At 38.9% G+C, this 129,251-nt stretch overlaps 3 protein-coding genes and 1 non-coding gene across 7 annotated transcripts; 1 reads left to right on the forward strand and 3 right to left on the reverse strand.

Moving 5' to 3' along the window:
* Positions 1-295: 295 nt before the first annotated feature.
* On the reverse strand, positions 296-69,728 carry KPNA1 (karyopherin subunit alpha 1). Of its 2 annotated transcripts, none has more exons than XM_060418564.1 (14): positions 69,662-69,728; positions 43,440-43,573; positions 38,372-38,479; positions 33,317-33,416; positions 30,980-31,074; positions 22,830-22,961; positions 21,746-21,834; positions 21,302-21,401; positions 19,313-19,476; positions 17,773-17,851; positions 12,311-12,436; positions 10,553-10,680; positions 5,141-5,319; positions 296-3,752 (listed from the first exon to the last, which is right to left on the reverse strand). In XM_060418564.1, exons 2-14 carry the CDS (start codon positions 43,566-43,568, stop codon positions 3,565-3,567), a joined length of 1,617 nt encoding a protein of 538 aa, XP_060274547.1. In that variant the 5' UTR covers positions 43,569-43,573; positions 69,662-69,728; the 3' UTR covers positions 296-3,564. The 2 variants fall into 2 exon arrangements, with proteins under 2 accessions (XP_060274547.1, XP_004003025.1); XM_004002976.6 differs by lacking the exon at positions 69,662-69,728 and adding an exon at positions 69,209-69,336.
* Positions 37,769-37,875, reverse strand: LOC114111111 (U6 spliceosomal RNA). The gene has a single exon (XR_003587241.1). It is a non-coding gene; the product is annotated as a U6 spliceosomal RNA (small nuclear RNA).
* A 13,625-nt stretch (positions 69,729-83,353) lies between the features above and the next one.
* Positions 83,354-113,339, reverse strand: PARP9 (poly(ADP-ribose) polymerase family member 9). Of its 3 annotated transcripts, none has more exons than XM_042232196.1 (11): positions 113,266-113,339; positions 108,125-108,203; positions 107,001-107,034; positions 104,222-105,075; positions 101,969-102,196; positions 100,504-100,719; positions 95,458-95,521; positions 91,399-91,764; positions 87,901-88,037; positions 87,059-87,233; positions 83,354-84,168 (listed from the first exon to the last, which is right to left on the reverse strand). In XM_042232196.1, exons 2-11 carry the CDS (start codon positions 108,137-108,139, stop codon positions 83,798-83,800), a joined length of 2,460 nt encoding a protein of 819 aa, XP_042088130.1. In that variant the 5' UTR covers positions 108,140-108,203; positions 113,266-113,339; the 3' UTR covers positions 83,354-83,797. The 3 variants fall into 3 exon arrangements, with proteins under 3 accessions (XP_042088130.1, XP_011951065.2, XP_042088131.1); XM_012095675.4 differs by having other exon boundaries at positions 108,125-108,206; XM_042232197.1 differs by lacking the exon at positions 101,969-102,196 and having other exon boundaries at positions 108,125-108,206.
* An 84-nt stretch (positions 113,340-113,423) lies between these two features.
* Positions 113,424-122,654, forward strand: DTX3L (deltex E3 ubiquitin ligase 3L). The gene is made up of 5 exons (XM_027956374.3): positions 113,424-113,643; positions 114,677-114,882; positions 117,438-118,973; positions 119,396-119,613; positions 120,474-122,654. Exons 1-5 carry the CDS (start codon positions 113,454-113,456, stop codon positions 120,541-120,543), a joined length of 2,220 nt encoding a protein of 739 aa, XP_027812175.1. The 5' UTR covers positions 113,424-113,453; the 3' UTR covers positions 120,544-122,654.
* Positions 122,655-129,251: the final 6,597 nt, after the last annotated feature.

Below are 129,251 nucleotides of genomic sequence, written 5' to 3' on the forward strand. Positions count from 1 at the left end.
CTAACAGCTTCAGATGGCAAAAAATTCAGATGAGACTTCCACAATAGGTACACCTGTCTGAGCAAATTTTGGAATGTAAGAGGTAGAACGTAGTAAGTATGAAAGGCAAATAATACTTCTTCCTAAAAGTGGATCCCCTCTTTACTGAAAATCACTCTTAGACATCACAATTTCCAATATAGGCAGAAAGTCCCAAGCCCTTCAACAGCTATAATGACTTGCCTCTTGATATTAAAATGTTCACAAAATGAAAAATTCTTTAAGCTGAGGAAAACTTTCATAATGCAACCTCAAATTGGGGGGGTTAAATAACTGAAATATTTATTTAGCACTGGAAAATTAAATTCATAGTTGCCCGTGGGTGGCCATGTACAACAGAGGATAGCTGACAAAGTCTGCTTAATAAAATATACAACATATTTTTTCTTATGCAAAATCAGCAACAATCTGGGATAATTCAGATTTATTATGGGGTAACTGTCAAAAGTTTATATCTCTGACAATAATGATGAAAAACAACCCAGAGTTCATTCAGCTTTTTCTGGCAGATGGAAGGTACAATCCTAGGGCAACAGAATTTTCAACAGTACAGCTGACAAAGTGTAAAAAGGTTCTAATTACTTAGTGACAACATAAAGTGTTCCATGGAGAACTGTGTCTCCTAAATCTCACATTCTTCATACCTATCACCTTTACCTTTCTAGGTGTCTTTCAGTCTAACACATATCTACCTGCTGATCCTTCAGATACAAAGTGTCTTTACATCCCAAATGTTATCAATGCTTCCCACCCCACCCCCCCAACTAAAGTTCTCATTTCAAAGAATACACTTTGAAAGTTTAGGGGAAATAATAAAGGAGAAAGGAAAATCAAGCCACTTTCCCCCAGAGCGGTATATAAAACTACAGAAGAGTTTTCCTGTGTTGAAATTAGCATGCTTTTGTAATGACTAACATCTCAGTGAAAGTAAATTAACAGTCTGCCAGGTAGAGAACTAAAAACAGGACTTTTAACAGCTACCTTCTAAAATGTCCTTCTGTTACTAAAAAGGCTGCTTTATCAGTTCCAACAGTTATGATGGGATTTAACTTTTAATCAATTCCAACCTTTATATTTTAAAAACTTACTGCAAGAAAAAATTAGCTATCTCATGGTTCATGAACTTCTAGGACAGGAGCAAGATAAATTCCTCTTTTTTCAGACAGACAATAGACTATATTAGTTAAATGGATTTTGTTTTACTTCATTCATTGAGACACCTGCAGTTGCTAACAAAAACTCCCAGTGTATGCTTTGCTTGCTAATTAGGGGAAACTTCATTTTATATTTTTTCCATTCAAATTGATTTATCAAAACAAGCTGAAATTTTTAAAATTAGCCAATAGAAGGGACATGATTTAAAACATCCTAGAGAAATGATGTTACCAGTAATTTACAAGTAAAAAAAAACTCAGCCACAAAAAATGTCAAAGCTAAAAACAAGAGTTTTACTATCATTCAGTGCTTCTATTACCCTTCTGAAAGAAGTTATATTTTAATGTGATGTAAAGGCAACATTGAAAGTTTTTCTTTAAATTAACCACCTAATTTGTCCCTAAAATTACAAAGAAAGTCTTTTACAGGTCAAGTGCAGTAAACTAAAATGTTCTTTCAGCACAAAGCAGCACTAGAAAAAGTAACAGTTATAGAAGGAGTTGACTAGTTTTGCAGTGGCTGCTCCATCAGTAACAGACATCAGCAGACGGTATCCATTCCAGAGCACAGACACAGCTACAGACTAGATGCGAAGAATGCGTCACACACTTGGCTGATAAATGTTCTTTGTCTTTGTATCTTTCTATTTTGAATGAAGTGGATTTCTTATTAAAGTTTAAATCAGATCACATAAGTTGGTGGTTTAAACAACATGATGAGGTATGAAAGCTCTGAATATCCCTAATGTTCAGCAGGATTTACCAGAGATATAACGGCTTGTCAGGGGAACTTTCAAATAGTTACACTTCGGGGTTATAATGAATTCTAGGTTTAAAAGGATATTCTCTTAAAAAGAACTGAGCAACTTTCCTTCAGAATTCATTTTGAACAGCACATCAACAAAAAATCTTCTCTGATAATGTCCCAACATTGAGTCAAGATGGCCAACTAGCACCAAGAAATAGTATTGAACTCAGTTGCAGTTCTCTTGGCAATTAAGCTTATTTTTCTCATTCCAGTCCGAGCACAAATGTGGATCACTGAAGACAGTACTGGAAGCGCCATTTGTAGGTAGAGGTCGTAGTCATTAAATGAGCCAGAAGGTAGAAACTTTATTTTATGGAAGGGACTTGACTGGGCAGCACTAGTAGGAGATGAAATGATTAGGGAACAATGAGGTCATAAGAAAAAGATCACTGCCCTTATTTGGGTTAAACAGGTCTGTCCAAAAGATGGTCATTGAAAATAAGGATGCTACTTATGCGCAGCAGGAATACACTAGAATCCAGCTGCACCCTAACTAAGAAAAAAAAAAAATCCCTAAGTAGCCTTTAGAAGCATATGTTATTTGCCAGTCACAGAAGGGAACAGCACCTAGGGTGAACTCCAATTTAATGAGGACCTTGATCAGGACCACAAAGCCTGAAACATTTGTTTTAATGCAGAAACAGCCCTAGTCACACTGGTTAGGTTTGGGGAAATCAGAGGGGTTTTTTTTTTCCTGTTTTTAACTTTTTTATTGAATTACAGGATATGGTTTTGATCACTAAGGATTCTAAATCTTCATACCAGTATTAGAACTGTACCACTTCCAAACCCTAAGACATGTAAGACCAAAGAGAAGCAATAGCCATACAAATTAATATGTGCCCCTCTCCTTTCTGCTCTAAGGGAATCTTCAAACCAGTATCACATTTAAGAGTCAAAGTGTTAATTCTTCAGCATTCCTGACAACTAGAAGCACATTCACTGAAGGCTGAAGGTGAGGGAGCGGATGGTTTACTATCTGTGGAGAATGGCGTCAATAGGAAAGAAAACCATCCAATCTCACTAAGGATTAATGCAAATTTGGCTAGAAAAAGCCACCAGTTAATCCAAGGGTTCACTGTGGAAGAACTCATGAAAAGTACTCTGAAGCACACAACAGGTCTAAACATCTCCCTTGTTGCAAGTAGTTGTGTGAAATTCAAGGTAAAGATTTAGTCTCATCTTTTAATGTCAGTATTTTTCCCACATTAAAGGGAATGAGGAGTCCTCTTTTTCCCCCCACAAAAAAAAAGGGAGCCACATTAACATGTGCATATTCCCATGACTCTATAATATGTAAGTGCGGATCTCGAAAGCCTAGGGTTTTCCATAACAGAGTGGGCCGTTCTGGTTATTACCCTTTTATTAGAAGGGTATTTCACCACAGAGAGCCAAAGGTTTTCCAGATGTGTGTAAGAGAGCAGGTGCGCAAGGCAAGCAAATGAGCGCAAACAGTATTATGGAAAACATTTGAGAAGTTAGCTCCATGAGGACTGTGGGCTCCACAAGAGGACTTGACTGGGTAGCCTGGTCTGACACAGGGACATGAAAGCAGAGATTGCTTCAAAGCTGGAAACCTTCCATAGGTGCCTCACACTGCTGGAAGATGTACTGCTGCTGGTTGAGGTCAACCTGGGGTGCGATGCTGCTGTCCTCATCCTCCGTCCCAAAGTAATGCTCAATAAGATCAAAGGCCTTCTGGTAGATCTCTTGGTTTTCATGACTCTGTAAGAATTCAATTTTATCCAGGCCTAAAATGAAGAATTTTTTAAAAATCTGTTAGAAATTTTAATAAAACTGTATTTTGCCATGTTTGTTTCTCTGATGTAAAGGAAGATTCTCTACTTACTTCTCATAAGCATTTTGCAACACAGAAAATATTCCTCCAGTTACAACTGAATAGAAGTATTGCAAACTAACATCTTAAATGTGTGTGCAAGCAACAGCCAGTCCCCAGAAGCAGCAATTTCTGTAACAGTCACATCATCCTGTGCCTAAGGCCAGTAGCAGAAGTTTTCCTACTGGACTGTGTCTGTGGCCTAAGTTTATTCTTAGCTCTGGTTCTATCTATCCAGGCTCTGAGCTAACCAGTATCATTTCAACAAAGGTGTAACATCCATAAATCAATCAGCCAGAATCAATTTACATTGCTTTAAGGAAGAAATCCAACCAGGACAACTAGCCAACACATACTCCCTTTACTAAGTTCAAGTACATCTGAGCTAGGCTTTCTTTTACCTACAGCTTATAAGCAATCTAATGGCTACAGCAATACTGGAAATAAATGTTAACAGTGCTCAGAAAAAAAAAACATATACATATTAAAAACCATATATATATATACACACACACACAAACATGCAAAAATTAACAAGATTTCTACAGTAAAATATCTGGATAAAGGAACATTTGTCTTTTTATACATTTCAAAACTTCTTACACTATGTAGGAATATAGTTTTTATAATCAAGCCTTTTACAAAGTGGTAAACTGCTAAAGTCATTTTAGAAAACAATTCTGCATTACCTGATAAATCTGAAGATGCCTGTCCCCTATGACCCCTAATTCCAATCTTAGGAATAAACACACCTTAGAGTAGTGGTTTTCAATAGTGGCTATACATGAAAATCACTTAGGGAATGTAAAAGTTATCAAGTACAATGGTAAACCAATGATTAAAGGTACAGTTAGAACTGAGATTGGAAGAATGAGGAAACCAAAAGGCAGATAGTGACTTGACTGTTTCTAATGAAACTAGAAATCTTTACAGTTAGGAGCACAGAACTGGGAAATGCAATGCAAAATCAAAAGTCTAAAATCTTAGAAAAGAAGTGGAATGGGGCGTTGTCTACAGTAGATATGGGTGCTCTTGAGGTTGAGATGTACTAGTAAGAATACAAAAGTATCATAATGGGGGGCAGCATCAGGGAACAGAAGATCCTAACAGTCCAATGTAAAAAGGGCTAAACTTAGGATACTTGCTTCTCTTCACATCTACAATGCATCTGTTTTCCCATCCTGCATACTAAATATTTATAGGAGAAATTTTTTGTATGAGTTTGCTAATGACAGGTGTGAACAGGCCAGAAAAGCACGGAGGAAAAAAAATAATTTCAGGACATCTATTAATCTCGCTTACCATAAGCTTCTTCAATCAAAGCACAGTAAGGATTAATGCCAGTGCCATTCCTTTTGGCTTCTTGTTCTCCAAGCCTCAGGATATTTTCCAAGCCATTTAGGGCAACCTGTACGATCTTAGAGTCCATGACTGTGAGGAGATCACAGAGTGGCTTGATACAGCCCAGTTCTACGAGGTACCTAAATTGATAGAACAATTTAGTCAAACAAAGCTTTTAATTTCATAAAACTTTTGGTGGGAGGGAAATCCTAAAATTCACTGAAGAAATAAAAGTAGGCACTCATTCAACCATACAACCTACACCTTGTCCAAAAGAGTCCAAGAGACACTGATAGCAAATAAACATGAAAAGACACTCAACATGTGTCATTGGGAGGCTGCAAATCAAAACTGATGACCCCACACATCTGTTAAAATGGATAAAATCCAAAACACTGATAATATCAAAGGCTGACAAAAATGTGGAGAAACAACATCCTTTTTCTTTCTTTTTTTTTGCTTGAGACAACATCTCATTTTTTGCTGGTGGGAATAGAAAATAAGATAACCACAGTGAAAAACAGCTTGGCAGTTTGTTTTTTTTTAAAGAAAGCTTTCCATATGACCCAGCAATCACACTCCCCAGATAGTTACCCAATTACAATGAAAATTTATGTCCACACAAAAATCTGTACAAGAATATCTATAGGAGTTTTATTCCTAACTCAGGTAAATGAATAAACTATAATTATCTAGACAATGGAATACTGTTCTTATATAATCACAAAGTTGTGTTCAACTCTTTTGCAACTCCAAGGACTATAGGCCACCAGGCTCCTCTGTCCATGGGATTTCCCAGGCAAGAATACTGGAGTCAGTTGCCATTTCCTTCTCCAGGGGATCTTCCCCACCTAGGGATCAAACCCATGTCTCCTGCATTGGCAGGTGGATTTTTTACCACTGAGCTACCAGGGATTCAGTGATAAAAATTAAATGAGCTATCAAGCTATGAAAAGATGTGAAGGAACCTTAAATGCATATTGCTAAATGAAAGAAATTAGTCTGAAAAGACTCCATACTGCATGATTCTAAATACATGACATTCTGGAAAATATAAAACTTTTATAAAGGCAACAAAAAGAATATTGGTTGCCAGGGATTTGAGGGGTGGGGTAAGGGTGTAGTGATGAACAAGTGAGGAAGAGGGGACTTCTGGAGCAGTGAGTGATGCAGCAATGGTGGAAACATTCATCAAAATCTGTAATTGTACAACACAATCCTCAATATAAAATACGAATTTAAGCTAATAATGTATCAGTACTGGTTCTACTGTAACAAATGTAACCATACTAAAGCAAGCTTTTACTAGAAGAAATTTACAAAGTATACAGGAACTTTTACTATCATCTCAATTTTTCTCTTCTTTTAAAAGCCTTAATTTTTTAAAGTTTATATCATATTTAGCTTTATTATTTACTATGCAATGACTTTAATAGTATCATGCATAATTTTATTTAAATATTTACTGATAATTTAGATGATATGTCCTTTGACAGGCTAGGTCACTCAAATACAGACTACATAGGCCAAAAGCCATTTCTGACCATCTCCCCTTCCTTTACAGCACAGTTTTTAGTCACTAAAACCTGTTAACCATTCCTTCAACATATCTATATAATTCTCATTGTTTCTCTTTAAAAAAAAAAAAAAAAAAAAGCCTCCTTAGATTAGTTGCTGCAAATTTGAAAATCATAGAAAAGCATAAAGAAAAATAAGAAGTATCCAGAAATGTGCTACATATAAGCAGGATGACTCTGGACAAGTTATATAATCTGTGTCTTAGTTTCCTCAAGTAGAAAAATCTGGGAACCACACTAAGTCTGTCAATAAACGCCAGCAAAATTTTAAAAGTAGTTACTTAAACAGATGACTTACATATCTGCACTTAAACTCCACTGGCCTATACAGGCAACAGCAATTGGCTATCTCAGAGACTTGTTCAGAATCTCCAAATTGTCCTCAAGCTTGATCCTGGTCTACGTTTTATGTGATCTCCTCTCCCCACTAGAAATCTTGGTTCGGTGACCTCTAATCCTTATATTTTCTTTTAAAACCTCATTAGTTTTATAATACTATCTGGTTGTAAAATGTTTTATTATGAAAACCGGAGGAGGCAATGGCACCCCACTCCAGTACTCTTGCCTGGAAAACCCCATGGACAGAGGAGCCTGGTCTGCTACAGTCCATGGGGTTGCTAAGAGTTGGACAGGACTGAGCGATTTCACTTTCACTTTTCACTTTCATGCACTGGAGAAGGAAACAGCAACCCACTCCAGTGTTCTTGCCTGGAGAATCCCAGGGACGGGGGAGCCTGGTGGGCTGCCATCTATGGGGTCGCACAGAGTCGGACACGACTGAAGCAACTTAGCAGCAGCAGCAGCAGCAGCAGCAGCAGTGTACTGAAAACTTGATTCAGGATTAAAAAAAATTTTAAGTTATAAAAAGCTTCTAGAACTTGTATATAATTAAATGAATAAATACTGACTAAAACTATTTTAAAACTACCAAAAAATGTGCTAATAAGTAAATTCAGAGTTTTGAAGATGTGAGCAGATTTTATCTGCAAAAACATGGTACTAGTACTTCTTGTATTCTGGCACAGTTCATTCAATGAGTTCTGGGTTCCCAATTCTAGCCATTTAAATTATACCTCCTTACAAGATCAGAGGAATTTAAGGTGCTATTTTCTGCTGCAATCACTCATCTTTGGAGACCATAGTGGTGTTTCACTATTGATACAAGTTTCTCTGAAATAACCTTCATCAAAACAGAGGACCAGGGGAACTGGGCTGTTAGGAGATGGAAAGTCATACCACTTTGAGAAAAGCATGGTTCAAGTCTGGAACTCGCTCCAACGAATGGTGTATTTCAAACACTCGGATAAAGCAATCACTGATGCTAGGTGGCTTTGTGTCAGGAAAGGCTTTCGTTAAGAAAATTTCTAATGAGCAACAAACTCACTGTGTCTTAAACCATCTCTCTTAAGACAGGATTTTGCTTCTGTGTCCTCATTTTTATCAAAAGCGGCACTTTTTTCTTCAGTCTTTGGCTCTTTCATTTCCTTTTTGATCTGTTACCAAATCCTATAGCTTTCTTTCCCATATTTAGACCCGTACCTCACTGCTACAGCTATTATATATATATTTTGCTCACACAGCATGCAGGATCTTTAGTTTCCACTAGGGATCAAACCTATATGCCCTGCAGTGGAAGCAGTGGAGTCTTAACCACTGACTGCGAGGAAAGTCCAAGTCCTTACAGCTATTACCGTAATTTTGGCCATCACTATGTACTAAACTATTAATACTACAATGGCACCTTAACTGTTTTCTTTCCTCTCCTCAAAACACTGTCTTCTTCGTATCACTTTTAATATTAAAGACACTCCAAAGTCTTCCCAATAGCCAAGATTAATGCCTTCATCCAGTTTTCAAAGTCTATCTATCATTAAATTCCTCATGCCCTATAGAGAGATTGATTTGCCTCTTCCAATAACATTTACTGTGCACATTCCTCCATGATATTCTCTCCTCCAAAACTACCAAATCTCTACTCAAATGGCAAGTTTCATCTCTTTTATGAAACTTTAACTCCAGGCAACATTATTTATCCTACAGTTTTAAGAACTGTAGTATGTATTAGCATTTGATTATATTTAACCTAAAATTATGAAAACTTCCCAAGTTATTCATAACTGGTCCTTGCATCTAAATCTTGTCTTCTCAACAAGAATAAGCAAAAGCCACATAGATGTCTTTTATCAGTAATAAAGTCAGTTTATTTTCTATAATTTAGACTAATATTTTCATAATAATCTTTCAATATAACTCTTTAAGAAAAAATGGCTAGGAGATTGATAATTAACTTCATTATTACAAACAGCTATGCTGAATTTTAAAAAGGGATAGGAGCCATTCCATTCCTAACAGAGCAAAACACCCTGAATACTTCCTGATGGATACCATAGTATTTTTCAAATGTCTTTAAAATATATACATGTCAATTAAGAAAACATACTGGTATAATATATAGTGACAATAATTATAAATCTGAATCTGAACATAAAACTTGACTGTCAACTGTTCTGCATGTGTGTATGTTAAGTTGCTTCAGTCATGTCCAATTCTGTGCGACCCCATGACTGTAGCCCACCAGGCTCCTCCGTCCCTGGGATTCTCCAGGCAAGAATACTGGAGTGGGTTGCTGTGTCCTCCTTCAGGGGATCTTCCCGACCCAGCGTTGAACCCGTGTCTCTTACGTCTCCTGCACTGGCAGCCAGGTTCTTTATCATGAGCGCCACCCGGGAAACCCCATCAACTGTTCTAATAAACTTCTATATTACTTCATTTTACCGCCATCTGGTGGTGACATTTAAAAATCATAGTATTCCAAACCAGAATTTTGAAGATTAAAAAAGACCCAATCTCATACAAACACGTTCTGAAGACCAGTTGAAGTATCTCCTATACATGATGAACTTTACTGAAATGGCTACTGCATGTGTTAATCTATTTAAACTGTATTATTTCAGGTATATACTTCTGATTTTCTGTAGCTGATCAATTTCTGAAATCTTAGGACTACTTTACCTTCTCATGTTGAAATTCCAAACTCAGCACTAAAAGTCAGCACTGGCTGAGCACCTATGTTTAATTCACAAAGAAACAATATCAGAAGTAGCTATGTTTCCCCCATGTTACATATACAGAAAAGGTGAATGGTTTAACACTCATTGGTAACCATCTTCTCCTCATTTGAATTCCCCAAAGTATGTTACAGCAAGATATATCCATAATTAAGCATTTGATTATATGTTATTCTTTTGAGGAATTGATTCCTATCCATATTTATGCACTGTGTAGCCATTAAGGTTGTAAGTTGCTGCTCTAGGGGCCATTTAAGTCTCAATCTAATATAGATCTCTCCCTTTACTGAATAATAGTACTTTAGGAGACTTGCCTCTACTAAATTTGGCACTTTCATACTTCTCTTTCAAGTCTGTGCATTTCTATTATTAAGACATCTAAATAAGAAAATAGCAAGTTAGCTATTAAAGTTGGACTCTTAAGAATTCTACAAGTAACCTATCGGACTACCCACAATGTTTTTGATTATGCAGCTTTCAGAGTAGGCTCAAGCCACCCCCTTTAAGTATTTCGATGGCCTCAAACCTCAACTATGGAACTATGCCTTTCTTCTCACATCCCAGAATTATCTTTAGCAAAAAAGAATGGGCAAAATATTAAGAAATCAAATATACACTTCAGTCTAATTATGAAACTAATAACAATCTTCCAAGAGGTCAGAGTTGGGCATTCTTAACTGGGAGACAGAATGATTTTCTTTATAAGACACGACTTGGCTAGTACTTACTTGATCTGTTCAGCTGATCCTCCAGAAGTTGCATTTGTGATGGCCCAGGCAGCTTCTTTCCTTGTCCGAAACTCAGCAGTCTGTAGTATACTAATGAGGGCTGGGAAAATGTTGGCATCTATCACAGTCTGAAATTAAAGAAAAAAAATTGAAGACAAGGAAATTACAAGAGTTACAAAAATGTTCATGATGCTACTTATAACTTTTCAGCTAGCTTTACTAATGTCGACCTTCCCCTGTTAAAGATTACCAGAAGGAGTTAACTCCTCATTATCCCAAACTTTTTGGCTACACTTAGTTACACTAACATATTCCCTGGAGTTTGTGACCCTGTAATCTCCTACTTTTCTATTCTACATGGGTTCTTTTCTCTTTTATTGTTCTCTCTTATTCCATTCACAATAACAAATTTTAAAGGTTCAATTCTCTGTTCCTTTGCCATTCTCCTTTCTTTCATAGCATCCACTCTCACATGTGTGTTCTGCAGCTCCAGTCCCCATTTCTCACTGGAATCGCAGTCCAAGGTGGCTGAGAGCTTAGTTTACATCTGCTATCCACCTTAAACATATCATCTGCTCTATCAGGTCTTTTTTCAAACCTCTCTAGTTCACAAAGGCTGTTCTGTATTTATTTATTCATTCTAAATTCAATCAGTCACCAAGTCTCCCTTACATTCTCAATTCAGAACATCCTCAATTCATCTTTTCCTTTAGCACTGCCACTATTTTACTCCAAGCCACAACCTCCCACCCAGATTACCAGAATAGCCCTTAGTTAGACAGAGTACTTTTATTTAGTCCCTCTCATATACTAAAGTAGTCTTCCTCAAATTGCTTTCTTCATGTTTCTCCTCAGTTCAAGAACCTAAAATGGGTTATCATTTCCTGTATCAAAAATCTGAGGAATTCTACACGAGAGCTTGATGGTAGCAGACAACAAACTACAGCTGAAAACATGCTATAAATTGCTATAGCTATAAATCTCAGCCCCTGACAGCTTTCTGGGGAATGACTAACAATGTTTTCCTGGTCAAGAACTCTATTACACCACTGAAGGAAATCAATTAAGTTTAGTGGAAAGACGCTTCATCTTGGTTCTGTCATTTACTGAAGGTATCTGTGAGCAAACCATTTTATTTCTCTGAACCTCAGTTTCATCTTTAATCAAGAATGTTGGATTAGATGACCTCTACAATTCTACTCAGCTCAAAGTCTATGGTATATCTGTTCTACCTTGTTGTTTCAGCCTTTTTCGTGGTCTATCCTGAAACATCTGGCCCACTGTCTCTCAGCTGGGTCACTCTCCCACTAATACAAGAACAAAAATCAAGGGCAGATAACCATTTAGAGAAAACTAGGTCCCCAAAGAGTCGTGAAAAACTGAAGCAATCTAACACAAGTCCATTAAAAAATAAATAAATGTTTTACTTGGCAAGAGTAAAAAGCCAGTCTACTTAGCATAAAGTCCATCAAAACATTTTGAAAATACAAGATACTACGTCTCAGATCTTGGCAAATTTTCAAATATTTAAGGCAAAGAGAAAAAGCCAAAGCCTGAGTGTAAGTTTCAAAAGACTTAACCTCTATAATGCAATAAAAAACCAAGGTGTAGACTACGTAAGACAGCACTGGAAATTAGTGGTGTCCAAGGCAATAAGGAAAAAAATATATACACACACACACACATACACTTTAAATGCTGACTGAAAAACCCTCAAATAATAAAAATATAGAATAAAGATGGGTGATAAGAGATTACCTGGATCTGTGCCCTATTTCCAGCTGTGATATTAGATATTGTCCAACATGCCTCCTTTTTGATAGACTCCTTTGGGCTACTCAGCAAATGCAACAAACTCTGCAGAGCTGAGCAATTCAAAATTACCTAAAGGTAAAGTTTGAAAAGGTTACTTATTGTATTGATCCAAACAGAAGTAAATCTCTAACTCACATACTTTATTTTAGGAAAATACAGGCAAAAAAAAAAAATCTCTCCTTGAAATTTTAGACTTAACTTTATATATGTAAAAAAGTATTCACTGCTAGTAAGAATTCATTTCTAAGATTATCAAAGCAATTTCATTATATATACTCACAACCACTAAACAATGTGCCTTATTCACTTTACTATGCCTATAGCATATTAAAATATCTTTCCAGTAAGTGACCAGAAATTAGTAAGTGGTCTCAGAAATCAATATATACTTAGTTAAGAATACCAGGTGCTTTACAGGATACAAAGATTGAAAATACATGCCCCCAGCTATTAAACAGCTTACAAAGGTGAAGAAAGTAAAACAAATAAAAGTGAACAAGGAAATCTACTCTACTGGAAACTAAAACCATAAAGTTATAATGATTAAAATAATATGTGACAGGCTCAAGAATCAATCATTAAAGAAGAGAAAAGTGAAAGTGAAAGTTGTTCAGTCCTGTCCAACTCTTTGCGACCCCACGGACTATACAGTCCATGGAATTCTCTAGGCCAGAATACTGAAGTAGGTAGCCTTTCCCTTCTCTAGGGGATCTTCCCAACCCAGGGATCGAACCCACATCTCCCACACTGTAGGTGGATTCTTTACCAGTTGAGCCACAAGGGAAGGCTCTAAAGAATAGAACAGCATATCTAGTCTAGAAACAAATGCAAGTATTTATCAAGAATTAAGTATATATACCTTTTTCTTCAAGAAAGGATTAACTGACTAGTAGTCTTATTTAATAGATGGTTCTAGTGAAGAAGAACTAAAGAACCTCTTGATGAACATCAAAGAAGAGAGTGAAAAAACTGGCTTAAAACCCAATATTCAAAAACCTAAGATTATGACATCTGGTCCTATCACTTCACGGTAAATAGATGGGGAAAATGTGAAATTGTCAGATTTCATTTACTTGGGTTCCAAAATCAATGCGGACGGTGACTGCTGCCACAAAATTAAAAGACATGTGCTCCCTGGATGAATAGCTATGACAAACCTAGACAGCGTATTTAAAACCAGAGATATCACTTTGCTGACAAAGGTCCATATAGTCAAAGCCACAGTTTTTCCAGTCGTCATGTATGGATGTGAGAGGTGGACCATAAAGAAGGCTAAGCACCAAAGAACTGACACTTTGAAACTGATGTTGGAGAAGACTTGAGAGTCCCTTGGACTGCAAGAAGATGAAACCAGTCAATCCTAAAGGAAATCAGTCCTGAATATCCACTGGAAAGTCTGATGCTAAAGGTGAAGCTCTAATACTTTGGCCACCTGATGTGAAGAGCTGACTCACTGGAAAAGACACTGATGCTGGGAAAGACTGAGGGCAAGAGGAGAAGAGGATGAAAGAGGATGAGATGGTTGGATGGCATCACTGACTCAATGGACGTGAGTCTGAGCAAAGTCAGGGAGATAGTAAAGGACAGAGAAGCCTGGTGTGCTGTATGTAATTCATGGGGTCGCAAAGAGTTGCACATGACTCAAGTGACAGACTGAACAACAAGGACAACTGAAATAAGGGGTAACTAGTTGAAAAAAATTTTTAAATCAATTCTTAACCCTAAACAGTTACTAAAATAAATTTGCAACCTATTTAAAGAGTAAATATAAAAAACCATAAAGCAGAAGAAAATATTAATATAAATTAGCCAGTTAACAGCTGGTTTGGAGGCCAGTGAAGGACTTTATAAGCATTAAAAACAGTAGAAGAAATTACAGGGGAAAAATCAAAATTTTACCAAACAAAAACTTTTTTATGTCAAGAAATTCATGAAAATTAAAATGGACAGCAATGTGAAAAAGCATTTGCAACAGAAAAGGTTGCTGTCTTTAGCATGTAAACTGATAAGAGAAACTACAATTTTAATAGCAAATTACCTCACAAAGAAATGAAAATTAAAATGAAGCCAATTTTTGCCTATTAACTCAAAAAGTAACAAAACTTGTAGTTTAACAAGTACAGTCATTCCAAATAACAGTATAAAAAAGTCACAAAGCAATCTGTTAAATGCTGAATATGTCGTGTGGAAAATAAGCATGTCAGAAGTTAAAGAATTCCTTGAGAAGGAGTAGTAAGAAAAAAAAAAGACTTCATGGGAGGGGGTGGGAGGAAACACTCTGAAACACAGATAGGATTTTATAAAGAAGAGGCAGGACACAGCATATGGAAGGATTAGAAATGAAAAAAATGCTGACAGGCTACCACAAAGTACTGAATTAAGAAAACATGAGTGAAACTTAAGGAAAGGTTCTGTACCCAAAAAAATTAACAGGAGGCTAGAAAGAAGAATGCAACTAAAACACTGCAGTGCAAATTCCTAAGTCTTTCAAGGTTCTTTATCTCACAGGCATTAAAGCTCAATGTTTCTAGGAGGAAAAAAATGTGAACAGTTATTTTAGAAAAGTTTAAGCAGTTATTAGGAAGAATACTGGAGAAGGCAATGGCACCCCACTCCAGCGTTCTTGCCTGGAGAATCCCAGGGACGGGGGAGCCTGGTGGACTACCGTCTATGGGGTCGCACAGAGTCGGACACGACTGAAGTGAATTAGCAGCAGCAGAAGCAGAAAGAATACACCGAGAGGGGTAAATGCCGGGGAGAGCAGGAGGATAAATACGGTAGGTACAGCAACAACCACTGTATGTGAGAAAACAGGGCCCAAACTAAGGTAATCAGGTGTGGACCTAGAAACAATGAAGGGACTTGCCTGGTGGCGCAGTGGGTAAGATTCTGCCTGCCAATAATGCAGGGGATATGAGTTTGATTCCTGGTTAGGAAGATTCCATATGCCACAAAGGCTGTGCACAACTATTGAGCCCAGGCTCTAGAGCCTGCATGCTGCAATCACTGAAGCCTGCATGTTCTAGGCTCCATGAGCCGCAACCTACTGAGCCTGTATGTCACAACTACTGAAGCCTGCACACCTAGAGCCCGTGCGCCACAACAAGAGAAACCACTCCAATGAGAAGCCCTCACACCAAAATGAAGAGCAGCCCCTGCGTGCTGCAACTAGGGAAAGACCACACCAAGCAACAAAGACCCAGCACAGCCAAAATTCAATAAAAATGCTAAGAACCCATAAGACCTGCTGACTTGCTATCAAAAAAAGTATGAGAGATGAAGACACCAAACATGACTGCAAAGTTTCAAGAGTGGGGGAATAAATCATACCATTAACTGAAGTGGGAAAAATCAAAACTTGGAACTCACTTTGTGGGTGAGAAGATAAAGTGAGACAGGTACTGGAAACATGTTACTGGAACTTGAAAGAGATCAGAACTATATACAGATTCAGAACTTCATTTATTAGGTAAATATTTTTTGAGTCTCTACACATTGTGCCTGGGACAATTATAGAAGAACAAAAGTGAACAAGATTGACACAGTTCCACCTCTATAAGCTTATAATCTAGCAGACAGTTATCATACAGTGGTAAGTGCTTTGACGGATGAAACAAAGGAGGGAGCACCTAATTTAAGAGTTAGCTTCTCAGAGAAAATTAAAAGCAAGACTTGAAGAATGACAAGACATTAGTGGCAGAGTGCGAGTTTGTGTAAGGAACTGGTCAGAGCAGGGATGGGGGATGGAGACATATATTCCATGTCAAGGGAAGCAAGCTCTGTGTTAAATCTCAGAACCCAGGTGTGTCCCAGCTATTACACATAGGAATAAACAGGGCAAAAGCATAGAGCATGACATGCGAAGGGGTAGACAAACTTTTTTTCAATAGCAAATACACTAATATGGTTTTAAAATTCAGAAAATAAAAAGGACTATATAGTTTTAAGCTTCCTTTCCATTCCTATACCCCAGCTACCCACAGAGACAACCAATGTTATTAGTTTCCTGTGTGTGCTTCCTGAGAAATTTCATGCAATTACAAACACACACATCTATTGTTTTTTTCTCCTCTCCTCTCCACCACTCTTACACAAATAGTAATGTTTGCTACACACTATTCTGTGCCTTGTTTTCCTTTTTGAACAACAGAACATGAAAAACATTCTATGTATTAAAACACGCTTAATAGGTTCTTCATTCTGTTGCATAGCATTTCATTATACAGGTGCCAGACTTTAAAGGATCTTAGAACACTATCCAAGAACAATCAGGGGCTATAAAAAGACTTTAAGAGAATGACACAATCAAATTTGCATGTTACAAGCATCCTTCTGGTGACATGGGAATAGTACAGTAAGAAATGTGTGAACTAAGCACTGCAAGGAATGAGCAGAGACGACCATCATTAGTGACTGATAAGAAAGGTAGAAGAAAGGCAGTAACCAAGCTAATGTCAGGTTTTTGGCTTGGGTGACCGCTGGGGTCATTCACCAAAACAGGAACGTAAATAAGCAGAGGGCCAGATAAACCAGGAAAAACAACAGTTCCTCTGTGGACAGAATCATTTTAAAGTAAATATTAAGAGCTGGAAGACAATTGACAACAAAGTCTCTTTAATTTTATAGGATAGAAAAGTAAACACATTAAATGTCTTGCTGAAAGTCAGAGCTGGTTAAGAAACAGCTAAAGCAGAAACCTAATCCCCTACAGAGGATAATCCCATAAAGAGAAAAAGAAGAGGTAAAGGAGCTTGCTCAAGAAAAACAAATGGTCAGTGAAGCAGGAGACCCGAAATACTTCAACATCACAGAAGCCTAGGAAGATAATTTTAAAGATGATGCCAATGCATCTGAGGGATCAAGAATAAAAAATAGCTAGAAGTGAGTGACGTATCTTCATATAAAAGTTGAGTGGACTAGAGGATCACATTAAGAACGGGGAGGGAAGATCCTCCTCACTTGGGAAACTTACCATTTACAGAATGGAGGAAGCTACTAGGGAAGAGGAGATGAAGCTGACAGAAAGGATGCTACTGGAAACTTCTGATGCTTATAGGAATCCCTTCAAGTAGAAGTAGTGAGAAATAAATCTAACCAAAAGGATAAGCTGCACTATTGCGTGTGTGGCCAGTTGCTCAGTTGTATCTGATTCTTTGTGACTCCAAGGAGTCCACCAGGCTCCTCAGGAACCCAAGATTGCTACAAGCAGTAGGTCAAGACAGAGATACAAGTAGTGAAGGTATTGAAAGTGGCAGCCAAGCTAACATTTAACAAACATTAATGAAACAAAGTATCAATTCTCCCCAATAATAGGGAGTTAAATACTGTAATAGAAATATATTCATGGGGGGGGGGGGTTTCAATGTGCTATTTTGGAAGGAAGAAAAGTTACCATTAATTCATACCTGTGTCTGAATATCATCTCCTGTGACAATGTTTCCAACAGCCCGCAAAGCAGGAGAAACCACTTTATAATCATTATGCCTGCAACCATAAAAAGAAAAGATGTATTATATCCAACAGTAACATCTGTAATCTCCTTTCCTTAGAGCTAAAACCCAAGAGATAAGTGATAGGATCTTGGACCAGAAAGGTACAAGGACCCCTATCAGGATGAGGAAATGTTTCTGGTGTACCCAAGAAGGACTGTCTTTCCCTTATTTAATATTTTTAGATAAAAGCTACCAATCTGTCCTAAAAACCTTTCTCAAGTATTTTATCACCTAGAGTCCAAGTATTCCCTCTCATTCTTTAAAACAGGTTTCATTTCCTCTTTACTTGGTTTCCATGGTTGCTGATAATAGAGAGCAACAGTAACATTTATACAGCACTTTTTAACATTTTACAAATTATTTCATTTTCACAGAAATAAAAACACGTCAACAGTTGAACTACCTTGAAAATGAGTCAGGCTCCATACTTCAAATACTAAACTCTTTCTACTAAACTTCAGCTCACTTAGTGGGCTGAAAACCCCCTCCAAAATCTTTTACATATCTGAGGACAGATATTAAGTTTTGACTTCAGGCTAAATAAGTTAATATCCTTTAACTTTCCTTAGATATCTTTTCTCTCCCATTTAATGAGATTGATCACTCTTCTCAAAACTATGCCAGTTTCTTCACATTTAAGATCTGATGACCAAAAAGAAATGGTTAAAATATATAGCAAAAGTGATTAAAGAGTACGAAAGATTACTTCCCAGATTCTGAATGCTGTACTTTTGACTCCTCCAGCATCACACTGCTTTTAATTCACAAAAGCACTATGCTACGGGATCTGTACCCAGTCTGTGGGCCAGCTATCATCCCAGCGTTTTATACTCTAAATATTATACCATCTAATCCATTTGATGTGTCATCTTTAGGACAATGTTTCCTTCCATCTACTTTGTACTTACTCCAATAAATTTCACATGGCTTGTAATTATACTACTTCCCCATTACGTTATCACTCTAATTTTTTCTTCAACAGTATTTTCTAAAAATTTGATTAATACAGTCTCAAATTAGTTATGCCATCAGCATATCTTCCACTTCATAAATGAAAGGGATCCAAAGAGATATAGCAAAATGAAATTCAAAGTCTGACACTAGTCTAGGTTAAGCTTTAAAGAACTTAGACTAAGTGAGCCTAGACCACATGAGACAAAAGATAAGTTTGCCATCCAGTGGTTTGTCTCAGAATACTAAATATGAGCTAGAATTAAATAAATCAGAGTTTTCCAAATGTTTTTGCTGAAGGGCTGCTTACAGAGAAAGAGTGAGAGGCTCTTTATAATCCTCAAAACAAAAAAACAAACAGATTTAATGTGAATATAACAAAGTAACAAAGGACAGTAGCCTAAAGCACAACAAATCAGTATAATACATTAATATTTGAGTATCAGCAACTAGAACACTAGTATGAGAAACAAGAGAACACACTTCCTTAAAGATATCTTACATCAACAGCTCCACAAGTCTCCTACATACTCCTGCATCAATGACTGCTTGAATTTTATCGTTGGGTCCATCTGATAGATATGAGAGGGCCCAGCAGGCATCAGCCAGTACATCAGTGTCACTGACAAACAGCAGCCAGGACAGCACATTCAGACAAGGGGAAACCTGTAAAGGAAAGGTGGCATGCTTATGAAAGTCAAGAAAATGGAAGCAAGTGAGGAGCGGGGCAGAAAGCAACCGGGCACACACCTGGTGACTTCTGGGGTGATTCATACTCCTAGAGATGGAGTAATAAGTGGCCAAATGACATTTCCACCTTGTAGTTTACTTTGATGAAGTAGTCAGAGCCCAAGGAAAACAATTTCAAAGAGCAAAGTTTAATATATACCAATTCTCAGGGTGGGATTCCTTATCAAAACACTCTCTGTGGTTCACAGACAAAGCAATTTTCCTAAGTGCTAAAGCCAGGAAATTCTACATTTTAGATACTTTGTTATGAACAAAAAATGCCACATTTAAGGTTAGTTCAGAGCTTTCTACTGGCAGTGAAGACTTATTCCAAATTCAAACAAAAACAAAGACCTCAGTTCAGTTCAGTTCAGTCGCTCAGTCATGTCTGACTCTTTGCAACCCCATGAATTGCAGCACGCCAGGCCTCCCTGTCCATCACCATCTCCCGGAGTTCACTCAGACTCGCATCCATCGAGTCAGTGATGCCATCCAGCCATCTCATCCTCGGTCGTCCCCTTCTCCTCCAGCCCCCAATCCCTTCCAGCATCAGGGTCTTTTCCACTGAGTCAACTCTTCGCATGAGGTGGCCAAAGTACAGGAGTTTCAGCTTTAGCATCATTCCTTCCAAAAGAAATCCCAGGGTTGATCTTCTTCAGAATGGACTGGTTGGATCTCCTTGCAGTCCAAGGGACTCTCAAGAGTCTTCTCCAACACCACAGTTCAAAAGCATCAATTCTTCGCACTCAGCCTTCTTCACAGTCCAACTCTCACATCCATACATGACTACTGGAAAATAGCCTTGACTACACGGACCTTAGTTGGCAAAGCAATGTCTCTGCTTTTCAATATGCTATCTAGGTTGCTCATAACTTTTCTTCCAAGGAGTAAGCATCTTTTAATTTCATGGCTACAGTCACCATCTGCAGTGATTTTGGAGCCCCCCAAAATAAAGTCTGACACTGTTTCCACTGTTTCTCCATCTATTTCCCATAGAGTAACAGAACCGGATGCCACGATCTTCGTTTTCTGAATGTTGAGCTTTAAGCCAACTTTTTCACTCTCCTCTTTTACTTTCATCAAGAGGCTTTTTAATTCCTCTTCATTTTCTGCCATAAGGGTGGTGTCATCTGCATATCTGAGGTTATTGATATTTCTCCCAGCAGTCTTGATTCCAGCTTGTGCTTCTTCCAGTCCAGCGTTTCTCATGATGTACTCTGCATATGAGTTAAATACGCAGGGTGACAATATCCAGCCTTTACATACTCCTTTTCCTATTTGGAACCAGTCTGTTGTTCCATGTCCAGTTCTAACTGCTGCTTCCTGGCCTGCATACAGATTTCTTAAGAGGCAGGTTAGGTGGTCTGGTATTCCCATCTCTTTCAGAATTTTCCACAGTTTATTGTGATCCACACAGTCAAAGGCTTTGGCATAGTCAATAAAGCAGAAATAGATGTTTTTCTGGAACTCTCTTGCCTTTTCCATGATCCAGCGGATGTTGGCAATTTGATCTCTGGTTCCTCTGCCTTTTCTAAAACCAGGCTGAACATCAGAAAGTTCACGGTTCATCTCTTACTAGCGTGTGAGATGAGTGCAACTGTGCGGTAGTTTGAGCATTCCTTGGTATACCTAGTTTTCTAGAAACAAAATTCTAACATTTTCGTTTATCAAAAATCATTCTCTTTCTATTCACATTAACATTGGTTGCTACACTCTTTTAACTGTACTTTTTCTGCCAATTTCCCACAAGCATAATCCTTACCTTTGCAAATTCTGGAGGTGGACTTTTCCCTCTACAGAGATTAGACAAAGCCCATACTGCATTCCGGGTCATAGTCAGGCGGTTCTGCTTTGAAAATAACCTATAAGTATAATGATGCAATTGGTAAATGATATAATGGGCATCAATTCTCTGATGGCATAAGATAAATATTTAACCACTTAATGCTACTGATAGACAGATGTCTTCAAATAGCTCTTCTCCAGAACAATAAAGTTTAATTCTAACACAAAGAATTCAGAATTTTGGCACTTCTTTTTACACACCTGAATAAGACAGTGCCCAAGGAAATGAGCTGAACAAGTTAATAAGAAAATATTTGTAATGAAAAGCAACACTAGGAAATCCAAAATGATTTCCAAAGATGCATTTGTTTCTGAGGAACGTCCCATATTTTTATTACTCACAAAACAGAAAGAAACTTACTGCAGAAGAGGGGGAAGAATATTGCAGTCTAAGACATAGTCCCTGCACATGGTACTATCTCCAGCAATGTTGCCAAGAGCCCAGACTGCCTGTGAAAGAATTATTCATTAATGACAGGCTGTAGAGTTTAATTTTCTCATAGTTCTTTCAAAAAAGATGCCAATAACACAGTAGCTAATCAACATATTGTACATGGACATTAACTACTAATACCTTTAAGCTCACTCATCAGGGAGTCAAATGAAACTGTTATGTGACTGGTAGAAGATCAGTAATATTAACAGTATGCATGTGAATATACTTATGGTAGTGAAGTCATTAAAAAGAGGTACCAGTTCTTATATATTCTTTACCTTAGGGGGTCTTATCCTTAAGTAACATTCTGTGCAGCCCTTGGAACATATCAGAGATCCAAATGGTTTACTCAGCTGATTTAAAATGTATTTTAAGCTTGCTTACAAAAGAAAACAGTGAGCCAAGAAATTAAGAGCAATAAAAACGCAGAAAACTTGACTCAATTTTGGGAAGTGGATATACTAGCAATCTTGACTGTAATCTTTCATGGGTACACACATATGTTAGAACTTACAAATTATACACTTTAACCATATGCAGTTAACTGTAGCTTGATTATACCTTAATAAAATTGTAGAATAAAATCGTACTCATTTAGTAACAATTTGTATTTATGAGTTTGACAAAGTTTGCAATAATGAAAAATGCATTTTTTTCTAAGTGATTTTCTGCACAAAAGTAACAAAGACTTGCTACTTCAATCAACACTAAACAGTATTACACACATACAAAAAAAACTCAGTAAGTGCTTACATGGTCTAAGATGTATATGTATGAGACTTCAAGAATTTCAGGGTTGGAATGGAAAAACGGTTTTATGTTTCTAGGAGAAATTCTGCCTATATTCAATATGAAACTTCCTATTTAGATTACATTTAGATTTCTGGAACACTCCATGTGAGAACCATGGACTGTCATATCCAAGTGGTAACACTAAGACTCCTGAATATAAGACTCAGGAAAAACTGTATTCTTTAACCTGCTTCTCTTTACTTGTTTCATCTTTTACCTGTTCCTGGACATCTTCAAACTCTGAGCTGAGCAACTCTATGAAGATAGGCACAGCTCCTGCCTGAATCACAATCCGGGTCTGAAGAGAATTTCCTGAAGCAATATTTGTCAGTACCCAAGCTGATTCAAACTATAAAGATAAAAATAATTTCATTATCTTAGTAGAATTTAATAGGTTGTTTACTTACAACAATAAGGTTTTCTTAAAAAAAACAACAACACTTTTCTATGCATGAAGAAAGAATGTGAGATCATTATTTGAATATAATCTATCAGGTAAATACTATACTAATTTAATAGAATTCCCAAAGAAATAACCTTCATCAAGAATACTGATTGGGTGTCTAAAATTTCAGATCCAAGTAGAGCTGACTGACATGAGACCACAAGAAGAATGAGGGAGTGTTTGGTACCATACTGTATTTTTCAAAAGGGTTAAGAAAGAGTATATGCATTAATTTACTTATTGCATAGGATATCTCTTGAAGGAATCATAATAAACTGTAAATATTTTCTACTTACATAGAGAGATCTAGGTGAATCAGAAATAAGTACAGGAAGGATAAACACTTATTAGAGTAAAACCTTTATATACCTTTTGGCGTTAAACCATGTTTATTATCTAATAAAAAAATTAAATAATTTCTATAAAATAGGAAAAGTGAAGTGGAGAAAGAATATTAGTGTAAAATGTATAAAACAGAGGCAGAGTGAAAAAGGTGGAAGACAATTTAAATGATTAAGTAGACCAAAAGGAGTTAACAGGCATACAACTAACAGAAATGGCAGCTTTAGAGTATAACAGATTCCAATAAATGAGCAGCCTTCAAACCAAGGCACAGAGGTAAGACTTTTTTAAAAAGAGCATTCCTAAAGGTTAATAAACTGGTAAAGAGAAGGAAATTATGAAGGATTATGGCCAACAAAAAATACAGCACATTATTAATCGTACACATCTCTATGGTACCTTGACTCTTTAGCCCAAAAAGATGAAATCCAAAAATAAACTCTTAAAATCCTATTTAGAGTTCTTAATTAAAATTCAGCTTTATTTCCTTCTCCTGTTCTGTCTCCTATTTAATATTCTTTAATGAAGTATATATGTGGTGGCAAAAAAATTTAGAGATATGCCACTTCAATGAGAATCTCAATTTAAAAATCATCAAAAAATGGAGCTGTGATTCTTAAGCTTTTGGGTCTACTGAAAGGTAGCTGTCATACAGAAAAATAAATCAATCACTTGGGGTATGGGAAAATGAAAGAAACGGGAAGGCAATCTGATTAGCACAGTCCAAAGATAAATGAATGAATGACAGTAAATTCACTTAAAGAAGGGGATATTCAAAAAAACCTATAAATGTGAAATACAGAAGTGAAATAAAGTGGTCTGAAAACCAGTTGGGACACTGATATTAAAGAAGCAGGGAGGCCAGACTAGGAGCACCACAGTTAAAGGGACTTTTTGCATGATAACTCCTTACTATAATCTTACATGCTAGTAAAGTAATGCTCAAAATTCTGCAAGCCAGGCTTCAGCAATTCTTGAACCATGAACTTCCAGATGTTCAAGCTGGTTTTAGAAAAGGCAGAAAAACAAGAGATCAGATTGCCAACATCCACTGGATCATCAAAAACGCAAGACAGTTCCAGAAAAACATCTATTTCTGCTTTATTGACTATGCCAAAGCCTTTGACTGTGTGGATCACAATACACTGGAAAATTCTGAAAGAGATGGGAATACAGACCACCTGACCTGCCTCTTGAGAAACCTATATGCAGGTCAGGAAGCAACAGTTAGAACTGGACATGGCACAACAGACTGGTTCCAAATAGGAAAAGCAGTACGTCAAGGCTGTATATTGTCACCATGCTTATTTAACTTCTATGCAGAGTACATCATGAGAAATGCTGGGCTGGAGGGAGCCCAAGCTGGAATCAAGACTGCCGGGAAAATACCAATAACCTCAGATATGCAGATGACACTATCCTTATGGCACAAAGTGAAGAAGAACTAAAAAGCCTCTTGATGAAAGTGAAACAGGAGAGTCAAACAGTTGGCTTAAAGCTCAAAATTCAGAAAATGAAGATCATGGCATCCAGGCCCATCACTTCATGGCAGATAGATGGGGAAACAGTGGAAACAGTGTCAGACTTTATTTTTGGGGGCTCCAAAATCACTGCAGATGGTGACTGTAGCCATGAAATTAAAAGATGCTTACTCCTTGGAAGGAAACTTATGACCAACCTAGATAGCATATTCAAAAGCAGAGACATTACTTTGCCAACAAAGGTCTGTCTAGTCAAGGCTGTGGTTTTTCCAGTGGTCATGTATGGATGTGAGAGTTGGACTATAAAGAAAGCTGAGCACGAAGAATTGATGCTTTTGAACTGTGGTGTTGGAGAAGACTCTTGCGAGTCCCTTGGACTGCAAGGAGATCCAACCAGTCCATCCTAAAGGAGATCAGTCCTGGGTATTCATTGGTAGGACTGATGTTGAAGCTGAAACTCCAATACTCTGGCCACCTGAAGCAAAGAGCTGACTCATTGGTAAAGACCCTGATGCTGGTAAAGATTGAGGGCAGGAGGAAAAGGGGACAACAGAGGATGAGATGGTTGGATGGCATTACTGACTCAATGGACATGGGTCTGGGTGGACTCCGGGAATTGGTGGTAGACAGGGAGGCCTGGCGTGCTGCGGTTCATGGGGTTGCAAAGGGTCAGACATGACTGAGCGACTGAACTGAACTGAGAAGTTCAGGAGACTTTGAAACACTGAATATAACAAAATAAAAACTCATCTTAAATCACCTCTGTAATTAAATTACTACCCAAACCAATGTTCAAGCCCTTTTCAATCTGTCTGAATTAAAACTTGACATTTATACAGGCCTTTATATTTTAAAAGCATTATTCCCATACTCTTAGCTGTTCCTTACAACAACCCAGACAGAGATGCCTTGCTTTTCTAGTTTATGAATGAGGAAACTATCAGCAAAATATCCAATGATCATTAATGATTTGAGTAATGTAAGTCAAAACTATTAAAATAGATTACAGTCTCCTAATCTAGTAGGCTTATGGACCAAATCAGTTTCCTCTCTGAAACACACCTGTAATAATGACAAGAGCCTTTCAATTGCTTGTGGTTTTGGTATCCAGGGCAAGTAATTTTGATTAATGACATGCCAGACTATTTAGGAAAAGCTAAAAGGAACACAGTTCACCTACAAGGTAGTTTCTTTTGCTTACTAGGAAAATTAACTAGTTTAAGAGAGACATTTGAAGTGAATACAAAAGCAAACCCTCCTACAAGAAGGAAGGCTCCGAGTTCAACAGAGTCATCAGCATCTGAGAACAAGCCAAAAAGAAGAAAACTTGGAGGAAATGCAACCTGTAAAAAATGAATAAAATCAGCATATACAGCAATCTACATCAAAGAGAGAAAAGGTTTGCAATGAGATTTTGATGCAAAAGAAATGGTAACAACAACCTGAGTAGATAAAGAATATATTAAAGAGTATCAGGGCTTCCCTGGTGGCTCAGTGGTAAAGAATCTGCCTGCAATGCAGGAAATGAGGGTTCAATCCCTGGCTTGAGAAAATCCCCTGAAGAAGGGTATGGCAACCCACTTCAATATTCTTGCTGGAAAATTTCATGGACAGAGGAGCCTGGTGGGCTACAGTCCATAGGGTCACAAAGAGACGTGACTGAAGCGACTGAACACAACACACACACAGAGTTATCAATGAGAAGAAATCAGAATATACTACTCCTCCCAGAATTCAAACTGCTGTTTGATGAGGTTTAGCACCAAAGGTCTCCCAGTGAAAGAATTCTAGATGCCAATAAAATGGAGAAACAAAACAAAATAGAGTGATAATGATTAGTAAAATGGAGAATAAGTAAATAATAGCCAGAATACGAACGGAAGAAAATTGGAAATTAGGACTTTTCAACAAAAGAGTGTACCAGAGTTATGTTTATTACTAAGAATTGCATAACGATTATAACCTGAATCCAAAGAAGAGTTAAAGACTCTCTTGGTGAGACTGGAAATCAGACAGTAATTTTGCCATTACTGGAGACAGAAGGAGATTAATAACTATAACCAGAGAGCCACTGAAAACCAAATCATATTCATGGATTAATGAGGCATTAAAATACACACATACACACACACACACACACACACACACACACAAATGGTGAAGATGACTATGATGTTTACCTTGTAAAAACTTATCAAGCTCTGCTTGTGCAATTTTCTATCCCAAGTGTATGTGTGGCATCTATGTATGTATGTGAGAGACAGAAACAGAGACAGAGAAAGGGAGGGATAGGCTGAGACTTCCCCATGTGTTAAACTCCTATTAAAGCGTTGCAAGAAGCAACTTTCTTCTTGTGTTTACATGTATTTAATATGTAAGTATGTTTTTAAAAAACTGGGTGAACTTTGAACTATGTTTCTCTTTCACTGGGTATTACAGTCATTATTTTTTGAGTGGGATGAATGTTTCAGCCTCAGGTCCCAGACTAGATTCTAACACGAGAGTTGATACCAAAAACAACTGCATAAAATTATATAGAAATGGCCAGAAAGGGTAATCTAAGTAAGTAACCATGCAACTCAAGAAAAGCTCGGCAACATGATGAAACGAAAAAATCCGAGAAATGGTACCATCAGAAGTAATACCCCAGATAACTATAATCTTTACTCCTCTTTGTTGTTCTAAACTAGTATATTCTTAGTGTTCTAAGAATGGCATTATGCGAGGAAACAACCTGTCATGCAGCTGTGACTGGTTACAAATTGTAATTCCACTTATTTTTCACTGTCCAGAAATTTCTAAATAAGCCTACAACTGAAATCTGAAGGGCACACTGAAGATTTGGTATGTTCTCTCTTTCCCTTCTCAATCTCTACCTTTTGGTGCCCCGTTCCTTAAATAAGGAAAATAAGAATCCAAAACTGAAGTACTTCTGACCTCCTATCAAGTTTCCCACTCCAGGTTGAAGTACGCCTGGTTCCCTTTCTCCATTTGGATCAGGACTCTGTTGCTGGCCACTTTGCCGGTTCCACTCTGGTTCCTAGCAAATGCCAGGCTCACCTGGAGAGCAAGTGAAAAGAGAGGCTCACATCAGAAAAATAAACCCAGATATCAAACTCTGGAGAGAACAGTGCCTGAGTCATCTGAGCAACCTTTCAAGATAGGTAGAGGGCTCAATGAAGATGCGAAAAACATAGGAGGATGAAGGCTTACTGCAGTTTATCACATTAAGCTTTTAGTGTCAACAAGAAAGGTAGAAATGGGAAAACTAAACAAATTTAACTCAAATTTACAACTTTAAGAGGAATATCTGTTTAAAGACTGGAACTAGGAGGCAATTTACTTATATTCTAGCTATTTTTGTAAGTTTCTTTAAGAAGGTTTGGGAATACATCTCAGCACTGCACAGGACAGTACAAAAATGTTGGACCTGGACTCAAATATGCAAACAAAGTAGGTCCAGGGAATACACCATAAGGCAGACCAATCTCATGTCAAGGGCTCAAGTATTCTGAGGCCTACATGTTAACAAGCTTGAGAATACTGTTAGTTAAATGGCATAGTCTCCTTCCAAAGTCCTAGGTTCCATCCACGATCATCTCATTTGAGGGCGAGTGAGTATTTAGGTAGCACTGCCCAAAGCAGGCATTTTTATCACCTTGGTTTGCAACACCCCATCGATTTGGGGATGAGGAAAGCCAGAAAGACAGTGAAGAGACCTTTCACTAGGATTCACAGTTCTTTGTATATGGAATGAGGGGATTACATTTGTCCAAGGATTTATTAGTGAGTTAAGCTATCACAACAATGTATTATTACTCTCTTTCTGGAAGAGAAATGGCAAACATCTCATTCCAAAAGACACACTATTCAAATTTCTAATATGCAGGTAGGAGTATCAGTGACAACTCACATCCTAGTGCTCTCCAAGGAGACAGAGGAAGGAGTAGCCTCCAAGCTTCCCAGAGTATGCCTAATTATTTGACCATGAAGCCTCTTGGAATATATTTATTCCTCCTGCTTTTGGGGTAGTCAAGATTACCCATTAGTCACACTGGAGAAAGAATACTATGTTAAATGTACACAGAAGAAAATCTGAGGATGATGACAGGTTTGTTTTCTCTCTCAGTCTTTGGACTGCTAAGATGAAAATCATGAGGTGGTCACTTCCAGAGGAATCACTTCTTCATCTTTCAGCTTAATTAACAGTCTGTACAAGGGAGGAATCTGAGAATTTTGATACAAGCAAATTAAAGATTTCTGAAGGCTTTTATCTTCAGATATGTTAAGATACAAACTCCAGGATTACAGAATCAAAATGATGTAGAATTTACAAGTGTTAGCTAGGAGATGGAACTGTCTGAGAGAATATACTGTGCTCTTTAGGGAAGACTGGAGAGGGTAGGAATGGGCAAAGATCCAATTCTCTGACATTTTTCATCTTAGGACTAGATATACCATCTTCCTTTAATGAATCCATTAAGGAACTGGACCTCTTCAACCATCTACTAAAAACCAAGTCCAAGAGTAAATTTAGGATCTCCAAATTACTCCTGCTGTCAGAGACAGGACAGAAACATATTTTCACATAAACAAAATGATAATTTTCCCTACCTCCCTCTTCCTATAAAGCTTTTCAAATGATAAACTGCAGTAAGGCTCTTCATTTGGTCCCTCTGGTTCTCTTGACAGGTTGCTTAGGGGCTCAGGCTCTGATCTCTGCAGTGTTGGTAGTCTGGATTTCCTTTTTTTTCTGAGAAAAGTCCTCTTTCTTTGCTCTCTAGGTGAACCTGATTATTTTCCAGGTGTATGGTGATCCTGGCCTTAGATGGGGATCAGAATTACAATCCAGGAGGCAGCTAGCAAAACAGAATCTTAATTCAAATGAACTTGGGAATTAGTAAGTGTCAAACTGGAGAAGAAAACTGACGGGACACTGAAGTACTCTACCTTTTCTGGATTTCTTGTTTTTCCTCTGGAAGGAACTCATCACCGCAACAAAGGGTAAAAGAAAGACAAAGATGGGATGGGAAGAAAGGAGAGAAAATATCAAGACAAAGCATCAAGCTTATGAATTATCAATAGTGCTCTGGACAGTAAGGAACCTGGGGAGATGAGCTATTACTTATTAAAAAAAATACCCCAGTCCTTATTGCAGCCTTAGAGTAAGGCAAAGGTAATTAAACAAGAGGATGAAAGTTATCTTTATGATTAACTTGTTATTAGCAAGTATCTACTTGGAAAAATCAGCCATTTTGTAATCTGCATGGGACCTAACTGATCTTTAGAGTTGCAGAATCTTTCTAAAAGGCTTGAGTCCCTCAGAAAAGATCCTAAAAGTGAGAGTTTAGGAATCACATAAATTTGTTAAAGAATAACACAGAAATTGATTCAGCTGGTTACTACAAGGAAGCCTAGCTACTGAAAAATTACCAGTTTACTTAAGATTGGACTATTCAGAAACAATATAGTATTTTTAAATTTCTAGCTAACTTCCAAGATGAGAGTTAGTTCATGGTTCTTTTACTGTAAAAATAATCTAACACCAAAAAGTTACAGAATTTTCTCTTGGAATTCCTATACAACAGTACTGACAGAGTAAATTAACACAGGAGAAAGCACCCAGATTCCCAACAAGGCTACGTCCTTGTCAACTCTTTTGGGGTGGGGAGGGGAGAGGATTAATTAGAACCAGGTTTGGGAATCGGTGAGTCTCTGATCTAGCCCATGTTTACAAAGCACCGAAAAAGCCAACAAGTATAATCTAAAAATCCTTCAAAACCAAATTTTACAGAGTCCACATTAGGTCCTTAATGGGTCATCCTCTACTGCAAAGAATTCCCTACCAGCTAAGTATGATCCATAGTCATTATAAAATATAATCTTTTACATGAGTAAAAATGACAAGAATTTTAAACAGTAAAACCAAGGACCTTGATGTTTACAAGGAATGAAAGCAGCTTGCAATGGGTTATCAAGAACATCACTATCAAAAAATTAATCCTTCAACTAGATTAAAATAAGTAACAAATCTGTATACAAAATATAACTTTGCAATGGAAATTAAAATATGAGGCAAGAAATGAAAATGGTCCGCACCTGCAGTGTACAATTCTCTTTTCGTTTGAGGAACTCCACAAACCTGGCCACTACTCCTGGTGTGCTGATGACTTCATCAATAGGAGGATTAGGTTCTGTCTCCCCATAAAATAAAAGAAGAAAAACAATCCTTTAATTTCAAGTCAAGGACTTTATAAAGCTCAAACTAACTTCATAATATCCCTCCCTCAATTTAAGCATCTCTTTCATGTTGGAAATCTAAAAAAGAAAAAAAAAAATGTAAAATTGAGTTCGGTCACTTTGAAACTAGGGTAGCTTAAAAGATTTCAAAATAAGGGATGCCTTAACATGAAATGATGGGCAGAATTCCTAAAAATTAAAAATTACTGCCTCTATTATTTTAGAAAACTTAGAAAGTAGGGGGGAAACATCAGAAGACAACCACTGTTAAGTCTTTTTTTTTTTTAATATAAATTGTCTTAAGAAACTGGATTAGGAGATTCTGATTTTACAGGATCTAATTTTACAGCTGTAGTGATAAGTAAGGGCCAGCAAAAATAAGAATGACTTGCCAAATTAATCTCATTTTCATTTATGACAACAGAGTATCTTAAAAATAAAGTCAGTCAATAGAAATTTGTTGGGTAAATAGATAAGAAATGTCCTAAACAATTAGCACTGTAATTTCAGCAAGAGATCTGACCAAGTTTTTGATGACATTCATGTGGCTCTGGAAGAAAAATGGCAGCTGGATGACAGCACTACTAGGGACTCTCAACCAAGTCAATGGACTCACTGTAAAGAGATGACTAATGGTTCAATGTTAATTTGGAGCAAGCTCTAATGACATATCCTCTGCCTGGTTCAACATTTTTATCAACCATTCATATAAACGCAACGAATAAATTTGATGATTATAATAAAAATGAATATGCTAGATTACAGAAACAATATATAGAAAGAACAATAAGTCAGCAACAAGCTGGCAATAAAATAACAGGGGTAGAGCAACATTCAGTTTTTAAAGCAATTTTAAAAATTCACATGGCTACATAGACAAAACCTTAAAACAGTTCATAAAGGGAAGTACTAGGGAGTATGCTGCTGCTGCTGCTAAGTCACTTCAGTCATGTCTGACTCTGTGCGACTCCACAGACGGCAGCCCACTAGGCTTACCCATCCCTGGGATTCTCCAGGCAAGAACACTGGAGTGGGTTGCCATTTCCTTCACCAATGCATGAAAGTGAAAAGTGAAAGTGAAGTCGCTCAGTCATGTCCGACTCTTAGCGACCCCATGGGCTGCAGCCCACCAGGCTCCTCCGTCCATGGGATTTTCCAGGCAAGAGTACTGGAGTGGGTTGCCATTGCCTTCTCCTCTAGGGAGTACAGACCGTTGAAAAGACAATGAAACATTACTATGCCATGGCCACCAAAATAAATGATGCTGGCCTGAAGTACATTATTGGAATACATAGTTTCAAAACAAGGAAGACAATCTCCCACACACTTCAGAGTAATAAGAATGTAATAAATATCATATTCTAATTATCACATTTTAAGAATGGCTGGCAAACCAGAATACAGGCAGGGAAGTAGCAAAGTGGCAAAAGGCCTTAGAAAACCACACTGTCTGAGAAAATCATTTCAGCATGCTGTAAAGAGGTAAGACATTTTTAGAAGGGAGTGGGGGGGGTGGGTAGGGAGGTATTTTTAACAGGTTGCTGTGCACAAAACAATTATCTTTTTCTATGGTGGTATGTTTTCATTCTAGTTTTCCTCAAGAGATATATTAATCTATCACTAATGATTCCAAATAACCATAACCTACTATTGAGGGGCAGGGAGGAAGGCCAACTATTTTAAATATTTACTATCAATATTTCTATGTGGCTTAGAGTTCCAGAGTTCTTACGTGCTCAGAAGACAAGAAGTATCACATCTCATCCTACTCTAATTATACAAAAAAAAAAAAGGCAGTTATCCTTTCCACTAATAAATCCATACTTATATCAGCAATAAACTGCTAACATTAAAATCAATAATCACTACTCTTCCAAGTGATACTTTAAGTTTTTCTTAAAAAAGAGTGGAGTTTCTCATTTTAAATTAACATGGAATGTTGCTACTCTTATCACTTTAAGCTCTTTTATAAAATGCCTCAGATATGAAAATAATGCCACCTTCTGGTACTGGTAAGATCACACAAATAAAAAAAAGAAAGAAAAAAACTAGCCATGGCTCCCAATATACATGTCTACAAGCATCCTTTTATTCTGTTGATAGACATACTCCAAAGCAAGTTATCTATGTTGAAAAAATAGATTATGGGAAAGTAATATTCTGTACATAAATGAAAAAAACATATTCAGAACTCACCTTTTGAAAGCAGTTTTCTGAATTTCTGTGTTGCTGAAAGCTGTTGCTCTGGGCTATTGGAAAATATCATTTCAATCATGTCAGAAGTAATAACACCACCCTGGAATCACAAACAAAAAGCATATATAATAAAATTTTAACTTAAATTCAAAGGAAAACAAAGATAAGTGGCCAAGTTACTGAGTTACACAAAGGTAGCATAATCTTTGCATGTATAAAAGCATGAGATGATAAATAATGCGATGAAGCCAAAAATCTTTGTCTATCATTAAAAAACTCACAACTGTTGAGAAAGTAACCTTAATAGTAAACACTAAGATAAGGCATTTATTCTTCTTCCTCTCCTGCTCATCACATGGCTGGCTGTTCCTTGCATTCAGATTAAATGTTAAGTTCTAAAACAAGGCTTTTCCTGACCTCCAAATCTAAAGCAGCTCCTCGCTCTCTACCACATCATTCTACTTTAATCCTATGCCCAGCCCTTTTCACTATCATTCTTCTCAGTTACCTGTTTATTGCTTAGGTCCCCTATAAGCTTCATGAAAGCCAAACACCCTATCTTACCACTTTATCCCTGATGGCTGGCATACTGTAGATGTTCAACAAATATTTACTTAATGAATACAGAGTAGTCTTATATAAATCACAGATTCTAGCCACTACCAAATTCAACAGCTGACTCCTAAAGTTTCTATTTTCTTGCTTTATAAAAACCTTTCAGTTTTCCACTAGTCTCTTGCTTTCTTAGTGCTTTCCCAAAACCCATCCCCAGCATTAGTAAACTTACTTCTCAGGATCACTTGTCACAATGAAATAAAGTTCTTATCATTTCATGAAAGGTAATAATAAGATAAATAGAGGAAAACTGCACTAAGTTGTAAATGCTAGATGGTTGGTAAGCAATATCTAACACTTAAGAATAACAAATAAAGGATAAAAATGGTAGAGACATAACAGATGTTGAAGAGATCAAGAAGAGATGGAAAGAATACACGGAAGAACTGTATAAAAAAGATCTTAATGAAACAGATTACTACAATGGTGTGGTTAGTCACCCAGAGCCAGACATTCTAAAGTGCAAAGTCAAGTGGGCCTTAAGAAGCACTGCTGTTAATAAAGTTAGTGGATGCAATGAAATTCCAGCAGAACTATTCAAATCCCTCAAGGATGATGCCATCAAGGTTTTGCATTCATTATGTCAGCAAATCTGGAAGACCCTGAAGCGGCCACAGGACTGGAAAAGGTCAAGCCTCATTCCAATTCCCAAGAAGGGCAGTACCAAAGAATGTGCTAACAATCAGATGAGTACTAACCACTGCACTCATCTCCCATGCCAGTAAGGTCATGCTTAAAATCTTACATGCTAGGCATCAGCATTATGCAAACCAAGAACTTCCAGATGTCCAAGCTGGGTTCAGAAAAGGAAGAGGAACTAGAGATCAAATTGCCAACACTTGCTGGGTTACAGAGAAGGCAAGGGAACTTCAGAAAAACATCTATCTATATTTCATCAACCATGCTAAAGCCTTGGACTATGTAGATCATGACAAACTGTGGAAAGCTCTTAGGAGAGATGGGAATACCAGACCATCTTACTTGTCTCCTAAAAAACCTGTATACGTCCAAGAAGCAATAGTTAGAACCCTACATGGAAAAACTGATTGGTTCAAGATTGAGAAAGGAGTACAACAGGACTATCTGCTGTCACCCTATTTGTTTAACCTATATGCTCATGAGAAATGCCAGGCTGGATGAGTTACAAGCTGGAATCAAGATGGGTGGGAGAAACATCAACAACCTCAGATATGCAGATGACACCACTCTAATGGCAGAAAGTGAAGAGGAACTAAAGAGCCTCTTGTTGAGGGTGAAGGAGTGAAAGAGTCGGCTTAAGACCAAAAATTTAAAAAACAAGTATCATGGCATCCGGCCCATTACTGCACAGTAAACAGAAGGGGAAAAGGTGGAAATAGTGACTGATTTCCTCTTCTTGATTCCAAAATCACTGCAGGTGGTGACTACAGCCATATCAGAAAATGACTGCTTTTTGGCAGGAAACTGATGACAAGCCTAGACAGTGTGTTGAAAAGCAGAGACATTACTCTGTTGACAAAAGATCCGTATATTCAAGGCTATGGTCTTCCCAGTGGTCATGTACGACTGTGAGAGCTAGACCATAAAAAAGGCAGAATACCAAAGAATCAATGCCATCGAACTGTGGTGCTGGAGAAGTCTTCGGAAAGTCCCTTGGACAGCAAGGAGATCAAACCAGTCAATTTTAAGGGAGATCAATCCTGAATATTCACTGGAAGGACTGACACTAAAGCTGAAGCTCCAGTATTTTGGTCATCTGATGCGAACAGACGACTAATTGGAAAAGTCCCTGATGCTGTCAAAGATTGAGGGCAGAAGAAGAACATGAGAGGATGAGATGGCTGGTCAGCATCACTGATGCAATGAACATGAACTCAGGCAAACTCTGGGAGATGGTGAGGGACAGGGAGGCCTGGCATGCTGCAGTCCATGGGGTTGCAGAGTCAGACACAATTGGGTGACTGAACAAGAATAACCCATGGCAGAATGAAGCATTCTGCTCTTAAGAGTCAGAAAAGTAACTTTTCAAAGTAACTTTGAAACTTTTAGGTCTGATTCCTGAATAAACAAAAGTACTTACATGATCCAGTTAAGACTATGCTTTCACAAATATCTTTTCTTCCCTCTCTTATCTCTTTATCATGTAAGATATATTGACTTTACATTCACAGTATTTAAATACAGTTAACTTTGTATCATAGCAAGTTAAAGGATATCAAAGAGTGAAATAACTCAAGGATTTTTCCCCTTCTGAGGAAAAGGTTAGTAGATCTTCAGCTGCATGAAGGACAGCTATATCATGTTATGAGGATGTATGATCTTGTCATTGTCTTTACCTGAGACTCAGTTTAAAGCGCTGCATATGGATGCCACAACAATAAGAAGTAGATTGGGATAGTTAATTTTATGCATTAACTTGGTTAGGTTGTGGTACCCAGCCGTTTGGACAAACACCAGTCTAAATGTTGCCGTGAAGGTTATTTTTTAGATGTGATTAACATTTCAATCAATACACGTTAACCTCCAAAATGTGTGTGGACCTTATTCAATCAGTTGAAGGGCAAAGATTGAGGTTTCTTAAAAGAAGGAAATCAGTCTCAAACTTTTACCTGAATTTCCAGCCTACTAGCTTACCTACAAATTTCAGACTTACCAGCTCCAATTGCATGAGCCAATTACTGAAAACTCAAATAATCAATAGATCAACCAATCTCTCTCTTCCTCTCTCCCAATCCCCAAATTTGTTCTATTAACTTTGTAGAACCCTAATACAGTTCACAAAATACGTCATAATCATTTAACATCTACTTGAAAAAAAAAGACAGCTCAACTTCCTGAAGAGTCTGTAAGAATTCACCACAAAATAATAGTGTTGGCAACACGTTTACATAGATTTCAAAGCAATTTAAACTGCTCTAATCCCAAAAGAAAGCTGGTCCATAAAAACTGAAAGAGAAAAAAAATCTGTAAAATACTGTGCATAATATACTACAATTTGTCAAAAAGGGGGATTTTTCTCAAAAGGAGTAAGTTGAGAATTTAGTAACGGTGGCTGCCAGTGGGAAAAGAAACTGGGTAAGGTAGAAGAGAAAGATTTTTCTTTTTTTGAAAATCATGTATACATATGATTTTTTAAAACATTACACACAACTGATCAAAATAAACTGAAAATCTAGACAAGTGTTATATCCATATAAATAAAGCATAATTTTTATCTGTTTATGTAACCCTCAAGAAAGTTACAAAATGGGTTATAATAGAAAATTTCAACAGTTGTGATGTAGAACCAATGTTTTAAAACCTATGAATATGCCCAATTTTGTACTTGGACTGAGTAACAAATTGGAAATTCCTTTAAAGCATGCCTTGTTATCAACATTTTTTTTCTTTAACTTTTTTTTAAACTTATTTGTTTTAATTGGAGGCTAATTACTTTACAATACTGTAGTGGTTTTTGCCATACATTCACATGAATCAGCCATGGGTGTACATGTGTCCCCCATCCTGAACCCCCTCCCCCCTCCCTCCCCATCCCATCCCTCAGGGTCATCTCAGTGCACCAGCATCGTGTCTCATGCATCGAACCTGGACTGGTGATCTATTTCACATATGATAATATACATGTTTCAATGCTATTCTCTCAAATCATTCCACCCTCGCCTTCTCCCACAGAGTCTAAAAGTCTGTTCTTTACATCTGTGAGTCTTGCTGTTTCGCATATAGGTTCATTGTTACCATCTTTCTAAATTCCATATACGTGCGTTAATATACTGTATTGGGTGCTTTTCTTTCTGACTTACTTCACTCTGTATAATAGGCTCCAGTTTCATCCACCTCATTAGAACTGATTCAAATGCAAAAAATATGGACTGCTTCATGAACCTGCATGTCCTTCTTGCACAAGGGACATGCTAATCTTCTCTGTATCGTTCCAATTTTAGTGTATGTGCTGCCAAAGCAAGCACTTCTTTTACTTTTTATTTTGTACTGCGGTATGGCTGATTAACAAACAATATCATGACAGTTTCAGGCGAACAGCAAAGCCCTTATTATCAACTTCTAAGGAATAATTTTATAACTATCTTTTAAAGTTTCAACAGCTGAATTAATTTTCATAATTTAGTTAATTCTGTTAAACTGTATGTAGTTCAAAATATAATAAACACTTAATGAACCATGAGTTTACAGACATAGTTTCCTTTAAAAAATGAAACACCAGGTACTTTTTGGAGCCATCTAACCTATTTTTTTTATTCTTTTCTTGGCTACACCTCATGGCCTCCAGGACCTCAGTTTCCCAACCATGGACTGAATGTAGGCCACAGCCACGAAAGCCCAGAATCCTAATCACTAGGCCACCAGGGAACTCCCCTACCTTTTTTTTTTAACTCTGAAAAAGATCTAAACCTCGTATCTTCGTCAGAAAAAAGGAAAAAGCATTTATTTCATTATCCTACTTACTGGTGCCATCTCCATGTTATTAATCTGAGCCTCATGGAAGCCTCCATCTGACATAACTTCTTCTTCTGTTTCTTCTTCTGCTGTAGCAACATTTCTTCTCTTGAATAACTAAAAAATAAAAGATTGTTACTAAACTAACAAAGGTAGTTCAACATTCAAACACTAGGCATCCCACTTTTAAAAGGCAATAAAGATGGAGCTTTTTGAAAATCATTTAAAAAATTCTAACATTTGTGCCTCCTTCAACCTTTCTGATGAGAAACTATTTCAGAATTCTCCAGTCTTATAATCTAATGCAATTAACTACTAAAAGACATTATCACCAACACTTGATGAGGTAAAACTTACCAATAGAGGCCTGGACACTACGTGACACATAAAAAAAAGTAAAGTTGAAAAAGAAGCAGGGCATGCTTGGTCATTTCACTCCTGAAGTAGTTGACAGGATAGACATACCAATACATCAGGAAAAATAGGATAAAAATGCTAGGATAACTTAATACCTCCCTACTGATCCTAATGGATGGTGGATAAAGATTTCCTGACCTTCCCAATCTGTCCAGCAACCAATGATGACAAATGATGACTGCTTGAATGCTACTTTTAAAGCACCTATTAATTTGTGGAGGCAAAGGAGAATAGTTCTGATTAAAGGAAACCCACTACAGTGCCTTCCATTACATACTAGGAAGTACACTTATTCATTAAGCCATGGTAGAGTAACAACAACTTATCCTCTCGCCCCATATGACTAAAAAAAGCAGACAAAATCCCTAAAATAATAGTTATCAGACACCAGATTGCAGGCAACAGACACAGTGATCCTTCAGAAGAAGAGAAACAAGATTAGTCCTATTGCCTCAGATTGCCTGGATGGAGTTTCTAGGCTACAGCACAGTTAGAGTGAACCGAACAGGGTCAGGCAGCCCCCTCAACTGAGATGGCATTCAGAACCAAGGAGGCCAAGACATCTAGAATCTAAAGGCAGGATATTTAAGACAAAGATGTTATGGGGAGGGAGGTGGGAGGGGGTTCATGTTTGGGAATGCATGTAAGAATTAAAGATTTTAAAATTTAAAAAATTAAAAAAAAAAAAAACAAACAAACAAACATGAGATTAAAATACAAAAAAAAAAAAAAAAAGAAATCAACAAAAAGAACAAACTCCAAAACCTGCAAAAGATTCCCCTTAATTAGCTTTGTACTGAAAAAACAGGTGGTGTGAGGAAACAGTCAAAAGCTGGAAAAGAAATTGCCTTCAAGGAGCATGCAGAATAATTTTAGAAGTCACACAGGTTAAGAAATCATTCATGTTTCACCTGGCTGGAATAGAAAAGTGTACAGTTCCCTGGTGGCTCAGATGGTAAAGAGCTCACTTGCAATGCTGGAGATCGAAGTTCCATCCCTGGGTTGGGAAGACCTAATAGATGGGGCACTGAGTAGAATACTCAGAAGGGTACCTCCTCAGCAATAAGGTAAATTAGTCCTAGATTATACATGCAAACTGGTTTCAAGTAACTTAACTACAAGCAATGACAAATTCAGAGAATTATACATATTAAAAGAATACAAAAACTCAAACAACAGGAGGTAAAAATTACAATGCTCTGTATTCAATCAATAACTACAAGCACACACAAGAGCTAAGAAAAGACTACCTATGAGGAAAAGAAAAGGCAATCATATCAATCAAAATCATCTAGAAATGAAAAAAATGGCAGAACTGGACAAGGAGTTAAAATAGTTATAAATATATTCCATGTGTTCAAAAGTATAAACATGGTGAGAGATTTTTAAAAAAATATTTTAAAAAAGCAAATCAAACACCTAGATATAAAAAATACAACTTTATGAAAAGTATGTTGGGTGTGATTAAGAGCAGATACTGTAGAAGAAAAGATTAGGGAATTAAGGACATCACAAAATAAACGAGATGGAAAAAAAGGCTGAGAAAATATGTACAAAATGTGACATCAAGTACTTATTGTACATGCAACTGGAGCCTCAAGGTGGGGGTAGGGAAATAAATTTGGAAAATCAGTGGCCAAAACTTTTCCAAATCTGTGAAAAATACAAACCCACAAATCCAAAATCTCTAAGAACTCCAGGAAGAAATATGAAGAAAATATGATAGAACATTGTATCAAACTGTTTACATTCAGGAATAAAAAGATAAAAAACAAAGTAGCCAAAGGTAAAAGACATTTCACATGCAGGGAAACAAAGGTAAGATCGACAGAAGACTTGCTGCTGGAAACAATGGAAGCCGCTGAGTGTGGATCAAACACATTTAAAGTATCAAAAGAGACTCTGGTATAGCCACTACAGAAGTTCCTCAAAAAATGAAAAAAGAATGAAATTTTGCTATTTGCAACAAAGTGGATGAACCCAGAGAGGATTATGCTTAGTGAAATAAGTCAGAAAGAAAGACAATAGATGCTCTATGTTACCACTTATATGTAGAATTTAACACAAAAAACAAATGTCAAAGGAGAAACAGACTCACAGATGGAAAAAAAATTATCTTTCCTACATATATCATATACCAATGTTAGCTATGGTCATGATGTACACTGTATCCCCAGCATTTACGTATCTTGTACCTGGAAGTTTGTACCTTTGGACCACCTTCCTCCAATTCTCCCTCCCCTAATCATCCACCTCTGGTAACTACAAGTCTGATCTCTTTTTCTAGGAGTTCAGGTTTTTTGTTTTTAGATTCCACATATAAATACGTGTCTTTCTCTGGCTTATCTCACTCCACACAATGCCTTCAAATTCCATCCTTACTGTCTCAAAAAATGAGTTTTAAAAAAGACAGTGACTACCAAAACAATCATGATTTATATACAATATAAACTGTATATACCATATAAAATTATATACCATGAAACTGTCAACAAGTTATTCAATGGGAAAAGTTGGCTGTCTACAAGTTTTATCAATTTGCTTACTTCACAAGATATTTCTTGTAACTAAAAACATCAAGCAAACCTTCATGCTTTATCATTACAGTTTAAACAAACTTTTTAGTAGCATTATGTTACCTACTCACATTGAGTTAGCAAGATTCTGCTTATTTCAAAATAGTTACTATTTTAATAACTATAAATTTCATCTTTTTATACATAAAAAATATAAAACTGCTCAATCAGAATGACATCAACTAATAAATTTAAAATTTTGTTCTACTGGCGTCAAATAAACAAAGGTCATTTATATAGTGCCGCCTAAATAACAGATACTAAGTACTAGTCTGCTGAAAGGAAAGCTCTAACAGCTCTGCTGTTATCTTCTGTGTACTTGGCAGCATCAATTCCTGTCCTACCCTCAAATCTAGCTGCACAGCTGGCCAAAGCCTGTGCCTTTTCCAGATAGATGACTGAGCAACTGTGAAAAGAGAAACAGTCCTTCAATCAATCTGCTTTTTACTGATGTTTACTATTTTACAAACTAGACATGAAACAAGTACTGCTGTGATAGTAAGAAGCCTAATTTGCTTTACCAGTTCTCCCTACATAAGATGGCATATATGACACAACAAAACTAAAATTTTAAATAGAACAATATTCCAGAACCCTATCATACAAATGTATTAAGGCCCTATCACAGTTCCAGCTGTCATACAATGAAGATGACAGAAGGTCAACTACAAAGGTTTTCAGGCAGGAAAATGGGACCATACTTGCCACGGACAGAGCATCTCCCTTCAGACAATTGAATATGAAAAACTTATTTCGTTCATATAAATTTTACAACGAAGTCCAATAACATGAAGTTCCTATCACCAAGAAGAAAACAGTATAAAATAAATACTGTTATTGGCAGACTGCCATTACATCATCTTCAAATGGCTTTATGCTAAATATAACGCATAGTCTACTGGTTATATTCAGATCTATACTTGTTCTTGTGTGCATACATACATGTAATTCATATTTACATGTGAATATAAATATGTAACAGTGCTGTTAGCCCCAAATAGTGCAATTTACCCACAAAACAGAAGCTAAATAAGAGCTCATCCAAAGAAAATGTTCCATTTCACGAAGACACAGAGATGAATAAAGATGCAACAAGAAACCAAGAGAAACTCATCCTTTTATGAATAAGTGGTTGCTTTCAAAAGATGGTAAAACAGACTGTTAAGAACTTAATTTGCTATACCTGGACTTCAAATAATTGGATTATCCAGTGCAGTGTTATGCAAAAGAATAGTGTATGTTGAATAACTCACTGTAACTGTAAAATATTTATAACAGATTACCTATTTCTCAGGTATGAAGGGTACTGACTATTCACCTTCCTTTTATGGAGCTTTTTATAGTGTAGGGGTCAAATGGTCCTTCCAAACTGAAGTCTTAGCGAAAAAAAAAAAAAAAAACCTAAAAAATTTCCTGGCCAAAAGTGATGGACCATTTGTCCTAAGGATTTTTAGAGAAAGGTAAAATGATGTTGAGTGTCAGATTCTCCTGCAGATGTTCTAAGGTTAAAATGATAAAAATCCTTGTCCTAAATGTCATTATGAATAATACAGAATTTAGGGGTAAAAAGATTGACTTCTTGAAATTTTGTTTAAAATACTAGGTACTAAAGAAATATAAAGATAGACACAAAGCAAGTACAGCAAACTGTTGACAAACAATGAACTCAAAGGATGGGTTTATAAGATTCAATATCTATTCTTTATTTCTGTACATGTTGATAAATTTTCAAATTAAACTTTAGAAGGAAAAGCAAGGGACCAATTCTCAAACTGGTCACTTGAGAATTCATTAATATACACACAGAATCTTAAAAGAAGTTGTAACTTTAGAAAAATAAAACAAACAGGCCAAAATATTAAGTAGTAATTAAATAGTAATTGGGAACATGAGAACCTCATTCCTATATTCTACATCACCTCCACTCCCATACCCCTAAAATAAGTTGATTTTATTGTTGGGAGGGGGATATATATATATATATATATAAAACATTATTAAAATTAAGATACAGGAAGGTGCAGCCAGGATTGAAATAGAACATTAAGTTCTTTAAGAATAATTAGTATGGGTAAAGGACTTACCTGCTCTTCTCTTTTCTGCTTACGTAACTGTAGTCCTTCTTCCTCCCTCCTTCTGCGCATCTCATCAGGATTCAGGGACTTATTTTTGTAACTTTTCAGGCGAAAGTTCTCTTTTCCTGGGGCAGTCATGATTTCTACAAAAATAAGAGAGGAAACAGAGGAGCTTCGCTTACTAGGAAGAGCTCTGTTACTTTAACAGTTCACTTTTTAAAATATATAAACGCCTAGACCTATCCCATAGGAATGTCTAAAGGCTGAACAGCTGTATTAAAGTCTGCAATTCAGTGTCTTTTAGCATATTCACAACTATATGCAATCAACACCAGTCAATTTTTAAACATTTTCACCACCTCAAAAAGCTATTGCTTCTAGTCTGGATATTTTATATGAATTGAATATATGTAATCTTCTGTGCCTGATTTCTTCCACTTAGCATAGTATTTTCAAAGCTCATCCAAAAAAAAAAAAAGCTCATCCAAGTTGCAGCATATATTAGTACTTTATTCCTTTTTGACTGAATAATATCCCATTGTATAGATATACTCCATTATATTTATCTACTCATCAAATGATGGACATTCGGGTTCTTTCCATTTTTTTAGCTACTCTGAAATGTGCTTCCATAAACATTTATGGACAAGTTTTTATGCAGATCTGTTGTCATTTCTCGTGGGTATATATCTATATACTCCATTTAATCATTTCAAGAAGTGCCAGACTATTTTTCAAAAGTGGCTGCACCATTTTACATTTACAAAAGCAGTGTACAAGGGCTGCCAATTTCTCCACATCCTCACCAACACCTGTTATCACAACTTTTTTTAAACTGAAGGATAGCTGATTTACAAAACTTTGTTAGTTTCGGGTGTATAGCAAAGTATCACAACCTTTTGATTCCAGCCATTCTAGTGGGACAGATGTCTCTAAACCTATTTGTTTGCCAATATACATCCTCCATAAAAATTTCTACTCAGATTCTTTGCCCATTTTTAAATTGGGTTGTCATTTTTACCACTGAGCTGTAAGGGTTCTTTATTCTACATAGAAGTCCCTGTCAGATATACGACTTGTTAATATTTTCTTCTATTTTATAGGTTGTCAAATTTTCACTTTCTTGATAGTACACTTTGTAATTTTTAATGTTTTATTTTTAGCCGCATCAGGTCTTAGTTGCAGCACACAGGCTTCTCTCTACTGGCAGTACAGACTTAGTTGCCTGCAGCATGTGGGATATCTCAGTTCCCTAATGAGGGATTGAACCTGTGTCTCCTGCAATGGAAGGTGGGTTCTTAACCACTGGACCACCAGGGAAGTCCCAATGTTATACTCTGAAGCACAAAGTTTTTAATATTCTTAGTGTCGTACTTAGCAATTCTTAACCCTCAGCTTCATTCTAAGAGTTTTAGCATCTTATCCCTTAAATTTAGACTTGTCATCCATTTTGAGTTAGGTAGGGTTTGACGTTAAGGATCCAACTACATTATTTCGCATATGGCTACCAGTAGTTCCAGCACTACTGAAAAACGAAAAACCATTCTTTCTCTTTTGTATAGTCTTGATGCTCTTGTTGAAAATCAGTCGATTACAGATAGTTTTACTTCTCACCTTTCAATTCTATTCCCTTGATCTGTATGTGTATCCTTGTGCCAATTTCACAAAGCCTCGATTACCAATTTTTTTAAAGTAAGTCTTAACATCACAAAGTATGAATAGTATTTTATCATTTTTTTTAAGACTGTTTTGACTTGCCTAGATGGATGGATACACTATGAGTGTATTCCATGTGACTATTAGAATTCCATATGACTTTTAGAATCAGTCTGTCAAGTTCTACAAGTCAGGTGGCATTCCAATATGAACTGCATGGAATCAGTAAATCAATTTGGGGAGTACTGCCACCTTAATGTTAATCTTCCAACCCATGAAGACAATTTTTTTTTACTTAGATATTTAATGTCTTTCAACAAAGTCTTGTAGTTTTCAGAGTACATTTGTCAAATTTACTAAGTATTTTTATGCTACTGTAGATGGAACTATTTTCTTAATTTCACCTTTGAATTGTTCATAACAAATCTATATAAATACAATCAATTTTTATATGTTGATTTTTGTATCCCACAACCTTGCAGAACTGAACTTGTTAATATATTAGTGGATTCTTTAGGATTTTTTGCGTACAAGATCATGTCACCTGCCAGAGATAGGTTTGCTACTTTCATTCCAATTCCTTTTCTTCTTCTTGCATAACTGCCACAATCAGAACTTCCAATACAATGTCATACAGAAGTGGAGAGTTGACAATCTTGTCTTACATTTCCGATTTTACAAGAATGTATCATTTCAACACCAACTGTGATGTCACCTTCCAAATTTTCATAAATGTTCTTTTTAATCATGTGTAGGAAGTTCTTTCTTAACGCATAGTTTTCATGCTTTTTCTTTCGATCAGTAAAGGGTATTAGAATTTTGTCAAAAAAAATGTTTCCATCTGTTGCAAAAACTTTTGTTTTTTATTTACTGATATATTATTACATAATTGGTTTGTGAACCTTACATTTATGGGATAAATGCCACTTGGTCATGCTGTATAAATCTTTTTATGTGTTGCTGACTTTAGTTTGCTAGTATTTTATTGAAAATTTTTGTGTTCATATTTGTAAGAGATATTGGTCTGTACTCCCCTTATGATGTCCTCAGCATCAGGGTAATATTAGCTTTATAAAATATGTTGGGAAGTATTCCTCCTTTCAGTTTTTTGCAAGAGTTGGTGAAGAATTAGTCAATTCTTTAAACGTCTGGCAGAATTCAGCAGGCTAGGGCTTTTCTTTGCAGGAGTTTTTATGATTAATCCAATCTCTTCACTTGTTGCAGGTCTATTCAGATTACCTGTTTCAGCCAGTTTTAGCCTTTCCAAAAGTATGTGTCCATTTTACCTAAGCTATGAAACTTACTGGGGTAGGAAATGGCAACCCACTTCAGTATTCTTGCTGGAAAATTCCATGGACACAGGAGCCTGATGGGGTACAGTTCATGGGGTCACAAAGAGTCAAACAGCACTAAGCATGCACGAATGCATGTAACATTGGTACACAGCTGGTCATAAGATTCCTTTATCATTCTCTTATTTTTAGTTATGTTCCTTCTTCCATCTCTGACTCTAGCAATTTGAGTTTTCTTTCTCAACCTAGCTAAGGTTTCTCCATCTCTGACTCTAGTAATTTGAGTCTTCTTTCTCAACCTAGCTAAGGTTTCTCAATTTTGTTGGTCTCCTCAAAGAACCAGTTTTTGGCTTCCTTAATTTTCTCTACTGTTTTTCTATTTTCTAGTTCATTAATTTTTATCTTATTTTTACTACTTCCATCCTTCTATTTTGCTCTTCTTTTTCCAGTGACTTACTAAAGAAGGTTAGGTTATCGATTTGAGATCTTTCCTCTTTCTTAATTGAGGCATTTATTGCTAGAAATTTCCCTCTAAGCACTGCTTTAGTTGTAGTCCCTAAGTTTTCTTAGATGCTAACTTCATTTTCACTTATCTTAAAAGTATTCCCTGATTTCCCTTTCTTTTTCTTCTTTGACCCACGGACTATTTCGGAATATGTTCCTTAACTTCCACATGTTTATGAGTTCCCCAAATTCCTTTCTGCTTTCATTTCTAATTTCTCTTCATGGTGGTCAGAGAACATCCTTTGTACTATTTTAATCCTCTTAAATGTGTTGGGTTTGTCTTGTGGCCCAGCACGCGGTATGTCCTAAAATATGTCCCACATGCATTTGAGAATAATATACACGTTCTGCTGTTGCTAAATGGTGATGTGTTCTATACATATCTACTGAGTCTAGTTGGTTTATAGTTTGTTTTTTTTTTATTGAAGGATAATTGCTTTACAGAATTTCGTTGTTTTCTGTCAAACTTCAACATGAATCAGCCATAGGTATACATATATTCTCTCCCCATCCCACCCTTCTAGGTTGATTCAGAGCCCGTTTGAGTTTCCTGAGCCATAAAGCAAATTCCCATTGACCATCTATTGTACATATGGTCATGTAAGTTTCCGTGTTACTTTTTCCATACATCTCACCCTCTCCGCATGTCCATATATAGTGGTGTTTCTTTGCTGACCTTATGCTAAGTGGTTCTGTCCATTATTAAAAGTACAGTAATTGAAGTCTCCCAACCATTATTGCTGAACTATTATTTCCTTTTCTTTCCTGTCAGTTTTTGCTTCATGTATTTTGATGCTATTATTAGGTACGTATAATAATTTAGACCTATCTAGTGGATCGACCCTTTTATCACCATAAAGTGTCTCTCTATATCTCTAGTAACATTCTTTGGTTTTTTTAATATAAATTTATTTTAATTGGAGGCTAATTACTTTACAGTATTGTATTGGTTTTGCCATACATCAACATGAATCCGCCACGGGTGTACACGTGTTCATTCTTTGTTTTAAAATCTATTCTGTTACTGGTATAGCCACTCCAGCTTCTTCCTAGTTGCTACTTATTCATCTTTTTCCATACTTATACGTTTGATATATCTGTATGTTTGAACTTAAAATATGTCTCAGTGATTTCCCTAGCAGTTCAGTGGTTAGGACTCCACACTTCCATTGCAGGGAGCATGGGTTCAATCTCCAGTCAAGGAACTAAGATCCCATGTGCCACGATCCAGCCAAAAAATAAAATAAGGTAAATAACGTATGTCTCTTATAGAGAGTATATAGTTGGATACAGTCTGACAATTTCTGCATTTCTAATTAGACTGTTTACTTAATTCATATTTAGTGTTATTACTGATACAGTTGGCATGATGACTGCTTTTTCATTTTTTATTTTCTGTCTCATGTCTTTTATTCCTCTATTACTGCTTTCTTTTGTAATAAGTATTTTTTAATGAAGCAGTTAAAATTTTCTACAGTGATTTTTCACTGTATTTTTTTGTTTTTTCCCCCTATGAGTTGCTCAAGGGCTTTCCACACACTTTCATTTCTCAGAATCAGCTTCAGACTTAACACTCCCTAAATTCCAAGGACATATAGAAACATTGTTATATAATTCCATCCCTTTTCTCATTTTATCATACTGCTGTTATATAATGTTACAAACCCAACAACAGTTATTATTACTTTATCATCTATGTTATTTCCTTAGCTTAACATAGGTTTGTTCCCACTCACCTACTCTGAGCTGTTATTAGCAGATACATTTCAAATATACTACATTTCTACAGGCCCAAGAACATATTACACTAAGGCCCCTACACATGAAGTTTCACGCTGCGAACATGCATTCACATGTCCAATCATGTAAGGTAGTTCACGTTCTGGTGTACACTGTCACAGGCATGCATCCATCGTAAGTGGCTGTGTTTCTGTGTATGCACTTCACTGTACTGTACTGAATGTTGCTGTTGTTCAGTCACTAAGTCATCTCCGACTCTATGCAACCTCATCGACTGCAGCGTGCCAAGCTTCCCTTTCCTTTGCTACCTCCTGGAATTTGCTCAAACTCACATCCATTGACTCAGTGATGCCATCCAAACATCTCGTCCTCTGTCATTCCCTTCTCCTCCTGCCCTCAATCTTTCCCAGTATGATGGTCTTTTCCAAAGAGCTGGCTCAGTGTCATGTCAGGATTGCCGAGTGGTCTAAGGCACCAGACTCAAGATTCTATCTTCCAAAGAGCTGGCTCTTTGCATCAGGTGGCCAAAGTATTAGAGCTTCAGCGTCAGTCTTTCCAATGAACATTAAGGGCTGATTTCCTTAAGGATTTACTAGTCTGATCTCCCTGTTGTCCCAGAGATTCTCAAGAGTCTTCTCTAGCACCACAATTCGAAAACATCAATTCTTTGGCACTCATTCTTCTTAGTATCTTTATTTCAAGCCCAGGATGTACAGAAACAAATGTAAAAGCAGCAGTGACATAAGCTGGTACTGCTAAAATACTAAGTGCCAAGCAATAATGATAGAAACAAAAGTGAAAATAACTGAGAGAGCAGAGTAAGAAGAGGAAGTATCTTAAGAACTGAAGAGATTCACAATGCAGGGAACTGCAAGGGGATTTTCTTTACTTGAGAAAGCTCTGTTAAGTTTTTGAGGCAAGGACCCAAATGTAGAATAGTAAATGAAGGTTGCAACAGCTGTTCAGAATGCAATCCAGTGATACCGTGTCACCTACGACAAGAACAGAGCTACTACCCAGACATGACTGGATCATTTTTTCAAGAAGGTAGATTGAACGGAATCCAGCAAGGAACCAGAACTTGTGCCATCAATGTGTCAGGCATGAGTAAAATTGCAGCATGCTTTCCGTCTCCTATTGCTGACGATCCTTCAGCTCTACCATTTCCCATCTCCTCTCCCTACTCTAGTCAGCAGCTCTTCTTGCCTGTTCCCTCAATGCCAGCCCCTGTATACCAGCTGTTGTACTTTATTATTGTACTTTTCAAGGTACTGTACTGAAGATTAAAAATGTTCATTGTTTTCATGTATTATTTTTATGAAAAGTATTGTAAACTTATTATAGTATAGTACTGTTGGTATAAAGATGGTTGTGTTAATTAGGTACCTAGACTAACTTTGTTGGACTTACGAACAAACTGGACTTATGAATGTGCTCTCAGAACAGAACTCATTTGTATGTAGGGGATTTACTGTACACACATTATTTTACACACCTGCTTTTAAAATCAGTTTTATCTCCATGAATACTTTTCCACTGTTTTTTCTCCTTTTTTCTTCTGGTACTCTCATTATGTACACTGTGGTGCAGTTAATGGTGCCCCACATTCCTCTGAGACACTTTTCAATTTTGTTCATTTTTTCCCTCTCCTTTCCTTGGATTTCTACAGATCTATTTCCAGTTCACTAATTCTTTCTTTCCACCAGTTCAAATCTTACTATTGAGCCCCCTAATTTTTCATAGTTATGCTGCTCCTGCTAAGTCGCTTCAGTCGTGTCTGACTCTGTGCGACCCCAGAGATGGCAGCCCACCACCAGGCTCCCCCACCCCTGGGATTCTCCAGGCAAGAACACTGGAGTGGGGTGCCATTTCCCTCTCCAATGCATGAAAGTGAAAAGTGAAAGTGAAGTTGCTCAGTCGTGTCCGACTCCTAGCGACCCCATGGACTGCAGCCTACCAGGCCCCTCTGCCCATGGGATTTGCCAGGCAGGAGTACTGGAGTGGGGTGCCATTGCCTTCTCCATTTCATAGTTATAGTACTTTTCAACTCCAGAATTTCCACTTGGTTCTTCTTCTGAATTTCTGTCCCTTGATTGTTAGCATCTATTTCACATGGGTTGTCATCATATTTGACTTCTTTGATGAAGGTTTCCTTTGATTCTTTGAATACAATTATAATGATTACTTCAAAGCCTGTCTCTATTAACTCCAACATCTTTTCTCACAGGCAGTTTTTACTGTCTGTTCTTCCCAGTGTATCAGCCATATTTTCCTGGGTTTTGTTTTTATTTGCACATCTTTTACCTTTTTACTGGGAACTCACCATCTTTTATAGTACTATGTGGCAACTCTGAGTACACTCCTCCATCTTTGAGGTTTTATATTTTTGTTTGCTTACTTGTTTAGCAATCTGCTGTTTTATTTTAAAGTCCACTGTCCTACCACACACACCCAGCCACTTGGACTGTTAAACATCTGACGTTGATCCTCATGGGGGAAATAGCCTAGATATGCCCAAAGTCATCTTGCCCTAACAGTAATTTGTCAGGACTCTTTCTGTGACTACTCCCAGATGTTAACCTCCACTAATTGCCAGCTGATCACTCTACTGTTTTAAACAACAGCTTCAGGCACAAATTGTGCTACAGAGAAATCCAATCAGATTCAGGCTCCTTTGAAGGAGTAGTTTCAAGTCATAGTTTGACATTCACTGTCCCCAGAAAGGCTCCTTCCAGCTGTCTCTTATCCCAGGTTCTTGTTGGCAAACTCAATGGCCTGCAGTTTAGTTTGTATCTTCTTGAATCTACAAATGTTCCAACTGCCTTTGGGAGGTAGTTTTCACAATCAATCGCCACTGTTTGTGAAAGTACTCTTAGGTTTGAACTTCTCCAGCTCTACTGCAAATGAAGTCAGTTCCTTGAGGCAGAGATTAAGAGCTATGTTTTATGACCTGCTTCTCTCCTCTCAGTTCAGTTCAGTCTTGCAACCCACAGACTGCAGCACATCAGGCCTCCCTGTCCATCACCAACTCCCGGAGTTTACTCAAACTCATGTCCACTGAGTTATTAATGCCATTCAACCATCTCATCGTCTGTGGTCCCCTTCTCCTCCAACTTACCCCCAAGCAAAACCTCTGAATCGAGGCTCTCAAGATGAGGATGTGGACAACAGCTCATTTTTTTGAGTGACATCCATTTAGGAACTGAGTATTTGGTGGTGGACAGATAGCAAACAGAGATTTTCTCTCCTGACACAGAGCTACCACCTTACAACCTACAGAAAAGGTGATCTATTCCCTAGCAGCTCTGTTACCAAGGTAACCCTTTATTCCACAAGTAGGGGCTGGACAGAAGGTAGCCCCCTACTTTTGCAACACATTGGCCCAGAACTTAGCCTCAACAGCAGGCATTTGGGGGTAGGATGAGAAATCCTGATGTCCTGCTTCTCCTAGGAAGAAAACATTCCTTTCGGCAGAAGTTGCGCATTTACTGTATGCCCTAGGACTATTTCCAAATCTCTAAGAAGTTGCTTTTTAATAGTTTTCCTCTGTTGTACTAGTGACCAGGTCTGCAGAGTTCTTATGCTATCAGACTTAACAGTCAAAGAAACAGTTATTTTTAAGATGATTTTGACGCAAGCCTGGTTCACTGATTGATAATGTCCTATGTCACATCACCTATTTTACTTGAATCTCTTTAAAAAACAAAAAAGCGTACAGGGCAAGAATTATTATTTTCATCCTTTATAGGGAAGGATTCAGGAGGCTCACAGATAATTAAGGTCAAATAAGGTCATAAGGATGGGGCCTTAATCCAATAGAGTGGGTGTTCTTACCAGAGCAAGAGACACCGGAGACCTCTACCTACACTCCCTGCCCTGTGCTCAGACGAGAAGTTATGTGAGAAAAGACAGAAGGTGACCATCTGCAAGTCAGGAAGAGAGGCCTTACCAGAAGCCAACCCTGCTGGAACCTTGATCTTAAACATGTAGCCTCCAGAACTGTGAGAAAATGAATTTCTGTTGTTTAATAAATCACCCAATCTGTGGTACTTTTTTAATGGCAGCCCAGGCAGACTAATACATATACCCACTGGTAGTTTGTTAGATAGACTGAAAGACTGGTGCAATGCAGATGAGAATTTGCAAATAATTCTGAAGGAATCATAACTTGTGATGCTGAGAAAGCACACAGAGAACAGTTGGATTCCTAAGGCAAGTAGCATTTTGGTTCTGAAATATCACAGGACAGCATAATATCAACAGTGCTGCAATGATATCCAAATTGAAGAATCAGAAGTTTCAGGTTAAAGATACAGTAGTATAGAAACAGGGCAAGATCCAGATAAAGTTTACAACCAAAATCGATTAGATTTAAATAACTAGAAGCCTAGATTCAACACGGAGCTGGAAGGGCAAGCAATTAAGGAAAGGCAAAGTGGGAACACAGCATACACATACAGAGAGAGAAAAAATGATAACATAAATGGAGCAGAAGGTAAACTGAACAACTGGGGAAGGCGGATGAAAGGTAAACAGGTAGGCTTTGTAGATTTCGTCTATAAGATTTAAATATTTCAAAAAAATTTTAAGCTAGAAAAATTCTAAAGAGGAAAGAAATGGTCACACAAAACTTAATTATTCATTTGCTTTTTATTAAAGTGACATAAGAAGCAAGTCCAGAGAAGAGGTCTGGCACTGAAGCCCTATTTACAAATTTACTTCTAAGCACCAAGACGTAGGGAAGATACTAAAATTCTGTGAATCTGGGTTTCCTTATTAGCACTATGGAGATCATACTTCATAAGGTGAAGAGAAGTAACATATGAAAGCATACTTCCACTGTTTGGCCCATATATAGATCACACCTGATATTTGTGTAATGAAGAAGTGGCTATAAATAGCTCTAAATGTTCAAAAAAAGATCTCATCTGACTAAACTGATCAGGGGTGGCTTCATAGAGAAGATGGTGTTTCAGCAAGGTTGTGAGGCATAGATAGGACTATAGGGGCTAAAAGAGAAAGACCCACAAAGGCGGAGACCTTAGAAAGAACAACCTTAGAAAGAACTGACAATGGAGAAGGAAATGGCAGTCCACTCCAGTGTTCTTGCCTCGAGAATCCCAGTGACGGGGGAGCCTGGTGGGCTGCCGTCTGTGGGGTCGTAGAGTCGGACACGACTGAAGCGACTTAGCATGATAGAACACAGTCAAGTAGAGCAGTATATACTGGAGACTGAAGAAAGAGGGAGACAGGATCTCGTAGAGAAATGAAACGAAGTCAACCCATTTTTGCAGGTTCATTTGATCACCTGTCATGTGCTTGAATTCACCTCACTGTACATTACATTTTTATATATACAGTTTATGTGTTCCCTCTAAAAAAAGAAAAAGAAAGAACTGACAAGAACAGTAGTAAGTCATGTTTGATTAGAGCAACTCTTCTTTAAAAGAAGTAAGTACACATGAGAAATGCAAAGGCCTCTTGGTTTTTTTAATTACTTCTTTGGTTAAATTTTGGTATCAAAGAACTCACAAATGACTCCAACATTCTAATAATTTCTACCATTCATACAGTGCACCTGTGTCTTTGAATTTCAAAACATTAAAAAAGAAGACAGACAGACACTATCAGTTCAGTTCAGTTGCTCAGTCGTGTCCGACTCTTTGCGACCCCATGAATCGCAGCACGCCAGGCCTCCCTGTATGGAAGGGTATAAAAAGAAAATGAAAGTGTATCTCCCTCACTGTTTCTAAAGGTAGCCACTATCAAGTTTTCCATATATCTTTTCAAGAAATGGTTATACAAACACATACATATCCTTTCAGTTATTACTGTATATTGACAGAGCAATTCTATACCCAGTTTTGCACTCTGCGTCAACTTTCAACTTTCCTAGAGAGCTTTATCATTTTTAACAACATAGTAATTTTTATAGCATAATAACTAGACCAGACACATCACTGACAATTAAGCCTGACTTCAACTTTCTTTTTAATGGCAGCCCAAGCAGACTAATACATATACCCAGTGGTATTTTGTTAGACAGACTGAAAGACTGGTGCAATACAGATGAGAATCTGCAAATAATTCTGAAGGAATCACAACTAATGGTGCTGAGAAAGGACACAGAGAACAGTTGGATTCCTATGTTGGATTCCTATTCCTAGAAATAGGAATAACAGTTAGATTCCTATTCCTGGATTTCTATTGGGGCTTCCCTGATAGCTCAGTTGGTAAAGAATCCTCCTGCAATGTAGGAGACTCCAGTTAGATTTCTGGGTCAGGAAGATCTACTGGAGAAGGGATAGGCTACCCACTCCAGTATTCTTGGGCTTCCCTTGTGGCACAGCTGGAAAAGAATCCACCTGCAATATGGGAGATCTGGGTTCAATCTCTGGGTTGGGAAGATCCCCTGGAGAAGGGAACAGCTACCCACTCCAATATTCCGGCCTAGAGAATTCCATAGACTGTATAGTCCATAAGGTTGCAAAAAGTAGGACACAACTGTGAGCAACTTTCACTTCACTTCAATTTTCTATTACAAACAATGCTGTAACCAATATTCTCTCTCATGTATTTGTAATTATATCCATAAATGAAATAAAACAATGGAATCTCAAGGTCAAAAATACGTTCATTTAAAATTTTAATACTGTCAAAGTTCCCTCTAAACTACTGCACCAATGTACCAGTGAGTGAGTGCAACAGTTCCCCACCACCATCATCACTAACCAAAGGCTCATTCAAAATTTTCCATATCTGACAGTATGACATGTGAACAAAAAATGTTTCTCATGAACACTATTTCCATAATACTCTCAGTTATATGCTTTTTTCATTTTCACTCATAAGTTTTTCAGAGGTATGCTAATGAGATGATATCAGCAGTCTTGTGCCTAAAGGAATGTTTGTTGTATATCTTATGTTTTAAAATGTAATCTTTATTTCCAAAACAATAAATATTAACAGATACACAATAATATGAAAGTTTTTCAGGATCCTTAGTCCGTGTAAATCTGACACCAAAATATTGAGAATCTTCAGTTCAGATAATCTTCTCTGTCTTAAGAGAAGGAAAACAATCCTTTGATGTTCAGACAGCATTCAATTCATAGATTAAGGAAACATATTTACAACAGTATATCTGTTTGGTCAGAAATTATGTATTTCCACTTATCTCTTCTGTTACAATGATAAATGTAATGTGTCCTTCCATTATATTATAACTGGTCATTGTTTATAGGAAAATTACTATTATATGGTAATTTTTTAAAGCCAGCCACTGAATTAAATCAGCTACTGAATTCTGTTTCTGATACTTTCAGCTGACATTCTTGACACGTTTTTTGGGTTTTTTTTAAAGCTTATGTTTATTGGGGTATAATTTACATTCAAACTGTGGAAAATTCTTAAAGAGATAGGAATACCAAACCACCTTACCTGCCTCCTGAGAAACCTGTATGCAGGTCAAGAAGCAGCAGTTAGAACAGGACATGGAACGAAGGACTGGGAAAGGACTACATCAAGGATGTATTTTTTATTTATTTAACTTATATGCAGGGAACATCATGCAAAATGCTGGGCTGGATCAAACACAAGCTGAAATCAAGATTGCCTGGAGCAACATCAGTAACCTCAGATATGCAGATGACACCACCCTAATGGTAGGAAGCGAAGAGGACTAAAGAGCCTCTTGATGAAGGTGAAAGAGGAGAGTGAAAAAGCTGGCTTAAAACTTGACATTCAAAAAACTAAGATCATGGCATCTGGTCCCCTCACTTCATGGCACATAGATGGGGAAAACAATGGAAACAGTGAAAGAGTTTATTTTCTTGGGCTCCAAAATCACTGCAGATGGTGACTGCAGCCATGAAATTAAAACACACTTTCTCCTTGGAAGGAAAGCTATGACAAACCTAGACAGTATATTAAAACAGAGACATTACTTTGCCCACAAAGGTCCATATAGTCAAAGCTATGGTTTTTCCAGTAGTCATGTATGGATATGAGAGTTGGACTATAAAGGCTGAGCATAGAAGAACTGATGTTTTCAAACTGTGGTATTGGAGAAGACTCTTTGAGTTTCAATGGACGCTGAGTTTGAGCAAACTCCTGGAGGTAGTGAAGGACAGGGAAGCTTGGCATGCTGCAGTCCATGGAGTCACAGAGTCAGCCACAACTGAGCAGCTGAACAACAGCAACAAAATTTACATACAGTAAAACTTGCCATTTAAGTAAACATCATGACTATGAAGATGAGAGCATTTTTCGCACCTACAAAAACTTCAGTCAGGTCCCTCAGTAATAAATCCACTTGCCCCAATCCCAAGCAAACTGTCCCTATAATCTTCATTTTCCAGAATGTCAAATAAATGGAGCCATACAAAACGTAGCATTTTGCATGTGGCTTCTTTCACTCAGTATTAACTAATTTGAGCTACCTTCATATTGTTGTCTCTATTAGTAACCGATTTATTTTATTGCTGAATTATATTCCATTGTATTTCACAATATGCTTATCTATTCACCAGTGATGGACATCTAGATTGCAGTTTGGGGTCATGATGAGTAAACTACTATAAACATTCATATATAGCTTCTGTTTAGATAAACGAAGAGTGAGACTGCTGGGTCATACAAATCCACTGGAGAAGGAAATGGCAACCCACACCAGTATTCTTGCCTGGAAAATCCCATGGACAGGAGCCTGGCAGGCTACACTCCATGGGGTTGCAATAGTCAGACACGACTTAGCAACTAAACCACCACCATGGTAGGTGTATGTTTAACTTTACAAGAAATTGTCAAACTGCTTTCTACAGGGGCCATAATATCATGCATCTCTACCAGCAATTTAGATAGCTCCAGGTGTGTCATAGCAGAGATAGTTTAAAAAATCACATGTAAGTACCACCCATCCGTATCTATGTCACTAAAGTTAAAAACCAAATGTATGTTGAATTAGATCAAATGTCTTTTTGGCAGTTATTAAAATGGTTATTGTTTATCTCCTCTGACACATAAAATATGTGAGATATTAATACATTTCTTAACAATGATTGTTGACTCCTGGAATAAACATATTTGGTCACAGTGTATTATTCTTTATAATTATTAGTTTTCTTAAAAATGTTTAACTCAGTATCCATACATGAGATTGATTATTTAATAAAATACCCTCCTCCCTCTTTGGGTGGTATTGTATTCACCACATGATTCCAGTTTTATGACATTCTGAAGAGGCAAAAACTATTTAAAAGATCAGCAGTTGCCAGGGGTTTAAGGGATGAACAGCAAAGTGCAAGACGATTTTGGAGGCAGTGAACCTATTCTGTTGGATACTGTAACAGCTGATATATGTCATTTTACTTTTGTCAAAACCCACAGAGTGTACAACTCCAAGAATGAACCTAAATGTAGCCTACTGGCTTTGGGTGATAATGATGCATCAATGTTCACTGGATTATAACCAATGTACCACTCTGGTGAAAATCTAAGTGGTGAGGGACACTGTGTGTATATGAGGTAGGCCGTAGATGGGAACTCAGTCGTTTCAATTCTGCTGGGAACCTAAAATTGCTCTAATAGTCAACATTTTTAAAAAAATCAAGGATTTCTTCGCAAATGAAATAAATGAGACTGAGTTCTCTCTGTGCATGGGAATGAGGAGATTATATTTGCTGCGTGGGAGGTTTTTTGAAAAATAGACACAACTGTCCTTTCAAAAATTTGAAGTAATAGGTCTGACACATACCAGGTCTCCAGTGTTGTTTCTTCTTTCAAACATTACCAAGTGTATTCTGACACGCATCTACATGCAACTGAAAATCTCCACAGTGGAAGCAAAAGTTTTACTGGAAACGGATACAAAATAATTTTGTTTCCCTTGTGGCTCAGGGGGTAAAGAATTTGCCTGCAATGTAGGAGATCAGGGTTCAATCCCTGGGTCAGGAAGATCTCCTGGAGAAGGGAAGGGCAACCCTCTGTCCTGGAAAATCCCAGGGACAGAGGAACCTGGAGAGCTACAGTCCATGGGTTCTCAAAGAATCAGACACAACTTAGGGACTAACACTCTTTTCATTTCAATGCAAAACACAACTGAAATGTAGGCTGCAGTTGGATTGAAGAGAGCTCAGGTAACAAAGAAATGAAATCATTTCTACAGAGATTTATAATCAAATGGACATGTAATAGAATGAGAAAATTATCTTTATACTAAGCAAACATCTTTAGGATATTATCACCTAAGTGATTAATTTAAAAACTTAAGTTACTGTCAATAACTTTGCACTCTCTCAGGAACCAGAAACCTTTAAAATTAAAGACATTATGCCCGATTTTTCTCGTTTTCTAGGAAAATAAAGCCCCAAAAGCAATAAAGTTAAAACCAAGATGCAAAACTCGTGGTAAAACAGAAATGTACTCTTCCAAAATGAAATCTCCCAATTTCCCCTTATGTCTATTTAGTTAAAATAATCAAAATTTGCCTATTATTCCATCCAAAGTGTTTGATTTTATCTATTCCTATCTATTCTCACGGTCACCCGTCTGATCTAGGTGCCTATCATACAGACAGATAACTTGTAGTTGTTCAGTTGCTAAGTCATGTCCAATTCTTTACAGCTAGATAACTGCAACAGCTCTAACCACCCTTCCTTAACCTCAGACTCTTTGGTTTTTAATTCATCCTTCACACAGCTCTCAAATTAATCTTAACACTTTGTCACTGCATAATTTCAATGTCTAAGAACCAGTGGTCATGTATGGATGTGAGAGTTGGACTGTGAAGAAAGCTGAGCGCCAAAGAATTGATGCTTTTGAACTGTAGTGTTGAAGACTCTTAAGAGTCCCTTGGACCGCAAGGAGATCCAACCAGTCCATTCTGAAGGAGATCAGCCCTGGGTGTTCTTTGGAAAGAATGATGCTAAAGCTGAAACTCCAGTACTTTGGCCACCTCCTGGGAAGAGCTGACTCATTGGAAAAGACCCTGATGCTTGGAGGGATTGGGAGCAGGAGGAGAAGGGGACGACAGAGGATGAGATGGCTGGATGGCATCACCGACTCGATGGACATGAGTCTGAGTGAACTCTGGGAGTTGGTGATGGACAGTGAGGCCTGGCGTGCTGTGATTCATGGGGTCGCAAAGAGTCGGACACAACTGAGCGACTGAAGTCAATTGAACTAAAGGACCTAGAATGAGTTTTTAGCACTTCTTAGATCAAATCTGAACTTCTCTGCCCTACAAGTTCCTTTGGCCTTGATTAATTCAATACTCTTTCCACTCTTCATCACCAATCTATACCCAAAATACAATGAGTGCAGAGACATTTTTATTATATTGGTATACACTATATTCAGTACGCTGAGTCAATCCAAGCAGTCAATAAATCCCAAATACATGCTAACCACTGTAAATATTTAACATTCACAGTATTCTTTGTGCAACACTATAAAATGTTAGTATATTTAATCCATTGTATAAATAAAGCATAATTTTATAAGAAAACATGACATGTACATTAAACATGACATTAAAAAACCAAAACTATAAGAAAGTATGACTGCAAAATAAGCAAGTTACAGATTTATAAATTTAACCATAAATGAATCTTAAGTATAGAAAATTTTCAGTTCATTGGTGAATATTTTTGGAATCTATTTTTTCATTAGAGAATGGAGAGGTGCGAGTTTGCATTCCAGAGTATATGCTCTCCCATTTGTAAATATTTATTATTCATTTGTTGTCAACCTCTAGTCAAGTGGGTTTCCCTTGTGGCTCAGCTGGTAAAGAATCCGCCTGCAATGCTGGAGACCTGGGTTCAATCCCTGGGTTGGGAAGACCCCCTGGAGAAAGGAAAGGCTACTCACTCCAGTATTCTGGCCTGGAGAATTTCATGGACTGTATAGTCCATGGAGTCGCAAAGAGTCGGACACAACTGAGTGATTTTCACTTCTGGAGTCAAGTAGTAACAGGTCCCTTAAAAATATTTTAATAAAAATTAGGAAAGAAAAATGGAATTTAAAATATCCTACCCATATCTTCCCTGTAAAATCAGTAGAGTATCTTATTTTAGTGACAACATTCTTGTGCTCAATGCGGGCAAGTTTTGAAAAACCCTGCAATAAGCCTCATCTGGGAGAAGTCAATGCTACAAATATGATTCTAAGGTGTTCATCTTTGATTACATCTTACAGCTTCAACTCTATTAATCTAACAGAAATCCATCCTTTCTTTCATGTCTCAGCTTCAGACCTTCTTTAACTGAGACATTTATTATAACCTTCGACCTTCCAGTATCTATGGATTTCCATTGCGCAAGGCTCTACGAAGACATTCTCAATATTCAAACATTTAAAGGAAGATATTTACCAAAGATTTTGGGAATTTACACCCCAAGACTCAGTAATTCCACTTTTGGAATGTACCCAAAGAAAATAAAATCAATATTATATATAAGAATGATGACAGCAGAATGACTGATACTTGAAAACTTGTAAACCTAAAAATTCCAAAATGAGGGCTTGGCTATGACACATAATACAATGGGAAATAAGAAAAACAGAACATTAACACGTGAAAAATCTGGATGGTGGGAACAAAACCCCAATCTATACCATCCTCTGTATTTTTAAAAATATTTCATAACTTATAAAAACCTGAAATGTAAATTAATATTCTCTTTTATCTTCCAATTTTCCTATAGTAGATAATATACTAACTATACAATAAGAAAAATTTCAAAAAGTAAAGGTGGAAGCATATAATTTACTACAATGAGGCTTCCCGGCCTAACTAAAACATTAAATTTCTTTACTTTTTTAAAAAGTAAACTTCTTTACTTTTACTTTTAGAATTTTATCAACTCAACATGTTATTTCATCGAATTCTTTACCATCTGAGACACTAGGGAAGCCCTCTGATTGAATACTTCAGGTCTTTATCAACAGTGAAAACTTTCTCCTCCCTTATAAGTTAGATTTTTTTTAACAGAAACCTTTCCCCCAAAAAGGCATAAAGGACTTCTTCATGGGAGTGGGGGGACTTGTGTTTATCCAATTCATATTCATTACTGAATTTAATATATCTATTATGTATACACTTAAATGGAGAAGGAAATGGCAATCCACTCCAGTACTATTGCCTGGAAAATCCCATGGACAGAGGAGCCTGGTAGGCTACAGTCCATGGGGTCGCAAAGAGTCGGACATGACTGAGCAACTTCACTTATACACTTATAAGCGTTCTCATAAATTTAAATTAAGATTTATCATTTTAGGATGTATGTGCTTTTCTCCCAAATCATATTAACATCTTAATGCTCAGAAATTTAATTTTATTCAACACTAAAGTACTGATTATACAACACTCAAATACCATGGAGAGACTGAACAGACCAGAAGATAAACAGTTTAAGAAATACAATGATGGATTTGGTAGACTAATCCATACCAAAATTATAACTTTTTTTTAAAAAACGATGAACTACAAAGATAGAACACAAAAAGAGAGTATCAAAGGTCACAGATGAGATGTCAAAAACTTTTTTAGAATCCTTAAAACAGATGATCTAATGATATTTTACTAGTTAAGTGGCAAATTCTGAAGCCTAAGCACCTGTATTTGCTAGCGTGTGAGATGAGTGCAACTGTGCAGTAGTTGGAACGTTCTTTGGCATTGCCTTTCTTGGGGATAAAAACTGATCTTTTGCAGTCCAAGACAGGCTTCAACAGCACATGAACCAAGAACTTCCAGATGTTCAAGGTGGATTCAGAAAAGGCAGTGGAACCAGAGATCAAATTGCCAACGTCCACTGGATCACAGAAAAAGCAAGAGAGTTCCAGAAAAACATCCACTTCTGCTTTATTGACTACGCTAAAGCCTTTTACTGAGAAAACTGTAAAAAAGTTCTTGGATATGGGAATACCAGACCACCTTACCTGCCGCCTGAGAAATCTGTATGCAGGTCAAGAAGCAACAGTTAGAATCAGACATGGAACAATGGACTGGTTCCAGATTGGGAAAGGAGTATGTCAAGCCTGTATACTGTCACTCTGCTTATTTAACTTATATGCAGAGTACACCATGCGAAATGCCATGCTGGATGAAGCACAACCTGGAATCAAAAAGACTGCCAGGAGAAGTATCAATAACCTCAGATATGAAGATGACACTACCCTAATAGCAGAAAGCAAAGAGAAACTAAAGAGCCTCTTGATGAAGGTGAAAGAGGAGAGTGAAAAACCTGGCTTAACACTCAACATTCAAAAAACTAACATCATGGCATCCAGTCCCATCACTTCATGGCAAATAGATGGGGAAACAATGGAAATAGTGACAGATTTTCTTGGACTCCAAAATCACCGCAGATGATGACTGCAGCCATGAAACTAAAAGACGCTTGCTCCTTGGAAGAAAAGCTATGACCAACTTAGACAGCATACTAAAAAGCAGAGACATTACTTTGCCAACAAAGGTCTGTCTAGTCAAAGCTATGGTTTTTCTAGTAGTCACATATGGATGTGAGAGTTGGACCATAAAGAAAGCTGAACGCAGATGAATTGACACTTTTGAACTGCGGTGTTGAAGAAGACGCGAGAGTCCCTTGGACTGCAAGGAGATCCAACCAGTCCATCCTAAAGGAAATCAGTCCTGAATATTCACTGGAAGGACTGATATTGAACTGAAACTCTGAAACTTTGGCCACCTGATGTGAAGAACTGACTCTTTTGAGAAGACCCTGATGCTGGGAAAGATTGAAGGCAGGAGGAGAAGGAGACAACAGAGGATGAGTTGGTTGGATGGCATCACCGACTCAATGGAAGAGTTTGAGCAAGCTCTGGGAGTTGGGTGATGGACAGGGAAGCCTGGTGTGCTGCAGTCCATGGGGTCACAAAGAGTTGGACACGACTGAGCTACTGAACTGAACTGAAGCACCTGTAAGAAGCTGATTCATACAGCTCACAAGCAGGAGGTTTCAGAGACAGGAGGCCCCCCAGGCATTTCTAAAGGTAGAATGAGGTGCTGTGCTCAGTCACTAGTCATGCTCAATTCTTTGCGCTCCCATGGGCTGCAGCTAGTCAGACACCTGTGTCCATGAAATTTTCCAGGCACGAATACTGGAGTGGGTTGCCATTTCCTACTCCAGGGAATCTCCCCAACCCAGAAATTGAACCTGTATCTCCTGCACTGGCAGGTGAATTCTCTACCACTCAGCCACCTTGAAAGCCCCATAGTGTCTACCAAAAAATAGAAAGATATCATAACAATGAGCTCTAAGAAATTAAAATATGAACAGGAATTTAAAATTCAATAGAAGGGTTGGAAGATAACATTTTTTAAAAATCTCTCAAGAAACAGAACAAAAAGACTAAGTGATGGAAAAGAGGAAGGAAAAGAAAAAAATTTTAAATGACCAAAAAATTCTAATACCCAAATTAAACAAATCCCAAGAGAGACAAAAAAATCAAATAAGCAAGAGATTATCAAAGAAACAATGAATCAAATTTAGAATATTCATTCAATAAAAGATACCACGGACAAAACCAACAGAAAGATGGCAGGACAAGAGAAGGTATTTTTCAATCCTATAATCAATAAATCTCCACAAAAAACTCCTGCAAACCAAAAAGAAAGACAGGAAGGGGAGTTCCCTGGTGGCCTAATGGTTAGGATTCTAGGCTTTCAATTCCCTGGCCTGGGTTTAATCCTTGTTTGGAGAACTAAGATTCCGCAAGCTGCATAGAAGGGTGCAGCCAAAAAAAATAAAAGAAACCCTCCCCCCCAAAAAAGAAAACCCAAAAGAAAGACAGACAAAGGACAAAACACACAAGCAACAAAAGGGAAAACCTGAATGGATACGAGATGCTCAAATTCATTAATTATCAGAGAATGTAAATTAAAACAAGACATCATTTTATACCTGATTTGCAAAAATAAAGAAGTTGGATAAAATCAAATACTGGCAAAGATGTGGGCAGACAAGAAGCCTCCTCACTGCTAGAAGGCACATAAGCTAGTCCTCCTATTCTATAACCCAAGAATCCCACTCCTGGCCATGTATCCCAGAGAACTTCTCACACAGGTCCATAAGGATGTACAAATAAGAGTATATTTACCACAGTGTACTTGTGATGCCAGGAAGGCAACTCAGGTGTCAGTGATTAGGGAATAAGAAGTAAAATGTGGTATGTGCATATTATGGAATTCTACATTATACACAATTATATGTACACACAAAACAGAAAGGTCTCCAAAACAATGCTGAGTAAAAATAGTAAGAAGCCAAACAAGGTATATAACACAATACAAAAACTAAATATACATACACACAACACACTACATATTTCATGATTCATATATAATCAAGGAATGTATCAGCCATAATGCAGTGGGTACCTACTAGAAAAAGTAATGGAAGTAGGGTTCAGAAATGAAAGAGGATTGTATAGTCTGATGATAGTGTCCAAAAATGGGAAGCATAGTTAAGTGTAACTTTTTTTAACCTAAAGTGAAAGTGAAGTCACTCAGTCATGTCTGACTCTTTGTGACCCCGTGGACTGTAGCCTACCAAGCTCCTCTGTCCATGGGATTCTCCAGGCAAGAATACTGGAGTTGGTTGCCACTTTCTTCTCCAGGGGATCTTCCCCACCCAGGGATTGAACCCAGGTTTCCCACATTGGAGGCAGACGCTTTAACCTCTGAGCCACCAGGGAAGCCTAAAGCCCTAATAATAATAAATTTGCCAAAACTAAAGGACACAAATCCCCAGCTTGTAGGGACCCACTGAGTGCCCTTAAAAAAGAAAAAAAAAAATCTAGACACATTATGGAATTTCAGGGGTTTAAAACAAAAACTCTAAAAGCTTCTGGAGATTGGGAAAAAGGCAGGGAAGGTCACATATAAATGAGGAATAAGAATGGCTATGGATTTCAATGGCAACATTAGAATGCAGAAAACAACGGAACTATGACTTCCAAACTTTTTAAACTTGGATTTTTATACTCAAGACAAATGATTGATGAAATGCACAGGTAAAATAAAGATTTTTTTTCAGCCATGCAAGATCTTAAAAACAAAGTTTTTGCTTCCCAGGTACCCTTTCTCTGGAAGTGAAAAAAAAACATGGAAAATAGGAGATCCAATATCGGAGCAGGGCACAGAAAATTTTAAGGTGACATAAAGAGAAGTTTCAGGGTGACAGCTGTGCAATAAGCCTAGAAAGTAATCAGTCCAGATTGCTTTAAAAGGATAGAAGGTTCTAGGACAGCTGTCTCAAAATGGAAAAGGGAAAACAGGTATTACTCCTGGAAAAACAAAAACTGGTTAAAAGAATAAATGCTATCATAATATACTGCATGGTCCTGCTATAATTATTTACATAGTTATAACTAAACGCCGACTTAATAAACATCTAAATAAATATATTTAAAGGATATGTGTAAACGTGGAAAGTCAATAGATAATGCCTAAAATTGCTGTATCAAGAAACAGCTATAGGAACAAGTTATTTATAAATATGAAAGAGGAAACAGCTAAAAGAAATAAATAAGTAGCCTCTCAAGTGTGAAGGGTGGGAAAGGGAACGGTTGTTTTACAGATACTATTCTAATTTAAAAATTGTATTTTTTATTGTCAGTAAAGCAAGGAATTCCAATGGCCTTTCAGCTTTTAGTAAATTAGATCTTCACAATATTATTTCTTGGTGTTAAACAAACTATATCTAGTTTGAGGAGCAGAAGACTGAACCGCAAACCAAGACAAAATCAAGCTTTAACGATTGATGAGAACATAGTACAAATAGCCCTGTGATTAAATCCCAACTCCACCACTTAACTCTGTAAAGTAGGACAAGTTACTTAACCATCCTATACATGTAACCACCTTCTCAATGTGGTTTTGCAGGATAATCAGGTGAAAACACCTGATGTAGTACTTGACCCATCAACAGATGTTAGAGCAACTTTTGCTTGTCTTTCTGCTCCCTAGCTAAAAACCCCCATTTTGACCCCAAGCTGCCTTGCTGGTCACAGAATACAAAGACTCATGGACAACTCAGCACATATCCCTCCTCACACTGAAAAATCAATCATGATGAGTAAGCAGACTTATCTTTGTATATGAAGTGCAGCATTATTCTTATTATGTGAAGGAGATTATCCTCATTATCCACATTTTGGATTATTGCCTGCTTTCAAACACTGTTCCAATTAGTCTAATACATTCGATCAGAACCATTTTATCGCTAAGGTCTGTTGTGTAGGAGCATTATCAACTTCAAAAACAAACAAACAAAAAACTGAATGTTCCATCAGTCTTCATTCCTGCTCTGTCACTGCAAAGACTTAAAAATTTTCTAATGAAGGTCCTATCTGGCTCCCAGCTGGCTTGGGGCCACCTCCTGCTTACTGCAGCAAGAATAGAGTGAAATCAGCTCCAATCAGCTAATTGAATTGTTTACCATTTTCAATGTTTTCTTCCATTATTATGGCTGAATTCAGAATACCCTGCAAAATACAGAAACCTTAAAGAGAGTAACAGGGAATTATCTTTATCTAACAGGGAATTATCTTTATGTCAGTCACCTTTACTTGCATGGCCAAAAGTCTTAACTGATTTTATACAAAGCACACATACTTCTATAAACAATGACAGACTTAAAAACAAATTCATAAACCATCAAGACTTTATCATTAATTCAACAAACATTATGCTAACATACTGCAGATAAAATAAATAAACCCTACTCTCAAATGAGAGGGAAAAGGTAAAAATAAAATTGAGAGCAACAGAGAACAAGTAGTCCAGGAAACAACTGAGAGCAGCAATTCCAGACTATCTGGTATAGTTTATAACACAGTTAAAGCAAAGGAAAATTATGAAAATTACCAAAGCTGATCACAGCTCTGAGCCTCCTAATAGCCAAAGTATAAAGACAAACAGGATGGCTTACGAATAGAAATGATCTAATAAAAAGAGTCATTTGTTTAAATTTTTTTGTAAAGCAAAGAAAAAAATCAAAAAGGCCTGTCACTGAGGGCTTAAAAGAACCCGTCTTTAAGGTTTATACTTTATAAGGATCAGTAAATAAATTATAAACAGTGTCTTGGGTAGCAAGGAAGAGTTTTTTCATGTTCCCTTTCTCATGTCCCAATCCTAGATAAAAGTTAAAGTACAAAATATTAATTCACAGTTCTGTGAAGGAATTTCTATAAGGATCTAAAGTAACATAATGCAAGTACACTGGTGATGTGTTAATTTCTATCATTTAGCTTAGTCTAGGTTTTCATAAATGCATGTTTTGCTTCTCTACCAGACTGTAAACACTCAAGGCTTGCGTTGTTTGATTCCATTTGAACTTCCTTTGCTTTTTAGTACAGCTCCCGCTCAATTATAATGACCGATAAAATTTTACGCAGTCAATATTTATAGTCTTTATCTATTAGTCTTCTCTGCAACACTACAAATTCCATGAGGACAGGAACAATGTCTTGATCATGTCCACATCCCCAGTCTCTGAGCATATGAATGGACCAAAAAAAGAAAACACAACCAAGAAGTATGAAAGGAGAGGAGAAATAATTCCTAAAATGTCAGTGATTCTGTTCTAACAAGAGCTGCAACACCTAGGTAAGTTACTTAACTTCTCTAACCCTCAAAGCTTTAATCTGTAGAAAAGGAAAAAAATAACACACTTCAAAGTTACTGTAAGCATTAAACCTTTTACTCTACAGAAAGTATTTAGCACAGTATCTGGAAAAAAGTTCATTAAACGTTACCCCTTTAACTTCTCTCAAGTTCTCCAACTGAAAACCCCGTGTTAAACACAACAGTGCCATCAAAGAATAAACTATTTCAGTAAAAGTACAACAGAGTTCATCCTTCCTTTCCTTTGAAGTTAAAATTTCATCTCTTCAATCTTTAAAATGGAAGGGGAATAGCTTGTGAATTACTTTCAAAATATTACAAACGCAAGAACAAGGGGAAAATGTCAATAATGAGCCTTGAAAAAAAAAAAAATAAAAAAAAAAAAATAATGAGCCTTGAAGTAACATGAAGGGAAACATCACTTACTCATCTACTGTTAAGAAACAGGTTTTTAAGGAAGTGTTTATTAAAGGAAAAGAGGACTGAAAAGTTAGAAATGTTATTTAATAGTATGCTTAGAAAAATTACTTCCAAACTGTTTATTCAGAATTTAAACCTTAAAAATCAATTATCTTGACATCGTTTGCTTAGAAGCCGAACATTAAATACTTCCATTCAAACCGAAAACATTCCTTCATGACGGCTTCCCGGACTCCAGTCATCCTTCAGTCCTCTCCTCCCATTTTGAGCTTCTCTCGCATCACCACTGACACACGCTGTGTGCAGACTAAGTTCTGTCATTCCTATAATTACCACACCCCTGTCAGCCGCTTCAGGCCCATGTTGTTATGACATCTGTAAACTGCAGTCGGCCGTCTCCACTCCCCTGCCCCTTCCCCCGAACCTCCGGCTCTGGCTGAAACTTGACAATTTCCGAGACCAGACCGTTCCCTACTGCCTCAGTTAGGGTTTTTACACACACCCCCATCCCCTATTCTCACCTGGCTCAGTCACGCACACTCTGCGCAGCCCACCCCCGCCCCCACGCCCGTCTGCGTGGGGCCGCGGCGCTGGCTCCGCGCTGCCTGCTCGGCTCCGCGCTGCCTCCTCGCCGCCCCGCAGCCTCTGCGCCCCGCAGTCCCCGGCGCCGCTTACAGCCCGGCTGCCGCGCCACCCCGCCCCGCCCCGCCCCGCCTCGCCTCCACCGGCGTTCCCGATGGCGAACACACCAGCGCTCCCCACCCCCACCGTCCCCTCCGCCTGCCGCGCGGCCGTTAGGACAACCGGGCCCGTGACGCACGGACGCGCCGCGAGTGCCCAGGCCCAGGAACCCGAGCTCGAGCACAGGCGGCGGCCGGCCCTCGCCGCGGGGCCTCTCCTGGGTCCCGCCGAGGACTGCCGGATCGGCCGGCGGGAGGGGGAGGGGTCGGGGGCCGCCACAGCCCCGCACTCACCAGGTTCAAGGCAACCGATCCCGGTGCCACTTCTGGGGTGAGCCTCTGCCTCGCTCGCTCGCCTGCCGTCCGTCTTCTACACACAACCTCGAAAGAGTCGGCTCTCGCCGCGCGGTGCTCACCAGGCCTCGCTCGTCGCCTCCGCCGCCGCGCACCCAGCACAGCGAGACCTAGCTCAGCCGGCGTTCGCAGTGCGCCTGCGCGCGGGGGCCGGGCCGCGCACTTGCGCGTTCCTCTCCACCACTCTGCTGCAGAGGCTGCCGGGAGATGTAGTCTTTCAGCTTGTTCTCTGGAGGCTCTGGCGGTTAGCTGGGAACCAGTGGAGAGAGTCTGGAGTCCGGGAGAAGGTCCGATTGAGAAGGTGGGCAGTTAATGACAAGGGTTGGAGAGTCATGCTGGAGTGACAATGAAACGGTAGTTCTTAGGCTGAATTGCAAAGTTATGTTTTGTCTTCGAAGTTCTTCCAGGGCGGCAGGTCGATCTTCGCTCACCTGTCTATAGCTAGCCACTGACACGGTTGTTAACTAGAACACGTTGATGGAATGAATGAAGGCTGAGGGATTTTTACAAGAGTTATAAGTCAGCGCCTCATGGCTCAGGCGTTCACGTGCAGCACGTTTGAGAAAACTTCGGGCTATATCATATTTGGTTCTGTCCCGTCCCGCTTTGCCTGGTAATGCACTGAGCAGTATCAGAATTCATTAAGGAATTAAACGAAACATGAACGCTGGCTTTACTCTCAACAAATGTTCTCCAACGAAAATTTGGGGCAAATAATTTACTGTTAAATTTGACGGAATTCTCTTTGGGGGATTCTTTTTGAGCAGTGGCTTCTAAAGAAAGACTGAAGGCAGCCAAGCAGAGGTCACAGAATATAAAGTCTCACATATAACGGTTTATCAAATCAACCTAAAACACACACGGAGAAGCAGGGTGGAAGAAATGGGATAACTCTGTAACATTAGAGCGGGAGAGAGGACCATACGATGCAGTGTTCATTTGTCCTGGATGTCTTTCTGCCACATCAGTGTTTCCCACTAAAGTGTGTTTTCTAGGATGTGTTGAGTTCGATCAAGGGCCCTGGTGAAAGGGAATGTGTTCTAAGGGGGAGACTTGGCCACGGGGTTGCAAAAGAGTCAGACATGACTTAGCTCACCACCACTGAGCTAAGGACAGATCACTTTATTCCAATCAGGAGCTAATATTAATATTATTCAGAGCTGGACTTTAGGGTCTGTGAAAACTAGTTTCTTTCCAGTTCACCCTTTCTTCTAGTTGGGGTATCCCATGTGGGTCCTGACCAATCTGAAGTATTTACTAGGGCCACTCTTCCTTTTCAGGGCTTCTCTGATAGCTCAGTTGGTAAAGAATCCTCCTGCAATGCAGGAGACCCCTGTTTGATTCCTGGGGCAGGAAGATCTGCTGGAGAAGGGATAGGCTACCCACTCCAGTATTCCTGGGCTTCCCTGGTGGCTCTGCTGGTAAAGAATGTGTATGCAATGTGGGAGACCTTAGTTCAATCCCTGGGTTGGGAAGATCCCCTGGAGAACAGAAAGGCTACCCACTCCAGTATTCCGGCCAGGAGAATTGCAGGGTCACAGAGTCAAACGTGACTTTCACTTCACTCTTCCTTTTGATTCAGGCTCTTCAACCCCATGAGACAGCCAAAAACTCTACACAAGTTTTCAGCCACTGCTTTCAGAATTAGCAATAACTTCAGGTGGAAAGATAATGGCAAACATCATGCTCACTTCTGATCGGTTCCCTTTCCTTTCTTCCAGATCTTGGACCCACAAGTTCTCACTGCTGTGGTAAGCTCCTCAGTGCTTTAATGTTTATTATATTTTGCCCAGCTGTAATCAGTGGTGGGAAAACTTGTTCAAGATGATAGTAGTCCATTGCTGAAGCAGAATTCCTATAAATATGTTACTTTTACAAAAATGTTCTTGTACCATACATAGTGTTTTGTTAGCTAATGTCTCTCTGACTAAATCTTTTTGTATTTAAATTTTTTTTAAGTTTACCTTATAGAACAATGGTTTTGCTATTACAAACAATGCTGTTATGAATGTTCTTGTATGTATCTTCATGGGTACAGAGAAAATGCTAGATCCTAAGACACTGCATCGTAAACTTTACTAGATGTGGTAGGCAGAATTCTAAGATGGCCCCCATGGTCTTTGCCCCTTGCTTTTGCCCTGCCCTTCGAATGTGGGCAGGACCTATGACTTACTTCTGGCCGATAGAATATGGTAAAAATGATTACATTGCACTATATGTCTCTATCTTACCTGACAGGAGCTAGACCCACTGCTACTGGCCTTTGAAGCAGCAAGCTTTCATGTTGAGAACTGCCTATGGAGAGGGCCTGGTGGCAGGGAAGTGTAGATGGTTTCTAGAACCTGGGTGCAACCAGTCAGAAGCCTCAACACTACAACCACAAGATAATGAATTCTGCCAACAATCTTAGAGAGCTTAGAAGTGGATTCTTTCCCAATCAAGCCTCCAGAGAAGACAACCGAACACCTTGATTGCAACTTTGTGAAACCTTGAATAGAGGAAACAGTTCAAGTGTGCCTGTAACCCTAGCTCACAGAAACTGTTGGATAATAAATGTGTTTTAAGACACTGCGTTTCTGGTAATTGTTCCACAGCAATGGAAAACTAATATACTAGATATTGTCCAATTACTTCACAAGTGGTTATGCCTACTTCTACTCCACAAGCAGTGTGGAGTAAAATTCTCTTTTGTGAACACGACTAATTAAGAAAATAATTTGTGAGAAGAATACAATTTTTCATAACAATATTTTTGTTTCTGTCTGGTTTGGCAACTTATTCTAACTTTTTTTAGAAACTCTGGCATATTCAAATTTTGTAAGCTACGTTATAGCTCCAAAATCATTGCAGATGGTGATTACAGCCATGAAATTAAAAGATGCTTACTCCTTGGAAGGAAAGTTATGACCAACCTAGACAGCATATTCAAAAGCAGAGACATTACTTTGCCAACAAAGGTCCATCTAGTCAAGGCTATGGTTTTTCCAGTGGTCGTGTATGGATGTGAGAGTTGGACTATAAAGAAAGCTGAGTGCCGAAGAATTGATGCTTTTGAACTGTGGTGTTGGAGAAGACTCTTGAGAGTCCCTTGGATTACAAGGAGATCCAGCCAGTCCATCCTAAAGGAGATCAGTCCTGGGTATTCATTGGAAGGAATGATGTTGAAGCTGAAACTCCAATACTTTGGCCACCTGATGCGAAGAACTGACTCATTGGAAAAGACCCTGATGCTGGGAAAGATTGAGGGCAGGAGAAGGGGACGACAGAGGATGAGATAGTTGGATGGCATCACCGACTCAATGGACATGGGTTTGGGTGTACTCCAGGAGCTGGGTGATGGACAGGGAGGCCTGGTGTGCTGCAGTTCATGGAGTTACAAAGAGTCAGACATGACTGAGAGACTGAACTAAACTAAATATTACAGAAATGAAGGAATTTTGTAAAGGAGAATATAAATACAATGGAACTATTTAAAAAGATATTCTATCTCAGAATGGTAGAAATAAATGAAGCAGAGAGGAAAAAAGAAAAAAGAATTAAAAGAAATGAAGGCAACCTCAGGGACCTCTAGGACAATGTGAAACGCCCCAATATTCGAATCATAGGAGTCCCAGAAGAAGAAGACAAAAAGAAATGCCATGAGAAAATACTCGAGGAGATAACAGTTGAAAACTTCCCTAAAATGGGGAAGGAAATAGTGACACAAGTCCAAGAAACCCAGACAGTCCCAAACAGGATCAACTCAAGGCAAAACACCCCAAGACACATATTAATCAAATTAACAAAGATCAAACACAAAGAACAAATATTAAAAGCAGCAAGGGAAAAACAACAAATAACACACAAGGGGATTCCCATAAGGATAACAGCTGATCTTTCAGTAGAAACTCTTCAGGCCAGGAGGAAATGGCAGAACATACTTAAAGTGATGAAAGAAAATAACCTACAGCCCAGATTACTGTACCCAGTGAGGCTCTCATTCAAATATGAAGGAGAAAATCAAAAGCTTTACAGACAAGCAAAAGCTGAGAGAATTCAGCACCACCAAACCAGTTCTTCAACAAATGCTAAAGGATCTTCTCTAGACAGGAAACACAGAAAGGGGGTATAAACACGAACCCAAAACAACAAAGTAAATGGCAATGGGACCATACTTATCAATAATTACCTTAAATGTAAATGGATTGAATGCCCCAACCAAAAGACAAAGACTGGCCGAATAGATACAAAAACAAGACCCCTATATATGCTGTCTACAAGAGACCCACCTCAAAACAAGGGACACATACAGACTGAAAGTGAAGGGCTGGAAAAAGATATTTCACATAAATGGAGACCAAAATAAAGCAGGAGTAGCAATACTCATATCAGATAAAATATACTTTGAAATAAAGGCTGTGAAAAGAGACAAGGACACTACATAATGATCAAAGGATCAATCCAAGAAGAAGACATAACAATTATAAATATATATGCACCCAACATAGGAGCACCACAATATGTAAGGCAAATGCTAACAAGTATGAAAGGGGAGATTAACAATAATACAATAATAGTGGGAGACTTTAATACCCCACTCACACCTATGGATAGATTAACCAAACAGAAAATTAACAAGGAAACACAAACTGTAAATGACACAATGAACCAGCTAGACCTAATTGATATCTATAGGACATTTCACCCCAAAACAATTTCACCTTTTTCTCAAGTGCACACGGAACCTTCTCCAGGATAGATCACATCCTGGGCCATAAATTTAGCCTTGGTAAATTTAAAAAAATTGAAATCATTCCAATCATCTTTTCTGACCACAATTTAGTAAGATTAGATCTCAATTACAGGAAAAAAAAAACTATTAAAAATTCCAACATATGGAGGCTAAACAACACACTTCTGAATAACCAACAAATCATAGAAGAAATCAAAAAAGAAATCAAACTATGCATAGTAATGAATGAAAATGAAAACGCAATGCAAAACCTATGGGACACTGTAAAAGCAGTGCTAAGGGGAAGGTTCATAGCAATACAGGCTTACCTCCAGAAACAAGAAAAAAGTCAAAAAAAATAACCTAACTCTACACCTAAAGCAACTAGTAAAGGAAGAAATGAGGAACCCCAGGGTTAGTAGAAGAAAAGAAACCTTAAAAATCAGGGCAGAAATAAATGCAAAAGAAACAAAAGGCACCATAGCAAAAATCAACAAAGCTAAAAGCTGGTTCTTTGAGAAGATAAGTAAAATTGACAAACCGTTAGCTAGACTCATCAAGAAACAAAGGGATAAGAATCAAATCAACAAAATTAAAAATGAAATTGGAGAAGTCACAACAGACAACACAGAAATACAAAGGATCATAAGAGACTACTATCAGCAACTATATGCCAATAAAATGGACAGCTTGGAAGAAATGGACAAATTCTTAGAAAAGTATAACTTTCCAAAACTGAACCAGGAAGAAATAGATCTTAACAGACCCATCACAAGCACGGAAATTGAAACTGTAATCAGAAATCTTCCAGCAAACAAAAGCCCACGACCAGACAGCTTCACAGCTGAATTCTACCAAAAATTTAGAGAAGAGCTAACACCTATCTTACTCAAACTATTCCAGAAAATTGCAGAAGAAAGTAAACTTCCAAACTCATTCTATGAGGCCACCATCACCCTAATACCAAAACCAGACAAAGATGCCACAAAAAAAGAAAACTACAGGCCAATATCACTGATGAACATAGATGCAAAAATCCTTAACAAAATTCTAGCAAACAGAACCCAACAACATATTAAAAAGATCATACATCATGACCAAGTGAGCTTTATCCCAGGAATGCGAGGATTCTTTAATATCCACAAATCAATCAACATCATATACCACATCAACAAATTGAAAGATAAAAACCATATGATTATCTCAATAGATGCAGAGAAAGCCTTTGACAAAATTCAACATCCATTTATGGTAAAAACTCTCCAGAAAGCAGGAATAGAAGGAACATACCTCAACATAATGAAAGCTATTTATGACAAACTCACAGCAAACATTATCCTCAATGGTGAAAAACTGAAAGCATTTCCCCTAAAGTCAGGAACAAGGCAAGGGTGCCCACTCTCACCACTACTATTCAACATAGTTGTGGAAGTTTTAGCCACAGCAATCAGAGAAGAAAAAGAAATAAAAGGAATCCAAATTGGAAAAGAAGAAGTAAAACTCTCACTGTTTGCAGATGATATGATCCTCTACATAGAAAACCCTAAAGACTCTAACAGAAAATTACTAGAGCTAATCAATGAATATAGTAAAGTTGCAGGATATAAAAATAACACACAGAAATCCCTAGCATATACACTAACAATGAGAAAACAGAAAGAAAAATTAAGGAAACAATTCCATTCACCATTGCAACAAAAAGAATAAAATACTTAGGAATATATCTACCTAAAGAAACAAAAGACCTTTATATAGAAAACTATAAAACACTGGTGAAAAAAATCAAAGAGGACACAAGTAGATGGAGAAATATACCATGTTCATGGATTGGAAGAATCAATACAGTGAAAATGAGTATACTACCAAAACAATCTATAGATTCAATGAAATCCCTATCAAGCTACCAATGATATTATTCACAGAACTAGAACAAATCATTTCACAATTTGTATGGAAATACAGAAAACCTCGAATAGCCAAAGCAATCTTGAGAAAGAAGAATAGAACAAGAGGAAACAACGTGCCTGACTTCAGGCTATACTACAAAGCTACAGTCACCAAGAAAGTATGGAACTGGCACAAAGACAGAAATACAGATCAATGGCAAAATAGAAAGCCCAGAGATAAATCCACGCACCTATGGACACCTTATTTCTGACAAAGGAGGCAAGAATATAAATGGAGAAAAGACAATCTCCTTAACAAGTGGTGCTGGGAAAACTGGTCAACCACTTGTAAGAGAATGAAACTAGAACAGTTTCTAACACCATACACAAAAATAAACTCAAAATGGATTAAACATCTAAATGGAAGACCAGGAACTATAAAACTCCTAGAGGAAAACATAGGCAAAACACTCTCTGACATAAATCACAGCAGGATCCTCTATGACCCACCTCCCAGAGTAATGGAAATAAAAGCAAAAATAAACAAATGGGACCTAATTAAAATTAAAAGCTTTTACAAAATGAAAGAAACTATAAACAAAGTGAAAAGACAGCCTTCAGAATGGGAGAAAATAATAGCAAATGAAGCAACTGACAAAGAATTAATCTCAAAAATATACAAGCAGCTCCTGCAGCTCAATTCTAGAAAAATAAACGACCCAATCAAAAAATGGGTCAAAGAACTAAACAGACATTTCTCCAAAGAAGACATACAGATAGCTAACAAACACATGAAAAGATGCTCAACATCACTCATTATCAGAGAAATGCAAATCAGAACCACAATCAGGTACTCTCACTCTGGTCAGAATGGCTGCTATCCAAAAATCTACAAGCAATAAATGCTGGAGAGGGTGTAGAGAAAAGGGAACCCTCTTACACTGTTGGTGGGAATGCAAACTAGTACAGCCACTATGGAGAACAATGTGGAGATTCCTTAAAAAACTGGAAATAGAACTGCCATATGACCCAGCAATCCCACTGCTGGGCATACACACCAAGGAAACCAGAATAGAAAGAGACACATGTACCCCAGTGTTCATCGTGCACTGTTTATAATAGCCAGGACATGGAAGCAACCTAGATGTCCATCAGCAGATGAGTGGATAAGAAAGCTGTGGTACATATACACAATGGAATATTACTCAGCCATTAAAAAGAATACATTTGAATCTGTTTTAATGAGGTGGATGAAACTGGAGCCTGTTATATAGAGTGAAGTAAGCCAGAAAGAAAAACACCAATACAGTATACTAACGCATATATATGTAATCTAGAAAGATGGTAACGATAACCTTATATGCAAGACAGCAAAAGAGACAGATATATAGAACAGTCTTTTGAATTCTGTGAGAGAAGGCGAGGGTGGGATGATCTGAGAGAACAGCATTGAAACAGGTATATTATCATATATGAAACAGATTGCCAGTCCAGGTTTGATGCATAGACAGGGTGCTCAGGGCTGGTACACTGGGATGACCCAGAGGGATGGGATGGAGAGGGAGGTGGGAGGGAGGTTCAGGATGGGGAGCACATGTAAACCCATGGCTGATTCATATCAATGTATGGCAAAAACCACTACAATATTGTAAAGTAATTAGCCTCCAACTAAAATAAATAAATTAAAAAAAATTCTATCTCATTAAAAAAAAATGATATGTTTTTGTCCCGTGATACAATGGGATATTTTTATACTTTCTTGTTTCCTTTTTCATCAATATTTCGCTGAGCTGCCTGAAGCTTTATGGTATCTATTCTTTTACATAATGGTAAAACTGAATATAGCCAAACAAAATTACTTTTGACTTGGCAGCTCTGTTCCTCTGCCTGCATAGTACTAAGTCTTGCTATTGTTGGTACAAATGAGTGTTTAAGAAAAGAAGAGTTAGGATTTTAATTATTAGTGCAGCAGGTTTTTAAAATTGTAGGAATTTATTTCCAGTTCTCCCAAATGTCCACCAATTTTGTATATACAGACTTACTTTGGTAAATCAACTGTTTGTCAGTCAGGTCCTTTGCATCTGTAAATTCAGTTCAGTTCAGTTGCTCAGTTGTGTCCGACTCTGCAAATCCATGGACTGCAGCACACCAGGCTTCCCTGTTCATCACCAACTCCCAGAGCTTACTCAAGCTCATGTCCACAGAGTCGGTGATGCCATCCAACCATCTCATTCGCTGTCATCCCCTTCTCCTCCTTCCTTCAATCTTTCCCAGCATTAGGGTCTTTTCCAGTGAGTCGGTTCTTCACATCAGGTGGCCAAAGTACTGGAGTTTCAGCTTCAGCATCAGTCCTTCCAGTGAATATTCAGGACTGATTTCCTTTGGGATGGACTGATTGGATCTCCTTGCAGTCCAAGGTTCTCCAACACCACAGTTCAAAAGCATCAATTCTTTGGTGCTCAGCTTTCTTTATAGTCCAACTCTCACATCCATACATGTAAATTAACCATCTCCATATCTAAAATGCCCATTGTTTTTAAAACACTCTGAAGCACATTCTATGTCATCAAAAGTTAGATCTCTCTTCCCCAGGGAAAATGGTTTTAAAGCATAGAAGTAATTTGAAATTGTGAAGCTGAAGTAAGATTCCAAATGAATTTACAGTTTTAGTGAAGAAATTCAGAAAATTCTGTTTAATTTGGTTGATGTTTTCTGTTTTTAAAAAAATTTATTTTTGGCTCAGGTAGGTCTTCAGGATTTTCTCTAGTTGTGGCAGGACGCAGGCTACTCTCTAGTTATGGTGCACGGCTTCTCATTGCAGTGACTTCTTGTTGCAGAGCATGGGCTCTGTGACACATGAGCTTGAGTAGTTGTCTCACAGGGCTCTAGAGCCCAGGCTCAGTAGTTGTGGCACATGGGCTCAGTTGCTGCACAGCACGTGGGATCTTCCCGAATCAGGGATTAAATCAGTGTCTTCTGCATTGGCAGGCGGATTCTTTACCACTGAGCTACCTGGAAGCCCTGCTTTTTCCTAAGGACCTTTTTTTTTTTTTTTAAAGTCTGCTGCTGCTGCTGCTAAGTCGCTTTCAGTCATGACGGACTCTGTGCTGGAGTGGGTTTTTTAAGTCTGAAACAGTCTTATTTCCAACAAACTGGAATTTTTTACTTTTTGAAGTTTTGTCACAACATGCATATAATATTGAATAATTCAGGTTCAGTTGGTTCATTCTTTTCTGGACTCCTTTGGGCCTCTTCAAGGATTATTAGACAGTTTTGGAGAACCGGCCTGTTAATTTGTTTCACTGTAATTCTTCTGTCTTTATCATATAAATTTACATATTTGGCGGGTAGTAAATACATATACACACTCCATTGTTCTTGCCTGGAGAATCCCAGGGATGGGGGAGCTTGGTGGGCTGCCATCTATGGGGTCGCACAGAGTCTGACACGACTGAAGTGACTTAGCAGCAGCAGCAATACATATACATTTGATATATGTATTCAAAATACACATATTCTTAAGTTTCCATATTGGCACAGGTCTGTTTTGGAGCTTTCTATCCTGCTCAGTTGGTCTCTTTGTCTATCCCTACACCAATAACACGTCTTAATAACTGTAGTAGTATAATAAGTCATAGTACATTACAGGTCAAGTCACCTGCACTTTGTTTTTGTTAAAATTGCCTTGGATCTTCTTGGACCTTTTTGTTTAATATTTTTTATAATTACTCCATCAGCTCCTATGAAGAAAACCTCTTAAGATTTTGATTGAAATTATATTGAATTGATGAGATTAAGTTTTTGGAGAATAGACATCTCTATTACATTGAGGCTTCCTCTTAATGAGATATAGTATATCTCTCCATTATTTAGGTCATCTTTGATTCCTTTCAATGATGTTTTGTCATTTTTTTCATGAAATGTTTATATATCTTTTGTAAATTTAATTCTAGTTATATTATTTTTTCTGTTGCTATTATACTAGTTTAAAAAAAGCCTTTACATTTACTGTTTCTTATGCGTAGAAATGAAATTGATTTATATAAATTCCTATTTAGAATTTTGCAGGATGATTTTATTAATTCTAGTAATTTGTCTCCAGATTTTCTTGGACTTTCTATAAACAATCATATTTACAGTGATTTAATGACATTTTTGTTTCTCCATTTTTAGTCTTTTGGTTTGTTCTTTACTGTGCTTAACAGAAGCTCTAATACACTGCTGAAGATAAATGGTGATAGGAAGCAGCATTGTCTCATTCCCGATTTTGTAGGGAATCACTCTAATGTTTTACCATGAAATATGATGCTTGCTCTAGGTTTTTGGTAGATATCCTTTTATAAATTCTTTATCAGATGATTTCTCTCTATATATTCCAATGAACATACCCTTTAATATAGTTATATAGTGAGTTACATCAGTAGATATTCTAAAGTTAACCTATATTTGCATTTCTGAAATAAACCCAACTCGACCATAATTTATTTATACAGAACTGAATTACATTTCTTAATATTTTGATTAGAATTTGTGAATCTATTTATGTAAATGCATATCTGTACTTTTCCTATCTTGTACTGTTGTCTATTTTTTGGTATCATGGTTAAACTAACTCTGATTTTTTTTTTTTGCCTCTTTTCCAATTTTCCGTTTTTTGGAATTTTTAACTACTTTATTTTTTGTCTACTATTTAGAAGTTAGGTACTTTACTTCCTTCAGTGGCTGTCCTTAAATTTTAATCTACATAATAAACTTAATAATACTAATCTCTTGAATAACACAAGGACTTTAAATCCCTTTTAACTACTTAACTGTATTCATTTCTTCACCATTTTACTTTTTTATATCGTTCTTTTTAGTCAGTGTTTTATTTGTCTTATTTAATCTCCAAATTATTGGTTTATAGACAATAATTGTTTACCATTTACATATTTATCATTTTTTGTTTATCCTGCCTTCTTGCAGCCTAGATTTTTGTGTTTTCTACCTCCTCCCTGAATTATATCCTTTAAATATTAAATTCCTTAATGACAGTTTATCTATTGTTGGTAAATTCCATTCTTGGTGATCTGAGAGTGTCTTTATTCAAAAATTATGGCAAAATAGAAGTTTGGCTAATTATGGAATTCTAGGTTAATAGTTCATTTTTCTCAGCCCTTTGAAAATATTACACTAATGTCTTCAGGCTTCAGATTAGTTTTCTATTACTGCCATAACAAATTAGCACAACTTTAGGGATTTAAAAGAGCACAACTATACTGCTTCATAGTTCTGTAGGTCAGAAGTTATGTGTAGGACTCACTGGACTAAAATCAAATGTTAGAAGGCTTCACTCCTTTCTGGAAGCTTTTGAGTCCATTTCCTTGTTCACTCCAGGTATTGACAGAATTCAGTTCCATGCAGTTAAAGGATTAAGATCTCAGTTTCCTTGCTGGTTGTCAGTTAAAGGCCACCCTTAGCTCCTAGAAGCTTCTCACTGGTCCCTGCACATAATCCCCTACATCTCAGAAGAAGCACAGGGCATCAAACTCTTCTCGTGCTGCCATCTCTTAGGTGATTAGATTAGGCCCACCTGGATAATCCTGGTAACTTCCCATCTGAAGGGTAACTTTAATCCCATCTGCAAAATGCCTTCTGCCATGTAAGGTAATAAATTCACAGATTCAGGAGGTTAAGGTGTGGACATGTTTGCAAGGGCAGAGGGAGGACATTATACTAACTACAACAAGGAATATGTTGTCAGTCTAATTGTCGTTCGTTTGTAGGTGACTTGAATGACTGTCCTCTCTGCCTGCTTTTAAGTTCACCTCTTTGGTGGCCTACAGTTTCAATATTCTTGGTATGAATTTGGTTTTTTTCCTTATCCTTGTGAACACTGCCTGTTCTCCATCATGTTTTGAAATCTCTGTTAAACATAAGCTAGATCTTTCAGATCAGTGCTCTCACCCTTGGCTCTGTATCACAGCCTCATGCACAGACCTGTGAACATATCAGCCCTCATGTCTAAGCTCCATTCCTGAAAACAGTCACCCCATGACCATTCTTGATGTAGGCTGTGGAACAGTCCACCGTTGGAAGGAAATACCTGAGAAGAGGCCCAATTAGGTCCTGGAAACAGACTTGTAAACATTTAGCCAGGAAATTAGAATTTCCAGGTACCTAGTAGGTGGCTTAGAAGTGAGATGTGCAGGTCCCAAATGGATACATTCTCTTGACCCCATGTATTCCTCACCTTGTGGAGACAGGCATGGCCAGATGAAGGTCAGAGTGAAATCCTCTCAAACTGGAAGTCCATGGTGGGATGCCTCTTGCCCCAAATTCAAGGGCAGTACCATATGAGATGGTAGATATGCTTCTTTCAAGATAAAGAATGCTGGTTAATGTAAGATGAGGAAGAAGTATTCTAGATAAGAGGTTGAGGATAGGAGGGTCAGAAAAGTCTGGAAGTGTAGAGAAATATTGATCTCAGAATAAGAAAGAGACACCTGCTGAGATTAGCTGGCTACTACATAGCAGAAATCTGAAGTCAAGTATGAGCGCAGTCAGTAAGTAGATTCAGGCTTTTTAAGAACTCTTCCAACTCTGCTCCCAGTGTGCTCTATCCTTAATTTACCTAATTTAAAAATTCTTCAGGTCTCAACTTGAGTTTCATTTTCTTTTTAAAGGACTTCCTCCCAACCCCAGATTCATGTATCCCTCTCCTCCCCAAATTTTTCCAAAGAATTTGTAATTCCTCTTTGTTATACCAAGTCACACTTGGTAAGCTGTCCATAGCTGCCTTTGTGATTATTTAGGTTGGAAGCTTTAAGAAGACATTTGTCTTGTCCAGCATCATATTCCCAGTACCTGGAAAGTGACTGAAACACATCTAGTGGCCAAGATATATTGGATGAATTAATAATTTTGCCTCATGGTGCTTGAGTGGCTTTGGTTGAAAAAGCTCTACTGATCCAAAAAGGGGATCAGTAGAATATCAGCCTTCTGGCATCCTTCCACTCCAAATAATTTCATTTTACACATAATTTTCAGAGTCAGTTACTTTGATAAAGGTGTTTATTTTGATATCCAAAGCACTTTGTAAGATTTTCTGCAAAATATGAAATCATCTTGCTGTCTTAATATGTTACACTATTATCATTTTACAAATAAAAGGATCTGGATTATATACTGGAAAATTTCTTTGTTACATATAAAGCATATTTGCTGTTACCTATGGTAAAGAAGATGAAAAGACAACTTGAAGGAGAGGGAATAGTCCTGAAAGTGTTTTAGTTGGTATCTATCCACCCCAACCCCAAGAGACAGAGACAAAGATGAAGGCACTAAGATGCTGGTTTGTAGCTGATCCTTCAATCACCCAGTCAGTCCATAAAGACAACCCATTTGACATATTCAAACCATTCTTTGAGTCACTGATAGTTATTATTTGATTAGTTCCTCCAAAGCAAGGTCATGTTTGTTGTTAAAATAATGTAGAGGTTAATCAACAGAGCTGCCACTTGAGAACATACTGTAAGACTGCTGTGGAGTGAGCATCATTTGTCCTGAGTAACCCTGTACATGATCCTGGATGCAAGTCCACAAATACTGGGGCACAGCCTGTGTGTTACTAAAAATGACAAAGGTTTCAGGGCTGGAAACATTGTCAACCACACTGTCACAGCCATCTATGGTTCCAGGCTGCAATGGTGGGGGAACAATATTTAACTCATTACCCTGGCAGAAGAAGCCTGTGAGTACTTCAGCTTCAAACACACAGATCAGCTTTTCTGTGGCAGATGTTTTCTTGATCCTGTGTGCTATGTTTTTGAGGTTCTTGGTGAAGTATATTCCAGCTCCATATTTTTGGTCTAAAAAGATAAAAAATATTTAAAGATTATTATGATCTGACAAACTGTATTGCCTATTTGGGTACTAATATGTATTCACTCCCTAGTCCTCCAAATACTCACCAGTTCCTGATCTCAAGTCCCTGTATCTGAAGCAAAGACACCCAAAGTTGTTCAGTGGTGGCAAATTGTCACTAATAGGGCTTCCCTACTGGCTCATTGGTAAAGAATCCTGCCAATGCAGGAGACATGGGTTTGATCCCTGGTCAGGGAAGATCTCTACATGCCACAGAGAAACTAAGCCTGTGTGTCACAACTACTGAGCCTATGCTCTGGAGCTGGGAGCTGCAAATACTGAAGCCCACATGCCCTAGGGCCCGTACTCCTGAGAAGCCACAGCGATGAGAAGCCTGTGCACTGCAACTAGAGAGTAACCCCTGCTTGCTGCAACTAGAGAAAAGCCTGTGCAGCAACAAAGACCCAGGGCAGCTTTTCTGGTATCCCTGAAATCATGCCATGTAATCGTTCACCTGCCCATTAGTTCTGGCCCTTGAGACATACCCACAGTGAGGAACAGAAACATCTCCAGATCTGCAGCTTGCAGTCACTTTACTATGTATGAGTAAGTGTCCTAGAGCTTGGATACGATGCCAGGGGCTAAAACCCTGCCTGTCTGTTAGAGAAGATGGCTGAATATTAGAGAAAGAAAAGGTGTCAGGTTTACTGGGCCTCAGACACAGTCAGAGCCCGACCCCATCACATCCCAACCCCACAGCTTGACTTCAGACCAAGCCCTGAGGCAGTTACTGAATGAACTGGTGCTGAAGCTGAAGCTCCAATACTTTGGCTTTCGGGTGCAAAGAGCCGACTCATTGGAAAAGACCCTGATGCTGGGAAAGATTAAAGGCAAAAGGAGAAAGGGGCGGGAGAGGATGAGATGGTTAGATAGCATCACTGACTCAGTGGACATGAATTTGAGCAAACCCTGGAGACAGTGGAGGACAGGGAAGCCTGGCATGCTGCAGTCCACGGGGTTGCAAAGAGTCGGACATGACTGAGTGACTGAACAACAACAAGAGTGGTTTATCTAGCAGAGGACACTTCTTTCAGGCACCTGCAGTTAAGCATTCTCACCAGACACATAGGCACAAGTCACTTTATGAGTAGTATCTCCCCACTGAATCTACTGTCTGATTTGCCTCAAGGTAGTGGCTGTTAAGCTAAAGGCTAGGGAGATGAGCAGAGCACAGAGGCCAGTAGGTAAAAGACTGGAATCTTGAGGCTTAAAGACTAGATGGAGACAAGATCTTTGGCTGGGTTAAAAAGACACAAACTTGGCCAGAAACAAACAGGCCTCATGCTGCTTAGTTTTTAAAGGAGCTGTATGGCTGAAAAAAACACCTACAAGTCCAGCTATCAGTAGCCTGGGAGCATTCTAGACCCCTGGTAAGCAGTGCACCTAGAAGTGACCAAAGGCAGCAATACAAAATGAAGATTTCCCCAGAGTGCAAACAAGGGTCTTACTTCACTCCCCGAATAGAGTTCTTACTATTCCAGTTCAGCAGCATGTAGTTAGTGGTACAGACCAGTGACTTGTGTGTTTTCCTTCTCCCCTTTCGAAATGGGGAGTTTTTATTGCAATTTTCCTGCTCGCTCTCACATCATTATACAATGAGTGTATTAGGACAATAGCTTTGCCTCTAAGCTTTAAGAGAAGACTGCCTGAACTTGAGACTGATGAAATAAGATGAGTGTCTGGGACTGTCTTCCTTGGGAGAATGGTGTGTGTCTTAGCTGTTTGGAGAAGAAATATATACAGACAGGTAGGCAATTAGCAGTACCTGTCACAGAACTGAAAAGAAGGCACTTGCTGGATTTGGAAAATAGGAGGATCTTGATGTTTTTGGAGTAATTTAAGTTAAAATAGAAGGGGCAGTGGTGGAGTGCAGAAAAGCCAGTTACAATGGGTTTAGGAGCAAATGGGAGTCATGAATTCTTAAGACTTTGCCAATGAAAGGACCATACTGATTATCACTTTCCTGGTTATACTCAAAAACTTCTTGGTGAGGATTCATTTATCAGTTTGTATTCCCCGGTGAAAAACTGTTCATGTTCAATTTTTACCCTAGGTATTGCTTATGTTTTCTCTGGGGCAAAGAGAAGATGATTCCCAGACCCTTTGCTTTCCGGAAATCAAGACTTGGAGTAGGCTCTACAACAAGGGTCATGCTACGTATTTGAAAGTAAAGATCAAGAGCTACCTCTTTAATGGACCAGGCAAAATCAAGCTGCATTGCCAGGTATCCTCTGTGATGGCTACAAAAACTTACCTTCAACTGGAGAGATTTAAAGTGGAAAATACAGAGGTAAAATATGCAATATTTTTGTATAACTGAGACACAGAAGCTACTATACATAGGACTCCCATAACTGGGAAGGAACTTAAAATATTCATTTCACCTGCCAGATGATGCCTAATTCATTCTCTAGCAGCTACAGGAAATGAAAAGGATGGAAGAGAAAAGACTAACTTTATTAAATTCAGGAAAATGCTCTTTTAATTAAGGAGGAAGATGGTTTGGTAGTGTTGATAATTTTTTGTCAAGATAAGAGAAGGAAAAAAAAAGCTCCAGGGTGTTCTCTGTAGAGAGGCCACAAACACAGAAAGGGGGAAAACAGTGAAATGTAGTTCTTACTGCCAACACTTTCATCAAAATAAAACCCACCAGTGACAAAATACATAAAAGATAAATTTTAAATATTACCCTTTCCAAATGACTTTACCACTAAATCCCAGGTGTAAATGATGCCCTCACTGAAACAACAAATGCTCTTAGTGGTAAGTCACCTGCTGATGTCTGCTCACCAACTCCCACATACAGTAACCCAACTATGAGGGGCTGACACCTACCACAGGGCACGGAGTACACTCGGTGAAAGCCGACTCTGCATACCGTTTTGCAGAACTGATGTGGGACTTGCTGAAACAACCTGTAGCTCACAGGTTTTCCAAGGGTTCTCCTTTCCATCATTTTCTTCCTTTCTTGGAAGGCAGCCATGAGAAGCACATTGTCTATCTTCTCTACCTACAGCCCAAGGAAATGAAAAACTGAAAAAGATGCTGGAGAAATGCTACTTAAATTGCCTGATACTCTGCTTCAAAAAGAAAAGCACTTATGTGTTTATTACTTCGCATGTGATTTGCTTTTCATATAAAGTTGCAGAAGAGTCTCTCCTGACTCCAACTTTCTCCTATTTTGACTTCTATCTCTTCAAAATTCCCTGTCCCTTCTTTAATAAGAATTCACTGAGCCGTTGCTATGTGCCAGGAACTAGTAATGAAATGGACAAGTGCAGACACAGTCTTTGCTCTCCTAAAGCTTATAGCTTAGTGAGAGATAAAAATAGGTAAACAATTACAATACAGTGTGATAAATGCTTCTTTTATCATATATATTTTATGGGATATATACACACATATATATTTTATGTAATAAAACATTTTGTTTCAAGATAGGCAGATAGCTTTTCTCTGAGTCTTAAACTACGCTTCTATACATCCTAACATCATTTCTACCACTTTATTCCAACAATACCCCTCATCCCTACCCATCCCTGCCCTCCTTTCAGACGAACTCCTAGGATTACAGGACAATGAGCAACCAGCTTAGTCATCAGTGGGCAAGTTTTTCTTCTGGCTGTGGAACCGAATGATAGCAAGATGAGTCAAATTCTTCCCTTAATTAAGTATACCTTTATAACTCGCAAACCACAGTCTTCAAACTGTTTTTTTTTATCCTGAATTTCTGGAGCTGAAAGCGTTAGCCATTTCAGAAATGTCTTTTCCTTCACTTGATTCTGGTTTTCTGGTTGCTGATCAGTGTGCTGCCCTAAAAATAGGTAACATAAAACTTTGTCTCAGTGATCTATGAGAGGAAAAGGTTTGTAAAGAGATTAAATGAGGGAATTTCCTGGTGGTTCAGTGGTTAGGGCTCAGTGTATCCATGGCCAGGGCCCGGGTTCAATTTCTGGTTGAGAAACTAAGATCCCAAAAGCAGCACAGCCCAGCCAAATAAATAAATAAGCAGAAATTAAATGAAATAAATTATAAAATTTTGGAGAAGATTAGCAGTTTAATTTGTATGCCTCATGTATTTATGGCATGCAATGACAGCTATAATCCCATGAGAAATCATAGGATAAAATGGGGGGTGGGTAATAAATTTGTCCTCAGATTGATTTAGATTATGAAGTTGAGGGGATAAGAGGAAAAAGAGCATTAATATATATTTTCCCTATCAATGCCATAATGATGATGTATAGTTGTTTTGTTAATAGGAAATGTTTATATTTCTAGCCAGGATGCCAATCAACAAAAAGAGAAAAACATAAGAAAATATTAAGGAGTGATGAAAAACAGACATTTATGTAACACTTCAAAGTTTTCAGAACAGCTTCATATTTCTATGTCATTTGAGTATTACAACACCACCACTGAAATAATTAACACAATTTTACAAACAGGAAAATAGAAACTCAGACTAGTTAAGTGACTTGCTCAATAACACAAAGCTAGTAAGTACAGATCTAAGGTTATAAACCTGGCTTTCCCCAGTGCTTTCTGTAAGAGGCAAGGCAGAATATTTAGTACATATGTTATTCATATGCCACCCAGCCAAGGACAACAAAATTTGGAGATTGAGTTTATGGTGTAATGTCTTTCCTATCTTCCTTCCTTTCCCCTCTTTTTTTTCCTTCTTTCCTTCCTTAATTTCTTTCCTTCATTCCAATTTTACATTTAGGGGATATCCGTTTATTGCCCAGAGGAGCTCCTTATTGGACTAAATATCTACACATGGGTGAACAAATGAAAACCCGCCAAAAGGCTTCTTTTCTTTCAGTTTACTTTCTTTTTGACTTAAGACTGAATATACTAAAATGACCTATTCCCCAGCACATTATGTAACTGAGTAGGCTCAATTTAACCACAAAAAAACATGTGATTAATTCAGAGAAACTCATAGAGAGGGCCAGAGCCAAGTTGTAACTCTGGAAAGCAACAGAGCAGGAGGGACATAACTCCATAGCAGATAACTCCCATGCCAGGACATTTCAAAGGAAGAGTCTGTAAGTTAAATGTGGAGAGTTGTATAGCAGAAACCAATACAACACTGTAAAGCAATTATTCTCCAGTGAAAAATGAAAAAGATAAGATCATAGCAATCATTGTACAACTCTATATATATACTAAAATCCACTGAATTGTATACTTTACATGAATGAATTTCATGGTATATAAATTACGTATTAACAAAATTATTTAAAAATTGAGGTAACTTCCAAAATGAAATAAACTAAGTGGCAAATGACAAAAAAAAATCTGGAGAGTAATGACTCACATTTATAAAGTATAATATTGTTGCTGTTGTTTAGCCACTAATTAGTGTCCGACTCTTTGCCACCCCATGGACTGCAGCACACCAGGCTTCCCAGTTCTTCACTATTTCCACGAGTTTGCTCAAACTTATGTTCATTGAGTCAGTGATGCCATCCAACCATCTCAGAGTTCAGCAAACATTTACTGAGTTCCTATTACATGCCAGGCACTGGGCTGAGCACTGGAAACTCAAAGATCCACAAACTGCTGCTATCAGGAACACTCACCAGGAAAGATCAAAAGAGTACCATAAAAGAGGAGATGCCTAACTTCTATTATTTAAAACATACTGTTCACGTAGACAGCTGATGTTCAAAATTGTCCATTTTGTTAATGAAGATCTTAACCTGATTAGAAGGGGCTGAGGGTTTATGAACCTCTGAAACACTGCTATGGAATACTATGCTTAGTCACCAACTGCCAAAAAATGCCACCTTGCAGCACAGCAGGGGACTTACATGACTAAATTGCCAGTGGCTGGGAAAGTAGGCCGACTTTATGAATGAACTTAATGTCACAAGCTTTAGAGGAGATCAGTATTATTTTCAACCTTGTTCTCTTAAGAAGTATCAATGTCAGTTTAGAGACCCACATTCACTACATTTCAAAAGCTCAGTAATAATATTGGGTCTCATTCTTGAATATTACTTTTGTCCGTGTTTTTTGACACTGAGTTTTCTGTGGAGTATAGACTCAACATTTATTGTGAACTCCCACTCACTTCGACTATATCTGCCTGAACTATTTTTAAGAACACATGGGGAAAATAAGGTATTCTTTGAAATTATGCATCTGAATTTTTGTACTAAATTCATTCTCCACACTACAACCAATGATCTTTCTAAAATACAAGTGCGACCTTGTCTTTGCTTAAAATCATTCAAGGTTCTCCATGTATTTCAAGAAAAACCTTGAATATTTTCATGTGATTTATAAAGTCTTGCATAACCTAGGCCTAGCGATGGTCTGATTTCTTGAAAGTTCTTTCTTTGTTTACTAACTCCTACCTAGTCTTCACTTCTCCGTTTGCAACACCTCTCCCTTATGTCCCAAGTCTGGGTTAGGTGCCTCACCTAGTTGTGTCCACAGCACTTTCACCTTCCTGTTTCATAACTAACCTGCTTACATTAGTCAAATAAATGAAAAAATTAGCCTCAGTCTCCCAAGGCAGTATTTTTAATGGTGTAATTTCCTAGTGAGCTCTAGGACTAAGTTAAAGGATCTCTCAAGACCCAAATTCTCACAGTTATCCTGAGGGATTTTGCCCCATTGAATGAGTGATGTTTGACTGGATCTCACAATTCCAATGAACAATTTACTCTGGTGAGAAGGCTCAAAGTAAGTAATTTTAGGGCTCTTAACTCTGCTAGCAATAAATAACCCCAATAAAACTCAAAGAAATGAATTAAATAAGTGGAATGTGTTTGTATCTGAATGTTCCATCTGCAGAATTAGGGATGTACTTTTTTTCCCTAGAGCCTGGGCTTGGAATACCCTGGGTTTTGCATGTAGTTGCCTCTTAGGCAATCCATGTCATCATCAGTAAATCCAATTGTGTATGTGTGCGTGTGTGTGTGTGTGTGTGTTCATTTACTAATAATTAACCTTTCTGGTAGAGTCAAAAAACGGTTATAAACGTTTATGCCCTTTTATGGTTACCAAGCCAAAAAAAAAAAAGTTTATGGCCTAAAACAGACCCAGCATAGTTTGCTCTCTCTCCTCTTCCATTCTTTCTCTCACCCACTTACACATAGGAATGCTCACACTCAAAAGCTGGAAGAGCTGACTTTCTAATTTAATAGAAAGTTACTCACCTGACAAGCTCCAAAGGACTTGCTCCTTTGTTCTTGCCATTTTCTCTTGAACTTCACATAGCATCTGTTCAATGTTCATAACTGCCTCAATGAGGTTAGCCTGAGCTCCTCTAATCTCTAAATGTGCCCTTCCCAGGGTGACGATCTCTGAGATAGAGACGCATAAGTTTTCCTGAAGCAGAGACAAATCATTGTGTTCCTTTTTTCCGAGGTAGAGGATGTGCTTGTCCTCAATGATGTAGCAATCCTTGGAGCTCAGTATCCTCTGGATCCACGCTTGGGCCTCATCTACCTTTTCCCAGTAGGATCCCATCAGACTGATGACAGGAAATCTGTTTTCTTTCTTCTCTTTGGTCTCCTGGGGGACTGAAAACACTATCGTAAGAAACCACAGAAGGCAGGTGAGTTTTAAACCACCATAGCCAGTGTTTGCCCTTAGCATCCTTAACAGTAGCAGCTTCAATTAAGTACCTATCTCTGAGAGCTGTGTTGGGTACAATGAAAATCTAAAAGCATAGCTTAGAGTCTCCTTGGAAACACAGAGTTTATTATGTCTTGCCCCTGCTGTGTTGCTTTGGTCAATTTACAGATGAGTTCACCTTGTAATCTCATCCTGGATGTTAACCAACAATTATTTCTTACTGGATAGGATTTTCCATAAACTCTTATTACCACCAGGTTTAAAATCAGACATCTCTGAAAACCATAGAACTTAGAATGAAAATTGTTTTTTAAAAAATGACATGTATTTCTGATTGTAAAAAAATATACATGTTTACTATGGAAAAATTAGAAATTATCAGAGTATAATGAAAGAAGGAAATACCCATAATTTCATAACCTGAGATTCCTTTTTATATCTTATCTGTTTTATGACAGGACATTTTGCAACTCCATAACCAGCATTTGGAACTTTATAGCTATTGATACTGAACACAGTATATATTGCAGCAGAAAAGGAAATGGAACTTGTTTCCGATGCACCCACTGTACCTCTCTCCACAATCTGCCTCCACAAGGAGAAAAGACTTATACAAAGAAGAATCTCTGATAGATTAGAGTGACTGAATCCAAATTGAAAGAAAGGAGGGAGGCCAATGGACTAGCTAAGAGGGAATTGCTAGATGAGGCAGTATCTAGAATAAATAAAGAATTCCCTCAAATTATTAAGAAAAACAAGCAAACCAGTAGCCAGTTGGGCGAAAGATTTCATAGAAAAGGAAATATAAATGGCCCATATATGTGTGAAAATATGCCCATCTTCTTTGATAATCAGGGAAATGAAAAATAACCAGATTGGCAAAAATTCTGACAATACCAAGAGTTTAGGAGAACATATAGAGCAACTGGCATTCCTATATATTCATGACAGATGTAAAAGTGGGACAACCACTCCTATAATTGTATTATTTAAAGAAACTTTTGCACTTGTTTATCAGAAGATGTACACGAGGAGTTCACAAGAAACTAGAAACTACCCAGATGTCCTTCAACAATGGAATATCATAGCAATGAAAAGGAATTTTTAGCTACATGGATGAATCTCGGAGACATATTTTGAGGGGGAAAAAGTAAGGTGAACACTTACTATTTCTAGGCATTATTCTAAGTACTTTATATGTATTCTGTTTCCAATTCTCACAGTCCTATGAGATGAGTAGGTACTATTAGTAGTTTCCATATTACAAATGAGGAAATTGATTCAGAAATATTAAGTAACATGCCCATAGTTATAAGACTAAGTGGTGTCCAGGAAGCTTGTAGATGTGGGCAACCCGACCACATTGCTCAAAATCTTGCTTCCCAGTGAGTGATCTCAGGATCTCATTAGTGGTCATTAGCATCTTTTCCATTCACATAGTAACTGGATGGTATCAGGAGCTATGAAAAAGTACCAGAACATACCTAGAAGTAGAAGGGGGAGAATGGCCTCCCTCTGGTAACAATAAAAGCCAAAGTTTTATACAACTGTAAGAAATGACAAGAGATTCGTAAATTGATGACATACTTAAAAAAAAAAAAAAAACCCTTGTTCTATTTGGGAGCTTATATTACTTTTTAGGAGAAAATTTTAAAAATACATGGTGATATTTCATTTATCCATCATTATCAGGAGAGAAGAGTTGTTCTTCCAGGTAACTAAATTGTTCAAAACATTATTGGAGTCTCTTTTAGCACCAAAACATATTTCATTTTATTGGTTAGTTAAATATTTATAATGGAAGCATACTTCTTTGCCTTCCTAAACAGTCCAACTTTTCCTTAATTATCTGAGATTATCATCATCATTAATGTCAGTTATTAACCTGTGCTGTAATTCCTTTACAGATATCCTCAAGAATTACTGAAATGGCAATGTCTGACCCCATTTTTCAGATTCATGATATAGGGACATTTGTATGTTCCTCTTCCATATTGTTGTCTCCTAAAACTCCTCCTATCTAGGTTCCCTACATTCACTGTGGTTTCCCAAACATGCACAACATTTGTTTGCTTCTGTGAGTTTTCTTCACATTGGGTGCCCTAACCCCACCAACCCAACTCTGGCCATTGAAAAATATTGCCAGGGTTGGGAAGGGAGGTTAAAAAGGGAGGGGATATGTGTGTGTGTGTATAAAATTATGACTGATTCACATTGACATATAGCAGAAACCACCACAACACTGTAAAGCAATTATCCTCCAATAAAATAAAGTATAATAACAATAAAAAAATTCTGTAAGAAAAAAGAAAAATTTTGTCATCCTCAAAGCACAACTTAGAATCGTCTTGTCCATGAATTCATTCTTGCACCCTTCCAGCTACCAGGCATCCCTCCCTCTTCTAGGTCACCTGAGGAGTTTGTCCATCCTCTCATTCATTATTTACCCCCTGGCCTTTGTTTAATGCTGCATAATTTACAGAACATTTTTACATATATAATCTCCAGTTATTCTCACCACACTGTCATTATCATCATTATTCAGATAGATAAATGGGCTCATAAGAGGTGCAGTCATAGGCCAGAGCTCTTAAAGTTCCCTTTTCTTCATTTTCAACACTGCTGGACACTGAAAGTCCATAAATTAACTCCTATGTTAAAGTGAATAAGCAAATCATCTTGATCCGAATGGAAAATGTCCTAAAAGTTTCTATTGCTTGTTGAATGTCTGGGGTTCTTAACATCTATAGAATGTTGTGGATTACAAATTTATTTCAGGGGACTTCCTTGGAAGTCCAGTTATGAAGATTCCATGCTTCCACTGCAGGGGGTACAGGTTCGATCCCTGGTCAGGGAAATAAGATCCCACATGTTGCCCAGCACAGCCAAAAAAATAAAAATATATAAATAAATCTACTTTTTAAAAAAAGACTATTTCAGAACTACATATCTAAATTGTCATGACACAATTCCATCTCAGTCTACTCAAACTCCTCTAAAGGAATGAAGTTCTAAGACAAAGTTAATTCTTCTCCAACAACAACAGGACTAGTTTAATCCAGTGATTCCCAAATCTGGTTCAGCAGCCAAACTGACCAGGAAGCACTGAAAAATATACATGCTTGGCCCAGACCCTGAGTTCCTGAATTAGAATCTATAGAGTTGGGCCATACATATTTTTATTTGTTTTTTAAAGTTTCCATCATGATCCCACTGATTCCTCAGGGTGACTAGCATTGGGTTAATCTACTTATTATTATCTGGTATTACTGAGATGTATTTTCTATGATTACTAATGAATAACCCCATTTAGACATCACTCCATTCAAAACAGAAAGACTAACTGGTTTAGTAAGCTAATGAAAAAATATAGCCAGCTTTTTGTGAATGAACTACCCACATTATGGATTACCTACTATGACTGTAACTTAGCCTCTCTCTGCTCATATCATGAAACTAGGATGAGCAAAAATAGAATCATGGCCAGGTATAGAGCACACAGGTATCCAGGCAGGAGCACAATGAAACATATGTGGGTTATGTATTCATCTTCTCCCCTCCATTAGTTCAGATGATCAAGAATAGAATGAGCCTACAGTGGGAGACTATATTTCTAGACCCATGAGTTTCTTACTCACCACCAGGGTAATTGTTGGGACCCTGCAGCTTGAACTTATTCTTTTCCATTTCAGCAATGAAAGCCTGCAGGAAGCAAAACAGAGCGGAGAGTCCTAAGTGGGGCTTTTAGCTACTGTCATCAAAATCCCTCTCTTTACTTGCACTCACCATACCTGACCTCACCCACTCTGTCATCCCTATTCCCACTGTCACAAATCTAAAGCAATCTTTAAGAAAGTCCTCGGGAACAGCCAATGCAGCACTACAATCTATTAGAACATATAGGGGAAACAAGTATAGGAAAAATGGAAAGGGAAAACTCTTATCTGGCATAAAACAGGAGAATGTGCATCCCAAAGCAAAATATAATCATTCATAGATATTAATGCCCTGCTACCATGGAGTTGCAAAGAGTCAGACATGACAGCACACACACACCCCACAACAATGACAAATTATATATTAGGCACTGAACTAAAGGTGTGGGTATATCATTGAAGAAGACAAATAGTGACAGATGTTCTTGTAATCAATAAAACAAATTCATTTTAAAAAGATGCAGCATGCTTGGGGCTGGTGCATGGGGATGACCCAGAGAGATGTTATGCGGAGGGAGGTGGGAGGGGGGTTCATGTTTGGGAAAGCATGTAAGAATTAAAGATATTAAAATTTAAAAAATAAAAACTAAAAAAAAAAAGTTATATGCACACCACACTGTAGACTGAATGATCAATTCTTGTAAAGTGCTTAAAATTGTACCCAGGCTATTGTAAATATTCAAGCTGTTAGCTATTGTTTTAATTATATGACAGTATGCACACAGAGATTTATATATATTGCCATGTAGATCCTTTATCATAGTATCCGTTTAAAAAAACTCATCTTTCCTGGGGTTTGGAACCACCATACACAGGGTCTTCTTTGTTTAAAGTTGGGCAATTGGCAGTAATTCTTCATTGAAAAAGATGGTAGATAATGAGGTAAAGTCTAGAATCTTCATTTCATCTGAACTTTAATAATGAAGTTTCTTGAGCTGTTTCAAATCCTGAAAGATGATGCTGTGAAAGTGCTGCACTCAATTTGCCAGCAAATTTGGAAAACTCATCAGTGGCCACAGAACTGGAAAAGGTCAGTTTTCATTCCAATCCCAAAGAAAGGCAATGCCAAAGAATGCTCAAACTACCACACAATTGCACTCATGTCACATGCTAGTAAAGTAATGCTCAAAATTCTCCAAGCCAGCCTTCAGCAATACATGAACCGTGAACTCCCTGATGTTCAAGCTGGTTTTAGAAAAGGCAGAGGAACCAGAGATCAAACTGCCAGCATTTGCTGGATCATGGAAAACGCAAGAGTTCCAGAAAAACATCTATTTCTGCTTTATTCACTATGCCAAAGCCTTTGACTGTGTGGATCACAAGAAACTGTGGAAAATTCTGAAAGAGATGGGAATACCAGACCACCTGACCTGCCTCTTGAGAAATCTGTAGGCAGGTCAGGAGGCAACAGTTAGAACTGGACATGGAACAACAGACTGGTTCCAAATAGGAAAAGGAGTACGTCAAGGCTATATACTGTCACCCTTTTTATTTAACATATATGCAGAGTACATCATGAGAAACACTGGACTGGAAGAAACACAAGCTGGAATCAAGATTGCTGGGAGAAATATCAATAACCTCAGATATGCAGATGATACCACCCTTATGGCAGAAAGTGAAGAAGAACTAAAGAGCCTCTTGATGAAAGTGAAAGAGGAAAGCAAAAAAGTTGGCTTAAAGCTCAACATTCAGAAAACAAAGATCATGGCATCCGGTCCCATCACTTCATGGGAAATAGATGGGGAAACAGTGTCAGACTTTATTTTTTGGGGCTCCAAAATCACTGCAGATGGTAACTGCAGCCATGAAATTAAAAGACACTTACTCCTTGGAAGAAAAGTTATGACCAACCTAGATAGCATATTCAAAAGCAGAGACATTACTTTGCCGACTAAGGTCCGTCTAGTCAAGGCTATGGTTTTTCCTGTGGTCATGTATGGATGTGAGAGTTGGAGTGTGAAGAAGGCTGAGTGCCGAAGAATTGATGCTTTCGAACTGTGGTGTTGGAGAAGACTCTTGAGAGTCCCTTGGACTGCAAGGAGATCCAACCAGTCCATTCTGAAGGAGATCAGCCCTGGGATTTCTTTGGAAGGAATGGTGCTAAAGCTGAAACTCCAGTACTTTGGCCACCTGATGTGAAGAGTTGACTCATTGGAAAAGACTCTGCTGCTGGGAAGGATTGGGGGCAGGAGGAGAAGGGGACGACAGAGGATGAGATGGCTGGACGGCATCACGGACTCAATGAACGTGAGTCTGAGTGAACTCCGGGAGTTGGTGATGGACAGGGAGGCCTGGCGTGCTGCGATTCATGGGGTCGCGAAGAGTCGGACATGACTGAGCGACTGAACTGAACCTGTAGTAGTTTTTCTTCAAAACTTATATTTGCAACTGCTATTTCCAGAGCAAAAAAGCCCTCATATTTACTTAGTACCTGGAGTAGTCATAACAGGGAGGAGCTTCCTTGCCCTCCAAAATAAACAAGATAATATTATCTGCTGATAAATGGACTAACAATAGCTGTCAAACACAAAATGGATAAAAATCAGCTCTTTCCCAAATTCACTTAAAGTCAGTATGCATTCCTGGCTTAGAAATCAATGAGGCAAGCCTTGCCTTTTGAATTGAAAATGAAAGAAAACTGTAACTTAATCAGGACCAAAAATTTAGAAGGTGTGGATAACAAGCAGTTTGGAAATACAGATCCAAATGGCAAGAACTTGGCAGTTTTCCCAGTTCTGTCCACAAAAGACCAACAACTCGTGTGAAGAATGTGAGGAGTGTTCCTAGTAAGGAGTTTCTTATTCTGAGATGTAGTGTCTGGCACAAGGTAGATATGCAACACATATTTGTTAAATAACCAAATGAATGAGTATCCATTGCCTTTTGTACATACTCAGCACCACCCAGGAGCCTTATCATCATGAAATACTACTGAACACAGTATATAGGTCAGCTGAGGAGTTATTTGCTCATTGTTATTCATGAATTGGAAATTCATCAGTGTGTGAACATAAGTATCACTTTATTGTGAGTTCAGTATATGCTGGTCTTCCTGAGCCAGGTCTGACAAATCCATTCTCTGGATTGTAGGGACATTGCCAAGGTAATGCCCCCCCACCCCAGCCCCGTGAAGAAGTGTGCAAACTACCTCTATTCTTTCTGAATGTAAAGTCCTTGTTGAAAGACCTATTTAAGAGGAAAAGATGTGCTTAGAAAAAGACTAGAGGAGTATACATATGTGTATGGACATGTCATACTTCCACATGGATATTATGTAGTAAGTAAGTGTTAGTCACTCAGTCATGTCCAACTCTTTGTGACTGCATGGACAATATAGCCCACCAGGCTCCTCTGTCCTGGGATTTCCCAGGCAAGAATACTAGAGTGGTTGCCATTCCCTTCTCCAGGGGATCTTCCCAACCCCAGGGATTGAACACGAGTCTCCTGCACTGCAGGCAGATTCTTTATCATGTGAGCCACTAGGGAAGCCCTAAAATGTAGTGTTAACACTGAAAAAAGCCTGAAGGAATGGTCAATATAAGTTACTTTTTAAGATAATCTTCTCCTTTGAGTCACAAAACTGAAAGCTGTTTCATCTTTCAAGATATTTTTTTCCCTGTATTTTTGTTTAGTGTTTCAGAACACAGGCTTTAGGGTCAGACCAACAGACAAGAGGTTGGACTCTTAGTTCAGCCACTGGACTAGGTATGTACATATTAATCTCTGGTCCCACTTGTAAGATGGAGATGACAATAATGGCTAGCTTCTTCTTGGCACAGGACCTGGCTGATGCAACTCATGGCAACCACTTTTGTTATTAGCCCCCATGGGAGCTCTCAGACTATGGTTGATCTTTTCTGTATTGTTGAACTGCCATGTACATTTTTGCTTGTATGTTGACGAGCACGAGCACTTTCTTTTCTGGTGGTGGTTTAGTTGCTAAGTCGTGTCCACCTCTTGTGACGCCATGGACTGTAGCCTGCCAGGCTCCTCTGTCCATGGGACTCTCCAGGCAAGAATACTGAAGTGGGTTGCCATTTCCTTTTTCAGGGGATCTTCCCAATCTAGGAATCAAACCCAGGTCTCCTACATTGCAGGAGGATTCTTTACTGACCAAGCGTTACTGAGTCTTTATTGATGAGGGAAGCCCCACTTTCCTTTCTAGTTGTGGCTAATTCCTCTTATAGGGATATGGTGCTTTATGGACAGTCCAGGGATGTATTCTGAGCACCCATCTGGGCCTAGTTATAGTCCTCTGCAGTGGGTGGTGGGTGGAATTGGTGAACTTCATTTGAATGACAGGATGTTTAATTTTGTCAAGATGATAAGCTACATCACTGGGTAATTCACCAGTTTTGCAGGTCAGCTGTGGATGAGACAGTGGTGTACTAGGGCTGGCTTAAACTGACTCATGAGACTCTACGGTGAATGTCTCTTTACAGTTCCTCCTTTAGTGATGTAACATAGGTAGCTTGAGGTCAGCAATGGAAATCAGCAAACAGTACAAACCTCCCCCTGTCTAGCAAGGCAGCAAGAGGAATAAGAACATTTACACTTATTCCAGGAAAGCACAAGCTAGAACAAGTCTAAGCTTGTGTTCTTGTAGAGAGAGAGAAAATGGCAACTACCCACAATGGAGACAGGCTGGAAAGTGGGAAAGAGAAGGGGAGCAAAGGACCCCACAAAACTAGGAGGTTGCATACCTTTAAGGAGCAGAGGGAAGAATAAATGCCAACAAAGGACAAGAGAAAAGCTAGGTAGTGGGGTAGACACGGCTTCTACAATGACATTGCTTACTAGGTCAGAGGTGAATGATTTATAAAAATTAAATTTCACCAAGTTAGACCATCATCATGCTCCACAGCACTTAACAAACCCTGTATCTTACTTTGGAGATACTAAATAGATGCTGTTGAGTAAATGAATGTGAACAAACCGCAGGACATTTCTAAGATATTAACTTACCTTATGTGTCTCCAATTCTTCAGGGAGGATCACAAACTTTACAGCTAATTGTTGCAAATTTTGTGTGGCAAATGTTAAAACTTCATTAAACATAATCTCTGCTGTTTCACTCTTCTTCATACCAGTGATTCCAGTCCAAAAGGCAGGAAAGGAAATGGAAGTTATATTTAGTTCGAGGCATTTTTCCAAGCATTTCTTCATCGCAGCTTTCAATGTCTATAGGAAAAACACAAATTTAAGATTAGTCTTTTGAGTCAAAAATAAGACTTCACTTACCCACTTACCCTTTAATCCTGCCCATATTTTATAACGCCAACCTCCACTATTCCTCAGGGCCATGCCCATGCCTCCTCAGAGAACAGGAAAGGTACCACTCGGTAAGGGACCCATTACAGCTGTAAGGTTAGATGATGAGACATGAAAGGGTTGAGAAACTGAAGTGACTGACTGTACATTTTGTGCCATTTAGGACATTTGGGCATTGGGATTGCCCTCAATTTACGTAGCCTTCTCCCTAGATTAGAGAGCCAATCTTCAGTTTATCCCCACTTACCTGCCACTTCTGGAACAACATAAAGAGCTTTAATAAAGGAGGGAGAGGTTAAAGTAAGTGATCAACATTTATTTAAAGTCATTAAGATCGGTCATGTAATTTATTTTTGGCAGATTTAAACTTCCATCAATATTTCAACATTCAAACTGAACACTGTAGTAGGAAGGTTATTGGATAACTTTCTTATATTATACTAATATACTAGTACATTAGTTATACTAATTTAAGAAGATTATACTGATGTGCAAGGACCTTGGAAAACTGAGTGACTGGAAAAAGCAGAGTGACTGGATGGCCAATTTGGGATTTGAGGGCTCTCTAGACAAGAGAAGATCAGAAATGGTGATAAAATAAATATGGACAAAGACAGAAAAGGAGATTAAGTTTCCCTCTCTACATTTCAGTGGGTTCCCCCTAGTCCTTAATGTATGCAATTTATGCCCTTCAGTTGTAGAGTCAGCCAGAAAGCTAAGCTTTACCACAGGTACTTCACCACAGGGAAGACGTCACAGGTAACAGATTTGACTGGAATGGTACTGGAAGATCATCCTGGGATTTAACAGACGGCAGGAGATATGGAGAGGCTGAATGTCTGGCCTGTATGTAAGAAGAGGCCTGTAGGGCCACTGGGTGCAGAGGTGAACAAGTGCAGATAGGGAGCCCTGATGTTTCTGTGTCTGTGGTATGCCCACTTAAAATTCAGACATGGACTAAGTGATAATTTAAATTAAACTTCTTAAGACAATTTGTGACCACAACATCTGTTTACTATTTCAGGTATTCACAGTAGTAGAGAATGGGGAATATTCTACTTGACAATAACATATCATGAATGTCATGACATGATGGAAATTCAACAGACTATTACATAGACTTTGGAGACACAGAAAGATAAATTTATTTTGACCTTACCAGTTTTTGTTCAGAATATTGTGAAGTCCATAACACATGGTATATGTATTTGCAAGACAATTTAAATCCTCTTGTGACCAGTACCAACTGGCAATCTAGTAGAGTCTTAGTTATTTTTTGCTGTAATTCCCTCTCTATTTCATCTCCGGCTGCTTTTAGAATTGCTTTTGACACAGACCCATCTCTAAGACTATTACAGGGGTACACAGAATTAACAATTACATCTGTCTGAAAGGGAAAAAAAATGAACAGGGTTCAGTGTTATATTATTTTTTCTTAAATGACTAATTTAAATATTTATTTTCCTGAAGAGCTTTGAAAAATACTTTCAAAGATCCTAAATCCACAAAACTATCACTTAATAACAGATATAAAATTTCCAAAGAGTGATCATTTGATTACCAAGAGTCTGTTCGTGCTAATCAGAAATTACATAAAACATGTAGATGATACAATTTTTATTGCAAACATCTGTCAGCCCCTTGCTGGCTTATACTCCCAATATTCCCAGATTCAGAACCTTCTCTATGATTTGTTTTAAGCTTCATCAATAAGCGGTTTCATTCTATAATCCACTGTCTTCACTTTTCGCTGTTTCTATGTGAATGTTCATGTTGTCTTACACAGAGTGGGAATAACATTTATAAGGAAATTTCTACCCCCTAAAGTTCATGTTTTTTAAAGTAAGTGGCACATGGTTAAAGAAAGCGCAAATGAGATTAAAAAGTCTACAGTAGGAAGTAGGTCTCCCTCTTGGTGGGGGTCCCCAGATCCCCCTAATTCATCCTGATGGCTTTGGTTCCTTTTGGGGGTAACTTATGTACTTCTCATGGGTATTAATGAATGTGTCACTTTGAAAATGCAACCAGAATTTGCAAGTTGGAGGCACTGGCACCCTTTACAAATTTTAAAATTCTTAATGTTGGTAATAATTAAATATAATAAAATTTTAGTTAAAGGAATAAGCTGTTCAACCAGGATGTTTCCACTTTAATTTTAAACTGGCATATTAATGACTTATCAAATAAATATTTCATCTCATGGGGTCCCCTCAGTCTTCTTTCTAATTGTCTTGTAAGCAATAAATGGACTTTTTTCACTTGTGATTAATCCTGCTTGACTATGGCCACGGGAGAGTCACGGATCCATGGGGGTAATAGAGAATATAGCCTTATATTCTTCCTCTTCCTCTGTTGCAGCCCCTGCTCTCTGCTGCCTTCTTTCAGTTATTTGTCAGTAACTTGTTGAACACCAACATGCATGCCCAGAGACCAGCTCCAGGGCTACAGAGATGAACAAGGGGCAATCCCCACCATCAAGGTGCTCTCTGGCTGGTAGAGAAGCTGCACTAATCCAGAAACACCTAATTCACTGTTACCTTGACTCTATCCCCTCCCTGTCAATGCCCTCACCTTTGTGCCCTACTATCCCTGGCTAAATGCTACGTTACGATTTGTATCCTCCACAGCCCCTGGCACAGAGCCATATACTCACATACAATTTTCAGCTCCACCTAGTACTCCTGACTGGTCCAGCCTATAACTTTTGATCTGTCAATTTCTCTGTATCTCTCTGGTAAGTCATTCTAACTACCCAGGCCTCTTCTCCTGCCAATTCATAACCATCATAACTTGAGATCAAATTCAAACTCGTATCTTCTGAAATAATCCTTCTTGATCTACTATACTCCACTCTTGTGACAGAATGTACATACTCTGAAATATTATGAATTCACTTTGTATTGATTTTGTTTATTATTACTGATAGGTTGCTTTAGAAATATTCAGATGGGTTGTCTCCCCAGTGAGACTTTTCAACTAGAGAATCTTTTTATATGAAAAGAATATAGTAGATTTTTACTTCTTTAGAATCAAAGATTGTTCTATTTTCTCATGGTGCTTGAGAATAATGTAACAATAATTATAAATACTTATCACATGCCAAGTTCTATCCTAAGCAGTTTATGTGTTCTGATTCCAATTCTGAGATATAAGTGCTATTATTATCCTCATTTTACAGATGAAGAAACTGAGGACCAAAAGGTAAAGTAACTCAATTCAGGTCATCCAGTTAGTAAATGGCAAAGCTAATATTGAAATCCAGATGGTCTGGCTCTGAAATCCATGCTCTTAACCTAAACAAGATACTTTCTAAACCATGTTTGAAATAGTATATGCTCAAAACATACTTGCTAGGTAATGCACAGTTCAGGGAATCCCTTTGGCAGTGCAAGAGAATAAAACAAAGACTTACCTCCTGCCTTTCAATGAGGCCTTGGACAATCTGAAGAGTCATGCTGTTCACAACCATAGAATTATTGAAAGGCTGGGTGGCTCCTTGACTTAGCTGGGATTCCAGCTCATTCCTCCCTAGGATGATTTCTGAAGCAGTTTTAAAAGCAGCAACAGTAGGGTCCTCATTGCTTACCAGGTGAATTTCTTTAAAATTATTGGCAATTGGCACGCTTTGGAAATACAATTTGATAGTTTGCACAATGATCTCTGTACACAGATTCAAAGGGAACTGGAAAATCCCAGAGCTCAGGGCTGGAATTGCTACTGTCTCAATGTTCAGAGAATTTTTATTGTTGACATAACGCAAAATATTCATAATGGCTCTTTTCAGTTTATCAACACATTCCTGGCTATGCATTGATGCCCACCGAGGCCCAACAGCATGGATAATGAGTCGGCAGGGAAGCTTCCCTGCTCTTGTGATAGCTATCTCACCAGCTGGAATTCTGCCCCATTTGGAAATCAGTGATCTGCTCTCCTCTTGGATTTCAAAGCCACCAGCTTTCACAAGGGCCTGGGCCAGGCCCCCTCCATGCAGGAGTTCTTCATTGGCTGCATTTACCACAACATCAACAGCATGTCTGGTGAGGTCGTCCTTCCAGACAGATAACTCTACCCTGGGAGTCAGCATTTTTCTGAAGACTCGTAGAGACTCGTTGTTACCTTCCGGGGCCGGAGACACCAGGGTAAAGTTACAGCCAAATTTATTCTGGAGGACTTCACACAGCAGACTCTCATTATTTTTTAAAAGTTTGAAGTTGTCATGACTAATGGAAATTTGCTGAATATAGTTTCCTCTGAGAGTATCAATCTCTGGAAAAGGAGAGAAGATAAAAAAATAAAGAAATGAGCAAGGGGTCCTTTGAAAAGGATGTAATTCTACTTCACACCAGGAGACTGAGCTTCCTCTATGCAAAAAGAGAGATGACTTCTAGGCCTCTTCCTGCTTCTCCCTTATTCCTTAGACCAAGGATATCTAAGAGTTTTCCATGGTATCACCATAAAGCGCTTAGTTGTGTGCCTGCCATACAGTAAATACCCACTAAGTGGCAGCTACCATGATGCAATAACGGTGGCATGAAACTGTTTATCAAGGTTCATAGATTTTAAAACCCTACATAAAAATATCGAGTTTGGGAAGACCCATTCACAAGTATTAGACTTAATTATGAGTCAAAAATATGTGGAGGCTTTATTTATAACTTGTTTGCCTTCGTCAATACCTTGGCTTGGGTTCTCCTAGAAGCTGATTCTGAGGTAGGGGTTGAGTATAAGTTTATTTGGGAGGTTATCCCAGGAAACACCAGGGGCGTGGGATGGGGAGAATCAAGTGGGAAAGTGAGACAGAGAAAGGAAAGAAATGAATAAAGGGGATGTTACAAAGAAAATGAAGCTTAACTCCACAGAGGGGCAGTGTAGACCATGTGTCTTAGAATTATATCACCAGAGGGGTGAAGGAGCTGGTTATCCAGCTTGTATCAGTCATTGGTCGAGGATGCTCCTGGGGGAACGGTCCAGGAGATGGGAGGAGCACTGACAACAGGACAGTAAATAATTCTTCATCATATTCTAGTTTTGTAGCATGATTTTGGTGGAATTAAAACTGATCAGCTAAAAAGTATTTTCTGCAGGCGGCAGCAAGATGATGCGCTAGCTGCTCATATCCTCCTTCAGTGAAGCGGGGAGGATGATTAGCCAACAGCCTCCAGGTGTTAGCCCCTCAGCTTTCCAGCCCAGGTCACATTATTCTCAGGGGGCTCCATCAATACCTGGACAAGGCCACTGATGTCCAACTTCGCCCATGAGCAATCTTAGGCTGGCAGAGCTTTGCCAGATTTTCATTACAGTCTGATGGCTCCACCTACCCAATCCAGTTTCTTCTCTTTTCCTTTCACAATAAGCCTTCAGCATTCCTAACTCCATCTCATTTTCTGCTTCCTGGAGAACCTGACCTGTGACACTGTAGTTCATGGGGTCCAAAGCCACCAAGAAAGGAAAAACGATGCCAACTAAACCTATCAGTGGATAGGGAGCAGCCTTATTTCAGACACCTAAAAAAAATCTGTGTCCTAAAATAGATACAATGTAGTAATTTCACTGACTGGGAAAGATTGAAGGCAAAAGGGGAAGCGGCAGCATAGGATGAGATGGTTAGATAGCATACCCATACAGTGGGCATGAATTGGAGGAAACTCCGGGAGATAGTGGAATACGGAGGAGCCTAGCTTACTGTAGTCCATGAGGTCCCAAAGAGTCAGATACAACTTAACAACTGAACAACAGTAATTGATTTTTTTTTTTACTTCAATTCCCATTTCTAATCTGAGCCATCTAGAAAGAACTTTAATGGCCTCAGTTACCCCAAAGCAGCAGCACATGAGTTGTCAGAGCCTATAGGCTTGTGCCATGGTTGAAAATCGCAAAGGGGTCACCCTAGGATGAGGCAGGTTCCATCTGGCTCTTACAAGCCTTGCTGAGCAAGAAGACAAACAGTGGGTCACCTCTCATGCCAGTTTCAGTTCTAGGGCTGTGGCCAGAAGAGTCTCCCATCTTCTGTGCAAAGGACAGGATCAACGGGAGCCCTAGAGAACACACGTGCCAGGTCCCCACAAGGCCCTGCAGTCACACACCTGAGCACTGGTGGGGGAGATAGTCTCCTTCTGTATTCCCCTTTCTCCACTAAGGAAAGATGTGAGCAAAGATTTTCTGAGGCAAGAGTGAGAGTGAGGTGATCCTACCTGGTTTCTCACTGCCAGCTGCTGCTCCAACACCCTGTGAAAAGCGAGAGGGGTTTCAAAAATATTGAGACGGAATAATTTACAGATTACTGATGACAAATACAGTCTCACAATCACAAAGCAACAGAAATCTTCCTGAGAGCACTGGGTTGGAGAGGGGAAGGGGAACACGTTTGTTTGATCAATGTGCCTGGAATGCTTGAAATGCTAAGTGTTCCAGCCAACACTGACTCTACCCCTCTTCCCTAGAGGCCAGTGTACTTTTAATCCTGGATGAGATGAAGGGTTGGAGATTACCACCTGAAAAGGCTCAAAGGTCACAGAACAAAAAGACCCCAAACCCTCAGAGAGGACTCCAATCTCCAAAGCATTGTGGGGTTCCCCTGGACAGAATAGAAGACGTGGGGACAAACGCCTCATCAGCTTCACCTCCCCATCAGCCTGAAAGGACCCACTTTCAATGGCTTATGTAATAACATATGGAGAAGGAGATGGCAACCCACTCCAGTGTTCTTGCCTGGAGGACCGCAGGGACAGGGGAGCCTGGTGGGCTGCCGTCTATGGGGTCACACAGAGTCAGACACGACTGAAGTGACTTAGCAATGACATAAACCTGAATGTGGAATTTTCAGGATAAACCAGTGAGGTGCCTTTTTCCTAGTCCTTTATTTTTATTTCTCCCCCTCCACCTCCTCCCCTCATGCTGCTGCTGCTGAGTCACTTCAGTCATGTCTGACTCTGTGCGACCCCATAGACAGCAGCCCACCAGGCTCCTCTGTCCCTGGGATTCTCCAGGCAAGAATACTGGAGTGTGTTGCCATTTCCTTCTCCATCTCTCATGCTACAAAAGTAGAATTGCTAAGCAGAGGAAATAAAAATGATACTGAGGCAACATTCTGAAAAAATCACCCATCCTCATGTTGACTCTGTTGATTATATTTGCACATCCTTGATTCCCCATCTCTCACATGAGGCAAGGAGAAAACTATAAAAGTTTTCTTTTGGGATATTAAAACCAAACAAGATTGCCAGGTATAAACTGAAAATCTCAGAATTTTTGCTATCATAGAAAGAACTATGATGTGCTGATCAAAGTTTATTACTTACACATGTATGCTTTTTACCTTGGAAAAGTCCATCCTCCAGGTCTCTGAGGTCTTTTAATGTCTGCTCTGTTTTGCGTTTCCCAAATACGGCAGCCCCCTTCTAGGAATGAATAGAAGGATGCAGAAGCACTGATGAGCATCTTAGGGAATTCGGTAAGGATACACAACAGGAAGACTAAACATGATTTCTGATCTTGAGTTATTCTTCATTCCATTGGTGAAGACGCAAACACTGTTTTTGCTTCTGTTGTTTACCTTTTATCTTTTACTGAGAGCTTCCAGTGGAAACCATAACGGCAGTTCAAAGAAGGCAAAGAGCTGTATGGGTTACAGCAGGGAAATCTGTATGGGGAAGGTGAGGCTAGGCCCAGGTCTTGAAGGATGAAGCCGGCTTTTGCATTTTTAGAAGAGGAAAGATGATGACACGTGAGCACAGCATTCAGAGAGCAATGAGGAAAAACCAGCCTATGCGAGGGTGGGATGATTTGAGAGAATACCATTGAAACATGTATATTACCATAACCAGTGCAGGTTCAATGCATGAAGCAGGGCACTCAAAGCCCGTGCTCTAGGACAACCCAGGGGGGTGAGGTGGGAGGGGGCTCCAGGATGGAGGCACACACGTGCACCCATGGCTGACTCATGCCAATGTATGGCAAAAACCGCCACAATGTTGTAAAGTAATTACCCTTCAGCTAAAATTAATTAATTAAAAAAATGACTTGAGAATACATTGCAATTTGTGCAATTTGACTATTGCATTCAGGAGAAAAGACAACAGCAAAATAAAAAATTTAAACCCTGAAAGATTTTTAATAAAACATGGGAAAGTCAAAAGAGAAAGAAAAGAGAAAACCAGCCTATGAATGAGTGAAGACCCCTGGACAGTGTCTGAAGAGGAAACTGTATTTGTGCCTGTGGGGATGTACATTACTGAATTTGTGATAAATATCCCTGATCTAATTATAAAGGGGATTATGTGGATAAAAATCAGAAATGCTGGGAAAACACGTTTTAATGATTTTTCTAACATAAGAATTAAAGACTGTGGAGAATAAGAATAAAAATGCTTAAAGACACAGCTGCTCACACCTGTTGCCACATAGTCGCCTGAGGGCCTCTGAAATCATTTCTAATGCTTTTGCAAAAGGAAAATTTTGTACAGCTATCTGCAGTATCAGAGCACTATTATTAAATGTCAGGAAAAGCAAGTCCAAGTACAATCCTAAAATGCAAGGGGAAGACACATTTTTGCCTCCAGAGGGCACTGCAGTTTTCACAAAAAGAAGGAAAACTGAGTCAACTTCTGCTGTGGGCTTCCGGTGGGTTTTTGCTTTCGATATGCTGTGCTTAGCTCTTAGTCGTGTCCGACTCTTTTGTGACCCCGTGGACTGTAGACCGCTAGGCTCCTCAGTCCATGGGATTTCCCAGGCAAGAATACTGGAGTGGGTGGCCATCTCCTTCTCCAGGGAATCTTCCTGACCCAGGGATGGAATTAACATCTTCTGCATTGCAGGCGGGTTCTTTACCGCTGAGGCATCAGGGAGTTTTTAAGGCATTGGGACAGACTGGTCAGTATGGGGCGGCACTCTTTTAACCCCAAAGTAATTAGAAACAAGGAAAGGAGCATACGGCCCCAAACACTCAATCTCTTCTATTTTAACAGCAACAACAGCAACAAAAGCCTTCCCAACTTTTCATTGCTGGTCCTACTATGTTCCTTTCTTTTCATGGGCAGCTGAAGGAGTTGACTCTGTGTCCATCTGCCTGCTCAGCCCACAGCAGTCTGGCTCCCAGTTCACCCCCAGCCTTCTCTGAAACTGCTCATCAGTGTCTTCCAGGTGGCTAACCCCAGTGGACTCTCCTCTCCTCTTTCCTACTCTTTATTTGGCTCTTCTCTATAGCTTCATTCATTTCATGATCTGATTCCTGAACCTCAGCTTTTAGGCTTCTCCAATGCCATCTTCCCCTGGTTCTTGTTACCTCTCACTTTGCCTCTACAGACCTTTCAACTGGATTCAACCTTCATCAGCTGTCGCGGGATTTTATGAGAGGCATGTCTCAACTCTTTCTAAATAGTCTCCAAATGTGATCTCATCTACTCTCATGACTTCAACTCACCAGCTGCAAATATGACTCCCATACCTGTAACTCTAGGCTATGGCTCTCCTAAGCCGAATTTTTCAAGTCTACCTGAACGTCCCATAGTTCCCTCAAACATAGCCTCTGAAAATCTGGATCCATAATCTCATCTCCACTCCCCACATTGCTACCTACCCTCACTCAATCCCTCCAAAATCCATGCTTTATCTCCTAGATTCCACAGCTTGGTAAACAATACACCATTTATCTACTCAAGTCAGAAATCTAGAATCTTCTCTTCTGTTTCATATTCAGTTCATCACAGGGTCCTGTCCACCTAAATCACTTTTAGATATGGCCCTACCCTCCTTGCCCACGGATACCACTTCACAGCTTTCAGGGCTCCTTGACTGAGCTATGGCAAAACATTCTCTTTAAAGATTTAAATGTACATTATTTTATGCTTTATTGTTTGAACAGTTAACAGGTTACATTTACTGGTTCAAATTCAGAACGTATAAAAGGCTCCCTCCTACTCCCCTCACTAAATCCCCGTCCCAGAGGCAATCAATGCTATTAGCTTTGCCAATATCCTTCCAGGGGCATTTTTACACAAAAGGTAGCATTTTTTTTTTCACTCTCATAAAGTAGACATTTATTGAGAAGCACTGTCTGCTCAAAACCTTCAACAGACTCCATTGCCTATGGTAAAGCTCAAGCTCTTCAGCCTGACGTCCAAGGGTCTCTTTGAAATTTCAGTTTCCCAGCCTCCCCTTTACATACCTAATGCTCCCGCAGAACTTCAGTTCTATGGAATGGCACTACTTGATGCTCTCCAAACTCTCCTTCACCTCTGGGCATTCGCCCTCTTGGGGAGGAAGCTCTGGGACACCAGCTTTGGTCAGAGTGCTCCTCAGAGCCTGGGCCCATCCTCAAAAGGTAGCATCTAATATGCACTATTCTGCATCTTGCCTTTTCCATTTAAGGTATCCTAGAGATCTTTCCATGTTAGCCTATAGTCCATCGTATAGATGCATTGTAAGCTATTCAACTACTAGTAACCCCTTTTATGGACACTTGCTATGTTCTGTGCTTAGTCGCTCAGTTGTGTCCAACTCTCTGCAACCTCATGAACTGTAGCCCACCAGGCTCTTCTGTCTGTGGGGATTCTCCAGGCAAGAATACTGGAGTGGGTTGCCATGACCTCCTCCAGGGGATCTTCCCAACCCAGGGATCGAACCCAGGTCTCCCACACTGCAGGCAGATTCTTTACCATCTGAACCATCAGGGAAGCCCTATGAACACTTAAGTGGTTCCTAATCTTTTGCGATTATAAAAAAGTCTGTAAAGAACAACTTAGTACATAGGTCACTTCACACAGGTGCTAATCAATCAACAGGACAAATTCCTACAAGTGCACCTGCAAAATAAGAATGAATATGCAGTCATAATTCTGATAGTACAGCCAAACTGCTCTGTATAAAGACTCACCCATTTCCAGTCTTACCAGACATGTGCAAAAACTTTATCTCTGGCCTCTTCACCTCCATTCACCCTTGCATGGAAATGTATCCTTCACATCACTGCCAACACCACCTTTCTAAAATGCACATCTGACAAATCACTCTCTCGTTTGCCCTACTTATCTGTCTTCCATATCTCCCTATCGATCTTCAAGACCTCTCCACATCTAGAACTGTGCTGTCCAGTGCGGGCCGTTAGCCACGTGCAGCTCTGGAGCACTTGAAATGTGGCAATGTGGCCAAACACAACTGAAAGATGATGCAAATGTGAGATAACACTGGATTGCAATGACCTACGATGACAAAAAAGAGTGTAAAATATCTCATCAATAAGTTTTTAACATTGATTACATGCTGAAATGATTAATTTAGGATACTGTGAGCAAAAGAACCTAAATTATTTTCACCTGTGTGTACTTTAAAAATTCTAGCTATTGAAAAATTTTAAATTACTATGTAGCTCACATTATATTTGCTCCTCTGTCCTTGGAGCTCTCCAGGCAAGAATACTGGAGTACTAGAGTCGGTAGCCATTTCCTTCTCCAGGGGAATCTTCCCAACCCAGGGATCAAACTCAGGTCTCCTGCATTGCAGGCAGATTCTTTACCATCTGAGCCACCAGGGAAGCCCAATATTTCTATTAGACACATTCTATTCCACTAGACCCTTCCTCTGTCATCTCCCTTATCCATCACATCCTTTCCAAAGCCTCCGTGCTACCTCTGTGCTTCAAATAGGGCAGTCCCTGTGCCTTTGATGCACCCCATCCCTCCCTCTCCTTCTCTCTTAAGATTCTGCTTTACTTCAAAGTCCTCTTGAGGGCTTTGAGAGATTTTGCTTCTTGAGTCCCAAGTCTGACTCCAGTTACTAGCAGGTGAGGTGTGGTACCTCGGCTCTCACCTTTATTCCATAGTACACAGGGCAGCCGTGCAGTTCAGTGCACACGTGCTCGGTCCTGTCTGACTCTTTGCGACCCCGTGGACTGTAGCCCACCAGGATCCTCTGTTCATGGAATTTTCCAGGCAAGAATACTGGAGTGGGTTGCCATTTGCTACTCCAGGGGATCTTCCCCACTCAGGGATGGAACTCGTGTCACTGGGTCCCCTGTATTGGCAGGCAGATTCTTTAACCCTGAGCCACCAGGGAAGCCCCCGTGAAGTCCAGCATTGTTGGCTAAATAGAGAAAGGAGGGCGGAAAAGCCCCAAGAGCCAGTCTAAAGCACTGAGTGAGATAGAGGTAACAGGTGATATGGCATAATTCAGGTGAACAAATTCAAATTTTTAGGAATGTAGGTTAAGTTTAACCTGAACTTAGAATGTGAATTACATTTTCCCTGCAAATAACAGTAACAATAAGAGTTAAAAGGAATCACAAACTCAGGAGAAACTTTATCTGATTTGAGCATCTGCCCCGTCTCCACTCTCCCCAGGGAAGCCCAGGACTCGCCCGTGCCTCGCGCGCCTCTCCCCGCCCCCGGCGCGAGCCCACAGGAGACGACCCCCGGGAAGCCCCTGCGCCCACCCCCCGCGGAACAGAGAAAGGGACCTACTCACCTGGCAGTCCGCGGCCAGGAGGGCGGCGAAGAGAGGAGAGGGTGCGGCCCTGCCAGGAACCGAGAAGGATCTCCGGAGAAGCGAAACTGAAACTTTGCGCCCCAGAGCGGCGGGGCGGAGGCACCCCGGCCCCGGCCCGGCCCAGCTGCGTCGCCGCCACTCGCGGCGCCATCCCCGAGCGGACAGCCATGGCTTCGAGCCTCGGCCCGCCGTCCCCGCTGCTCGTGCGGGTGTCCCATCCCGGCACGCGCCTGGAATGGAAGCTGGAAAAGTACTTCCAGAGCCGGAAATCGGGCGGCGGGGAGTGCACCGTCGTGGCCCTGGACCGCAGCGACCCCACCTCGAACACCTTCCGGGTGCAGTTCAAGCAAAGGGCGGGTGAGCTGAGGGCCGGGGCTTGGTGAGTGGGGGGGGGGGGGCAGCCGCCGTCCCTGGAGGGGCCCCCCGGGCGTTCCATGCAGACCCAGTTCAAGCTTATCTAGGAGAGAGGGTGGGAGAAAGTCTGGTACCGTCCGTTGGGAGCCAGGAAGTGGGGGCTCCTGCTGACAGACGCAACCCCAACGCAGAGGACACAGCCCAGAAGTGCCCAGTCTCTGGTCTGGTTGATACTTGCCAGTGTCCCCGTGTTGTCAGAGCACCCGTACCGCCCCCAGACGCCCCTGTCACTTAGGTATTTCACTTTGATGTTTTCCATTATTATTCCATTGATTCGTTTTTTAGAATTGCAAGAGTTATAGATACTAAGGAAAGGGGAGAAAATAATAAAGAAGAAAACACCCAGAGAAAAACAATGTGAATGTGAATATTTTGGTGTATTTCCTCCTGGCCTTTTCCTCTGAGTGTCAGCAAACATATATGTAGTTATAAACCTGAATCTACTCTTTGATTCCTGCTCCTCTCACTTGATTTGTGATGAGCATTATTCCATGACATTGAAATGGGAAACTCATGACAGTTTCAGGAACGTGACTTTTAAAGAGTGGATGATATTCCATCATCATTAAGCTTTCCTTTCTACAATATAACTTAAGCTGCCTTCTTTAGAGTTTTGGGACTTCCCTGGTGACTCAGCTGGTAAAGAATCCACCTGCAATGCAGGAGATCCCAGTTTGATTCCTGGGTCAGGAAGATTCCCCTGGAGAAGGGAAAGGCTACCCATTCCAGTATTCTGGCCTGGAGAATTCCATGAACTGTATGGTCCATGGGATGGCAAAGAGTAGGACACGACTGAGTAACTTTCTTTTTTTTAGAGTTTTGTATAGGCCCCTCACCCTCTGGTTAACCCACCATTCCAGGATGCAGGGAGCAGCCCTTACTGTGAGGGTGCTGGGGCAAGGTACAGATGCATGAGTAAGAGGGTTATTTGAAATTGCTCTCATTTCTATGTGTATATTTAATATCTCTACTGAAGGTAAGGATGGTGTGTTGAAAAAAGGAGAGCACCAAATTGTGGTCGACAACCAACTTGTGACTATTTTCCTGGAACCCAATGAAAATGCAGAAGAGAAGAAGACCAAAATGTCTTCTTCGACACAGTCACAAAAAGGGGCAAGCCACGATGAGAAGCCTCCAAATGTAAAGGACATTCATAATGACGTGGATTCCTGTCTCCAGAAGGTGGGTATTGAAGGGAGCTATGTATGTCCCTGCAACTTCCTCTCCAGTCCAAGGACCATTTGCTGAGGATTTATTATGAGCCTGGCACTGTTGTAGACATTGGAAGACAGCTGTGCTTAGTTGCTTAGTCGTATCCGACTGTTTGTGACCGTATGGATTGTACCCTGCCAGGCTCCTCTGTGGGGATTCTCCAGGCAAGAATACTGTAGTGGGTGGCCATGCCCTCCTCCAGGGGATCTTCCCAACCCAGGGATCGAATCCAGGTCTCCCACATTGCAGGTAGATTCTGTACCATCTGAGCCACCAGGGAAGCTGAGAGGTACACAGAGATAAACACAACAGACAGGTCCCTGCTGGGGATGGAGAAGTACATTGACAATAAGCAAGTAAACAAAATAACTAAAGTCATTTCAGAGAGTGATATGTGCTAAGAAGAAAATATAATGGGGTTTTGCCTTAGAGAGTGACAGGGCTGGGGCAAGGAAAGAGAAGGAGTTTGTGTTATTTCTGATCGGAAGTCACTAAGGAGGTGATATTTGGCTTGAGAATTGAATGATGAGAAGGGACCAGCCATGCAGAGACATTTGACAAATCAGAATCAGCTGCCTGCTATGTGCCAGGCACTGTCACAGGAGCCAAAGGTACAGCCAGGAACAAGCAGACCCTGCCCTCAGGGACCTTACCTTCTAGGGAACCAGATAATAATAGTAATCATATAGATAGGGAATAAAATATCTGCCAGTGATAAATATCTGCTAGGAAGAAGAACAAAGCAGAATTTGTCGTTGTTTAGTCATTCAGTCATGTCCGACTCTTTGCAACCCCATGGTCTGTACCCCTCCAGGCTCCTCTGTCCATGGGATTTTCCCAGCAAGAATACTGGAGTGGGTTGCCATGCCCTCCTCCAGGGGATCTTCCAGACCCAGGGATTGAACCTGCGTCTCCTGCATTGGCAGGTGGATTCTTTACCACTGAGCCTCCAGGGAAGCCCATAAAGCAGGATAAATGATAGTAAAGGACTACTGTTTTAAATAGGATATCGGGAAAAAAAACCTCTCAAATGAGGTGACTTCTGAGTAGAGACACGAATAAAGTAAGGGAGCTAGCTAAGTGGATTTCTAGGGGAAAAAGATTTTAGGCAGAGGGAAAGTAACAAGTGTAAAGCTGACACAGCCACCCCCACCCCCAACACACCCAGACTGGAGCTTACATCCCGAGCCCAGAAGCTTCAAGGAGGGAGGCCACTGTGGCTGGAGGGCAGAGAGCAAGAGAGTGAGAGAGGACCTTGAAGAGGTAGCAGAAGTCTGGTCTTTGAGGGATGAGGGTCAGGACTTTGGATTTCAACTTAGATATTAAGAGAATCCTTAGGTAGTTTTGAGCAGGGGAGTAGAGTGAGCTGATTCACATTTCTCGAGGATCCCTCTGGCTGCTGTGTCTAGGACTGGGTCTAGGAAAATGCAGAAGTGGAAGGTCAGAATCCAAGTAGGAGGGGCTGTAGTGAGCCAGGTGCCAGATGACATTGGCTTGGAGTCTGGGTGATCCTGATGGAGGTGTGAGAAGTAGCTGGATTCAGGAAACATTTTGAAGGACGATAGAAGAAAAGTGTTACATGCGGAGGGAACAGCTTATGCAAAGATTTTGAGGGAGAACAAAACATTAGAAATCCTGCTTTTATATTATGTTTATATTATGTTCAATTTGCCACTGTCCTTTTTTTTTTTTTTTTTTGCCTAATCTGGGGTTTCTCTCATATTTGAGTTTCTAAAGGCCACGGTTTAGAGGGATTAGCAACATTGCATGCAGTTAGGGGATTAGTTTTTTTGTTTTGTTTTGTTTTTAAAGAAGGAGCATGCTGCTGCTGCTGCTAAGTCACTTCAATCGTGTCCGACTCTATGCGACCCCATAGACATCAGCCCACCAGGCTCCCCCGTCCCTGGGATTCTCCAGGCAAGAACCCTGGAGTGGGTTGCCATTTCCTTCTCCAATGCATGAAAGTGAAAAGTGAAAGAAGTTGCTCAGTCATGTCCAACTCTTAGCGACCCCATGGACTGCAGCCTACCAGGCTCCTCTGTCCATGGGATTTTCATAGGAGAGAAAAAACAATAATAGGAAAAAATTTCATCCTCACATGTATGGCCCCCTCCCAGGCTCACACCCTTTAGTCAGAAACATAGCAATTTACCAAGAAAATGAAGTGCCTACCCTTCACCCGACTTGCCAAGGTCAAACCAACAGTGGCAGCTCTAGAATCCAGACTTTTTGTCCTTGGAATGTTTAAAAATGTTAATGACCAGATTCAACATTTACATCACAATCTCTGAAGATGGGCCTGGGCCTCAGCTTTTTCTTCTCCCTGGGCGATTCCAGTGTGCAAACAGAGTTGGCTGTTTCATCAGGGCAAGAGTGCCTCTGGGCTGCAGTACAGTGCCCGCTCTGCAGAAAGGAACTGAAAGAAGTCATCGTGGTTATTTCTCTCATCTCTAGACATTCTACTGAGAGGAGGACATAGACCTGGATGTTTAATATATTTCATTTGTTCCCTTTTAAAATTTCAGATCTTTCTTACTGTCACGGCGGAACTGAACTGTCAACTGTTCTCTAAAGAGCAAAGGGATCTCATCGTTGTTCACTGCCCCAACGTCGCACGAGTGAAGGACCATGATGGAACTGAGAAAATCCGTGGTAACTTCAGAGATATTGAAAAAGTACATGGCTTCTTAAGTGACCAGCTCCTGAAAAGGGAGCAGAAACATGAATCTTCCCCTTTGACATCAGAGAGGGAGCCACTCAGTCAGCAGGACAGGAACAGCTGTGTTTCTCCCTTCGAACCAGAAAGCAGGTCAGAAGACAAAAGCAACTGTTTTGAAGTTCCCTTGGCTTTCTTTGAATACTTCACACACTCCTGGCCTGATAAAATAGCCTTCATAGAGAAAAGATTTGGTACAAAAATAATAAGTCAGGCAAGTTCTCCGAATATGGTCTATTTAGACTTCACCTCCAGTCAATCAGGTGACCTCGAAGCAGCTCGCAAGAATTTTGTCGGAGAATTTCAGAAGTGTGTAGAGACTCTGAAGCAGGAATGTGTTTCCCTAGCAGACAGTAAGCAGGCAACCAAAATCAAAGAGGAGTTAAATCACCAGTTTGCAAAGCTCCTCATAAAGGAGAAAGGAGAAGAATTAACTCTCCTTGGGACTGCAGATGACATTTCAGCTGCCAAACATTTTCTTGCCTCAAAGAATTTTGAAAGTTTTGTCAAGCCACCTGTGAAAATATTGACTCCTAAGGACATGATTAAGGGAATTGAGGTTGATACCACTCACTATAAGCTTTTAGAAGCAGAATTATCCCAGGAGATATCAAAGATAGAAAAAAAGTACGACACTCAAAGTAACATTTTGGGGATAAATCAGAAAACCTGCATTCAATTTGAACCCAAAACCAAGGGATTGGATCTATCCATACATGCTTATTCAAGTTTCATCGACACCTATCAACATGTCTCTTGTCAGATTACGAGAGAAGTTCTTTCCCTGAAACTTTTGGGCAAGGAGAGAAAACACTTACATGGGGCAAAGTTCTCTGATGATTTTAGGAAAAGGCATCCAGATATACACTTTGTGCTAAATCAAGAGTCAATGACTTTGATTGGGTTGCCAAATCATCTTACAAAGGCAAAACAGTATGTCTTAAACAGATGTGGAGTGTCTCCATCAGCTACAGAGAAATGGAATGAAACACTCATGGACACTGATGGTCATAATTCTAAAGCAGCTTCACCAACGTTGCAGCACCCCGCCAGTTCTGAGGTGTCAGAAGTGAATGAGGAACAGGACACGTGTGTCATCTGTTTGAGCACTGTTAGCAACAAACACGTGCTCTCAAAGTGCAAGCATAAATTCTGCAGGCCTTGTATCCAGGAAGCCTTCTCATATAAGCCAGTCTGTCCTGTGTGCCAGACTTCCTATGGTGTCCAGAAAGGGAATCAGCCAGATGGAAGAATGAGCGTCGTTGTTGTAAGAGAGTCACTTCCAGGTTATGAACACTGTGGCACCATTGTAATTACTTATAATATTGAAGGAGGCATACAAACAGTAAGTGTTTCTGAGTTCCATGGATTTCTTTCCAGTAAACTGAGATTATCAGAGCCACAGGGACTGTTCTATTACCAATTGGCAGTAGATTTCCCAGTTATCTCCATGGTCATATGAAAGGATTTTAAATGCTTATAAAGTGAACTTTGTAAGTAGTAAAAAGTACTTTGTTTACTGATAACAGGTATCTTTCTTGTCTATTAAGGCAAAGAAGGGGTGGGTGGTGATTGTGCGTTGGAAGGAGGATTGTATTCCCAGAATGAATTTGGGGAAAGAGGAGAAATATGAATTATAAGGGGAATCTGAGCTTCCCTTCAGTGCTCTTGTTTTTTGTTTGCTCTATCTGCATATGAACACATCTACACATGTAGTGAAATTTAGACACAGATGTTTTCATGTGACATTTTCTTGCCTTCATACAGAAAGAGCACCCAAACCCAGGGGCGAGATTTTCTGGAATACAGCGAACTGCATACTTGCCTGATAACAAGGAAGGAAACGAGGTTTTGGCTCTGCTTCATAGGGCCTTTGACCAAAAACTGATTTTCACAGTGGGGGAGTCTCGAACATTAGGAGTCTCAGGTGTCATTACATGGAATGATATCCACCACAAAACGTCCAGGACTGGGGGACCACAAAGGTGAGAACCTTTTGAAACAGAATGGCTGCTAAATAGAATTTAGAGGTCATAAAACATGGCAATTTGAAGATGTGACTGTAAGGAGACAGTTTATATCACTGAGACTGGATGCAGTATTTTGACAGATGCTAATCAGGGATGATAATCTCAAAGACAGAAAGACTGGTTCCCATGGCCTTCTACCTTCCAACCACAAGGTATCATACAGTTCATAAATTTTGCATCAAAGCGCAGTGGATCTTCAGAATGCAAGATAAATGGTATCTAAGGTGATTTAATTTGGTATAATTTTAATACTCCACATCTATTTGAAGGGTAGATCCTAGGAATGTCACTTGCCTTCTTTTAAGATCACCCTTTCTTCTACCCTCCTCTCCCATGAGTCCAGTAGAGATCCTAAATTCACTTGACCAATAGAACTCTAGAGAAGTCTTAGTTAACGGTGATGGAAGTTGTGTCATGGGCAATCCAATTGCTCTTTATGAAATTCAGATAGAATACTTCAGACCCTTAGTATTCAAAAGGGAGTATATCCTGACTTAATTTCCCAAATTTGAAAATCTTCCTATAGCAAAATGATTACCCTCCATAGAAATACAGTGTATTATAACTTTATGAGAATCATTGCTTAACCATGAGCTAAAATTAAAGTCTTGTTAGAAGGCAGATCCTGGGCAGGTAGCTAGATGTATTCACCAGCTAAATGATTCACCTCAGCACACTTACAAATGATTATCAGTCATCAGCCTTCAGGATGGTTTGTAAATATCTGCACCTCTGAATGTTAATGTCAAGGACCTACTGTACAGATTTTTTAAAAAAACATCTGTGGTGAAACTAAGGGCATCTTTTTTCTGCAGGTATGGTTACCCTGATCCTCACTATCTGAAACGTGTCAAACAAGAGCTGAAGGATAAAGGAATTGAGTAAAAAGACTGTATTAAAAGGATGTCTCAAGCCAAGCTTCCAAAAGGCGCAGTTGAAGAAGTAGAGTAAATTCTAATCTAAATCCTTGTGTAAAAACACCTTAAACATTTTTTCATCTCAAGAAGTGGTTTGTATATGCAAGGTTGTCATTTCTGGAGTGTTACATTTTATGGATGAAAAAAGTCCCAGAGATCTTTGTAATTTTGCTGCAGAGGTATTGCACCTCATTCACATGTCATCATTGTTGGGGTTACAGAGGTGAAGTGCTGAGTTTGAAATCACCTTCTGTGTTGTTCAGCTGAAGTACTCGATGCCAATTGATCCTCCTTTTATTGCTATCTCTGCGATAGTCCTTTAGTTTGGTTTGTTTGCCCTTTAAACTCTATCCTAAGAGTAAAATCCTAATCTGAATGGAGGCAGGGGAGGGGAGGAAGGCTTTGGTTGTGAAAAATTAGAGAACCACATTCCTCTCCCTATCCCATGGCCAGAAAGGTGTCCAGGACAGAAATTGAGCAACTTTTGGTAATAAATGGAATCTCTCTCTTAAAGTTGCTCAGTCATGTCCACCTCTTTGCAACCCCATGGACTATAGCCCTCCAGGCTCCTCTGCTCATGGGATTTTCCAGGCAAGAATATTAGAGTGGGTTGCTATTTCCTTCTCCAGGGGATCTTCTGGACCCAGGGATCAAAACTGGATCTCCTGCACTGCAGGCAGATTTACCATCTGAGCCACCAGTGTTTGGGACACAGAACCTGGAGTATAGTTGATGCTTACTGAATTTTTGCTGCCTGACTCAAATTGCTAATAATCCAGCAGAGAAATATATATTCCCTAAATCTTTGGCAGAGCTCTTGGAAGCCATTGGCTTTGTAAGCCATTTCTGGAGTCCTCACCACTTATTGGGGAAAATGAGTTTGTTACTCCAGAACTCATGGCCTCTGAACTCTGAATGGCCAAACTTTGTCCTTGCTCCCTGCTGATCCTTCTAATCTGCCAAATGGTGTGCGCTTCCCCTGCCATAGTAATGCTACACATCTCTGGGCATTTTTTCTCTCTGGATATTATTGTACTTTTATGCATACTCCATTTTGAGTTTCAAAATCACAAAAATATAAATCGCAAAAATGTCCATAGACTATCATTTTCTCAGTAACTGTAGCCCCCACAGCACTTTCTTCTTCCTTTTGCTAAGTCCCACCTGTCATGCTTTCTCCTTTAAATTATTTCTCCCTCAGAATGACTGGACAGAGAAAAGGCTCAAGTTGTGCCTACTGTAAGGAATGTCAGCATGCCAAAATGTACTTCTAAATGGTTTTCCAAGTCAGAAGTTTTAATAGCAAACTATCTCGTTATCCATGTTCCAGTCTTTTTCCAAAAATGATGAATGAGATGCTGTTTTCTTAAAAAACACATGCATACAATTTTGTTGGTCAGACAGTAATAGTTGATATGTATTTATTTTGCCCCCTTTATAAGAACTTTGTATCTGGACTATTGATACTATTAGTATCCCCATTTTATAACTGAGAAAGCTGATGTGCAGAGAGGGTAAGTACCTTGACAAAGGTCCCATAATAAGTAGCGGTGCTATAATTGGAAGAAGTTAGGGTGACTCCAAGGCTTTTGTGCCCAGAGTTGTACTGTCTCCGACAGGGGTCTTCTCCTCCATGGAGAAGGCTGAGGAGTTCCTATTATTCTGAGCTTCTCTCAGAAATGGATTCCTGCACAGTACTCAAAGTAGATTTCCTCTGAGGAAGTCCTATTTGAAAAATTTTAAACCCCAGAATTTTTTTCTTTGTTTAGAGAGTTGAGGAAATTTAAGGTAAATGGTATATATATATATTTTTTCAAATCAGATTAGACGTTTAGTTTTTGGTGATTCATTAAAGTCTTAGAGTTATAATTAGTTGTTTTGTGTCTGTGGATATTGTAGCTAAATTTGCTTCAAAAAAGAAAAGTCTGGTTCCTGCTAAGATCTGGATCCTTGATTGCAACGTGTGTGCAAGTTTCATAGTGTGAGTGGTTGTCGAGCCTTTGGATCACTGCTTTTGCTCTGTGGAAGGTATTATTATCAACATTTGCTACAAATAAAGTTATTTCCATTTTAAGAGCATATTGCCTGTGTTCTTTTCCATTTCCGTTTTCTTTTTCCTAAGGTTGAGATTCTGGGTGTTTCCTGCAATATAGTCAGTGTGCAGCATGCCTTTGCCTGGTTTTGTGTGTGTGTGCTCAGTTGCTTCAGTCACGTTCAACTCTTTGTGACCTGTGGATTGTAGCCCGCCTGGCTCCTCTGTCCATGGGATTCTCCAGACAATGCTGGAGTGGCTTGCCATGCCTTCCTCCAGGCGATCTTCGCGACCCAGGACTTGAGCCCCTATCTCCTGTGTCTCCTGCATTGCAGGCAGTCTCTTTACCCACTGAGCCACCTGAGAAGCCCAGTTTTGCGTGTAGCTGTTGCTAAGTAGTATCACAATAGACTTAACTACTCTTAACTCCACAGCCATGTTCAGCTGTAAAATTCACATTTCTTATTATTTTTCCTCCTTAACACATAGATTACTACAAAAGTAAAAGTCGGCTGCAGGTTTCACGTCTTCTCTCCTAAGAAAGCATATGTAGTAACCTATCAGAGTACACTTGTCCCTCCTTGCTCCAACAGTTTTCGTTTCACCTTTCCAGCATTAAAACTGCATTACCCAGATGGCCCACTGCTGCTGCTGCTAAGTTGCTTCAGTCGTGTCCGACTCTGTGCGACCCCATAGACGGCAGCCCACCAGGCTCCCCCGTCCCTGGGATTCTCCAGGCAAAAACACTGGAGTGGGTTGCCATTTCCTTCTCCAATGCATGAAAGTGAAATGTGAAAGTGAAGTCGCTCAGTCGTGTCCGACTCTCGTGACCCCATGGACAGCAGCCTACCAGGCTCCTCCGTCCATGGGATTTTCTAGGTAAAAGTACTGGAGTGGGGTGCCATTGCCTTCTCCGAGATGGCTCACCAGGCACTGGCAAATTAAGACACCTTTGTCTCCAAAGAAAACAGAATTATGAGTAATATTGAGATATTTGATGTTTCCCTAAAGACAGTTCCTGCAAAATTTCAGTGTGTGGGATTTTCCCCTAAGCACTCCAACACCAGCTGAGTGTCCTTCAATTCAACTCAAATCTGACACTATCTGGAGATAGCATCAGATTCCACAGGTAAGGGCCCAGTCTCACCAAACTGCCCTCCATTTCAGGAGCCAATTATAAGTCTAGATTGTTCCTGTGCTTCTGACTAAATGGCTATAAAATCAGAGGTTCCCACGACCCCCTCCTTGGGCTCAGTTAATTTGCTAGAGCAGCTCACTGAAGTCAGGAATCCAGGTTACTCACTAGATTACTGTTTACTATAGAATGATATAACTCAGAAACAGCCAGATGGAAGAGATTTTGTTGTTCAGTCGCTTGCTGCTGCTGCTGCTGCTGTCACTTCAGTCGTGTCCAACTCTGTGCGACCCCATAGATGGCAGCCCATAAGGCTCCCCTGTCCCTGGGATTCTCCAGGCAAGAACACTGGAGTGGGTTGCCATTTCCTTCTCCAATGCATGAACGTGAAAAGTGAAAGTGAAGTCGCTTAGTCATGTCCAATTCTTTGCGACCCCAAAGACTGCAGCACTCCAGGCTCCTCTGTCCTTCACCATCTCTTAGAGTTTGTTCAGACTTATGTCCATGGTGTCAGTGATGGAAGAGATGCATATGGGGAAAGGTCATGGAACTTCCATGCCCTCGCTAGGTGCCCCACAAAACTGAGCAGAACAACATAGGGTCCTCTTGGGTACAAAAGCATTTTCGGGTCCCCCATTTCTTGTTTGTAGAACAAACAAGAACATTCCAGCCTCCCAGATCTTCCCTGTGTTCCAAAGGGAAGGGTCAAACAGCTGCTAATTAGAGTGAGGGCATGCAGAAACAAAGGAAAAGAGGTCAAGAAGCAGTTGTGCAGTGATGGTCAGGGTCCTGATTCCTCCTCAAGGGATACACATAAGAATCTGATACATACCTCTATCCACAAAATAATCAATAAACAATCTATAATAGGAATAGAAAAGAGTTTTATTTGAGCCAAACTGTGGAATATAGCCCAGAATACAACCCCTCAGGTAACACTGAGACTTGCTCAGGAGAAGCATGGTTTTCAAGACATAAATTTAAAATGGTATCTCTCCTCCCCTGTCTACCAGGAAGAACAAAGCTTAATCACTGGAAACAACTTTAGACCCATAGCAGCCTAGAGATGGCACTGGAAAAATCTCATAACAAATTCTACTAACTGGTCTTTGTCTACCACGAGTTTTCCCATGCATTTGCCCTCCCATGATTTGCTGCCCATAGAGACTCAAGGTCCTTTTCCTTTGACTTATCACTCCTCTAAAAATTTATTGTTCTTTTGCTAAGATGCTGTATAAGCTCAAGTTCTAACCAAATCTTTGAAATTCTCATCTCTGGGTACTCCCATGTGTTACGTGTGTGATGCACATGTTAATAAACTTCTGTTTGCTTTTCTCTTGTTAATCTATATTTCATCAGTCCTATTTACAAGGCTCCAGGCAGAGAACCTCAGATGGGTAGAGGAAGAGATTTTTCCTCCTCTAATAGAAATATGTCAAATAAGTAAATTTTAAAGGTGTTAGCTAAAGCTCCTGTGCGTACTTGTAAGTTTAGTTGCTCAGTCATGTCCGACTCTGCAACCCCATGGACTATAGCCTGCCAGGCTCCTCAGTCCATAGGATTCTCCAGGCAAGAATACTGGAGTGGGTTGCCATTCCCTTCTCCAGGGGATCTTCCTGACCTCGGGATCAAACTCAGGTCTCCTGCATTGTAGGTAGATTCTTTACCACGTGAGCCACTAGGGAAGCCCAAAGCTCCTACAGTATATATACAAATGTATATAATAGACATATATAAGTGTGTGTGTATATGTGTACAATATAAATACATGGTATATAAATGTATCAAGCCAAGCAAATAAAACACTATATACCTTAAACTTATACAATGTTGCTGGTCGATTATATCTCAATTAAAAAAATTTATTTTTTGGTTTTAAAATATAAGAAGAGGGGGACTTCCCTGGCAATCCAGTGGTTAAGAATCTGTGTTTTTAAGGCAAATTTGATTGGGTAATCAATATGGGTTTGATTGGGTAACTAAGACCCCACATGCTGCATGGCACAGCCAAAAATAAATAAATAAAATATAAGAAAAAACAATGAAAATATTTAAGGTGAAATGAACTTTTTTTCAAGTGAGATGGATTAGCCAGTGACAGCCAGCACTCATACCTAAAACAAACAGAAAATTGAAACACAATAGAGATATCGTTTGTTTTAAGGTAAAAGAGAGCTGCTAAGTCAAGAAGAACTGGAGAGGCTGAGACTCCAGAAAGGGAGAATTTTGAAGAGGGAGGGCTGAATTTTGCAGCCACTTCACCCAGGTGTTAGTTGCTGATTCTGGGCATGGGCCCGAGGCTGATAATTCCATGTCTCACATCCAGGGAAGACCACTGCTGGGAAACAGACCAGCAGAGCTATGGGAGATCTGGGAGGTTCCTTTAGGGCATCTGTTAAATTCTGGGGATGCACGAGTCAAGAGCTCTAAAAACAGAAGCAGAAAGCCTCTGAAGCAGAACAGAGTCTTCCAAAATCTTGTGAGACAAGGATTAGAATTCTGGACTCACCAGGGAGATTTCTGCTGAAAATCCTGAAAAGACAGGAGCAAAACTGAGGTAGACTGAGCCCTACCAGAGCGTAACGCAATCTCAACTCAGCATAGGACATTATTGGATTCGGGTGACCAGCCACAGATTAGAAACAAAATGCTTCATAGAATTAATGTAATTTTGGCTTTATGTTGAAATATAAATGGAAAAGAATATCAAAGAGTATTCTAGATTCAAAAGGACTTATGAGAAGAATTTGTCCTAGCAGACATTGAAATCTATCAGCAACCAATTTGACACTCCAGGTATAAGAAAATATCAATAATGAGAATATTAAAAAGACTCACACTTTCCCCAATACTCTCCAGAAAATTCCAGGTGGAATGAAAGTTAAATACTTAAAAGCCAAAACAAATACACTCTCATGAATGTAAACAGACTAGCACTAGGGGAAATCACTTTTTGACTTTTGATGGAATAGAAATGAAAAAAAGATGGACAGGTTCATTACTTAGATAGTTTTAGCTTTGATGGAATGAACATCAATAAAGCTAAGATCTTAAAAATCCAGAGAAATGGAAAAAAATGTTTGCACATAAACACAGAAGTTCAATAACTGAAAAGTATAAAGAGCGCATATAAGTGGGCAAAAATACTAACTGCCCATCAAACAAATGATTAAAATTCACAACAACCCAAAACCTGTGGGACACTATAAAAGCAGTGCTAAGAGGAAAGTTCATAGCAATACAGGCATACCTCAAGAAACAAGAAAAAAGTCAAATAAATAACCTAACTCTACAACTAAAGCAACTAGAAAAGGAAGAGTTGGAGAACCCCAGAGTGAGTAGAAGGAAAGAAATCTTAAAAATTAGGGCAGAAATAAATGCAAAAGAAACAAAAGAGACCATAGCAAAAATCAACAAAGCCAAAAGCTGGTTCTTTGAAAGGATAAATAAAATTGACAAACCATTAGCCAGACTCATCAAGAAGCAAAGAGAGAAAAATCAAATCAATAAAATTAGAAATGAAAATGGAGAGATCACAACGGACAACACAGAAATACAAAGGATCATAAGAGACTACTATCAGCAGTTGTATGCCAATAAAATGGACAACGTGGAAGAAATGGACAAATTCTTAGAAAAGTACAATCTTCCAAAACTGAACCAGGAAGAAATCGAAAATCTTAACAGACCCATCACAAGCACGGAAATTGATACTGTAATCAGAAATCTTCCAGCAAACAAAAGCCCAGGTCCAGATGGCTTCACAGCTGAATTCTACCAAAATTTCGAGAAGAGCTAACACCTATCCTACTCAAACTCTTCCAGAAAATTGCAGAGGAAGGTAAACTTCCAAACTCATTCTATGAGGCCACCATCACCCTAATACCAAAACCTGACAAAGATGTCACAAAAAAGAAAACTACAGGCCAATATCTCTGATGAACATAGATGCAAAATCCTCAACAAAATTCTAGCAATCAGAATCCAACAACACATTAAAAAGATCATACACCATGACCAAGTGGGCTTTATCCCAGGGATGCAAGGATTCTTCAATATCCGCAAATCAATCAATGTAATTCACCACATTAACAAATTGAAAATAAAACCATATGATTATCTCAATAGATGCAGAGAAGGCCTTTGACAAAATTCAACATCCATTTATGATAAAAACTCTCCAGAAAGCAGGAATAGAAGGAACATACCTCAACATAATAAAAGCTATCTATGACAAACCCACAGCAAACATTATCCTCAATGGTGAAAAATTGAAAGCATTTCCCTAAAGTCAGGAACAAGACAAGGGTGTCCACTTTCACCGCTACTATTCAACATAGTTCTGGAAGTTTTGGCCACAGCAATCAGAGCAGAAAAAGAAATAAAAGGAATCCAAATTGGAAAAGAAGAAGTAAAACTCTCACTGTTTGCAGATGACATGATCCTCTACATGGAAAACCCTAAAGACTCCACCAGAAAATTACTAGAGATCATCAATGAATATAGTAAAGTTGCAGGATATAAAATCAACACACAGAAATCCCTTGCATTCCTATACACGAATAATGAGAAAGTAGAAAAGAAATTAAGGAAACAATTCCATTCACCATTGCAACGAAAAGAATAAAATACTTAGGAATATATCTACCTAAAGAAACTAAAGACCTATATATAGAAAACTATAAAACACTGATGAAAGAAATCAAAGAGGACACTAATAGATGGAGAAATATACCATGTTCATGGATTGGAAGAATCAATATAGTGAAAATGAGTATACTACCCAAAGCAATTTACAAATTCAATGCAATCCCTATCAAGCTACCAGCCACATTTTCACAGAACTAGAACAAATAATTTCAAGATTTGTATGGAAATACAAAAAACCTCGAATAGCCAAAGCAATCTTGAGAAAGAAGAATGGAACTGGAGGAATCAACTTGCCTGACTTCAGGCTCTACTACAAAGCCACAGTCATCAAGACAGTATGGTACTGGCACAAAGACAGACATATAGATCAATGGAACAAAATAGAAAGCCCAGAGATAAATCCACACACATATGGACACCTTATCTTTGACAAAGGAGGCAAGAATATACAATGGAGTAAAGACAATCTCTTTAACAAGTGGTGCTGGGAAAACTGGTCAACCACTTGTAAAAGAATGAAACTAGATCACTTTCTAACACCGCACACAAAAATAAACTCAAAATGGATTAAAGATCTAAATGTAAGACCAGAAACTATAAAACTCCTAGAGGAGAACATAGGCAAAACACTCTCAGACATAAATCACAGCAGGATCCTCTATGATCCACCTCCCAGAATGCTGGAAATAAAAGCAAAAATAAACCAATGGGATCTAATTAAAATTAAAAGCTTCTGCACAACAAAGGAAAATATAAGCAAGGTGAAAAGACAGCCATCTGAATGGGAGAAAATAATAGCAAATGAAGCAACTGACAAACAACTAATCTCAAAAATATACAAGCAACTTCTGCAGCTCAA

The sequence above is a fragment of the Ovis aries genome, chromosome 1 (assembly GCF_016772045.2).
Source record: "Ovis aries strain OAR_USU_Benz2616 breed Rambouillet chromosome 1, ARS-UI_Ramb_v3.0, whole genome shotgun sequence".
In the NCBI taxonomy this organism is placed as follows: Eukaryota; Metazoa; Chordata; class Mammalia; order Artiodactyla; family Bovidae; genus Ovis; species Ovis aries.

What these genes read in the sequence shown, in the direction of transcription:
- PARP9 (XM_042232196.1), bottom strand. An exon ending in AATATTCTGAACAAAAACTG is followed by an intron (nt 100,720 to 101,968) that starts GTAAGGTCAAAA and finishes TTTTTCCTATAG; the next exon opens with ACATTGAAAGCTGCGATGAA. An exon ending in AGTCCTTTGGAGCTTGTCAG is followed by an intron (nt 88,038 to 91,398) that starts GTGAGTAACTTT and finishes ACCTATTTTTAG; the next exon opens with GGCAGCACACTGATCAGCAA.
- DTX3L (XM_027956374.3), top strand. Translation starts at nt 113,454, where the DNA reads ATGGCTTCGAGCCTCGGCCCGCCGTCCCCGCTGCTCGTGCGGGTGTCC. An exon ending in TTGAAGGAGGCATACAAACA is followed by an intron (nt 118,974 to 119,395) that starts GTAAGTGTTTCT and finishes GCCTTCATACAG; the next exon opens with AAAGAGCACCCAAACCCAGG. An exon ending in AGGACTGGGGGACCACAAAG is followed by an intron (nt 119,614 to 120,473) that starts GTGAGAACCTTT and finishes TTTTTTCTGCAG; the next exon opens with GTATGGTTACCCTGATCCTC.
- KPNA1 (XM_060418564.1), bottom strand. Translation starts at nt 43,568, where the DNA reads ATGACTGCCCCAGGAAAAGAGAACTTTCGCCTGAAAAGTTACAAAAAT. An exon ending in AGCAGAAAAGAGAAGAGCAG is followed by an intron (nt 38,480 to 43,439) that starts GTAAGTCCTTTA and finishes TTTATTTTTTAG; the next exon opens with TTATTCAAGAGAAGAAATGT. An exon ending in GAAATAGGGCACAGATCCAG is followed by an intron (nt 10,681 to 12,310) that starts GTAATCTCTTAT and finishes CTTTAATTTCAG; the next exon opens with ACTGTGATAGATGCCAACAT.